This window comes from Salvia hispanica, chromosome 3 (genome assembly GCF_029641045.1).
Source record: "Salvia hispanica isolate PSC_SH4W2 chromosome 3, Shi_PSC_v1, whole genome shotgun sequence".
Lineage (NCBI taxonomy): Eukaryota > Viridiplantae > Streptophyta > Magnoliopsida > Lamiales > Lamiaceae > Salvia > Salvia hispanica.
In genome coordinates this window covers 28,535,782-28,652,302 of record NC_142694.1, presented here as the reverse complement: position 1 = coordinate 28,652,302, position 116,521 = coordinate 28,535,782, and the positions used below count along the sequence as shown (strand labels likewise).

General features: G+C 36.2%; 13 protein-coding genes and 4 pseudogenes across 19 annotated transcripts; 9 read left to right on the top strand and 8 right to left on the bottom strand.

Annotated features, from left to right (window-relative positions):
* Nucleotides 1-2,207: 2,207 nt before the first annotated feature.
* Nucleotides 2,208-7,716, top strand: LOC125216398 (Riboflavin synthase-like superfamily protein). The gene is made up of 14 exons (XM_048118099.2): nt 2,208-2,938; nt 3,017-3,176; nt 3,716-3,764; nt 3,973-4,086; nt 4,602-5,000; nt 5,177-5,560; nt 5,664-5,759; nt 5,891-6,006; nt 6,138-6,308; nt 6,381-6,537; nt 6,681-6,869; nt 6,940-7,068; nt 7,187-7,265; nt 7,339-7,716. The coding sequence occupies exons 1-14, from the start codon at nt 2,368-2,370 to the stop codon at nt 7,446-7,448; spliced, it is 2,724 nt and encodes a 907-aa protein (XP_047974056.1). The 5' UTR covers nt 2,208-2,367; the 3' UTR covers nt 7,449-7,716.
* Nucleotides 7,717-9,371: 1,655 nt separating this feature from the next.
* On the top strand, nt 9,372-11,983 carry LOC125209616 (uncharacterized; annotated as a pseudogene).
* Nucleotides 11,984-12,626: 643 nt separating this feature from the next.
* LOC148930513 (uncharacterized) lies at nt 12,627-13,393 on the bottom strand. The gene is made up of 2 exons (XM_089066500.1): nt 13,217-13,393; nt 12,627-13,139 (listed from the first exon to the last, which is right to left on the bottom strand). The coding sequence occupies exons 1-2, from the start codon at nt 13,391-13,393 to the stop codon at nt 12,627-12,629; spliced, it is 690 nt and encodes a 229-aa protein (XP_088922626.1).
* Nucleotides 13,394-18,042: 4,649 nt separating this feature from the next.
* LOC125212368 (uncharacterized) lies at nt 18,043-22,848 on the bottom strand. Its single transcript, XM_089068514.1, has 13 exons — nt 22,679-22,848; nt 22,522-22,583; nt 21,762-21,836; nt 20,931-21,009; nt 20,781-20,851; nt 20,520-20,621; nt 20,112-20,201; nt 19,937-20,011; nt 19,291-19,323; nt 19,112-19,189; nt 18,561-18,602; nt 18,324-18,412; nt 18,043-18,236 (listed from the first exon to the last, which is right to left on the bottom strand). The coding sequence occupies exons 1-13, from the start codon at nt 22,731-22,733 to the stop codon at nt 18,215-18,217; spliced, it is 873 nt and encodes a 290-aa protein (XP_088924640.1). The 5' UTR covers nt 22,734-22,848; the 3' UTR covers nt 18,043-18,214.
* A 76-nt stretch (nt 22,849-22,924) lies between these two features.
* LOC125212575 (uncharacterized) lies at nt 22,925-24,455 on the top strand. Its single transcript, XM_089068515.1, has 3 exons — nt 22,925-23,054; nt 23,843-24,040; nt 24,139-24,455. Exons 2-3 carry the CDS (start codon nt 23,855-23,857, stop codon nt 24,229-24,231), a joined length of 279 nt encoding a protein of 92 aa, XP_088924641.1. The 5' UTR covers nt 22,925-23,054; nt 23,843-23,854; the 3' UTR covers nt 24,232-24,455.
* A 4,328-nt stretch (nt 24,456-28,783) lies between these two features.
* Nucleotides 28,784-31,526, bottom strand: LOC148930512 (putative pectinesterase/pectinesterase inhibitor 54). Its single transcript, XM_089066830.1, has 3 exons — nt 31,129-31,526; nt 29,874-30,464; nt 28,784-29,740 (listed from the first exon to the last, which is right to left on the bottom strand). The coding sequence occupies exons 1-3, from the start codon at nt 31,433-31,435 to the stop codon at nt 29,040-29,042; spliced, it is 1,599 nt and encodes a 532-aa protein (XP_088922956.1). The 5' UTR covers nt 31,436-31,526; the 3' UTR covers nt 28,784-29,039.
* Nucleotides 31,527-34,179: 2,653 nt separating this feature from the next.
* Nucleotides 34,180-38,932, top strand: LOC148930511 (uncharacterized). Its single transcript, XM_089066497.1, has 4 exons — nt 34,180-35,855; nt 35,932-36,031; nt 36,114-36,683; nt 38,741-38,932. Exons 1-4 carry the CDS (start codon nt 34,180-34,182, stop codon nt 38,930-38,932), a joined length of 2,538 nt encoding a protein of 845 aa, XP_088922623.1.
* Nucleotides 37,228-42,217, top strand: LOC148930510 (uncharacterized). 3 transcript variants are annotated; one of them, XM_089067990.1, is made up of 8 exons: nt 37,228-37,571; nt 38,198-38,317; nt 39,468-39,530; nt 39,801-40,016; nt 40,087-40,213; nt 40,417-40,701; nt 40,775-40,891; nt 41,680-42,217. In XM_089067990.1, exons 4-8 carry the CDS (start codon nt 39,817-39,819, stop codon nt 42,115-42,117), a joined length of 1,167 nt encoding a protein of 388 aa, XP_088924116.1. In that variant the 5' UTR covers nt 37,228-37,571; nt 38,198-38,317; nt 39,468-39,530; nt 39,801-39,816; the 3' UTR covers nt 42,118-42,217. The 3 variants fall into 3 exon arrangements, with proteins under 3 accessions (XP_088924116.1, XP_088924114.1, XP_088924115.1); XM_089067988.1 differs by lacking the exons at nt 37,228-37,571; nt 38,198-38,317 and adding an exon at nt 38,681-38,810; XM_089067989.1 differs by lacking the exons at nt 37,228-37,571; nt 38,198-38,317 and having other exon boundaries at nt 39,313-39,530.
* Nucleotides 42,218-48,295: 6,078 nt separating this feature from the next.
* On the bottom strand, nt 48,296-48,725 carry LOC148930509 (oligopeptide transporter 3 pseudogene; annotated as a pseudogene).
* Nucleotides 48,726-49,318: 593 nt separating this feature from the next.
* Nucleotides 49,319-51,533, bottom strand: LOC148930508 (putative pectinesterase/pectinesterase inhibitor 45). The gene is made up of 3 exons (XM_089067757.1): nt 50,576-51,533; nt 50,284-50,444; nt 49,319-50,116 (listed from the first exon to the last, which is right to left on the bottom strand). The coding sequence occupies exons 1-3, from the start codon at nt 51,439-51,441 to the stop codon at nt 49,422-49,424; spliced, it is 1,722 nt and encodes a 573-aa protein (XP_088923883.1). The 5' UTR covers nt 51,442-51,533; the 3' UTR covers nt 49,319-49,421.
* Nucleotides 51,534-52,734: 1,201 nt separating this feature from the next.
* Nucleotides 52,735-55,460, bottom strand: LOC148930507 (pectinesterase/pectinesterase inhibitor PPE8B-like; annotated as a pseudogene).
* A 9,953-nt stretch (nt 55,461-65,413) lies between these two features.
* LOC148930506 (ubiquitin carboxyl-terminal hydrolase 17-like) lies at nt 65,414-73,342 on the top strand. Of its 2 annotated transcripts, none has more exons than XM_089068943.1 (11): nt 65,414-65,987; nt 68,597-69,425; nt 69,529-69,617; nt 70,687-70,772; nt 70,880-71,042; nt 71,122-71,236; nt 71,343-71,500; nt 71,939-72,023; nt 72,105-72,317; nt 72,468-72,529; nt 72,607-72,738. In XM_089068943.1, exons 1-11 carry the CDS (start codon nt 65,719-65,721, stop codon nt 72,620-72,622), a joined length of 2,085 nt encoding a protein of 694 aa, XP_088925069.1. In that variant the 5' UTR covers nt 65,414-65,718; the 3' UTR covers nt 72,623-72,738. The 2 variants fall into 2 exon arrangements, with proteins under 2 accessions (XP_088925069.1, XP_088925068.1); XM_089068942.1 differs by having other exon boundaries at nt 65,416-65,987; nt 72,623-73,342.
* Nucleotides 73,019-74,988, top strand: LOC148930505 (RING-H2 finger protein ATL46-like; annotated as a pseudogene).
* A 2,236-nt stretch (nt 74,989-77,224) lies between these two features.
* LOC148930504 (Tetratricopeptide repeat (TPR)-like superfamily protein) lies at nt 77,225-82,113 on the top strand. The gene is made up of 4 exons (XM_089068430.1): nt 77,225-79,865; nt 79,962-80,050; nt 81,456-81,698; nt 81,776-82,113. Exon 1 carries the CDS (start codon nt 77,547-77,549, stop codon nt 79,692-79,694), a length of 2,148 nt encoding a protein of 715 aa, XP_088924556.1. The 5' UTR covers nt 77,225-77,546; the 3' UTR covers nt 79,695-79,865; nt 79,962-80,050; nt 81,456-81,698; nt 81,776-82,113.
* A 621-nt stretch (nt 82,114-82,734) lies between these two features.
* Nucleotides 82,735-84,021, bottom strand: LOC148930503 (uncharacterized). Its single transcript, XM_089068431.1, has one exon. It carries the CDS (start codon nt 83,950-83,952, stop codon nt 83,011-83,013), a length of 942 nt encoding a protein of 313 aa, XP_088924557.1. The 5' UTR covers nt 83,953-84,021; the 3' UTR covers nt 82,735-83,010.
* Nucleotides 84,022-85,990: 1,969 nt separating this feature from the next.
* On the bottom strand, nt 85,991-99,316 carry LOC148930502 (kinesin-like protein KIN-14B). Its single transcript, XM_089067521.1, has 23 exons — nt 98,847-99,316; nt 97,199-97,322; nt 96,732-96,818; nt 96,467-96,637; nt 96,286-96,392; nt 95,774-95,905; nt 94,945-95,123; nt 93,802-93,963; nt 93,223-93,314; nt 92,513-92,664; nt 92,183-92,356; nt 91,792-91,938; nt 90,705-90,893; nt 90,232-90,303; nt 90,042-90,094; nt 89,669-89,888; nt 88,807-88,998; nt 88,465-88,680; nt 87,518-87,865; nt 87,260-87,358; nt 87,024-87,164; nt 86,779-86,937; nt 85,991-86,692 (listed from the first exon to the last, which is right to left on the bottom strand). The coding sequence occupies exons 1-23, from the start codon at nt 99,033-99,035 to the stop codon at nt 86,237-86,239; spliced, it is 3,861 nt and encodes a 1,286-aa protein (XP_088923647.1). The 5' UTR covers nt 99,036-99,316; the 3' UTR covers nt 85,991-86,236.
* An 11,316-nt stretch (nt 99,317-110,632) lies between these two features.
* On the top strand, nt 110,633-114,333 carry LOC148930501 (MADS-box protein SVP-like). Of its 4 annotated transcripts, none has more exons than XM_089068913.1 (5): nt 110,633-111,235; nt 113,077-113,155; nt 113,237-113,443; nt 113,730-113,929; nt 113,992-114,333. In XM_089068913.1, the coding sequence occupies exons 1-5, from the start codon at nt 111,054-111,056 to the stop codon at nt 113,999-114,001; spliced, it is 678 nt and encodes a 225-aa protein (XP_088925039.1). In that variant the 5' UTR covers nt 110,633-111,053; the 3' UTR covers nt 114,002-114,333. The 4 variants fall into 4 exon arrangements, with proteins under 4 accessions (XP_088925039.1, XP_088925042.1, XP_088925041.1 ...); XM_089068916.1 differs by having other exon boundaries at nt 110,634-111,235; nt 113,998-114,333; XM_089068915.1 differs by having other exon boundaries at nt 110,634-111,235; nt 113,995-114,333.
* Nucleotides 114,334-116,521: the final 2,188 nt, after the last annotated feature.

Sequence of the window (116,521 nt, the reverse complement as noted above, 5' to 3'; positions counted from 1 at the left end):
ATTTTATTTTTATAAAAAATGCCCTCGCTTTTTTTTTTTTTAAATAAAAAACCGACGTCTACACACAGATTTATCGACTTTACAATTTCCCCGTGTCATTTGGCAGGAAATTAGCAGAATCAGGTTGTACTGAAAAAATTGAACAACCGTAAATTTTTTTTGATATTAATTCGCTAGTATTTTTTAAATTTATAGAAAATATCATAAAGTAGCTAAAATTCATGATTTTAATTGCTATTAAAGACTAATTTATAGCCTAGTCAGTGCTCCCTCCTCTCTATTAGTATTGGATTAGAGCACTCCCAATGGTTTGGGGATAAACTCCCTTATTTCTCCCTAACTCCTGCCACATCAGCGCCACATCAGCACCAAAATTTATCCTCAGTTTTTAGCCAACTTTTAGCCAACCTCTGCAATGGTTTCTCCCTTATTTCTCCCTTATTTCTCCCTAACTCAACATTTCATTTTTACATCATCACTAATTTAATTGTTTTATTTTTATATATAATAAAGCTAGCTTATTTAATTTATAAGATAAAACAAATAATAGTAATAAAGTTCGTTGTATTAAACACGGGTACACATTACAACGAAGAAAATTAAAAAAAAAAAAAGTACACGAATGGAAAAAAAAATCAAAAAAAAAAATTCAAAGAAAAAAAAATTCAAGGGCGGTGGGCGCGGTTTTTATTTGCCCACAATTCTTCGATGATATCGTGTTGTAGTGCTTGATGAGCCTCCTTCTGGTGTATGTCCATGAACGCCTGGAACCGTTCATGTTCGTTGTGCGGTACACCCTGGCGGGCGGACTCGGTTGAGACACCGTGACTCGATGATGCAACACTTGGGTCGTTGGTGACGTCGAGGACGCCTTCGTGTTCATCATCGATGATCATGTTATGCATGATGATGCACGCATACATGATATCGGCAATATCCCCCTGGTAGAAAAAGCGCGTCGGGCCCTTTACCAGTGCAAATCGCGATTGGAGCACCCCAAATCGCGATTACGAGACGATGAATCAAAACTCATTTAATAAAGATGGAGAGAAAAAAGATTGAAAATTTGTGGGAATGAAGTTTGTGGGTGATGAATGGAGGAAGAGGATGAAATATTTATAGGGGTGGAAATTAGAATATGACCGTTGAGGAAAAAAAAAAAAAAAAATTGATCATCGCCGAAAAATCGCCGAACAGCTCCCCACAGTGGCCGGCGATGATCCAGCGATAGCCCGGCGTTAAAACGCCGCTTGGCGTAAAATCGGTAGGAATTTCGCCGAAAAATCGCCGAACTCCTCCCAATGGCCGGCGATAAGTCGGCGATATCCGGCAAAAAATCGCCGGATTTTCGCCGTCGCCATTGGGAGTGCTCTTATAGTTCTCTTTTTGGGCCGTTCTGTTAGAATTTGGTCATTTTATTTTAAGAAAAATACAACACATTTATGTTTGTTTTATTCTCTCTTTACTGTCTTGTCTCTTGTTTTATTATTTATTCTATTTTATTTTAACTCTACGTATTGCTTAATCTTTATGCCTAAAAGAAATATTAACACTAATAAAATAGAGAGTACAATATGTTAATTACCCTCATTTTATTCCCAACCAAACAATAGCTTGTTAGTACTCCCTAGTCTGTACTATCTAGTCTGTACTAGTTTAGAATTAGTCGCTTTCTCAAATTTACATAAATTAAGGGACAATTATATTATTTCAATTTAAAATGGTTAAAGTTGTTTTTTAATCATTATGACCATTTTTATCTTTGTTATATCAATTTGAATAATTTTATTTATTTAAAGAATTGGATAGTTTCAGTTTTATATATATATCAACTCAAAGTATATATACGAATAATGATCCTCATATACTTTGTAAAAAATGAAGTACTAGTACATTAAAAAAGTGAGGTTACGAAACTTAAAATCAAAGGTAGCTGGAAATATAGGACAAAAAATGGAGGTACAGGCTTATAAATAAAATAAAATGAGTTTGAATAAAGTTAAAATAAAAAAAAGATTAGAATAGTTAATTGATGGGGGTAGCTAAGGACAAAGACAGTAATAAAATGGAATTTGAAGAGAGTCATTTGGAGAAATTGGAAAGCTCCAACCACTCTGCTTAGGCACGACTGGGCACATACATGCGTTGAAATTTGTGTGCATTCCATTCGGTTGAGAGGTGCTCTCCTTATTTTAACATCTCATTCTCATCTCTCTCTCTTCCTCTTTCTTCTTCTTCTTCTTCGTAATCCCTAATTTTCACTCAGTAGCTGATGATGATGATGATCTCGATCATCGATGCGATGTAAATTCTGATCAATTCCTCATTCCGCATTATTCATCAATTTTTTTGATTGCTTAGTTATTTATGAGGACGCCGTCGTTCGGGAGCAGCAGCCGCTCCTTCGACGCGGCGGAATGCTCGCGCGAGCCGCCTCTCTTCGGCGGCGCAATGCTACCGGTCTACCTCAACGACCTCAGCCGCAACATCGCCGGCGAGGAGATGGTCGAGGTCACGCTCGAGCTCGACGACAACTCCGTCGTCCTCTGCAGCGTCGCCCCCGCCAATGCCTCCTCCTCCGCTGGCGACGACGACCAGGCCGGCGGATTCCTCGCGCGGAGCACGTCGGCGGCGTCGCGGCTGCGGCGGATGTTCTCGTGGCGGAGGACGCCGTCGGAGAGGACGTCCACGTCGGACGCCGCCGAGGACCAGCACCACCAGGCGGCGGTGGTGACGGCGCGTGAGATGATGAAGATGAAGGCGAAGATGATGCGGAACAAATCCACCGCGCAGAGAGCCCTCGGCGGCCTCCGATTCATCAGCCGCAGCACCGGCGGCGAATCTCACCCCGACATGCTCTGGAAGCTCGTCGAGGCCAGATTCGCCGTCCTCGCCGTCGACGGCCTGCTCTCCCGCCACGATTTCGGCGAATGCATAGGTAAATAAAATTCAAACAAAATTGAACACTCAATTGGCATCGATTTCGGAAATCCGATCCCTAATTGTTTGAAATTAGGGATGGGAGACTCGAAGGAGTTCGCGTTGGGGGTTTTCGACGCACTGGCGCGGCGGCGGAGGCTCAAAACCGGCAAAATCACCAAGGCGGAGCTCCATGATTTTTGGCTCCAAATTTCCGACGGCAGTTTCGACGCGCGCCTCCAAATTTTCTTTGATATGTTAGCATCAACAACCGCTCTTTTTTTACTTCTATTAATTTAAATATTCAATTCTCACCGTTGATTTGCCCCTGATTTATACTCCTAGAGATTGAACGGTCCGGATTAGTGCTTTAATTTTTGAGGTTTCTCTTTTCTATCACTTGCGTTTAGTTTAATTTTCTTGTTAGTCCAAAATGTCTAATCCTATTTTAGGTCACTCATCTTTCTTTGTTTTCTTGTCAAAACCACTTCTTTTCACTTTTCTTTTTAACATTTATTCCATTACTCTAAACACGTACCAAATCACTACCAAACATTAAAATTTCGGGAATATGAATTGATGAGTAATTTACTAAATCGACTTTTAGAATCGACAATCTTTGTCAGAATACTTCTACTAGATGATATGAACTGTTGCACACTTTTTCTCTCCTAAAATAAATTGGTTCGATTTTTTACTTTTTTTCAGATTTTGGAGATTAATTTCTATTTTAGGGCTTGTAGTTATAATCAGACTTTTGTCTATTGATGAAACATGATTTTGATTGTTGGCACAGGGCTGACATAAATGGAGATGGAAAAATCACTAGGGACGAAGTACAAGAGGTAAGAAATATAGGTAAAAAGTGTTATATATATACATCCTCAATTTTAAATTGTGTTATTTCTTTTAACTCATGTGTTTTTTCTGCTCACCTAATTCGAGATCGACAGCAATATTCTTGTGTTAATTTCTTTCTTTATTTAAAAAAAATGTTGGAGAAAGTCATGAAAATGCTAATATGAGTTTAATTTATGTTTTGACCTAAACCAGCTAATAATGCTGAGTGCTTCTGCAAATAAGCTGTCCAATTTCAAGGAACGTGCCAACGAATACGCCTCTTTAATAATGGAAGAGCTTGACCCTGAATGCCTCGGCTACATTGAGGTACCCATCATTGCCTTACTTCATAAAAATAATATTAATGTTTAGAATAATATGTTTACGAAATTAGCCACGTAAATCATAGTGGTTGCATAATCCATCGTTAGATAACGAAACCAGAGAAGAAAAGGCGATGACGCAATAAAAAGTCATTAACTTTTAATTAAGTCTATAATCAGTTGAAATGTACCCATCATTGCTATACTAACCTAATCAAAGTTAGTCTATACATTTGCCTTTTCAATTTGACACTTAATGATATTAACAATAATTTCACTTTGGGTCAACTGAATTTTATTAATATCACTTACCAGACAACATTCTACTCCTTAATTAAGATACAACTCACCCACCAACCCCCTAAAATAAGGAAAACAAAAAAAAAAAAAAACTTGCTTTCATCATAACTAGATATGTAGTCTACATTTATAATTAAAGAAGTAGATAAAATTTCTTATACTCTTTCGTCTAGGGCCCTATGTGGTGAGTCATCTCATGGGAAAAATGGTGTGTTTCAGTTATGGCAGTTGGAGACACTTCTCCTACAAAGGGACAACTACATGAACTACAGTAGGCCTTTGAGCACAACAAGTGTGGGATGGAGCCAGAATTTCAGCAGCGTGGTGATGAACAAGTTCTTGTCGGTGTTGCTGGATAACTGGCAAAGAGCCTTGCTTCTGCTGGTATGGGTTTGCGCCATGGCCGGGCTCTTCACGTGGAAGTTCCTCCAGTACCGGCAGAAGGCCGCGTTTCAGGTGATGGGCAATTGCCTCACCACAGCCAAAGGAGCCGCCGAGACGCTCAAGCTCAACATGGCCCTCATCCTCCTTCCAGTTTGCCGCAACATACTCACATGGCTGCGTTCCACCAGAGCAAGATTAGTTATTCCTTTCGACGACAACATTAATTTCCACAAGGTAGACACCCCGTCCTCAATATGTGTCTCACTTTGACCAGCACATGTTTTAGTAAATAAAGAGGAAAGTGGATAAAAAAAGTTAGTGAAATGAAGTATGACAATTATTAAGGGACGGAAGGAGTAGCATTTAAATAGATTAATCGGAAGATAAAACAAATGGGTGCTCATCTGCAGATAATTGCGTCGGCTATCGCGATTGCGGTGGTAGTCCATGCGGGAGTGCATATAACGTGCGATTTCCCCCGCATTGCTAGATCTTCTCCTGAGAGGTTCGCGCTTATTGCTCCCGATTTTAAGGATGGCCAGCCTACCTACAGCGGCCTCTTGAGAGGTGTCATCGGCACGACTGGGATCTCTATGGTGGTGCTGATGATGCTAGCCTTCACATTGGCCACACGGAGATTTAGGAGAAACGGAGTGAAGTTGCCTCCTCCGTTTAACAGAGTAACCGGGTTTAATGCATTCTGGTACTCGCACCACCTCCTCGGCCTCGTCTATGTCCTGCTTTTGATTCATGGCTCGTTCTTATTCCTCGTTCATCGCTGGTACCAAAAAACAGTAAGACTGGGATATGCATTTTTATAAATCACTTCACTCTAATATTGTTCTACAAAGACTATTTGTTAGCACTAATGTTATCATTTTGGTTTGCATGTAACAGACATGGATGTATATTTCAGTTCCGCTGATTCTTTACATAGCAGAGAGAAGTTTGAGAACCTGCAGATCAGAACATTATGCAGTTAGGATTCTCAAGGTAATCTCGATTGCAATATGACTCGTAAAATAAACAGTTGTGCAGAGTAACAAAATGACAACAGAGAAATGAAATAAATTATGAGCATGACAAAATAGAACATTTTACATGCTTGTTTTTGGACTTTATAGGTTTCTGTACTTCCAGGAGGTGTCTTCAGCTTGGTGATGACAAAACCGAACGGCTTCAAATATAAGAGCGGCCAATATATTTTCCTTCAGTGTCCGGCAATCTCCTCCTTCGAGTGGTGAGCACCACCATCACATATCATACACGTTTTCAGGGGCGGACACAAATTTTTTTTATTGTATGAATATAGTATATTCCTTTCAAAGTCGATCGTGATAAAATAATAATTATAGTATGATTTTTGTGCAGGCATCCGTTTTCGCTTACTTCAGCACCAGGTGACAATTATCTGAGCGTTCATATCCGGACAGTTGGTGATTGGACTAAAGAACTGAAGCGAGTGTTCACTGAGGATAATAGCTCGACGTGTGTGATTGGTCGTGCTAAATTTGGATCGATGGGAAACGTTGATCAAACAGGGTAAGCTTTTCTTGTTCATTTTATGTTTGAGTATTATTGAATGATCAAAACATTTAACCTAACCTGGTGCAGCCTGCCTAAATTGCTGGTTGATGGGCCTTATGGAGCACCCGCGCAGGAATACCAGAACTACGATGTGCTGCTGCTCGTTGGCCTGGGAATTGGCGCCACCCCTTTCATAAGCATCCTCAGGGATCTCTTGAACAATACCAGGCTTGAAGATCAAGTGGTACGCGAAGCGGATTTTAATTTTAATTTTATTCTAGCATTATTGATAGTCAGAAATATCTTATTTAAGCTCAACAAAATGTTTTTGGACTTGTAAGTTGCAACACTATTGATAAATATTAGTTTCCTGTTGATTTTTTTTAGGACTCTAACACGGAGGCCAGCCGGTCGGATGACAGCTCGAACAGCTTTGCCTCCTCGTACGACACATCTGGCGGGAGGAAGAAGTCGCAGAAGACGAGGAATGCGCATTTCTACTGGGTGACTAGGGAGCCTGGATCGTTTGAGTGGTTCAAGGGGGTGATGAGTGAGGTTGCGGAGATGGACCATAAGGTACTCCTCCTCCTCCTCCTCCTCCTCCTCCTCCTCCTTCTTAGTTATGTTAATGGTTGATATTTAACAGGGCCAAATCGAGATGCACAACTACCTAACAAGTGTGTATGAAGAGGGCGATGCACGGTCGACTCTCATCACGATGGTGCAGGCTCTCAACCACGCTAAACACGGAGTCGACATCCTATCCGGAACTCGAGTACTAATTTTTGTGTCCCCATGTTATTTTAAAATTAAAAATAATTTTACTATAACAAATCATAGTTTGTCTTATCTATTTTCTCTATTAAACGGCCCCTTATAATTTCACGTTGCAGGTTATAACACATTTTGCAAGGCCTAATTGGAGAGAGGTGTTCCACAAAGTAGCTGCGAAGCATCCATGTTCGACAGTTGGTAAATGCCTCGTCTCTCACTATTATCTTGTCTAACGAATCGAACGCCACCTAAACTGACTGGTGACGTGCAGGTGTATTCTACTGCGGTATGCCTATTTTAGCGAAGGAGCTGAAGAAGCTATCGCAAGAATTGAGTTACAAGACATCCACAAGGTTTGAGTTTCATAAGGAATACTTCTGAAGCAAAGAAGATATATCACGCGCGATTTGTAATTACTCATGTTCAACGGGGGCATATATATAAATATATACACATATACGCATACACGCATTATAAATTCATTTTTAAAAATGTAAATGAATCAAAGAAGTCATTATACGAATAGAATAGAGAAATTCCGATTATTGAAAAAGTAGAGATTTCTTTCGGAAGCAGGAACAATGGTGAAGCATTGGATGTATGCATAAAAAGAAATGTAAAAAATGTATTTTTCGTAGATTTATTTTGATCTCATGGAGCAGCAAACAATACATTAGACTAAATAAATTTAGTTTGCCTGGTTTTGTTGTGTAATAAATTAGCACGCATAAAACGATTATTGATTTATGGCATGTTTGTAAGGGTGATAACTCATCTAGGGATGCAAATTCATGAAAAAAAAAATGTTATAGATTTCCATCCCTAGATGAATTATCACTCCTACCAAACATGGCCTTAGAATATACGTATCTTGCAACCGTGACTACAAAAAAAAGTTCGCATTTTAGTAATGGAATGTGTGATAGACGAAATAGTCACTAATATTGCGACAACCTAACAAGGAGGTCATGGCGGATCCATAACTATGAATATCAATTGGGGCAATTTGCTCGGGTTTGAGCCAATTCTATTGGGATGTTGGGCTATTCGGTTACATACTATTCACGTTTTAATTTTTCCGTAGTTAAAGAAATTAAATAAACTGCAATGGCCCTGAAGAAAGATTACTTAATTTAAAGATATAAATTCTAAATTAAAAATGAAATTGAAAGTGATTTTGAATTAAATTGAAAGTGAATTATTGTATATGAATTCACGAAGGTAATTTCAAAAGTTTTTAAAAATATGCACCCTATCGACCATGCTCAACCTAGCCTAATCCACTTACAGTATGGTCCAACGGGTTGCAACATAGATGTTGGCCACACCAGACTGCCATCGAGACATGGTGTGGGACCTCCACGGTGGTCCTGCCCCCTCCGCCCTCCCTACAATGCACAGGACCAAATTGGACTGCCATTTCCATGGTCTGATCTGTTTGAGGTACCGAATGTGAATGCTCTGAGGGCTTTGGGCTTGAGTACAATTGTTCCCAAATTCCCATACAATCCATGAGGCTGGACCAGACAACTTTTTGATGGAATAGTTAAATATAGACCAAAATATATTGTTTAGGACTAGAAGCTATTACACTTAAGGTGTAGAACCAATTTTTTTTTTACAAATATAGAAAATTAGTTTTGAACTTTAGTCAATAATATATAAGCCTCACATTCTCATTCTCATTTACATTTCAAACTCAATTTCCTACAATTCCTTGTGACATCGAGACCTTTAAGTATCTCCTGCAAATGCAATGCATGGAAAAACGGGTTAATTCTATTTTTGTTCTAGGATACAATAGCCATTCCAAATTAATACTGGACTTTATTTAGCTTCCCAGTTTGGGAAAGACGCATGAGGATCATGCGTCTTCCGTTAATGAAACGCATCAGATTCATGCGTTTTAGGGTAAGACGCATGACCATCGTGCGTCTTTTAATTTTTTAATTTTTTTATTGAAAGACGCATGACCCTCATGCGTCTTTCCCTAAGACGCATAAGGGTCATGCGTCTCTATTTTGAACATAAATCGCGATAGACAGAGGCAGAATACCATTCTGCGAAAGATGAGAGAAAAAAAGGAGTCAGCGCGATTTTGAGCCAATTTCCGGCGATTTCGTTAATTTTGTCGGGCAATTTCTTCCATCTTGTAGTTATATTTAGGTAAGTTTATCTCTTACTCTTAATTATTGAATAATATTGTTAGATTAGGTTGGTTTTCCCTGATTTATTAAATTAGGGTTCATAGGAAAAAAATTGTCCCTAATTTTTGTATTTGTTATATTTTCTTATGCAGAAATCATGCAAATATTTGTGAGTTTGTATTGGGGTGGTAAAATAGTTCAACTTCCACACTTGGGTATTTGTTATGATCCACCTCGGGCGAGAGGCTTCATTATATTGAATTCGTGCGTTTCGTATTCTGAATTAGTTGCAATGATATGTGGTGCAATGAGAATAGATATGAATCAACACGTCATTCAAATATCATGGAGACATTGTCTAGTCTTTGCATCCACTATGAGTTATATATGTACTGAGATTTACACTGATCAAAGTGTGGAGTTTATGTTAAACGATGCTCAAAATTCTACTCGTTGTATTGAATTGTTTGTTGAGTATTCACCTGTGAGAAGTTCAGAAATCACACCAGGTGTTGATTATGGCGTTGTTGATTGTGGTATTGGATTATCGGCGAGGGTTGAACATGTGAGCTCTGATCGTGATATGAGTGTTGCAGATGCTGTTAATGTTGGTGTTGGAATAAATAACGACTTAGATGTTGCAGATACCCTTGATGATAATACTCGCATTGTACGAGATAATGATGAACCATTGTCGCCAGTAACATCTGAGGCAGATGCCAGTCTAAGTGAGGATTCTCTTGGTGATGCTTCTGATGATGAGATAGTAGTTTGTAAACCCGTTGTGCAAGGTGAACAACCACTTCCAAAATACGTTCCCAAGGGGATGAAATTCTTTCGCAGCTTACCAAGTGGTCCTTCTGAGGTACCTGATGAAGTTGGTAATGAACACAGCAACATGTACTGGGATGAGAGACATCCATATCGGATTGGTATGGGAACAAAATTTGACTCCAAGCTGCATGTGAAGACGGCTATGACTATGTGGAGTTTGTAGCATCAAAGACAGTTTAAGGTCGTTGAGAGCAAGTTAAGAAGGTGGCATGCCGTATGCAAATTTCCAGCAGGAACGACAGAAGATGGGATAGCTATTATCAGCGAGACCGACGCTGAAAAAGCGAATGAATGTTCGTGGGAAGTCTCTGTTACACAAAGGGCTCATGATGATCTTTGGGAAATTAGGAAGTGGGTGAGACGGCATACTTGTGAAGGTCATCGTGTGAATAGAGGACATGCTAACTTTTCATCAGCGATGATTGCTCTGTGTATACGACATCAAATACAATAAAATGTTTCTTTCAAGGCCTCGAACATAAAAACCTATATTCATGAAAGATTCAATGTGGTGATCAGTTACAAGAAGGCATGGTATGCACGGAGAAAGGCTTTAGAGATTGTCTGTGGTGGATGGGAGGAATCATTCAGACAGTTACCAAGCTACATGCTTGAACTGCAGTCACAGAATCCAAGCACAATTGTTGAGTGGAAGCACAACGAGTTGTTGAGTCACGGAGGTAAAAAGGTGTTCAGTTATGTCTTTTGGGCATTTGGAGCTGCTATACATGCTTTTCAGCTGGCCCAACCGGTTTTAACAATTGACGGGACTCACCTCCGAGGAAGATTTAAAGGTAAATTGCTTGTTGCTTGTGGTGTTGATGCTAACAAAAAATGCTTACCTATTGCATATGCCGTTGTTGATGAGGAAACTGGCGACAGTTGGACATGGTTCTTGAAACATGTAAGAATTCATGTGGTGAAATACCAGAGGGAGGTGTGCATCATATCGGATAGGCATAAAGGAATTTTCAAGGCTATGGATTCTGATGAATGGAAAAAGGAGCCAAAATGTCACCACAAATTTTGTTTGATCCATGTGAGGAAAAATATCTTGCAGAAGTGCAAGGGTCCTGCTGGGAAATGCATGGTGTGGGCATTGGGTGCTACAACTCAAGAGCGTAAATATAAGAGAAGACGGCGTGCACTGCATGAGGAAACCCTGATGCGATACGACAGCTGAATAGGGCCGAAAAAGAAAATTGGTCTCTTTGTTACGATGATGGACTTAGATGTGGGGTTACCTCAACAAACATGTCGGAGTGCTACAACAATGTTTTGAGGGGTGTAAGAGAGTTGCCAATTAGAGCTTTGATTGATCTCACATTTTGGAGAACAGTGGAATGGTGGGCACAAAAGAAGACAAAAATACAGCACACCGAAGGTCGGTTAACACCGTGGGCGAGGGACAAACTTGCTGAGAATGATGCCAAGGGGCAAAAACATCACATTTTTGTACTTGACCGAGGATTAGGACATTACCAAATTCGAAGTTAGGCACGGTTAGAAGATGGGAAGCCAAAGGGCAACAATGTACAGAAGGTGCAGTTTGAAGATTCTAAGTGCACTTGTGGGAAGTGGCAGACGTGGAGAGTTCCTTGCTCACATGCTTGTGCAGTTGCTAGAGATAGAGGTATCGCTATGTTTGAGCTCATATCTACAAAATTCCACAAATCTACATGGGAAGCACAGTATTCTAGTCCTCATCCATGGGATGCACCAAGACACGAAGATTATTGGGCTAAATCTGGATGGAAATTGGACATCACCCCTGAGCAGTTGCTTCCTCGAAGGCGTGGCCGTGGTAGAAAGAAGAGGATACCTAATCAAATGGATGTCCGCGAGGAAGGTGAACCGAAAGCTCCCCGCCGTTGCAGGAATTGTGGGCAAGAGGGACACGACCGAAGAAATTGCTCAGTCGGTCGTGTTATGTAGTTTCTAGCAGCCTATATGCACAAGTAAGTTCTTATAATATTTCTTGCTTTAAGTAGATAATAATGCTGACATAAAAACTATTTTCTTGCAGTGTCTTGAAGAAATGAAGGTTTATGCTGCTATGTGTGTCACAGTGTGTATTTATGTATTTATTTTCTATAATTGTGAACTTTTGTAGACAAATTCCAGAAAACAGGGTCAAAAAAACTGCAGTAGCGTTATTAGTGTTGGACTACTTTTTCTATAATTGTGAACTACTTTTTTTTTTGTTTTTTTCTCACTATACCAAATCATATTAGTATTTCCTTAATTAATATGATTAGCTTATTTCCATCATAAAAAAGTATTCAATTAAACTATAACTAATCTCTACCATAAGCAACTTGATGTTGTGCTGTTTATTTTTAAAACCACGTAATATGATGATTTTTATTTTTAAAAAATTTGGCAAGAATTCATCTTAATATATAACACCATAAACCTGTTAATCACGTAACAAAACAACAATATATAATGAAAAACAAGTTCAAGAAAAAACCAATATAAAGTTTAAAAAAAAAAGACAGAAGTACACAAAATATATATAACATTACATCCTTCCATAAAGAGCTACTTATACGACGATGGTGTGTATTTCGACGGTTCAATCTCCTTGTTCTTCCTGGATGAAAATCTCTTCATCACTTTGGAAGTATGAATCGACTGATGCTCGGGCTCCACTCCATTGCGGCTCATTTTGGCTTTGTGAGTATGGGCGACGACTCCAATCAGGCTCAGGTTGGCTTGGGGAATAGAGGGGACGCCCCCACTGTGATTGCGACTCCTGGCTTGGATAGAAAGACCATTGAGGTGGGTCATACTCTGGATTCATAGGCTCTGGTTGCACATAATCCCACTGCTGCTGCGACATCCTTATCTGTTTTGTGTTACCGTGCCCACCAGTTCGAGCACCCCCCACTCTATGACTTCGACGTGGTGGAATGTCTTGTGGTTCAAAAGGCATGACCACATCGCGGTGTTGGGAAGATGGGTACTCCATGACATCGGCGTGGTTCGTTGACTGAAGGACATGCCTAGCGATTTCACGAAATCGTCGTATTCTTGGGTCTATTTCTTGTTCAGTAGTCATATGCCAAATCTCCTGAAAACCCTCAACCTAGATAAAAAAAAATCATACAAATATCAATACGTATATAACAAATGAAAGCATATAGTTTAATATCACAAACTTACAAATAATCTCATCAACGAAGCCGACTCGTTCATCCCAGCAGTTGTCTGTACCCCCCCAGGTTGAGTAAGGTACGTCACTGTAATCCTGTTATACCACGCCATATATCCCGGATTCGATGGGATGTTTATGGACATCATCGCAGCATCTACGGTTGCCTGGAACCTTTCATACCTCATGTCCCACTCCCCAATGAAGAACTGATGCATCTTTTCTCAATCAGTACCCTTCTTACCACGCCGATCATTTGTAAATGATCGGCGTTTTTGAGCATCCTATCTATGGATTGAGGAATCCCCTGGTATCGATTAAATTGTCTGCGCACTCGTCCAGCCTCATGCGCCTCGACATACGACCAACATACCAAATAAGTGTCGCACATATAGCACTCATTCACATCATTGCAGTAGTCTGACAATATGCGATCCACATATGGTGTCCATACAAACTACAAAAAAACCAGCGCAAATTAACTTCATAATAAATTCATACATTAAGTAATCAAAAGAGAAAGTCACCTGGCCAGGTTTAATCAAGGATATTTGATCACGGTAATGCTCCACCGAATATCTAGGAGCATTTCCTATCTGAGTAGTTCCTTTCCACCTATAAATAAAATTGGTGTAAAAAAAAAACTCAAGATGCATAAACAAATAAATGTTTAAATATATCACCTGGCGCCACATGGCGTATACGGCTCGTGCACAGGCGCTACTACGAATGACGGCCTCAATGTAGGCATTCTTTCCCACGCCCAAAGCTGCAGAAGAATCATGGGCCCGCCCAACTCTTTCCTCTTGTCCATGGAAGCCTCACACATATAATGATACAAGTACGATAAAGCTGCACTTCCCCAACTAATATTTATCACATCGTCTTGATCCTCAAATGCATTTAGCCACATGAAAGGAACCTTACACCCAGTAGTGTCTGGTAGAATCAGTCCTCCTAACAAGATTAAGGCATGGATACGTGCCCTTTGGATGTAGACATAAGGAGGCAGGTCATCACCCAAAGGTATCCTTGTTTGGTTGATCAGAGCGGTCATCAGCATACCGTCTTGCTTTGTCTCTGATGCTGCATCGGGTATCCATCCCAACAAATCTCGGCACTTGCTGGGCCAATCAGTATATCTGGTATGATGGTCACGGCCTGTGAAAACACGACCGTCCGCTCTCAAGCCCCACATGACTTGCACATCTTCTAGGGTGATTGTCGCCTCTCCAACCGGTAGATGGAAAGTATGTGTCTCCGGCCTCCAACGCTCAATCAAAGCAGTTATAAGCTCGTTGTCGACCTTCATCGACTTTCCACATTCGATCACGCCTCCAAAACCAAACATGTTAAGCCAATGCCTCACATTGGCATGAATATCCACATCCCATGTCTTACTTTCCGTCCGGCGAACTTTGAAAATATGTGATGTGCCTTCCGTCAGTAGTTTATTTGATATGTGTTGTTTCTGAAGATATAGAACTGACGGATCTTCAGGTCCATATAAAAATTGCCCTCTAGAACTTGAAGTTGCCATCTAATCCTACAAGATTTTCACAAAACAATAATTACAAACAAATAATTCACAAAACAATAATTACAAACAAATAATTCACAAAACAATAACTACAAGATATCATTCTAGTGTGCCTGTTTAATACAGTTGCTCCAATAATAGACAAACTTTAATAGAACTTTATCTCATACTATGCAACTGAAGGCATAATGGTTAGGGGCCTAATGATGGTTAGGGGCCTATCCCACAAATAAATTAAGAATCCACCCAATTTAACAACCCAATGTAAGATGAATTTCTCACATTAATTTCTAAATTCAACAATCATTCTTCACTAATTCGATGAATTTCACAACTTCAATAATTGGATAAATTTCACAAACATATAGAATCAATTGCTTGCATATCATCAACAAAAACCCGTTACAATTAACAAAACAGCAAATTATCAGACTAATTGAACAATTTCATCAAAAACCCTAATTTACAAAATCACCTAAAACCAAAACAAAAAAGCCAATAACCAACCAATAAGTGAAGAATGTTGAAGGGTTGAAGAAAACTTACCGAAATAAAACGAAAAATTGGAAGAAGTCGCCGGAAATCGCCAAGAATCGCCGCTGCCGTTTTTTTCCACGCTGTGCGTTCTGCGTCTGAGTTCTGGATGTGCGTCTAAATTCAAATTAAAGACGCATGTGCGTTATGCGTCTTACCTATAGACGCATAAGCGTCATGCGTCTTTTAAAAAAAAATTAAAAAATTGATAAACGCATGATTGTTATGCGTCTTTGGTTAAAACGCGTAACCCTGATGCGTTTCATTATAGAAAGACGCATGACGGACATGCGTTTCTCCCAAACTGGGAAGCTAAAAAAAACGCAGTATTAAGATGGAATGAGCAATGTATCCTAGAACAAAAATAGAATTAACCCATGGAAAAACACACAAAGGAGCAAGCAGATTAGAGTTAAAATTGTTGTTCATCTCTTTGATTCTAAAATCAAAACTAGCCAAAATTATCAAGATTCATGCCTCCTGGTTGAACAATATTAAGATGATCATCAATAGGCTCTTTTTTTTAATATATAAACACATACTTTATGGCGGTGTTCGGTTTTCTAGATAAAATAATACGAAGATACAATCTAGGATTGGGTTGTGAGATTATTCTAGTCATAGGGGAGTTAGCTATGACTAATTAGTCGGTATCCCATGATTATTCATATAGGATTGAATTGTGGAATTCAATCTCATGAATCAAACACACTAAATATTTAATTTGGAAACAATCTTGCAAACTGACTGTACGTATGCTGAAGAAGCTTGTTTTTGTTTTGTGATGTTACTGAATTAACAATGCTATGTTCCAGGTGTGACATAATCATCAGTTTAGGAGTGATGTTTGCTTTTAGATTAGAGATGATTAACGCTTATAGCTATTAATGGTTGTTTTTGAGTCCTATTTAAATGCTTCAACACTCAGTGTGTCCCCAATATCTCCATCTTAATTGAAACTTTGATTAACTGTATATCTAAGTAATTTAGTTCCCTGTAAACCAAAATAGTTTAGATCCCTAACATTTGAGGTGTGACTTGTTAGAAGACATGGTTTATAAGTTCTGCAGTATCAATTAAAAGTATCATAATCCTCCAGCACACAATATCAAATATTTTACTGTATTAAATTTGGGAAACTTTTTGTGAACCGGGAGAATATTTTAAATTTAAAATAATTAAATTGTGGAGCATTAAATATTACCGCTCTTTTCTTAATATAGATAAGCTATCGTCTACCACTGAACTTTTCTAAATATAGACATGTGTTTGACATGGCCATCACCGATTGCCGCCAGTTTATTGTCTAGTTTTGTACAGAAGCCCCAACTCACTGCACACTCCGCTCACCTTCCCATTTAATATCGTTGAGGGATTAATTTATAAAAATATTAGGTGGGTTTGATTTGCTAGATAAAATAATACTCCATCCGTTCTTGATTAGGAGTCATATTTTAACTGGACACGAATTTCAAGAAATATGAAGAAAAGTTGGTTGAAAAAGTTAGTGAAACGTGAGACCCATTTTTTTATATTGATTTTATAATAAAATGTGAGTGAATTGAGTTAGTGGAATGTGAGACCTACTTACAATTTATGATAAAAATTAAGTGTGACTTTTAATTGGGTACGAACCAAAATGGAAAAGTGTGACTCTTAATCGGAGACAGAGGGAGTATCAAGATATAATTTAAGATTGAACTGTTAGATTATACTATTAGTTAGAGGAAGAGGCTGAAAGGGGATTAGCTATGACTAATTATTTTATGATTATCTATCTAATATTGAGTTATGAGATTGAATATCATGAACCAAACACACTACATATTTAATCTCGAGATACAATCTTGCAAACCAAACACATCCTAGAGTCCAAAATTAATCTTATACTCCCTCCGCCCCAAGGAAGATGACCCCCTTCCTTTGGCGGCACGAGATTTTATGCAATTTTATTTTGTGTGTTAAGTGGTGAGAATAAAGTAAGAGAGATAGAATAAATAGAGATAAAAGATGCTTCCATTTTTAGTAATGGGTCATCTTGATTTGAAAAACCAAAAAGGAAAGTAAGTCATATTCGATGGGACGAAAGGGGTACTTGAAAAATACTAAAATTAGTACTCCCTCCATCTGCCATTAAATGTCCCATTTTTTTCTTTCTTGTCTGTGCGCCAATAAATGTCTCATTTAATTTTTATTATATTTGGTAAGTGGACCATATATTCCACTAACTCATTCCATTCTCATTTTATTATATAATTATGTATAAAGGTAGACGTCACATTCCACTAAGTTTTTTCATCCACTTTACTTTATAAAGTCGAACAATATTTTAAAACCATGGTGACAGTCAAATATAGAACATTTAATCATAGACCGATGGAACATGAAATATATTTTTTTTGTTTTTTTTTAAGTATAACTTTTTTACATTATTATTAATGTGAACCTCATTAACACAATTTCTATTATCATTTCTTTTCAGTTTTTATTTGATACACATGCTCAATCATCAGTTTTATACTCCTACATTCTAGGAACTGGAAATATATTGATTAATACAAAAAAATTCTTCAAGATATTAAGAGTGCATTCTGATCTTAAATGGAGTAAGAATTGCTTATATTGAAATGTAACTATTGGCTATTTTGTATATCTAGCTAATATTGATAGAATACTCCACAAATATTTATATTATATAGGATATAAAGAAATCTGGAGTACTAAAATAAATCAAATCAAATCAAATTCTAACGACTATAACAATAATATAAAATAAAGCTAAATTAATACTTTCGAAATAAAATAAATGTATAGGTTCGTATCAATTTATGTTACATATGATAATCGAGAAGATTATATCGCACAGAAACCACAATTAACTCTATAGCCGCTACCACCTGTTTGAAGAAGTAGCATACTCTTACAAAGCTAGCAGTCAGCTCTTGTTTGAAAAATTCCTGATATTCAAATTCAACGCTTTTAAATACCCACATTTAAATATATGAAGCAGAATTCAGACATGCACATGAGATGAAATAGTGTACCTCGTTATGGGTTTACTGAGCTTATTATCATGCACACTCCCATCTGTCAATAAAGTACTGTTGGGAGAATCTACGATCGCTCTAAGACCCTGAAAACACCGTAAAATTAATTGTACATATCATCGTAGAGTTGTGATCAAACTAAGAACCATATCAGTTTGTTGATTCATTAATATCAGTTGGTATCACAAAACTGCAGCATGCCAACAGAGTTAGTAGAGAATAGATGAGAGGTACCATGAGATTTTGCATTGGATTTCCAGGAAGTTTCAATTGATCCTGCACCAAACCATTGAAAATAATTAGTTAATAAAAGCAGGTTGCTAACTACTAAACTTTACGGGAATATCACTCAAGATAAGGAGACGAAATGTGGATGCTTCCCAAACCACCGTTCCCGGTTAAGAAATAAAACTTCCGAATAACCACTGAGATGTAAGAAAATTATGATGATTAAGGGTTTCAAAGCCTACCAGGAAAAGTGATTCTTCCTAATGAAGAAATGGCCCAAACTAGTTTAAATATAAAGAAATCTAGAAACAATGTAAGCTAAAATGGCATATAAAAAGTTTCCTGGCACTGCAAAGCAAGATTGATTTTTTTTAAAAATACTGTGCCTCAAATATTTTTATCCCCTCAAGAGGTGTACCTTGAAATTAAAAAGATGAAAAAATGGCATTATATTGAAAACCTAAGCATGATTCACAGGAGAATATAAAAATAGATTAAATGATTTTTATCACAAAAAAAAAGAGAAAATAAAGTGCAGGAAAAGGAGAATAACCAACCTGAATCCTTTCTGGCATGGCCATCCTTTTCCCATTAACAATGCTACACAGGTACATTACCCCAGCATTTGCAAACTCCTGTAAACAGCAAGAATGAGCAAGTATTAAGTGCTGCAGAAGCAACTTGCAGAAAAAGAAAATAAAGATTAGAGTAATATCAGTTCAAAAAAGGGGTTCACCTGCTTGTCTTCTAGTGAATGTAGTTTTCCATCCTGCAACAGAACATACGAGATAAGAGTTGAAAGGGGAGGAACCAATTCAAAAGAAATACAAATTGCAGTGTTTGTGAACCAAGAACATAAATATGGTGAAGCAGCATCCTGGACAAAGTTTCAAGCCTTAAAACGTGTGATACAGCAACCTAACTTCAATAGTATTGCAATAATGAAACCATGGCGCTAGAATGTGTATGGCAGATGGACGAATCAGATTTTCAGCGTTATATTCAAAGAGGTGCAAAGTGATAGCTCGAATGCATGACTCATCTATTGCACAAGAGGACACTCAAATAGAAAACAAACAAAGTTTTAGCAGAAGTTTCAAGTTTCGACTCAAAAAAATATGAACTTAATAGATAAACACATCTACAAGTGTGGCAACGTCAACATTTCTTGTACTGGGAACAAAATTGAGAGCCAGAATTAACTGTGTATTAAAAGAATCACATATACTCCAACGACTATGCTCTCTTTCTACTTGTCCATGTTATCGTCTTAATTGTTTATACAAGACACATTAACAAACATTCATATGAGCATGCTGCAGCCTATTTAAACCAAACTGCAGGAACATATAAATAAATAATTTGACAAAATGAAAACTAACCAAACCGGAAACAATCTGATGCAAATCATTCAAATCAAAGCCAATTTGAGAGAGATCAGCTTGCGCATCAGAAACCTGTTTCAAGAGTTCAAAATATATTGGGAATTGATTATACATTCTTTAGATTGCTAGTTAAGGAAATACAAAATGAAATCAGCAATGCAATTGCATGTACCTCATTCCTAATTAATTTAGAAATCTCTATTTGCTCATCAATTTTTCCGTCCAAGTTCTCAATTCTTTGAGTCAAGTGCCTTTTTGCTGCCTGCTCGCAAACCATATAGAAAATCAATCACAAAGATATTACATAGGTTAAATAGTCGGATCACCAAGGTTGTAGATGATATAATGTTTTGAGTGCAGGTCAAATAATTACTATAAAAGTCTAAAGCATGCTAAAAAATTAAGTCATGTAACTACTCTTACAATCTTGCTTTACCAGTCATCTGGAATAGTAACAGATTTCGGTAAAGGCATAAGCAGACACCATAAACTTTTTGTCACACTCATCACAAAATCAGAGGTATCAAGGAAAAGAAAACATGATGGTCCAATAAAAACCAGCCTTATAGCTTATACTTACAGCAAGAGCATCAGAGACGTGATCCAAGTGTTTTGTCAAGTTTGAAACAGCATTTGCCATATTCTGCTTTGATACATACATCAGGTCTGAGAAGGAATAACCCTGGCATTTGAAAAAGGCGAGCCGAAGGGATCGTGTCAAAAAAAAAGAGAATCAGTTTCCAAAAAAGACATGCAGGCAGCAAAAAACACAAAAGAGAATAGCCTTTAAATGTGGAACCTCCTAGCCTAGGCACGTAAATGAATGAAATATATCCCTAACCTTCCACCACATGTACCCATAACCCAAAGCTCCAACAGCAGCAGCTGGAACAATAAGAGATGTTAAGTTACCTACAACAATGAGATCAAGAGTCAGAACTTGCACAGTTATGAGCCGACATATGCTCTTGGACAAACACAATGTACTGACTCTGGGTAGAGCTCCCATTTAGAACAGTAATCTGCCTAGATGAAGCCAGCTGGCGAACCTCCATTGCTAATCGACGGACCTGAAAATGAGCTAAACATATATCAAAGCTGAAGGGCACATCTTTTTGAAATACCCACAGGCATTACACTTAACATATTGTGCCCAGATCATTTTAACAGTAATCTAACAAGTGCACCGATATCCTTAAAAGAAAAGGGACAATGAGAAACTCAATATTTTGGTGGATGTAACACAAGGCAAAACCCAAAATCCAAAGGCCATTTGAACATCCAAAAATGAGGACAAGTACTTCTACACAAACATGTGAAAGACGATGGTATCATAGTTCTACAGATAACTTGGATAAATGACAGTCATCAATTAGTTTTTCGATCATAGATTATTTGCTAAACTATCATTGACAATTATTGAACAGAATAAGTAGGCAGTTGACTAAGTTACCACGACATATTATTCAATACTAAGGTCTATAACAGCAACATGAAGATGATAATTACTCCCTCCGTCCCATTCAAGATGTCCACCTTTCCTTTTAGTTTGTCTCACTCAAGATGTCCACCTTTCCTTTTAGTTTGTCTCACTCAAGATGTCCACTTTCTATATTTAGAATTTAGAAATAAATCTCTCTTTTCTCTCCTCATTAAAATATTCAACTATTTTTTTCTCTCTACTTACTCCACCTAACAACTCTTCCTAAAATCATGTGTCACTCGAGAATGTGGACATCTTGAGTGGGATGGAGGGAGAATTAAATAACACTAAGGTCTATAACACCAACATGAAGATGATAATTGAAATATAAGAACAAACCTGGCTAGCAATGGCATCAGAATAATCTGATTCCCCCTCTGACTCCCCTGATTTCTCCATGCCTTTAACCAAATTCTGGCAAATATCCGGGAAATATTTTGAAATTAATCAAGAAACGCATAGTTTGAACTAAATAAACATTGCAGCTGAAAAAATTTCGCTTAATTTAAAAAGTATCAAGCAGTCATGAGACCACTACATCAACTGAGAATTACTCGAACTTAATGTCATATTCAGGTACTATACTAGTCTATTTGTTTCGAGATCACTTTCTCTGAGATTATATTAACATAGCGCCTATTCTCTGAGAGATATTTCACAAGCATTCCCCAATTGAATATCGCAGTAGCAGAAAAAACATACTCCATACGTCCCTTAAAAATGAACTTTTGAAGGGGCACGGATTTTAATGAACAATTGGTAAAATTCATAATTTTAAGGGACGGACTAAAATGATTGAAATATTGTTAGCGAAAAACAAGTTCCATCTCTTTCCTAAATCACAAAATTCATAATTTTAAGGGAAGAACTCAAAAAGAAATACTAGTAGTGTTAATATTTTTAAGGGATGGAGGAGTACTAAATTTGACATTCGTTTGGACCAAACTAACTAAGATATCTATCTACAATGCAAAGCAACTCTCTTCACAGCTGGTAACAGAAGCCACACTGTATTAAGATTTCGAATACAGCTAAAAAATTGAAATTAAAGAAGATAATGAGTAAAATTCGAAAAGAATGGAGATGGAAAATTCAATACCTGCAACTCAGCCAATACATCTGACAGTTTCCCATTCTTTAACAATATGGTTCCAGTGTAACCTAATCACGGGAAAAAACCATAGAAAAATTGCCTCTTTTTTAATATCGATCTACAAGAAATAACTAAAATTAAAGAAAAAAAAGCAATAACTTACCAGCTCCGGCAATCAGAACGATCCTTGATAGACCAAATCCTGCTTGCGTGGCCATGGCGGAGCCCTAAGAAATTGATCTATTATGGTGTAAAGATGTATACATAAATATTCAAGCAATTTTCCTGCCAAAACCAGTTTTACAAATATTGTTATAGCAGGATTCAATTTTGATGCTTATTGGCATCAGTCCACTAGGTTTGGCCCATTTCCTTTTATTTCTATTTATTGGGTAAGGAGAAAAGGAGAGAAAAAGCCCAAGAAAACTCTCCATCTCTATTTCTCACATTTACCGCGATTTACAGCCGAGCACGCTCTGTCTCCATTCTTACTTCTCCATAAAGAATTATTCAAACTCCACATCGATTGCGAAAAATTGGTAAGAATTTTTATGTATATCTTATTCCTCGAATTGAAGGATTAAATCAGGAGAAAGTCGTTGTTGAATTGAGCTGGCGAGAATTTATGATTTGAATTGGGGGTACTTCATTGTAATTGGCTTTATGTAATGCTAGGTAGAATATGTTGTGAATTTATAACTTGAATTGGGGGTATTTCGTAGTAATTTGGGACTTCTCCAAATATTATGAGCCTCAATTGGATTGAATTATGTGATGCTCAAACTTGTCTGCAAGAGTTCATGACTATAAAATTCTTCAAGAGTTCATGACTATAAATTCCTGCAATGCCTGAAATGTAACACATCAACTTTTTTTCTCTCTACTCACCTGGCCTAAATGACAGCTAACATAATTTTTCCCAAAACCTGATTTTTATATATTGATAGATTGTTGGGTTTGCTATATTTTCTTAATTTGATTTGGAATTGCTTTTTAACATGAATGTGAATAAATTCTAATCTTGAACTAAAATTGATAGAGTTGTGCTATTAACTATTGACGAAACACTAAGATTGCTAGTTTCTTTTGTAATTTAATTAGGAATGATCATACGAAATTGAAGATGTTATATCTGTAGGAAATTAAACATATTTAGCTGCCTAGATGTTGATGTAAAAGGTTATGGTTTGATTCTCACATACATTTAGATATAGGTATTGTTATGTTTGTCATTGATTTCGCTTTTCTGCCGTATCTCTTATGTGCTCTGCTTCGATGTATAAACAATATAAGTGATGCTTTCATTGTGGTACTGAATGTTATGTAGGTTATAACTGCAATGGCAACTGAACAGACTCCAACCGAGAACCCCTCATCCATAGCTTCTACCCCAGCTGCAGCTTCATGCCGGAAGAAGAAGAGCGAAAGTGGAACTTTCCTAGAAGACGTGAAAGATCACATTGATGAATTCATCCATGCTTCTATGGACGAACACAAAACTTGCTTCCAAAAGACTATCAAGAAGGTTGCTTAAAGTCCTGTTTTAACATTTACATTTCCAGGAATTTGATTTTCTCTTCTCATTATGTAATACTCTATTTGGCACACTTCATGGTCTTTTAGATGTTCGGGATGTCAAAAGCTGTTGCAGAGAAGAACTCTGAGGCCAAGGAAATTGAAAGTTCTTTGCCTCTTCGAACGACTGTTTCTGAGTAAGGTGTATTCTGCCCTGCTTTGATATGGACTTTAATAATGGATATATTTAGTTGTTGTCAAAATGTTTTAGATGTGGAATAAGTCATCTTTGAGACTGATACTTGGAAGTTGTTATGAAATGTGTATGCTAATAAGGTTGAACTTAACGTGAATCTTGTACTTGGCAACCTTGAGCCCAGACAATTCAACAATATTTACAACATGTTCTTAGTATTTTTCATTTATTCCATGTGTTTACAATACATGAAATCATGAATCTGGCTGCCCTTGAAATACTACAGACAAAACTCCAGTAGAGGGGAAGGGGATTAGAAGTTCCGGCCGAAGTTTAGTTATTTCTACTGAATCCGTGTCTAGCATTCTAACTCATCCTACTATTCTTTCACTCATGGCCGGTATGGTGTAGCACCATTGATGATTCATGGAACAATTTTGCACTTTAGTAGAAACACTCAACCATCGCTGCCTTCCCAATAGTTTTGACATCCTAGTATATACTCCCTCCGTCCCATTAAATATGCAACATTTGCTTTTCGGCACGAGATTTTATTTAGTGTTGTTTTGTGAGTTAATGAAGAGAGAGTAAAGTAAAAGAGAAGAAAAAGTAGAAAGAGTATTGTTTCCATATTTAGAAACGTTTCATTTTTAATGGGACAAACCAAAAAGGGAAACGTTTTATTCTAATGGGACAGAGGGAGTAAATAATTATCCCAGCCTGATCATATTATTGCAAGCTCAATACTTGGGTCATCTTGCAAAAACATGTTGCACTTGTTGAGCAAAAAATTATACTCCCTCCGTCTCATTCAAGATGTCCACATTCTTGAGTGGCATGTGATTTTAAGAAGAGTTGTTAGGCGGAGTAAGTAGAGAGAAAAAAGGTAGTTGAATATTTTAATGAGAGAAGAGAGTGATTTATTTCCAAATATAGAAAGTGGACATCTTGAGTAGGACAAACTAAAAGGGAAAGGTGGACATTTTAAGTGGGATGGAGGGAGTATTCAGTTAATACTGTTGTAATATGCTTTACTCTCTATTACATTCGGCATCTCTGTTCTCTTTCTCTTACATGGAATGATGGAAAGAATTACCACAAAAACATGAAAGTTAAAGGTATCTAGAGCAGCCAATCACCAATGTAGAATTTCCCATCTCATAAGATTCATAATGAAAAGCAATGATAGAAGAAAAATTGAATCCTAGAACATAGTAGTAGTAATTAACTTATGCAGCTTTTGCAGTACTGGGTAGGGAAATGCATGGATTAAACTCATTTTTTGATACAGTTCCCTTGCCGTTGCCTTCATGGTTCTGGCTGCTGCAGCCTGAAGCCTCTCTAGTAATCATCTCATTTAACTGCAAAAATTCTTGAAAATTCTTCCTTTTCATGCTCTCCCTCCAGCCTAAAACATGTCAGCCAACAATATTAAACAGACCACTCCTTGCTTTCTTGAGAGAGATAGATAGATAGAGTGTTGGTTTCCCACTCCGGCTGGGTATTCTGTACCCAGCTCCTGTTGGAGTTGAAATCGTTCATCTCCTGACGGGGATCAAGGTTGTTGAAAAGGTCATGGGGATCCATTGAGTTTTTTAGAGAGGGAAAAGGATATGGATTGGAACAGATGAAGTGAATGAATGAGGAAGAAGTGAAGATGAGGTTGTAATTATAGAATTTTCGGATTAATAAAAAAAATTGAAAAATCCTACCCATTTTTTTGGCAGGTCTCACCACCTACAACAGGTGCCCCGAGCGGACGCACCTGTTCTGGTGCCCCTCCCATAGCCCCAGACCCATCGCCGCCCCTCCCCATTCCCGACCCAGGAACCTACAATGGAGAGGGACGCGCTGCATGGCTCCCCCATTCTTTCAATGTAAATTCTTATTTATGGTCCAATAGTAATATTTTTGTGATGGTATGGTAGTTACCTAAACAGTTAAACTCATTATGCGGCTTCCTCATTCTTCCACCGTAAATGTTATAGTAATAGTTATTTATGATCCACTGATTATATTTTTGAGGTGCTGGGATATAGTTACCTAAACATTTAAACTCGTTCTCCATTCACTTTGTTCACTTATTACTAATAGTGTTAAGTGGGTGGTGAATAAAGTAAGAGAGATACAGATAGAATAAAGTAAAACGGTTATCTTTTGCCAAAAATAGAATTGACTCAATTATCTTAGAATTTTCAAAATAAAAATAAAAATAAATTACTCAATTAACATGGAACCTGCAACGTAGGGAGACTAATATATTTACCAACATTTGGTGAAACTCATTCTCTATTTATAATATTACAATATTGTTTTATTAAAAGTTGCATCACATTTATTGAGACTTATTTTTAATAAGAGCAAGGAGTAGATGTGATATAAGATAAAATCCACATCCATCAATCCATTACATATTAGTATTATTCTGGAAATAGAAAATTGCCGGGGTGGTAGATTTGTGAAAAGCTAATAAGATAGAACATTTCAGTATGCGTCCACAAAATATATACTACTTAATATATTTCATTTTTTTTTTTTAATTAATAGATATCGTACTTATACTAGTTCATTTCACTAATACATAGTAGTATTTGATTAAAAATCTAATTATATAAAAATAAAACTCAGATTCTATAAAAAAATTTCATCTATTTTAAATCTCACGTTGAATCAAAGTAAAAACATTAATTTATGAATTGGGTGAGTAGTTTTTTAAAGATCTTAGCATTCTTCTTCTTTTAAAATAGTCATGTCATTCTCCGGAAACACGTTGATGGTGGAATAAAAAAAAAATATTCCATATTATTATTTAGAACTTGGAATATAGGTTATCAATCAATTTGAACTAGAAAAAGGTCTTAAGAAACTTAAACACCTAATGATTTCAAAGTTTAGATAAACATTAGATCTACAGTAGTATCTAGTAGATTATGGCCCCTCGAATTAATTATCAGCGAAATTTTGATCAGATAAGCTTTTGATAAACATGATTATGTTTATTGTTAGTGAATCACATCAATACTGCTTCAAGATAGACAACCAATATCAGTATTAGAAAAAAGAAAATGAAATAAATGAGGCCCCCATTTTTCAATCTAGTTAATAAGTCTATTACTACAAGATTATGAAAGCTTTCAACTTGCAGTAATGCGCACTAATATTATTATTATATTATTATAAAAGCCACTTTCAACATAATTTTCTCTGTATATCCTTATCACACTTGATATAATTAATCGTAATCAATTATTATTTGACTTATAATTGAGAATACACGACATCTTTTATTACCTAACTCGCCACTCGCCTTTCGCCTTTCGCTGCAGTTGGATACTTGGATATATAGAACTCCTATACTATTTGGTTTTGTTACGTTAAATGGCCTTCTTAATATCTTGTATTGAAATTCAGTTAGGTAAATTACAATAATATTTATGTAATTATAAGTATAATGAGTTAGCACGTGGGGTATCAATTAGTAATAAAAAAATCTGTCTCTAGAACTAGCACTTTAGTCAAATTTTGGTATTTTGAACTTTAAAATTGATCTAAAATATCACAAACTTTAAATTTTGTTAGTTATTTACCATGGCAGATCAATCACCATATCCAACTAACCTCCGTTCATTTTTTATCCTACTTGGGACTACTACACCAACGTGATTTTCTGTATAATTTTTATCTTATTTGTCACGAACTTAAAAAGTGAAAATACCTAAACATAAACATAAAAATGATAAAGGATCTTTGGTTCAAAAAAAAAGAGATAGGATCGCATGTGAAATCGACGTTACCATTTAATTTTCTTCAACCACAAAAGGAAATTACCGCTTTTCGATCAAAGGGAGGTAGAAAATATAAAGCAAAAGTAAAGAGGAAAAATAGGACAAAACAACCTAAAACAAAGATAGTATAGAAAACTGATCAAAAAGATGATTCTTTATCTAAATCAGAATAAGAACCAAACATGACAGCGCAGCACAAAAGCGCTAGTGTCACAACGTTCTTCTAAGACTTTAACACTAGCACTAATTTTCAAAACTATATTTAATTTATATAATTGGAAAACTATAATCGGTTAATTAGCTAATATTATCATGTAGTACTCGAGTTGGTTATCATAATCATTTTGTCATTTTGATACGTTGTATAAGTAGTAGAGTAATTTTCCTTTCTAATAGAAGTCAACACATTTCTTCTCTCTTCATCTCCCTATCTTTTTTCATTTTGCTACTTTATGTAAATACTCCCTCCGTCCCCCATTAGGAGTCACACTTTGACCGGGCACGGATTTTAAGAAATGTAAAGAAAAGTTGGTTTGAAAAAGTTAGTGGAATGTGAGATCCATTTTTTATATTGATTTTATAATAAATGAGTGAATTGAGTTAGCGGAATGTGGGACCTACTTACCATTTATGGTAAAAATGAAGTGTGACTCTTAATTAGGGACGAACCGAAATGAAAAAGTGTGACTCTTAATAGGGGACGGAGGGAGTATTTACCAAACTCACTTAACAAAATATTTCTTAAATCACGTGCAAAAAAAAACGTCTTCACTACCGCGGAACGGATGGAGTAGTATTTAAATTACAAATTTAAGTTAACACTAGTAACCAATTACCAAGATTAATCATAATCTTGAGTAAAAATTACAGAAAACATCCATTTACAATTGTACATATACATGAACATGTACAAATCAATCCCATCAATACGTAGTACATATTTGTCTTTATTTTAATTTTATTTCGCAGTAGAACATTTTCGACTTCACTTTTTCAAAAAATGTTTTCCTGCTCACACACACACACATTCAAAGGCCGGCGTCGAATGGCACGCCGGCCGATGGCAGCCAAGAAGTCCCGCCGATGAAGCTAGCAACCGTAAACTTGCTAGCTTCCGGCGTGGCCATAACATGAAACCCCGGCCATCCCACCCTGCCGGATGTGGGCGCGCCGGCCCCCATATTCCCATACTCCGCAAAATACAACGTCTTGTAGGTGGACCCACTCGACCCCTCCCACTCCACCCACCCCCGCGGCGACACCTGCCCGGCGATGTTGCTCTGCATCACCACCGCCCTCGAATACGCCTTCCACGGCCGCCCGAGGTACAGCGCGAAGGACTTCTTCCCCGCGGAGGAGAAGTCCGACCCCACTGCGATCCTCGAGTTCTGCACCGAGAACCCCGTGTTCTGGCCCGGGTCGGTGCGGCCGTTGGCGAGTATGGTGCTGAAGGAGGCCCCGCTCCTGGGGCTGCGGAACACCAGGTTGCAGCTCTGCAGCACGGCCGCCGCGTTGCCGAAGATGTAGTCAATGGTGCCGTGGACGTCGCACTCCCTGTAGAACTGGCGCAGGGAGTGCGCGTACAGGGTGTCCTGGTAGCCCGCGACGCTGCACCGGTACAGGACGGACCGGTCCGAGGCGATGTTCAGGGCCACCGCCTGGTGGCCCTCCGCCCCGGCCGTGTTCTCAAACCCGATGTCGCGGGCTATGAATCCGTCCCCACGGACAGCTGTCCAATTCAGAAAAAAAAAAAGCGTTACTACGTACTTAAAAAAAAAACTGATACGTAGTATTAATTAGGGATTAATAAATACTTTAAAATTCATAAAAAAAATTAGATGATGTGGAATAAATATCCGTACTGAAAGTAGCGGAGCCCTTGAGCGAAGAGCCCTTGGCGACGCTACTCCCGGCACTAATGACCGTCGCGTATTTGCCATCCCCGATCAACGTGATCCCGTCTTTACTAACAGTGATTTTTTCATTGTAAGTTCCCGCCTTCACATATATGACGAAACGGCCTCCTGAGGCCGCGTTGATCGCCTCGCCCACGCTCTTAAAATTCCCACTCCCGTCCTTGGCCACCACAGCATTCGCCTTCACCGCCCCCGCGCTACTCTGAAGCAGCTTCCTGTTGGCGGGCGACACCCAATCCGGAAAATCTCCCGCTTGGAGGAGCCTCCGCCTTGTGGGCTGCGTTGCGATGCGGTTGGCTAGGGCGAGGGAGTTGCTGGCCAGTTTGGAGAGATGGTCGATTTTGTTGTAAATCGCGGCCGTGTATGAGTCTGCCGTCGCGTGATCTTTGATCTCGTCTCGGCATGTTTCTTGGAATGTTAGGGCGGCGCTCACCCATGTTTGGATGTCGAATTTGTGGGTTTTGGGAGATTTTTGGATTGCTTCCATCGCTTGGTTTAGTCGTTTTAGAGACATCTCCATTAGTTCGTGGCAGTAATCTGTATTTTTTGTTTTTACAAGACATAAGTCAAAAAATGATGAAACACTGAAATAGAGAACAAGATGTTGATATTACTTCCTCTGCCAATACTTGGCACAAATTTAACTAATGTGAGTTTTAAGAAATATAATATAAAATTAGTTGAAAAAGTTGGTAGACTGTGGGTTTTATTTGTATTATAATTTTTTAATAAAATGTGAGTGAAAATGAGTTAGTGGAATATGAGGTCCATTGTCAAAAGTAGTAAAAATATAAGTGTAATAAGTATTGGCGGACAGACTAAAAAGAAAATTAGTGAAAAATAATGGCGGATGGAGAGAATATAATAATACTATATCTCTTGAAAAATCTTATCAAATATAAAGACAAATATGTAATACTATAGGGTTGATTGCATATAATTGAATGCATAATTTAGGACCAAATTGCGGATTGATTATTATATATGACAATTAAGTTTTGATACTTGTCCTTAGGCCTTAGCTCTCTAATAATTGGATCCTTCCTATTCCAAGGTGAAATTCAAAGGTACCTAGAAATTCCAAATTGCTACAATAAAAAGAAAAACACTCTCGTGACAACAATTTTCTTCTTTTCTGATCGTTTTCTAACGACAAAAAACACAACACTATGAGTATTATTAGAAAAGGTGTCGGATTTACCCGTGGCAGTTTGGATGAGTTGAGAGTCGGGCGAGATAGAATTAGAGGCCAAGGAAACGAGCTCTGGCATCTTGACTTGTGAGATGGTCTCGTTAACGAGTAGGGTCAAAAAATCGACATTTCGATCCTTTGACCCTAATTGTGACAAAGTCTGGCCACACAATATTGGATATCTTGTGTAACCACATTGACCTCTCACAGCCTCTTCATAATCAAGATTTCCTGCCCGTGAAACTTGACACAAACATGTTATTGCTAAAAATAATACAACTAGAACATATTTTGATGGTTCCATTAGTCTCAACATGCAAAAGCTTGAAACAAGAGGACTTTTTTTTGCCTTCGAAAAATAAATATTATAAACTTAGAAATTTTCTAAGTGTGGTATTGGTGATTGTGTGAATTAAAGTGGATACGTGCTGGGATTTTATAGGGCAAAAAGATGAGTGCATGCATGTCTATCTAGCAAGTTAGTTTAGGCGTCAATTTTAATTGAGCTTGACATGCATGTCTAATCACTATTGCCTAGGCAATTTGGATTGACTTATCACTACAAAAAAAGCGGCTGTTTGTGACCACTTTATTGCGAGCACTGACTTTTGCTCGCAAACTTGTGACCACTTTATTACGAGCACCGACTTTTGCTCGCAAACTTGCGAGCATAATAGCGAGCATACACGAAAACAACATCCATTTACACCCATTTTTTGCCGGCTGGAATAAAATGAGGGATTTTGCGAGCACACCTATAGTGCTCGAAAGTTTGCGAGCAAAGGGTGCTCGCATCTGTCACAAAATATACATGTGCTCGCAAATTAGTGAGCAATAATAGCTGCTAGCAAATTAGTGAGCAAAAATAGGTGCTCGCAAACTTTAGTTCTTATCCAAATCTACTTTCTTCTTTTCTCATTTGTTACCTTTCTCCACACCGTAGATTCCATCCCTTCCATCCCTTCTGCCATCAGCTTCCACTCATTGCAAAAATTTTGCCAGATCTACTTACATAAAAGTTGGGAGTAGAGATATGGGGAAGCAAGCTTATTAAATTTTGATATTTTCACATTATTGAAAATTGGGGGTAGAAAAATGTGGGGAAGCAAGCTCATCAAATTTTGATATTTTTCAATTATTGAAAGGTAAAACTTTGATTTGCTAGTTATTCTTCTAAAGTTGTGGGCTAAATTATTATACTTGATTTGTTAGATATTCTTAAAAGTTGTGGGCTAAATTATTATACATGATTTGTAAGATATTTCTTCTAAAGTTGTGGGCTAAATTATTATACATGATTTGTTAGCTATTCTTTTAAATTTGTGGGCTAAATTATTATATACTTGATTTGTTAGATATTCTTTTAAATTTGTGGGCTAAATAATTCACAATATTATTATACTTGATTTGTTAGATGTTTTTCTAAATTTGTGGGCTTAATAATTCAAAATATTGGTGTACTCGATTTGATCTATATTATGATATTTGATTTGTTAGTTATTCTTATTTGTGGGCTAAATAACTCAAAGTATTATTACACTTGATTTGATTTATATTGTTTCTTGACTAAGATTTATGCGATTTGGAGGTGTTTCCGCTACCCGTCGGCCCAACTTGGCATTTTCCAATTATTAAAAGGTAAAACTTTGATTTGCTAGTTATTCTTCTAAAGTTGTGGGCTAAATTATTATACTTGATTTGTTAGATATTCTTTAAAGTTGTGGGCTAAATTATTATACATAATTTGTAAGACATTCTTCTAAAGTTGTGGGCTAAATTATTATACATGATTTGTTAGCTATTCTTCTAAATTTGTGGGCTAAATTATTATATACTTGATTTGTTAGATATTCTTTTAAATTTGTGGACTAAATAATTCACAATATTATTATACTCGATTTGATCTATATTATGATATTTGATTTGTTAGTTATTCTTATTTGTGGGCTAAATAACTCAAAGTATTATTACACTTGATTTGATTTATATTGTTTCTTGCCTAAGATTTTTGCGATTTGGAGGTGTTTCCGCTACCCGTCGGCCCAGCTTGGCATTTTCCAATTATTAAAAGGTAAAACTTTTATTTGATGAATATTTTAATTTGTGGGCTAAATAATTCAAAAATATTATTGTACTTTATTTGATTTATATTGTTTGTGTATGATAGATAGTAAAATGAATCAAATTCCGGGAAGAGAGTGGATGTATGAGAGAAAATTTTCCACCGGAGAATTGAATCTTGATTTTATTGATGGTTTGGATAAGTTTATAAATTTTGCTGTGCAACATCCCTCTAGAATGGATGGTTCGAAAATTAGGTGTCCATGTGCACGATGTGATAATAAAAATTTTCTTTATACGGACACGGTGAAGGAACATCTTGTGAGAAGGGGGTTTACTAAAAATTATTATGATTGGAGATTTCACTATGATGTTGAAGCGTCGTCCAGCTCAAGACAAATAGAATCCATGCATTGTGATCCACCATTGAATCCGTACCAGCACATGGTGCATGATGCGTGGGGACAATCAGGTGCTCACGAGCATTGGCAGTATGTTCTGCCTACATACATGCCAGAGCCCCCATTCAATGAGTCGCAGCAGTTCTATAATTTGTTAGAAGCGTCTAAGTCTGATTTGTGGGATGGGTGTGATTATTCTGAGCTGTCAACAAATGCTCGAATAATGACTATGAAATCTGAACATCGAATGTCTCAGCGAGCTGTTGACGAATTGTGTCAGTTTATGGAGGAGCGTTTGCCAAAGCCAAATCGTATGCCTAACAGTTTCTACAAGTGCAAGAAACAAATGCAGACTTTAGATATGCCCCATCTGAAGATACATTGTTGCAAGAAAGGATGCATGATCTATTGGAGAGAAGACGAGAATAGGACCGAATGCAAAGTTTGTGGTCAGGCTAGATTCAAGGATAATGGTAGGAGTCCATTCAAGTAGATGTATTATTTTCCTCTGGGCCCAAGATTAAGACGATTATATGCGTCTGAAGTTACAGCTCAATCCATGCGATGGCACGCAGAGCACGCCCAGACTCCAGGAGAGATGCGCCATCCAGCTGATTCTATAGCCTGGAAAACTTTCGACAAGTCACATCCCTTATTTGCTTCTGAATCAAGAAATGTCAGGTTGGCACTTAGCACAGATGGATTTCAGCCATTCGGCCAAAGTGGTTCACAATACTCATTATGGCCGGTAATTTTAACTCCATACAATTTGCCGCCGTGGATGTGCATGAAAGATCCATACATGTTTCTCACTGTGATCGTGCCAGGTCCGAAGAGTCCAAAACAGAAAATTGATGTATTTCTACAACCCTTGATTGCAGAGCTCAACGATTTATGGGCTGAAGGAATTCCAGCATACGATATATCTAGAAAACAAAACTTCCAGTTGCGTGCAGCACTGATGTGGACTATCAGCGACTTCCCCGCATATTCAATGTTATCAGGATGGAGTACATCTGGGCACCGTGCATGTCCGTATTGTATGGAGGACTCACAAGCTTTTTCCTTGAAGCATGGACGGAAAACTACTTGGTTTGATTGTCACAGGAGGTTTCTCAATAGAAATCACCGGTTCCGCAGAGATAAAAAGAATTTCATAAAGAACAGAACCGAACATTCCGGTCCTCCTTCGATCTTAAACGGAGAACAGATACTTGATAACTTGGAACAATTTGAGTACAAGAGAGTGTTTGATGAAGGTGCAGAAACAGCAAACTCCGAGTTGAGCAAGATTTTTGGATGGAATAAACGAAGCATATTTTGGGATCTTCCGTATTGGAAGACAAATGTGATTCGTCACAATCTGGATGTCATGCACATAGAAAAAAATGTTTTTGACAATATCTTTAATACCATCATGAATGTGGAAGGCAAGACAAAAGATAATGCTAATGCAAGAAGAGATTTGGAAGAACTTGGTATACGGCCTGAACTTTGGCCATGTGATGGGAAATATCACAAGGCTAATTTCACACTTGATAAAGAAAGTATGAAATTATTGCTCAAGTGGCTCAACATTTTGAAATTCCCAGATGGTTATGTTTCTAACTTGTCAAGATGCATTGATATGAAGAAACATAAGTTGTACGGTATGAAAAGCCACGACTGTCATGTGTTTATGCAACGATTGCTACCAATTGGACTTCGTGAGTTACTTCCACACGATGTATGGGAGCCTCTGACAGAGTTGAGCAATTTCTTTAGAGATCTTACTGCTACAGTGATACGAGAGGCTGATATGACAAAGTACAGTGAGTCGATTGTGGTTACCTTGTGCAAGCTTGAGATGATATTTCCTCCGTCTTTCTTTGACTCCATGGAGCATCTTCCAGTCCACTTAGCATATGAGGCATTGATCGCAGGACCGGTACAATTTCGATGGATGTATCCATTTGAACGGTACATGCGCAAGTTGAAGTTAAATGTAAAGAACAAGGCTGCTGTGGAAGCATCAATATGTAATGCGTATTTGACTGAGGAATCATCTCACTTTTGCACTCATTACTTTGAGTCACATGTCCGTTGTCGAGGTAGAGATGTTCCTCGTAATGACGACGGAGGGGGATCTACTCACTCCACAGATATGCTTCAAATTTTCACATTTGATACCAGATGTGTTGGGAAGGGACGTGCACGATTCTTGTCAGAAGTCGAGTACAGAGCGGCACACACTTACATATTGTTGAATACTCAAGAAGCAAAGGAATATGAGCAGTAAGTTTGATTTCCTTAAATTCGTTTATTGAACTAAATAGATGCTACTTATTTAATTATTTTTTTCATAAAACAGCATGTTCGTCGAGCAATTGCGCGAATGCTTTCCAAGAATAACACCGTCAGAGATAGAGCAACAATTAGAAAGTCAATATGCGTCATGGTTTAATGCATATGTAAGTTTTCTATATATTTTTATTTTGTACATTTTTAACTGTCGGAAATATGTAACTTATTCACTAAGTGGTTGATATACAGGGTCAAAATAACCTACCTCACGATAGTCATTTATACTATTTGTCACAAGGACCATTGACCGGGGTCACGAGTTATAATGCTTGTATTGTCAATGGATATAAATTCCACACAGACTCTTATGGAAAGAGTAAATCCACATTCAACAGTGGGGTTTGCGTCAGAGGGTCGAATTACAACTATGACGAGGATGACTTTTATGGCATTTTGAAAGAAGTTGTGGAGGTCAAATATCGTGCAAGACCAATTAAGAAAGTTGTCTTGTTCAACTGTTTATGGTATAATCCGGGTCCACCTCCACGTGGTGGTACAATTGTTCATCCGAGGTACAAAATTACAGAAGTAAATATTCAGAAGGAGTACCCAAAATATGATCCCTTCGTCTTAGCTAAACAAGCATCTCAAGTTTATTTTGTACCTTTTCCGAGCAAGAAAAAAGACAGGGCGAACTGGCGAGCAGTGTTCAAGGTTCGAGCAAAGAAATTCGATTCTAGTTACATCGCCATGAAAGAGGTAGAAGAAGATATAGCTTTCCAAGAAGATGAACTGGAAGTTCACGAAATATCTGATGATGTACAATTCATAAACCCACCACATCGTGACCCTAGCGGCGCAATGATTCCAATTTTTAGAGAGATTATAGATGAGGATGAAGATGAGGATGAGGATGAGGATGAGGATGAAGAAGAAGAAGAAGAAGAAGAAGAAGAAGAAGAAGAAGAAGAAGAAGAAGAAGAAGAAGAAGAAGAAGAAGAAGAGGAAGATGGCGATGAAGATGAAGATGACTACGACTAGTTCTTGGACATTGATGCTATCTCAAAATGTAAGTACTATCTTATTTTTATTGTTTCGTCTAATTATTGAAATTTCGTAAAATCTAAAAATATTAATTGTTGTTATCATTTTTGAAATATTTTATTTTAAAAATGATAACTATAATTAATTAATATTAATAAAATTATAAAATGTAAAATATAGACTTAATTGTGTATTGGGAGAAAGCAATCGTGAAGTCCAACATATTGAAAATGCAATTCTGAAGTCTTGGAAATGAAAAAGACTTAAATTCCTTGAAGTGGTATTCTCATAAATCTCTCGATATAATTCTCACCTCTCCTCCCCCAATTCTCACAGATTCTCCTTCCCCAATTCTCATCTCCTCCCCCTAATTCTCACCGATTCTACCGTGATATGAAAAACGATACCGATAGTTTTCTGGTCTTCGATAGATTCTCACCGTGATATGAATTTGCAACAGTTTCTGGTCTTCGATAGATTCTCACCGTGATATGAATTTGCAACAGTTTCTGGTCTTCGAGAGATTCTCACCGTCACGGAGCAGATTTCACTGACCTCGTTTCCCTGCTTGATCGTCTGCAATAGGCGATTCCTCTATGCTCGACGACGATGCAGTTTTTCTCTCTCTCTGACTTCGTTTGCATGCTCGATCATCTGCAATAGGTGATTCCTCTCTTCCTTTTCACGGCTTGCTTACGGAATTCTCCACAATTTTCTGTTTTGATTGTTACAATTTCCGGAAAAGTGTTGGTCGGCATTTGCTTGCTTATTTTCTATTTGCAACTGTTTAATTTGAAAGAGGTTATTGATCCTCTCATCGATTCACTGATCCTCACCAATACATAATAGTTGCTGAATTTGATTTTGCAGATCTTAATCAAACATTCATAGTTCTGTGTGATATTTTTAGTTAGGCTACCTATTTTAGCTTGAAACCCATCAGCCGTAGTTGCGCCGCCTTCAACCTCTCCTGGAGACATCCTGTAGTTTTGGAGGTGAATTTTGTTTCTGAAAACCAACAATTGAATAGAGTGATGAAAACTGCACTGTGATCAATATGTTGTAAAATTTCCTAATTTCTGGAATATGAATCAAATCATGGATGAAAGTTTTACAGAGCTGTTGTATTGATGGCGCACTGAAATTCCTTTTCAATTTGCAAAAAATTAGTTTTGGGAACTTATTAGTGGTTTTGCTGAAACTAGATGATTGATTCCAGGCTTGTGAATTTTTAGTTGCTAAGGAAATGCTTCAAGAGAAATGAGTTTGATATTTGCAGTTCTGTGCAGATCAGTTATTGTTGTACTTACTACTGTTTTGCACAAGAGGGGGGCTGTTCAGGCAGGGAGAATTCATTGCTGCCTTTCGTTTAACATCTCAATCTCAGATCAGCGTTTAACATAACTCAGGTAACAACTCATATATACTAATTTTAATTTTACATCTCTGCTTTCGTTTGTTTGTTAAGAATTTTACAAGATCTTGCTATTATTACCACAAGGCTTTGGGAAATGAAAATTTTGATTTCTTGTACATGCAAAATAAACGAGATTTTGAATAATTATCTGTATTAGACTCAACTCAGTAATTATGCTTTTCATCTTCTAAATGTGGTTGTATGTTAATTTTGACTTTTGTTTTCAAGTTTTAATTTTTTCTTACTTGCTACATGTTTAAATATAGTGATGATGCTGTTTAGAATTAGAGGAGAATGGAAGTGGATCTGATCTCTATGATATGCTTTTATTGTGCTTCATCTTTTTGACTTGATTATATGATCTTACATCCATTTTAAATTCATGTGTTACTGTTTTGAGTTGTGTGCTATTCAGGGCCTGGGTGTTCATCAATTGCCTATGGGCTGGCTGATGAAATTGGACCATTGCATATTGAGAAGGATGGGTAGTTTCTATATGCCTCTTGTAGTTTTTTGTTTGGTTGAAACTGAAGTAATTGAAATGGACCCTCAAGTTGTTGAAACAGCAGCTATAGAAGATTTCGTTTTAGGTTGCGTTCGAGTTTGAGATATGCAAAGGATATTATATCAACTAATGGTCATTTGGACTGTATAGATGTCTACCTGAAACGTACAGTGTTTGATGCTCTAGCTTGATGTTTTGCACCCATCTTCTTAGTTTTCTAGCTATGATCTTGATGAGTCATTTAATCAAGCTGATTATGGTTATTATGTCTTATATATTGCTGTTTCCTTTTTAATTTACTCCTCACAAAGTGGATATGATCTTGTAATAATAAAAAAAGATAATCCTACATTGGCTGCTCTACTTGCCTGTTTTGTTACCCTACTTTATGTGCTTTATTTTCAAAAGTAGACAATTACATCCATTCAGAATAAGATATGAAATTTTCTCTGTTTATAGGGTACATCTGGTACTTTATATGAAATGTTTCTCTGTTTATCTATGTGTATGTGTTAGTAAATTCAAATGGGGCGTTTTTATGTCAGTACCTAATTAATTAACCTCATTTAGTGGCTGTGTGAAATGAATGTTGAACTAAACTGTCTGGCATTCTATTAATCTGGCTATTCTTTTGTAGTTTATGTTGATCTGCTGCTACTGGCCCTAGACTGAAAGGCCTAACTGAAGCTTCATCTTATTGGTGAGTATAGCTTGGTTTATATTAATCTAGCATGATGTTACTGATAAGTTCATAGAATATTGTTTAAAATTGTATGCATTAACATATAGCTTATGCACTTAAATCTTTCTATGTTTGGTCACATGTGGGTCTTATAGTATTGCCTCCTTACAATATTCTATAGAATGATACTCTGAATAGAAATCTGAGGAAATTGTATTTTTAGGCTTGACATGGCAGCAATAGGCTCGCAGATTGGATAATACTTACTATTACTCTTATCGTCAGTAGTAGGTTGGATAGAAAAATGCGAGGAGGATTTACAAGACGAGGACGCAGGTTGGCTCTTCTCGATGATGATGAAGAAAATGCTCATGAGGAAGAAATTCATGTCGAAGAGGAAGAATTGGAGGAAAATGATACAGTGAGCGGAAATGGTACAGTGAAGGACCATCCTACACATGATCAAGAAGGCCGTATATTCATTCATCTCAGGAATGATGGATTGTAAGTGGATAGATAATTTTATACATTTTTTTATAAATTTTAAAGTTTATAACTATATATTGATATGCAGATTGTACCCTTCCAGAGCTGTGGCGAACATATTGAAAGATGCTTTCCAAAATATAGTGCACCCAACTGCATTCTCACAAGCAAAACTTGATGATTCATGCATTGAATCCTATTGGCAAGAATTTAAGGTAATTGTATAAACTATAATCCATTAGAGTAAAGAATGGTCAATGTTTTACTTGATATTCTAATTGTAGCTTAGAATTTCTTGATCTAACTGAATTCTTTTCTTTATTAACATTTGCTGGGAAGTCTATAGAATTTTTATATATTTTATTTAATATTTTGTTATATAACTTTTTTTTTTCTTTTCTTTTATATGATTTGGCAGGCCCATGCCAATATTGAGAACTATAATCAAGACCTTGCCAAAAGTGCTTTTCACACAAGATGCAAGCGTAAGTATGGCAATCATATCTACAGACTGAAAAATAGGAAAAGAAAGCCTGCTTACTTCACGGATGCATTGTGGGAAGACTACACTAAAGCATGGAATACGGCTGCGTCTATCAAGGTTTCCGAGAGATGCTCGAAGAATCGTAAACAAGGATATGAGAAAGCCCCCGGCACACATTGTAACGGATCTGTTTCATTTGACGTTACAGTGGAAAAGATGGTAGACATTACATTTTGTAGTTTAACTTGTTCATTTTTTAATTATCATTAATCATTTTGAATATTCTTTGCAGATTAAAGAGAATAATGGGAAGATGCCTAAGTTTGTAGAATTTTATATAAGGGTTCACACGCGAAGAGGCAAAGATTCACCGGGGGAGTTGTGTTCGCAGCGCGCCATAGAAAAAATGGTAATCTCAAATTAATTTGCTTACAAATTTATTTATATATAATTAATATTTTAGTGACAACTGCTGGAAGTAAATATGAATATGATGGTAGTAGTGACTATGATAATCACTTGATCCTTTGATGATCACCCCCAAAATATGAAATTAAATAAGATATCAAGCATTTTTTGGTCTTGCATCTTTGGGATTTTAAATGAAGAAAAATGGGTACTGCCTTGCATCTATGCTATGCTTCCATGATTGATTCTATGTGAGCATTTCATGAAAAACCAAGGCAGTGTTGAAGGGGGTTTACCATTTGCTGATATCATTACTGTTGAAATAAAAGGTTTGTTATGAAGGAGTGAACAGGTGATGAGCATACATGTGAGTGTGCTATATAAATCTGATTCTTGATTACTCTTGAAATAAGAGGTGTTGTAGTTTGGAAACCTCACCATCTTCTCATTTCATGTATTAAATTGTTTTCTTGGCTCTTTTGATTTATGAGAGTAGCAGATAAAATCCTTTAGCACCATTTCAGATTGAATTTGGCAGCAATGCATTGCTTTCTACGAGTTTTAGGGTCATATGCAGGTTGTAATAGACCGTATATAGCATGTGCATGCATTGGTTGGAGTAGACCATATCTTGATTGATTAATATCTGTATCTTTTAGTTATGCAAACAAGGGGCATTGATGCTTACTGTTTTCTTCTTTTAGTTCTGATGCTTAACTGATGCTTACTTGCTTATTGTTATCTTTTAGTTACTGCATTGGTTTGAAGTCTTATTATACATGTTCATAGGAGCAAGTTAAGGCAAGAGCCGATGAGTTGCGGGCTGCTGGGGAAGTAGATCCAGATTTTGATCGCATTTACCTTGACCTTTTTGTGAAGAATATGAAGAGAAAACAAATTCCCGGAGCTGGACAGGCCACAAGCATTTATTTCGCTGATGCTAGCAGTTCGTCCACTGGGGGCTCAGGCGTTAGCACGGAAGAGTTACAAGCAATGCGAGAACAAATCACAATTGAGATGCGCGCGGAGCAGGAGCAGCGATATGCGGAGCTGGAGATGCAAAATGCAGCGTTGAAAGCGGAGCTGGATAGTCAAAGTGCAGAGCGTGATGCTGCTTTAGCGCGTCAAAAAATGGAGTTACGCGCTGAATTTGAGAAAGAAAATGAGAGGATGTTAGAACTATTGTTGGATCTTACTAAAAAGGTTAACCGAATTAGTAAAAACTGAAAGTGTAAGTTTTGAACTATTGTTTTGTTTTAGAACTATTGTTGGATTTAATGTAAGTTTTGAATTTTGTTCTTTATAAATTGTCAATTTCAATTTTGTTCTTTATGGTTATCCAGATAATAAATTAGAAAAATAATGAGCACAAGAGGTGCTAGCAGAAAGAGCTGTCGATAATGCGAGAACAAATCACAATTTTGTGCTAGCAGAAAGAGCTGTCGATAATGAGCACAAGAGGTGCTAGAAAATTTGCGAGCAAAATGGAGGTGCTAGAAGAATTGCGAGCAAAATGGAGGTGCTAGGAATATTGCGAGCAAAATGGAGGTGCTAGAAGAATTGCGAGCAAAATGGAGGTGCTAGGAATATTGCGAGCACATACATAGTTTAATCGACATCCACCATTAGCGAGCAAAAAGGTGGTCGCAAATGAACTTCTGCTCGCAAAAACTACTCACAAATTTGCTACAAGCGCTATAGCGAGCAGAGTTTTTGCTCACAATCTGCTAGCAAAACTTATATTTGCGAGCACTTTTATATAGTTTTGCTAGCACTCTGGTGCTCACAAACGAGCGCTTTTTTTGTAGTGTATTTATCTCATTGATGTAAACTAACAAAGTAAAAAGAGAGTTAATTTGCTTTTTACAACATGATTCGTGTGTGAGTACGTAGCTATTGCCCACTATAATTATTTGATTAGAAAGACATGCATTATTTGGTCAAGATAGACATAGCAACTAAACTCATGCAATTAATGAATCTATTAACATGCCACACATACCTACAAAAATATAAAATTTGCGCCAACCAAACTCTAAACAAAAAGAGGAGGAGAACACTAAGCAAAAAGAGGAAGAAACAAGTGTGCGTGTGTTGATCTAGTGGTCGAATGAGGATAAAGGTCTCCTAGCTATTTGAACCTATAATGATACAATCTTTAAATTTATGTCCATTTAATAATAAAAAAGGAAGAAAAACAAATGAAGTGGCAAAGAACTCGATGCAATTTGTGAATACTTTAATTTGTATTAATAATGTCAACAAAAATTTATGATGTGTTAAATAAAAATAAGTGTACAAAAGGTTGACGTTAACACGGACAAAACGTAAGCGATGCTCATGAAAAATACTCATTGACCAACGTATCACTTTCTCTTTTTTTATACATTATATATTACCCCATCAATTCTTTTGGATGACTTATTAGACTAAAGTGACAAAAATAAAGAGAATTGCTATAATACGCCTAACAAATATTTTAGATCTATAATAAATGTATCGCAATCGTGTTAGTGATAAATCTATTTCTAGAGGGTGAAGCCTTGACTTTATACGCAATCAGGTGTAGTTAGTATACTTATTGCTATCAAATAGCAATCGCTTTGAAAGCACCAGGCCAGGCTATTCAGCAAATGGATTACTTTATCTAGTATACATTGAAATTCAAATAAGTGATAAGGTAATTGATTCTGCACTTATGTATAACACGTACACATACATAAATATTTATGTATGGTTTATATAATATCTGTACGTTAAAATCTCTAAAAGTCTGTCACGTTGATTTGATGATAATCATATTTCATTTACTCTTTAATAAAGTGGATAACCTTCATCTTTACGAGGCCTTTTAAGGAGATGAGTGACTCATTTTTAATATGGTATCAGAGCGGGTTCAAGTCAATGATGAATTTCTATTTATATCTTATCTACCTCACGAGTGAAAGATACATCAATGATGGTTCTCTTATATCTCTTGTCTTGTCTACCCACGTGATGGAAGTCCGATATATCATTCTGGCCCTCACGTGCGGGAGCATGTTAGAATCGCTAAAAATTTGTCCCACATCGACTTGGTGATGATCCGTGGATAATCCTCCCTCCTTATGAGGCCTTTCAAGGAGGTGAGTGGCTCATTTATAATACCGTCTATCCAAAATCAAACTACTAATTTTGATTTAGTATAAGTTTTAAGAAATATGAATAAAAATGTGTCAGAAAAATATTTTTATATGCAAAGTTTATAATCAAATATGAGTGTGCTGATTTAAAGAATATTGTGTAGTCCACTTATAGAAAAAAGTAATGAGATTTTAAATTAATTGTGGATCTATCATAATGCAAAAATATGACTTTTCTTTTCGAATGGAGTATCGGATGTTTTTTTATGACAGCTTAATAAAATTGGTCTAGATTAATTTTTAGTTTACACTTTCTCTATAAATGTATATATATATGGAAATGACTGTCGTGTAAACCTTTCTTATTAGTACATGTTAACAAGAAACCATATTTTTGTAATCATGCTTTTAACAAAAAGTAAGGAACCAGTTTCAAAAATTAGGACACCACTGTTGTCAATTTCACCTTTCTTTCAAGTTCGAACACCTTTTCTCCCATTGGTGTCTCAATTAACAACCTAAATTAGGTTACTTATTCTTCCTATGATAATACTTTTTTTTTTGTAATCATGCTTTTACAAAAAAAAGTTAGGAACCACATAACAAAAATAGGGACAACACTGTTGTCAATTTCACCCGTCTTTCATGTTCAAACACCTTTTCATCCCTCTTCTCTCAATGAACTAAATAAGGATACTTCATTACTATTTCTCTATACTAAAGTACAAGTCCTTAAAGTAAGAAAACAAAAATATGCAACCAAAAAAAGACATAGGCAATATCATCTCATATCTAAAAGAAAAAGATGAATTTGATTGGACCAATCAACCTTGGGAGAACTCTAAGAGTATCCACTATAGGAGAGCCGCGGCTCGTGGCTCTCCTGTGGCCCAGCCGCGGCTCCCTATAGTGAGTTGGATGGGCGGGCGTGGCGGGGGGGGGGGGGGGGGTCGCCCACGAGAGCGCCACTCGCGTGGCCAGGCCGCAGCGGTTGGGCGTGAGCCGCGACGCTCCTATTGCAGCGACCACGGGCCGCGGCTCCCCTAATTTTTGATTATTTTTTTTATTAATTCTATAAATAAACCCATTTTTTTCCAATTTTTTACACCATTCCAATCTCCACTCTTTTCATTTTATCAACAATTCTACTTTGGAAAAATGAGTTCCGACGATGAGTTTCAACAATTGGTAGATATGGAGTTCGATGAACTCGTTCAAGAGGTGCAGCGGGAAGCAGACGAGGAGGAGGAGGCGGCGGCGTTCGTTCGCCCGTTCTATCATCGGCAGACCATCCACCGTGACCATGTCGGGGTCGACCAGCGGTTGATGGAAGACTATTTGGCGATAACCCCCGTCCCCAGCAGAGATTTTCTGTCGCCGATTCAGAATGTCGCAACGGTTATTCATCCGTATAGCGACTACATTGGCGCAGCGGTACTCGTGCTTCACACTGCGCAATGATGCTAGCGGCCGACCCGGGTTGTCGACATATCAGAAGTGTACCGCTGCAATTAGGCAGCTTGCCTATGCCGGTCCCGCTGATGTTCGACGAATACCTACAGTTGGGTGAAACAACTGCCCTAACGACGCTGAGACAGTTTTGTAATTGTATCCAGGACATCTTTGGTCCGGAGTATCTACGGAAGCCAAATGCCGATGAGTGCCAGAGATTGATAGGTATGCACGGGAGAATGCATAATTTTCCGGGGATGTTGGGCAACATCGATTGCATGCACTGGGAGCGGAGGAACTGCCCGGTTGCTTGGAAGGGGCAGTTCACATCTGGAATAAAAGGGAGACACCCAACAATGATACTGGAAGCTGTTCCTGACTACTGATTGCGAATCTGGCATGCATATTTGGTGTCGCAGGGTCGAACAACGACATCAACGTACTACATTCGTCTCATCTCTTCAATGACGAGTGTCAGGGTGAGGGTCCGACGGTCAGATTCATGGCCAACGGGACGCAGTACAACATGGCATACTATTTAGCCGATGGGATATACCCCCGTTGGCCCGTGTTTGTCAAGACGATCCGGCAGCCGGTTGGGCCGAAACAATCCTATTTCGCGGCCAAACAAGAGGGTGTTAGGAAGGATGTTGAGCGTGCTTTTGGTGTCCTCCAAACGCGATGGGTCATTCTACGGTGCTCGGTTCGACAATGGCACGAAAATGATGTCGCCTTCATCATGTATGCATGTATCATATTGCATGACGAATGATATTCTGCAAAGAACTGAGCACCGGAAGAGGGTGCTAGTACGAGTCACGGTATTGCAACCGCCTCGCTGCAGATGGGTGTACCGCGTAGTAATGCATACTTGATCCAACGGTTGATTTGGTCGAAGAGGTTTGGAATCGTAGGGGAGGAGGGGGTAGAGCGTGATATGCGTTGGGAATGTAGTTTATGAGACATCGAAAATTTTCGTTGTATAATTTTACCCCTTTCTATAATACAATGAAGATTTTGTTTTAATTTTAGTTCTTATGCATTTTTTTAAAATATAAACAAAATGAAAAAAATTAAATTATTTGGTGGCTTGGGCTTGTCCACTATAGTGGAAAACATGGGCGCTGGTGGCCCGGCCACAATTTTGTAGCCTGGCCACACTTTGTGGCTTGACCCGACCAACTATAGTGGATACCCTAAGTCCTCCTCTCATTCTTTTTGACACTTGCCCCCTTCTAATTAGTCCATCAAAATTTTAGATATTATAAATTCAAATATTAAATTTTTTTTAATATTACATTCAAAATTATATGAAAATTTCGTTCATATGCACTTGCTTGTAGGCTATGTTACATTACATGAACTATAAAAGGACATGCGTGTAATAAGTGCTACATTTATCAATGAAAAATTGTCCATTGCTATGTACAAGTGGATTACCACCGTCCATACCAGAGAATAATATGAGACGGATTTCGGATACTACTTTATGTGAATATTAAGGCCTCGTTTAGTAGACTATCCAATGTTACAGCTAGTTTGGATAATGACTATATATCATGTTTTATGCAAAGATAAAATAATAGTATGTTCAATTTTGTGTAGACTAAATAACTTCAATATGTATGCACAAATTGAGAGTAGAAAAATATATAGAGGACAACTTAGTCATTTATTTACTGTGTCTTAGTACAATTTCTAAAGCTGAGAGTGTAACCTACCAAAATTGTGTTAATTATTTAGATTGAAACATAGACTTCAAGGTGGGCTGGGTCCATAAAAATAACATGAGCTAATAATCACGGCAAACATGAAAAATCAAACACACGAATTAACGCTAGATAAGAGTTTATAACTTGCTCTAACATAGCCACCAAACAACCATCTAGTTAGGATTTTCAATAATGTGTTGGTCCAGTTAAACTACTAAAATTATACCTATATATAATGGGTCAGGTTAAATAAGTGACAATGCAAAAGATGTGGAATACTACTTTCCTCTCTATTCGATTACACATACTGTATGTATCAAAAGCCACATTAAGAGTCCGATGTATGTCCCAATAAGAGCACGAAAAGATGGCAAGTGTTTATACATACCTATAGTAATTAATATTCTTATGGAAATTCGTTATTTTAAAGCATTAATTATTTTTATTGTTATATTTTGTAAAATATGTGGTGGAAAAGTGAGTTCCCTCAATAAGTCAGTGTATGACCCGTACCTGGTACTATACACATATACAAGGACGAGGAGTGACGTATATGGGTCCTACTAAAATACTACCACTGTCTTATTGGATAATACTCTCTCTGTCCCATTAGAAATGGGACGTTTTCCTTTTTGGGTTGTCCCACTAAAAATGAAACGTTTCCTAAAATGGAAACATCACTCTCTCTACTTTTTCCTCTCTCCTACTTTACTCTCTCTTCATCAACTCACAAAACAACACTGCATAAAATCCCGTGCCGAAAACCAAATGTTTCATATTTATTGGGACGAAGGGAGTACTTACTTATGGACACTTGAATCTAGAAAACAAAACATTAAGATTAAACTACTATATGAATATCAACTTTTTTTAATAAAATGTTATTCAAAATTAAATTGTGCAAATATCAATTACTCGCTTCCTAAAAATATCAATTAGGATTAAATGCGAATTGACATTAAATCTGAAAATATAACGCCCTCAAAATAGTACTTCATGTGTTCCATCGTGGTAGCTAGAGTCATTTTTTCCATTTTGAGTGTTTCATAGTATAGTAGACTGTAGAGTAAATTCATTTTTTAGTAAAAACTAGTAACACATTAATTTTTGTACTCTTAACTAGGAAACTTGGGCAACATTGGAAGGCCACCACATCTCAACTGGATCAACCAAGTATTTCCTCAGCATCCCAGCCCATCCATATCCCACCATCTGCAATTAGGCATAGGATCAAATCAAACACACATTTATTAGTTTTTTTTAAGGAAAATAATAATAGTACCTGAGTGGTCAAGACTATCAAATGAGCACAGAGGAAATTCAGTGTCTGCTTGTAATAGCCCTTCATGACAGTAACGGCGCCAATAGAGTAGGCGTCGCCACCGCCCTGGGAGACCCCACAATTGGCGATGACCGTGATAATGACATGCTCCTTTATGTTGAAGGGGCCCGGGTTGGGACTGAAACGCCACCTCCCGAACAGAGTGTACTCCTTGTTCGGGAGAGTGGCGGCCATGAACTTCCCGAGGGGGAGCACCGCAATCTGCATAAGGATGGCGGAGATGGAGTGTGGTAGGAGTACTTAATTAATGGCGAAGGAAGTATTATATTATTATATAATTTCCACTGTTATACTTACTAGCATGATAATTGGGTTTAAGGTTTTAGCTAGGGTTTAGATTCGAGATAGATTGTTGCCAGCCGGAATACTCTAGCCCAAGAAAAGCAAGACAGAATCCATGGCCAACACAAGATTCCAAGAACATGCTAAACTGAGATGAACTAACTACTACTACTCCACTACCTTATATTAATACTACCAAGTCTTTACTGTTAGTACTCGCTCTATCCATAAAATATTGCCTAGTTTTGCCATTTTCCGTTCATGAAAAGTTCTCCATTTTGTTTTTTTCTATTTTTGATAAATGGACTACACTTTCCACTAACTTTTTATACTCACATTCTATTATAAAACTAATATATAAATGTGTGACCCCATTCCACTCACTTTTTCAACTCACTTTTTTTTCACATTTCTTAAAATCCGCGCTGAGTAAAACTTGGAAAGTATTTCATAGTCGAAGGGAGTATTATTTAATCTCGTGATCAATATAGATGAAGACATAAATGAATTAATTGTATATAAGCGAAGAGCATTATACTTTAATATTTATATAAATATAAATATATTGAGTACATAAAGAAGAATAGAATAAAATAAAATAAAAAAGTGTAGAATGTATGATCAAGTAAACATGCCAAAACGAACGGGAACATCAGCTGCCTTGAGCCAATCCTCGCCATGCAGGAAAGGACCAACCGTGAACTTCAACACATCGTCCCTCTTCAACGTCTTATACCCTCCCCACTTCACCCTCTCCTTCGTCGCCGCTCCCGCCCCCTTGTTGTTGAACTCCGCATAAAACAGCGTCTTCAACCCCAACTCCCCGCTCCACTCCTTCCACCCCTCCGGCGCGATCACATTCCCGATCTCCGACTCCATTATGATCGTCCTCGAATACTCCTTCCACGGCCTCCCGAGGAAGCTCTTCACCTTGGCCTTCTCGGGCTCCAGCTTCTCGTCCGCGAGAATCTTGCAGTTCTGCAGCACGATGCCGGTTGTCTCCCGCCTCTCCGCCCGCCCCTGCGCCGTTATCACGTTCTGCTGGCTTTCCAACGGCTTTCTTAAGTATATGTTGCAGTTTTGGAACACGGCCGCTGCGTCGCCGAAGATGAAGTCGACCGTGCCTGTGATGTAGCAGCTGCGGTAGAACTGCCTGTGCGCTTGGACGTACAGCGTGCTCTTGTATCCTTCCATGCGGCAGTTCACGAATACCGAATGGTCCGATTGGACTCGGAGCGCCACCGCTTGATGCTTCTCTGGCCCGGCTGTGTTTCGGAACCCCAGCGACTGGGCCATGAATCCGTGTCCGATAGCAACTGCAAGCAGTTAATGCACAATTAGTAAAGTAAGACAGATATAGAAAAAAAAAATTAAACTGCACCTTGCTCGTTGCTACCTCAGAGTGGAAAATGAGTCTAACCTAATTAGATAGAAAAAGTTTTATATTAAGAAGCAATTTGAGTTGAAGTTTGTGATGGATTACCAAAGGATGCGGTCTCAAACGTTGTAACTCCGTCCACGGAATTCTTGCTTCCGGTGATAATGCTCTTCTGCGATCCGTCTCCGTACATTGTCACGTTAGCCATGTCCTTGGTTACCACAACTGTCTCATCGTACACCCCTTCTTTCACGTATATCACATATCTGACGCACAAAACTAATAATCATACAACTTAACCCTTTAAAAATGTATTCACGCAGATAACTAATCAATCTTGAAGTTATCTGATCTTAAAATGTGTGTTCTTATCATGTTTTGCCTTATCTAAACATACCGTCCTTTGAAATTCTTAGGCATCGCGTTGAGCGCCGCGTTTATGGTTGTGAAATTCCCGGAATTGTCCTTGGTCACGGTGACATTCGGGATCAACTTCCCACCGTCAGCTTTCAAGGATCTACGGTGGTGCTGGTGGTTGAAGCTCATGAGCCTCCGCTGGGACCCACCGGAGGCCTCCGCCTTTGTCAGCAGGGCGGAGACCTGCGACACGATGGAGAGCGTGTTGCTCCCGAGCATCTTCACGCTCTCCATAATCTTCTTCACCTTCTGCTTGTCCGCCCCCTCAGGGAAGCCGTCGATGCACGTCTGCTGGTACGAGATGACCGCGCTCAGCCAGTTGTTGAGCTCGTCCTTCGCCGTCGCCATCTTCCCAATATCCGCCCCCTTAACCATCGCCATCGAGCTGTTGAGCTCATCCTTAGCGTCCTTCATCAAAACAAGGCAGTCGTTCAACGCGGCCTTTTTTATGGGCGCCTCGAAGCCGACACCTTTGGCCTGGTTGACCACGGCGTCGATCTCCTTCGAGGTAGCAACGAGCAAGGCGCGGAGCATGTCCATCGGTGTGGCGGATGCGTTGTTCTTCACCTCCTTGAGAATGCTCTCCTCGCATGTTTTTTTGTAGTCGGTGTTGGCGCACACGGTCTTGACCATGTTCTGCGAGGTCTTGGGCTTGGGCGGGGCGTGGGCGGAGGCGGCTTTGTGGTTGTTGTGGTTGGTCTTGTAAATGGCGAAGCAGACGGCAGCGGCGAGGAGGAGGATGACGATGACAGAGAGGATGAAGGCGAGGATGAGGCGTTGCTTGAACTTCTTCTTCTTCTCCTCCTGGCGGCGCTGGGAAATGAGGTCGAAGTCTTGGAAGGCCATTGAGATTGAGATTTGATGGGTTGTTGCGGTGGTTGGTGTTATGGTTTTAATCTGCCTTGGCCGCGCGGTGGATTAAGCCAAGGCAGTTTTTTTCCCGATGAACGTTTGTGTGTGATTCATGGTTTGGTGTTTGGTTTATATTTGAGTTCTTTGGATCATTGTGGATTGCGGGGGCGTGGATTGCAGTCGCGCATAGTTTAGCAAGTGATGCTCTGGATTGGAGGATTTTTAGGACTCAATTTGTTTTATTTATGGATGCTGCCTTTTTTTTACTTCCGAAATTTATTCTCCTTTTCTACAAAATTATAAACTAATGTTAATATATTTAATTTGTGGTACGCTCTAATGCAGTCGTTAGCAGAATAGTCTTCACTGGTCAAGACATGAAAGATTATGGAGTTGTTACCTACGCACATAAATATAGTAGTACTCCTTCTTATGAATGGAGATATAGATTCTGAGTTTTTCTTATAAAAAATTTTATTCATTTTCAAAATAAGGATATTCGTACGTGCAAGTCATGTATAAAACTGAAGGCAATGTTATTTAAATTGTAGTACTTTTAATAAAATACTTTACTGTATGATATTTATTGTCTCAACTCTCAATCATATGATGATTCATGACTACATTTAGTATTCAGCATTTTTTAGTTTTTCCTAAGCTTTTATTCTATAAATAATATACTACTTCCGTCTCATAATAAGTGTCACATTTTGTTATTTCGGTATGTCCCACAATAAGAGTCATATTTCACTTTTATTATTTCGGTATGTCCCACAATAAGAGTCATATTTCACTTTTACCATAAATGGTAATTATACCCCACATTCCACCAACTAATTCTACTAACATTTTATTATAAAACTAATATATATATATATATATATATATATATATATATATATAGATGGGACTCATAATCTACTAACTTATTCAACTCACTTTTCTTTACATTTCTTAAAACTCGTGCTCACATTAATGTGATACTTAATATGGGACGGAGGTAATATTTAATATATAATAAAATAAATTTTTATTAAATTATATTTTTATAGTATAAATTAGTGATAAAGTGTTACGTGGTTGATCTTTTTAGTTCAAAGTTTTGTGTAAATTGTTTTAGTAAAATTACTATATGACGTGCTATTTACGTAAAAGTAAGTATAACTTTTAATGTAAAGTTGGAATAAAATCAGAATTTGAAAGTATGCTAAAATGAATTTGAATTTTAGAAATAGTTGAAATGCTATTGTTGTTACAAAAACAAGCAACAAAAGAAGAGAACATATTCTAGATTCCCAATCCCGCAGTGTAGCTCACACCAGTCAAAGGCAGCCACGTGTTCCCGATAATAAACTGAGCCACTGTAAAGTAAGCCGCTTCAGCCGAACTATTAAAGACACGGTAGCCGGGCCACTTCACCCGGTCTTCCACTCTCGCACCCGGTCCGTAATTCATAAACTCACCGTAGTAGAGCGTGTCAGCGAAATCCTCGTTCCACTGGAGCCACCCCTTGGGCATGATCGCGCCGCTGATGTACGACTGCATAATCACGGTCCGCGAATACATCTTCCACGCCCGCCCTAAATACGTCTCCGTAGTCGAGTTTACCAACTCCGGCACGGTCGTGATGTTGCAGAATTGGATCGAGAAGCCCGTGGGCCGTGATCGCCTTCTTTTGCTTCTCGAGAGGCTTCCGAGCCACGATGTGGCAGCTCTGGAACACGACCGCGCCATCACCGAAGATGAAGTCGATAGTGCCCGTGATGTAGCATTCGCTGTAGAATTGGCGCTGGGAGTGGGCGTATAGGGTGTCTTGGTAGCCGTAGAAGGCGCAACGGTGTAGGACCGATAGGTCGGAGTCCGAAACGAAGGCGACCGCTTGTTCCTTCTCCGGCCCGGCCGTGTTCTCCAAGGTTATGTCCCGTGCGATGAACCCTTTCCCCTTCACACCTGCCAAATGTACATGCCTTGCTTTAGTATATATATTTATACTACAAATTCACATTATTTGAAATTCGAGGGATCATACACAAATGGAAAAGACCACCAATCATAAACTGAGTGAACTTATTGAGACAACAAAAAAGACCAATTTCAAATGACTTCCACGCAAGGGTGGCAAATCGTGCGTGTTGGGTCGTTATTGTGTCCACGCGATAAGGACACGACCCAATAAGGATAAACACAAACACGACCCGTTAAGAAAATCTCAAGCACGAACACGAACACAACTTGCTACTCTCAAACCCGAACACGACACGAACCCATTGACGACACAAACCATCTTGGGTCAACACGGCACGATAACGACACTATAACTACATGACCTGATAACATGGTAAGAATATAATAATAACAAGATAACAACTACTCATGATTTAAAAATTATAAAACCTTGAATCTGATTAAGAACTTAAAATCTGATTACACAATCTAGTTTGATGAATAATAAGATCAATAGATTCATACTTCATAAAAACAAAATCCAACACGAACACACAAGAAATTTAGGTATTTAAAATAAACAATATCAATTTCAAATGACTTCTACGGAGTATTAAAAACAAAGTCATAATTTGTCTAATTTCGAATATTTGTTTATTTAAATGCATATAACCCTATTTTTATCTATCTACCTAATCTTATGGAGTAGTAAATAGATCGAGGAAGTAAACTATTATCTCAAAAAAAGTTAAAAGATCTTACTGAATGTAGCGGAGCTGTAGGTGCGCCAGCCGTCGACGTAGTTCCGATTGCCGGTAATAACCGTTAAATTCACTCCATCTCCAAACATCATTATATTCCATTTGTCCTTATTAATCACCACATATTCTTGGTAGACACCTTTTTTTACGTGTATAATAAATCTTTCGCTACTACGCTCCGGGGCTGCATCAACAGCATCCATAATCCTAGTGAAATCCCCCGTCCCATCGGCAGCCACCACCACATGCGCGACCGTCTTATTGGTCGAGCCATCGAGGAGACGCTGGTCGTGAGATTTTAACCAATTGGGGAGATTCTTACTAGAGATTAGCTTGTTGCCGCCGCGGAATGGTGTAGTGGTTATGGGCTTAATGTTTAAAAGAAGGCTATAGACTGATGAGCTGATTCGGTCTAGAATGCCACCAACCACACCTTTGATTATACCATTTATGTCATCAAATCCTTCTTTGCAAGTTTCTTGATTGGCCAGTGCTCCACTCAACCATGTTAGCATATCGGCCTTCACATTTCCGGTGGCGCTGTCATTGCCTGCGAATTGTTTAAATCCATAATATAATTAGGATTTCTTTTTTACTATAGCACTAGAGTCAATAGAGTCATTTCATTTTCTGCACCGATAAATAGTTTAAGTGGATAAAAAGGAGAGTAAGAAAGAGAATAATGTGCATAAAAACTCTTATATACATTATCTTTTTTTTTTACTTTATTCTTTTTTTACTTTAAATAATTATTTTTTTTTTCAAAATTAGCGCAAAAAAATGAAATAACTCTACTACTATGGAACGAATGGAGTATAAAATAAAATCTTTAAATATATTAGAAGCTAGTGGTTCAATTTGAGAACTATGTTAAATGAAAACTTATGAGTTGACAACAAAAAATATGGAGTAGTATAAGTTGACAACTAATATGTTTTGTGTTTCTATAGTTCTCAATTTAGAATAAGGGTCATATATATACTTATATAAGAGTGAATGAAGGTAGGCAAAAATGGGATGCAAAAAAGTAGACCTACCAGTGGGATTGAGTGAAGCAGAAAGAGTCTGGGTCAACTGATCGACGGAGAGATCCATGAGAAGAAGGCAATCGGAGATGGCATTACGCAGACGGAAATCGCCAAATATTGAGATGGGGAAGCGGGACACCTTGGAGATCAGTTGCCGGATTATTTGAATGGTGAACCTCACCGATGCCGCAAATTCCGACGCCGGAACCTTCAAATGCTGGCAGCTCACACAGCTAAAAATCGTCGCTAAAACAAGAATTTTCAACAAAGTTGAGGCCATATTTATTGATGAATTTGCTGTAATTGAATGGAAAGAGCGGGGTGTTGTTAAGCGTTGAGAATGGTTATATACTTATATGAGAGCTTGCACTAACATTAATCACTAGGCTGGCTGGATTAGATTGTATTAATCACTATACCCTGTCAACCATTAACTGTTTCAATTAGTCTCATTTACTTAATAAATAAGTACTACTATTTTTAATAATGAATTCGTTATCCTATAATTTACTCACATTTTTTCATATTCTATTAATTGTTCCACCGACTATTAGCTAAATTGAACTTGGATACAATTATGACTCTGGTCATTCAAATTATGACTCTAAACATTAAGATTGTGGGCTAATATGGTAGGTCAACTGGACTTATAACAAACAAATACACATAATTGAACGTATTTCCACTCAAAATAAAATACATACCCTCAGTCCCATCAAAATATGTGTACTTTTTATTTTCATCTTTCCACAAAAATATGAGCATTTCTATTTATGGAAAATCATTCCAATTTATTATCCCTACATATCAAGTTATTTAAAACTTATACCGCCATTAAAACACTAATAATAATAACAGTGTTTCGCTATCCACTAACACTACTTTAACTACCATTCTTACCCCTCTCTCTCTTACTTCATCAATTTTATCTTAATTCTCGTGTTATATTATATGCTCATATTTCTATATGAAGGAAGGTATAAGACAAAAATTAACCTTTTTAAAAATGATTTTGGTCGTGTTTTACAAAATGAGTATAACTTAAAAATATGTATTCAAACACATTTAGATATATATATTTTTTTAAATATTATATTAAGTACTCTCTCCGTCCGCGAATAGGAGTCTCATTTTTCCATTTTAGTACGTCCGCGAATAGGAGTCCCGGTTCACTTTTACCATAAATGGTAATAGGGTCATACCTTCCACTAACTCATTCCACTCACATTTCATTTAAAACTAATATAAACAAGTGAGACCTTTACTCCATTAACTTTTTTTCATTCATTTTTTTTAACATTTCTTAAATCTCGTGCCGCCAAAAAACGTGACTTCTAATAACATTTCAGAAATGTAAAATAATTCAGTTGTGAAGTTCGAAACAAAATAATAAGGGATCACTCTTTTCGCATCAAATATTCAAACCTATTGGGTTTCATGTGCTAATTTAGGATCAACCATATTTAATTGTAAGTTGGAACTTTTTAAAGGAAAATTTCCAGTTCGATCCTATTGTTAATCTATTAGGACTAATTTATGGGCTTTTAATTTGTTGACTAATGTGACATTCTTAAAAGAGAAAATACATAATGAATTTCGGTCAAAATGACGATGAGGAAATACTATGGATAGATAAGCATGTATTAATAATGTTGTTTCAACAACAAGGTTAATTTTCTGAAATAATATAAGAACATTGAATTAATTTGCTAGAAGAGAAAATGACGATGAGGAAATACTATGGATAGATAAGCCATGGCTTCTCGTGTTTGAAAATTGTCAATAGCACTTGGCATATTTTACTTCATAGAAACACGTTATATATGGAGTCTCATTATCCACAAATCCACTCTTAAAGATCGAACCACCGAACCCTACCAAATTAGGGCTTCTAGATCTAGTTTTTTATGAATCTGAAGGCAAATAAGTCATACTAACATGTTACGAAGATTTAACTTCGTTCCAGAATATATTACTTCATTCTAGTAGGTTTTTACTTCATTCCAGTAGGTTTTTACTTCATTCTAGTACGTAAATGTGGTTTCACCGTCGCGTGCCGTTCTTTCTCTCTACAATATCTATCACCAACGCCATGGCGCTAATATGGTTTAATAAACACATGGAATAATGTAATAAATTATTGGAATGAAGTATGTGTAGAAGCATTTGAAGTCCTACGGGAATGAAGTAAAAATCTTATCTAATGAAGTAATAACGTTTCTGAATGAAGTAATAAACTCACTTGAATAAATTGCATTTTTAAATGTTAATCAAGCAAAAACCCACGTCAATGAATTTGAATGAAGCATATGTTGAATCATTTCAAAACCTATTGGAAACAAGTAAAAACATGTTGTAGTTTCAAGTATTACGTACAGAATGAAGTAATAAACCTATATAATGAAGTAAAATGGGCTTGTAATGAAGCCGAAAAATTTTTCACAGCAGCACATCTCATCAAAAAAACTAGATCTAATGGGCCAAATTTGGTCTCTAGTTCGGTCTTTAAAATTGGTTTGACATTGATCACAACTCTATATGTATATATTTATGATATTGTTAAATCCTTCACAAAACACAAAATTTTGGATTATAAAACATACTCCATCCATCTGTCCCACTAAAATTAGAATATTTTTCCTTTTGGATTGTCTCATTAATAATGAAATATTTCCAAAATTAGAAATAACATTATCTCTCCTTTTTTTTTTCCTGTATTACTTTATGTTCTTTCTTTATTAACTTACAAAACAACCCTACTTAAAATTTGATAATAAAAAATAAATGTTTCATATTTAATGGAATGGATTGGAATATATACTGTTAGAAAAATTCAATAATTTTTTTTTGTCTAATTCGTTTTGTTTGTACAATACTCTCTTATTAATTGATTGTTGTCTCTTACTATCATTTGTCAAAATACTTTAATTTATTCTTTCGTAACTGTCCCACTTTAACTAAGTATGAATTTAATATAAAAACTATACTAAGAAAATAAATATAATAATTTAGTAGAATATAAAGTCTAATTTTATATAGTATTAATTTTATATAAAATTATGAGGAAATGAGTTATTAGAATATAAATTTTGTTTGTAAAATATAATAGAAATCAAATAAAACATTTAATCGAAACACATTACTAGTTCAGTATCATTTTATTCAATGTTACTTTTTTCACAGATTCCCTCTCGTCATTAGGTTGTGTGTGTTTGGCCTGGAGTCCTAATGTATACTCCCTTCATTCCTAGATAAAAAGAAAATTTGACTGAAGAATTGTTAGTGAAGAACGAGTCTTACCTCATAAAGAGAAAAAAGAGTCCTTAAATAGAATTGATCCATTTTTAAGGTACATTTCAAAATGACAAAATGTGATCTATTTTTAAGAGATATATGAAGTATGTACTTTGGTTTACTTGAGCATTTTTCATATACATGTACACTTTAATCTCAACTATCATTATATGAAATTGTAAGCAAAAAAATATATACTCTATCCGTTCATAAAATGTTGTCCAATTTTGTCATTTTGGTCTGTCCATGAAATGTTTTCCATTTTGTTTTCTTCTATTTTTGATAAATGGACTTTACTTTCAACTTACTTTTTACAATCATATTATATTATAAAACTAATATATAAATGTGGGATCTCCATTCTACTAACCTTTTCAACTCAATTTTCTTCACATTTCTTAAAACCCGCAACGAGTTAAACTTTGACAATATTTCATAGACGCAGGGAATAATAAATACTTCACACAACAATGTTGAAATATAATAAATATAAAACAATTATCACAAAATATAATATTCAAATGTTAATTTATAGGAGATCAAAACCTATCAAAATAATACTCCACATTCAACAAAAGAGTAATTACTCGTATGTTTTGAAAAACTTATTTATACATTACATTAATGGTAGAATTAAACGAACATCATCAAAGTTCTTTGTCTAAAATAGATCCGATCCACTCACATTATAAAATTCAATTTATTAATTAATTAATCACAATCCTAAGAGTGTCCACTATAGGGGAGCCGCGACCGGGCCACGGGAGAGCCGCGAGCCGCGGCTCCCTATAGTGACTGGGGTGGGCAGCCGCGGCGGGAGGGGGTGGACGTGGGCGCGCCACGATCGTGGCCCGGCCGCGGCTCTTGGGCGGGAGCCGTGGCCCTCCTATTGTATTGGCCACGAGCCGCGGCTCAGCCGCGGCTCTCCATATTTTTTGATTTTTTTTTTTTTTTTAAATTTTATAAGTATACACATTTTTTTACCTCTTTCCTACACAAATTCTATAAATATACCCATTTTTAATTAAAATATAAATAAAATGGAAAAAATAAAAATTTTGGTGGCTTGGCCATGTCCACTATAGTGGGAAACATGGGCATTGGTGGCCCGGCCACGATTTTGTGGCATGGCCACACTTTGTGGCTTGGCCCGGCCATGTATAGTGGACACCCTAACTTATTAACAAACATACTACTTACAAAATATCAATATTATGGAGGTTATAAATTTGGAGAAGTGAAACGTGGGGAAAATGAAAAGTTTATGGAAGTTGGTTATTGAAATGGTTTTGGATTAGGAACCTCATACTTTTATTTGGACTATAAATATATTTGGTTGCAAGATATACATTCATTCATCGTATTATAATTTAATTTAATATTAGAATAATTAAAAAAATATTAGAATCAGTCAAACCCAAAAACATCACCTATCATGCAAATAAATAAGTTTAAAATATATTAGACTAATTATAATTTTTATGCAATAAATAATCAAAACAATAAATAAATGTTTTGAATAATATTGAAGTAATAAAATTAAATAAGAATTAAAGTAATTAAATTATACTATATTCAGTTTAGCAAGAGAGGCGATAATTCCATATGACTCAAACCTACATATAGACATATATAAAAAATATAAGAAACTGGCAATAATAATTTCAATATAAATATTATAAAATGAGTCAACTATAAATTACACAATTTTCTTTGCACAATTAGGGGTGGGTCGATACGATATAACATATCGAAAACGTTGTATCGTGTATGTATCGTATCGAAAATGTCGATATGAAAGAATTTCATATCGTTATCGTATCGAAAGTTTCGATATATCGAACTTTCGATATAAAAAAATTTCATATCGTTATCGTATCGATATTTCGATATATCGTACCGAAATTCGATATATCGTTAAATATCGATATATATCGAAAATTTTGATATATATCGAAAATAAAATATCGATATATATTGAAAATATCGATATATCGAAAATTTTCGATATATATCGTATTTTCGATATAAAACGATATATCGCGATATAAGGAAATTCATATCGTTATCGTATCGAAAACTTACGATACGATATCGTATCGTATCGAATATTACGATATATCGAAAATTCGATAATTTTTTGATATTTTTCTATACGATACAAGCGATATATCATTTTTTTGGCATTTTTCCCCAGCCCTAACACAATACAAGTTGATTATAAAATGAAATTTAATTTCCTATTCGTATTTTATTTTAGTTATTATTTACTGTGAAAAGTTTACACCAACCATATCCGCTTTTCCTGTGTAAAATTTTTGGAATTCGTCGTGGATTCTGCTTTATATATAATCACATCATAAATAAAGATACTCTCTCCATCTGCCATTAAATATATCTCATTTTTTCTTTTTCGCTAATAAATATCTCATTTGACTTTTACTGTATTTGGTAAGTGGAACATATACTCCATTAACGCATTTACTCACATTTTATTACAAAACCAATATATAAAAGAGTGAACTACAAAAATGGTTCCTAGACTATGGGTTTATCTTGCCCATAATCCCTGGACTTTGAAAATATGGTCAGTAGTCCATGGACTAAGGTTTTATTTCAAAATTGGTCATTTTGACTATTTTTTATCCGATTTCGAGCATTTGGGCAATTTCATCTTTTCACATTTTAACTGTTTAAATATGATATTATTTCGATGATGTACTAAATCTGATAGTACTATTATTTTGAAATTATCTTCCTATTCCCTTGTCATCCTTCCCTTTATTTTTTTATTTCCTTCCCTTTATTTTTTTATTTTAATATTAGATTTAATTTTATAAAATTAAATTTAAAATTTAAATTTTTAAATATCAATAAATTATTTTAATTAAAATTACTAATTTATTGTGGATTCTGCTTTATATAAGCACGTCATAAGTAAAGATACTCTTTCCATCTGCCATTAAATATGTCTCTTTTTTTACTTTTTTCCTAATAAATGACTCATTTCACTTTTACTATATTTGGTAAGTGGAACTTATATTCCACTAACTCACTTCACTCACATTATATTACAAAACTAATATTTAAAAACATGCATCACATTCCAATAACTTTTTCTACCACTTCACTTTATAAAGTAAAACAACTTCTTAGGGCACCCACAGCGCGGCGCGTGGGTGGCTCCATCTCATCTCGCAGAGACGAGACCACAGCGAGACGGCGTTGTGGCCGCGGTCTCGCCGCGAGCCCGTCGCCGTCGCATCGCGCGTCTCACGCGGAAGAGGCTGGCTGCGAGACAGCTCGCCACGCGCCAGCGCCACGTGGCGAGCGCAGGCGCTAAGCGTGACGCCCACTCGCCGACCCGCGAGTGAGCGTCGTAATTAAGACGTCATTTTTAATTATTATTTTTTTAAAATGCGATTTTCAGAAGAAAATTAATTAATTTTTTTTAAAAGAAAAACGGTAATATTACCGTTTTTTTCAACGGTAACCATTTTATTTTATTTTTCTTATTCTATAAATACACACTACTCTATTTCATTCTCCATTCCACACACAAACACTACAAACACCACATCTATTCTTCTCTCAATTCACCTCTCTTTCCCTCTCCAATTTCTGTAAAAATGTCCAGTGACGAAAACTCCAGCGGCTCCGGCGGCTTCAATTTAAACGCGTTTGGCGCCTGGGGGGCATGTTCAACTCTTTGGCTGGTTCGTCGACGCCGGCGCCGTACCAAGCACCACATTTTGATCTAGATGCTCCGTCATCTAGGCCGTCATCTATACAGCCGCAAGGAGACGTTGGCTCTATACAACGGTTGGCTCACCGTCTCGTACAATCCCATCGTCGGAAATGAACAAAACCGCAAATGTTTTTGGGAGAAGGTCACCGCCGTTTACGAAGAGTTAAAGCCGACGGGGGCTCATCGCCGCAACATGAAGATGCTCCGCAGTCATTGGGACCGGTGCGACAGAGATGTCAAAAATTTTGCTCGATCTACAAGGCTGAAGCGGAGCAATACCAAAGCGGAGCCAGTGATGTCGACATTCTGAGGGCGGCGATGCGAGTCTTTAAAGACGACGTCCAAAAAGATTTCAAACATATCGATGGTTGGGAGTTGGTCAGAAACAAAGAAAGGTGGGCTGGGGTGTCCGGTCCTCGAGCTGGAAACGCACGAAGTACACGGGGGTGGCTACTCATCTAGTGAGGGTGGAGGGTCAGGCAACGCCTCGCAAGAGTTTGAGGACACGCCTACCGATGTAGGTGGCTCCTCCTCCGGTTCATGACGTCGGCCGCAAGGGACCAAGGCAGAGAAGGCTGCTAGAGAGAGGATGAGGGGGAAGGGTCGAGGCGAATCAAGCCAGGCTGGCTCGGGCCCGAGCACTTTCCTGTGGTCCGTATACATGCTCTCCACGATGGCTGACACTTCCCGCATGACGCCTGCCCAATATGAACATCATATTGCCGGAATGCAGGAGATGGCAAGACAACTTGGTATTTGGCCATCCACTAACTCGGGTGCACCGCCACCGACTTCGGGGGATGATTCGCCGGCAGAGTAGTTTTTAAAATTTAAGTATTTTGAATTTCTAGTATTTTAAATAATATCTTTTTAATATTTTTAGGATTTTAATTATGTCTTTTTTATATTTTTAGAATTTTATATTATGTGTTTTTTATATTTTTAGGATTTTAAATTGTAATTTTATTTTATTTAATGAAGTGTGTTTTTTATTAATTGGATTTGTTGAAAATAAAAATAAAAAATGAAATTGAATGAATTGTTAAGAGATGAGATGGTTAAGTGATGGAGGGATGTAGGTGCTATCTCTTAGTTAAGAGATGGAGTGAAAAAGTACAGTGAGACCCATGAACAGTGAAGAGATGAGAGGATTAAGAGATGGATAAGAGATAGCGTTGTAGATGGCCTTAAAACCCTTGCCTCGGCCAGATATGAGACATTTAATTATAGATAGAGGGAGCAGCATAATGCTAATTTGGGCACACAGCCATAGGGATGACATTCTTTACAATTCAAGTATGTCTGATGATCTTATCGAGGGACAGCCTTTTCGTTGAATCCTTCATGAGAAGCTGCACAAAAAGGCCGCACAATCAAGAAGTGAAGAAAAGTAAAGAAACCAACACCCTATGTGAGAGTGAGAAGGAAAATTACCCTACTAATGAGATCTTAGCAATCGAAGGCTACCAGTACTGATGCAATGGCTCTAAGCATGGTTTCACCATTGAGAAAGAACATAATCACTTCTCCCCTGCAAGATTGAAGCTCCGATAACACATCTCATTAGGTGTTTGGCCCCTCTTTCACCACTTTGTGTAGCGTTGCAAGGCTCAAACCACACTTAAGTTTTCTCGCCGAGACCACGAGATGAGATTTGGTGTTAATAATTAGGTCGGAAAATAAAGAAGATAGTATTTATTACAAAAGTACAAAAATAGTGAGATATAGTATGATCAGATAGACCATAATACTATGTGTATTTTATAATTAAATTATAGGAGTGTAGGTGAGATGATTAATTATAAAATATCATCTAATCTTAGTATCATGAGGCATATATATATTGCTATGTGTCGAACTTCTGGAAAAATTGCAGCTGAGCATGAGGTAATATTAACCATAACCTTTGATCATGAGTGATCATGGCAACGGTCCCAAAGGAATAGTATAATTAGATACAGTCTACTATAAGATAAATTAGTATTCTAGTATATTTATAAAGGTCATGTTTGATTGGCGGAAAAGTAAAATTGGCGAGGAAAATGATTCCTGGAAAAATGAATCTCCGGAATATGATTCCTAGTAACTTTACTTTCCTACGATGGATTGTTTAAATATGGATTATCCATCATAATATATACTAATATAATTATAATTATAGTTGAGTATTATACTCATTTATTATAATAATTATTATACTATAATTATAATATTTACGGATATTATAATTGAATAATTAATTTTATAAATTAAAATTGCACTAAGACTTTATTGATTAATTATTAATTTATAAAATATAATAAATATTATTTATTACATAATTTATATTATATAATTATATTTTAATTATTATTAATAAAATATTAATTACTATTATGAATTATTATATTATATAGTTATAATTATGATAATTTTAACTATAGTTATTTATTATAGTGAAATTAAGTATGATTTATAATTTTGAATTATTTTTAAAACATTGTAATTAATAATAATAATAATAATAATAATAATAATAATAATAATAATAATAATAATAATAAACTACATTATATTATTTAAATATGTAAGAATCCTAAAATTGGAAAAAAGAATACCGGAGAAAAATTAGGATTCAGAATCCTGGAAAGTTGTACTAACTTTCCTTGTTCTCGGATTCTGATTCATTTCCTAGTTTGATTAAAAACTGAAACAAATACTACATAAATTTAAAATTTAAAGAATTAGATCACTTTCGCAGACATAATACTGACAACCAAACATGATCAATTAATCATTTTAATCTAGAGATTAGAGTAACTGGAGTGAGTTATTTTGCCATGTGAATGTGGATTTAGCCCATATACAATCAAATTGTAAAGCCCATTATAAAACAGGGAATCTCAAAATTTACTCATTATTTTTATAGTAATAACATCTTTTCCTTTATTCTTACACGCATCCACCGAAAATAGATATCCTTCTCATAAAGAAAAGAATAATATTTTCACCTTCACGTTTTTGGTGATTTGGGAAAGAATAAATACGCTAATATAAGTAAAAAAATCATTATCTAGAAAAGTAGTCGAATATTTATTTCAGTTTTCACACGATTTAATATTTTTTTTTATTATTCCGTATCTAAGCCGTGTTTAAAATAAAAGTAATTATTGTTACAGTTGAGAAGAAGAAAAATAGGAAAGAAAAAAAGGAAAGGAAAGGAAAGAGAGATTGGGTAAAATCCCCACCAAACCAAACACGACATTCCATTCCATTCCATTCGATCATCAACTCTCGTCCAAAAATTCTGCATCAGTCGTCACTCGTCAAACCCCCTTCTTCTCTAATTCGCTTTTCCCCCTTTCCAATTTTGCCCCTCCGCCGTCGCCGGAGCCTGCCGCCTCTTGCATCCGCGCGCTGCTGCTGACCTTATGTACCGGAAGAAGATCCGGCTATTAGGCTTTCTCTTCAGCTCCGTCCTCATCCTCGGCGCCGGTTAATTCGATCTCCTCAATCCATGTTAGTTATCGTCGCGATTTTGCTCATTTTCGGTGCTGTAGTCCGCCACAAGTGGAAGAATGCGGCGGCGAAGAAGGAGGAGATTTTGAGGCTTCTCGCTGCAACCGCTTATCAAGAGGCGGAAATTGCTAAGCTAGAGGTAGTTGATGTGTATAAACCTCCTTCGCCGCCCCCGCCGCCGACGCAGATTCAGAAGGGGAATTATTGTGCTGTTTGTTTTTCCTCCACGACTACTCGGTGTTCTCAGTGCAAAGCAGTCAGATACTGGTGAGTGTTTGCGTCTGTCGGTTTTGAATTGGTTTGTCTCTTCATTATTTCTTCTAAGTTTTTGTTTCAGACGTCTTTAATTCTTTTGGTGGATGGAGTTTCTATGTGTCAGTGAATAATTATTCTTTTGAGAGGTATCTTAAGATTGGAAATTTAAGGGCATACGATATTAGATGGTTATATTTCGTTTCCCTACCTCCCTGAAAGTTTAATTGCGCCTATGATTTGGGTCTGGAAGAATTATACATGAATTTTTGGGTACATAATGATATACATACTGAAATTGAGCTTATTCCTGGAAAAGAAATCAAACCCGAATCAGATATCTCTGGTGCGTGTAAAAGAAAGACAATCATCTATGCTACCGGCTGTGGTTTTGTATGAAGAAGAAAATAATAGGTTTTTAGAGTTTTGGTCGAAGGATGTAGTAGTTTATAAGGATTTAGTTTCAAATTGCATCCAGAATTACCTTGTCATGCATGATATGGTACATACGAAGATGATGCTCATGTGAAATGTTAACGAATTACAGAAAGATTTTTTTTGATAATTGAAGCCTGAAGGCTCTATCATCTCATAGCTTAAGTGAAACATTTTTTATTTACAAAATTATGGTGGAAAGTATAGTTTCATATCAGACGAGAGTTGAATTTTACGTGAATTGCAAATTGAATTCCTACTTGTACCTGGTAAAATTATACAGAACATCTGGAGAAAGTCCATTAGTCCTAACAGATAATACTCATGCTCTAGGTTTTACCTCTGAAACTAGCAATTGTAATCTGGCTTTAAGCTGATTCTCCCTGCTTTTCTGTTTATGTTTGAAGTAGATTAATGCTTGGGAATCTCAGTGGACTTCCTTTATGTCATGGTATTGATTCTAATTACCAAGTCTATCTATGCACAACTCATATGGTGCTCAAGGAGTTTAAAAAGGCATCCTTAAATTAGTTTTTTTTTGGGCTGTTTATTCCTTAAAAGTTTACTTTGCTTATGAATGACTTGGTATGTTCTACATAGTGATAAAACCGTCTAGAGTTTAGTTCATAATCCTTTTCATGCAGAGTAAAATATTATTTGAAGTATAGCTATATAGGACTGGGTGCAAGATATAGTATACCATGACATTAAATGCTCCATGAAGTAATATATTTCTTTCAGTGTAAATTAACCAAATTAGTAACTTAATTGCATTTGAATTTAAAATTAAAGGAGAAGAGTGTCCTTTCATATCTTTTTCTCTACTATTTGTGTGTTCTTTTTCATTTAAGTAGAGAGTATTTCTTAACTTTTATAATCAGAATTATATTTTACTAACTAATCTGGTCAGAATGTTGTTGACCATCAACAGTTTAATGGAATTATGGACCAGTCTTTAAATATTTTATTTCTTTAGTTTTTCATGATTATATGTTGCCTGAGTTCCCATATCTTCTTTTTTTTGGGTTTTAAGAGTGAGAAGCTTCTATATGTGTGTACAACTTATATTTAGTATATTTACTCAGAGGGATATGTGTTTAAATGTACTAATGGAGAAGTATCATTCTTTAAACTCCAAAAAGGTTAGGTAGTCAACACATTTTGATGTCTTTGTAATGCAACATTTTTTTACATGACTTGCGAGGGGCATTGATCCATTACAATCTCATAAGTATTATTAGGATATAGATCTTTTCTCTGCAGCTATTAAACTACTTATAAGCATATTACTATCTGATTGCTCATATCCTACTTTTATTGGCCTTTTATTGCCTTCAATTTCATGATGTAAAATATAACTGACTAGTGTATCCTTTGATTAGAAGCATCCTATTTGTTTCCCTATGAGCTATGCTGGTAAGATAAAATTAATGGAGACAGTAGAACACAGAAAATGCATTAAAGGGTACTCAACTAGGTAAGACCTCATCCAATGTATGTTAGCATTGTAAATTATACTTTAAAAGAATAAATAATCACATAGTGATTTATTAGGAAAAGATAATCCCAATGATACAAAAAAAGTAAAACTATCAATTAATCTAGTTATATATTGTGATTGAGATTTGACTTTTGAGTACTATTCCCCATCAAATATTCTCTCAATTTTTATTTGGAACCAAATAATTTAACAAAGTTAAGTCTTGATTAAGTTTATCTGGGAGTACCTCCTTTTGTTTTGCCTCTGTCACAATATGGATCCAACTATAAATATTCCATTTTGGGTGATTAAGGACACTTGGCCTATTAATTGGTTATGTATTAGTGTATTACCATTAACTCTATGTATATTATTTAAAGTAATTTCTTAATATTTTAGTTTATTTTATTTAAGACCATTACATAATGCTCCAGGAGATGACATTAGGTAAAGAATGTGCCAAGATGTGAAATTTGGCAGGGTGATTTTAAGCAGGACTGTATTTTTATGTATTTCAAAAACATACTGCCAAATTTTATGCATGACCAAATTTCTATGCTACCTGAGTGCAAATGAAACACTTCAAAGTAGACTTGATGGGAGGATGAATGAGTTAAAGAACGTTAAAAATGCTCCATAATTTTGTGTGAAGCTGGAATCTTCAAAATTACTTTATTAGCTTGGTAACATTTTTATTTATGCTTTGTAGTTCTGGGAAATGTCAAATTATTCACTGGAGACAAGGTCATAAGGATGAATGTCGACCTGCCTCTTCATTACATGCCAGCAAGGAAAGTGCAAGTGCTGTGGAAACAGCTTCCGAAGATCAATTGGAAATCAATTGCAATAATGAGAGTGAAATTGGTTCTGATCCCAATGACCACCTTGATGATTCCGGATCTTCAAGCAGCTCTCTGCCTTGCTTTTCTTCCTCAACTGAACATAGTGAAACAACATTTGATGCTTCAAGCATTGAGACTTTTGAGTCAGGAACTCCTGTTGGGCCTGATAAAGTAGCTTCTGGTGGTACTGATTATCATATGCCACTGAGTACATCTGATTCTGATGAGGCAGATGTAACTAGCACGTCCCCCTTGAATCCTACTGTTCAGGCAGTAAACAATAACATTGGGGTTATCAAGATAAAAAAGTCACAAGCTACCAATCCTGATGATGGCTTTCACACAACCAGCGCTGAAGATAATAGAACTTGCAGTGAAACTGCCGTGCCAAAAAAGTCTGCTGGTACAGCTCAGTTGAGGAGATCAAGCAATTGCCAACAAGTCCCTAATGTTGATATTAGGAATTCACCTTGCCTGAAATCTTCGAGCACAGCTTCTTTGGAGGACATCAGGGGAAGTGGAGCACAATTGTCTAGAAGTACAGAAACAAGATCGTTGTCATTTAGGAGTTCAGAGAATGGTAAAACTGTGAAGGCACCTGTGCAGAAATTTGTGGAACATTTTAGTGTATCAAAGCAGTCAAAGTCCTGTGCATTCGACATCAGAAAGGACTCTGCTGCAAATCACGACCACAAGGTTTTTTTTACTTAAAATCATTCTGATTTCAAAATTTTAAGTCACATTTTACCAAGGTTTTAACACTGACTTGTTTTTCATGGATTTTTTTTTCTATTAACAGATCATATTTCCTCCCAAGCTTTTCTTCCAACTGTATTCTTGTGATGGCATAGAACTTCATCCTGTTGGCCTCCTGAACTGTGGAAATAGGTTAGTTTTTATATCAACCAATTTTTTTGTCATGTTCACATAGTAATTGATTCATGATCTCGCATTCACCTGTTTTGCTATAACAGATCCTGTGCTGTTTTTCTCTCTTCTTCTCTTATATCTGATTCTCTTCAGTCTCCTCACCCTTTGTTTTTAAAATAGCTATATCTGTTTATGAATTTTCCATTGTCATTGGGAAAGAGGTGCAAAAGTTTAATATCATAATATGGAGCTTAAGTTACATGTTTAGTGTTTTATTTGGCTTTGCTGTAAATAGTTTGGACCTTTTAAGATTTTAAATGTGAATGTCTAAGTGCATCAATGGCCTGTGCTGTCTAAACTACTCTGCAGTAAATACTCCAAAGCTTTAACTAGAATGCTTGTTCATGTTCTTCCATATTTTGGAATACATACATATGCAAAAATGCTTCTCTGGTTTTAAACTTAATATTTGTTCCAAATTGATAACACCTGTTAAAGTTTATCATCAAGAATTGAGCCTTGAATGTTTTTCATTGTCATTTGTTTTTACATGTGTTGGGTGCATTGCTGCATTTAATTTTTTTCTTAAATTTCACTCTTACTCTGTTCAAAATCTATTTCAAGTTTCTTACATGGATTTTATGCTCTGAACATGTGTTGCGAAGATATTCACCTGGAAATCTACTGTCACAGTACCTTTATCTGGGCAGTTACTGGTGAAATTATCTGTTGTTTAATAAATGTATACTTGAGGTTTTCTAGATATTAGTTTACAATCTTAGATAAAAGCTTTGGACCATGCTTCTTGAAGTCTTTAGATCTTGATATCATAACTTGGTGGTATGACATAATATCAATGTTTTATTTCTACTATTTACTAAGTTCATGCAAAGGTTCAAGATTCTTTTATGGACCTGTAATATTTTATAAAAATATACGTGAAAGTACTTTAAGATAAATTCAGATAATTGCTTGGTGGGAAAAGAAAGGTTCATACTATCTTTGATGCCGAAATAGAACTAATGATCAAAATATCTGCATTTATTGCCTTCTTGTATAATAATTTAATTTTATCCTTTTTTTACAGTTGTTATGCAAATGCAGTGCTGCAGTGCCTGACATTTACTCGGCCTATTACCGCTTATCTTCTTCAAGGGTTACACTCAAAAACATGCAAGTACCTTATTATGAATTATGACTTAGTCATTACTGAATCGCAAACCTATAGAACTTCAGTAACTTTAGTTTTGATGTTTTTTTTATAATTAACAATGATTTAGGCCGCAATAGAGAATGGTGCCTTGTCTGCGAATTCGAACATCTAATACGGAAGGGACAAGAAGTGAAATCCCCTCTGAATCCAGTTGGAATACTATCTCAGATACAAAGGATTGGAAGTCATCTTAGTCATGGACGAGAAGAAGACGCGCATGACTTTCTGAGGTAAGCATTTATTAGAAATTTGACTTGGTTGGTGAAATAACTGAACATGCTAAGTTGCTAACAATTTACGAAATATCAGAAATGTGATAGATACAATGCAATCTATATGGCTTGAAGAAGCACATGTATCTGGTCCGGTGGCTGAGAATTCAACCCTTTTGGGCCTTACATTTGGTGGCTATCTTCGATCCAAGGTTTGCCTTTATAAAACAGACATTTTTTAGTCGTTTATTGATCTTAAAGTTATTCTGTTTTTAAGTTAAATGTAACATTGTGATTTTACCCAATGATGCATGGCAGATTAAGTGCATGAAGTGTTTAGGGAGATCAGAGCAATATGATCGGATGTTGGATCTTATTGTGGAGATTGCTGGTGATATCAATACGCTTGAACAGGCTCTTGCACAATTCACCAAATCTGAAACACTTGCTGGACATGATAAGTATAAGTGCAATAGGTTAGTCTGGCAGTCCATTCAACTAAAATTTATAGGTTTCTTGTCTTCTTAGTTCTTTCTAATTCCGAGATTGATTTTAGAAACTGTATCCTGTTGCTTATGAGAATTTCCAGGTATTTCACTTACTGTGTGTTAGATATGATTTATCTAACAAGTAAGAGTTTGACATGGTTAGTCTGGTCACTGGGGCTTATAGTTCAATGTCAGCCATGGTTTGGCGTGTTCATGGGAGCATTCACAGAGAGAACACTACTCTGCCATATAGCTTTGTCAAATTTAAAGCTTTTAAAAAAGAACTAAAAAAGCAAATGTGAAAATATACTGCAATGGTGCATAATGAGTCCATGTCAAAGAAACTCCATTTTTTATATGTTCTTTGTCTTAAAATATTGCGACTTTGAATGAAGACTAAATGATATGGATTCGGTTTCACTGCAGATGCATGTCTTATGTGAAAGCTAAGAAGAAATTGACAGTAAATCAGGCTCCTAATGTCCTCACCATTGTTCTCAAACGATTTCGGGTAATTCATTTTCAGTTGCCATAAGATAAAGTACACTGCCGTAAATGTTGTCTAATTGCTGAGTTGTATTTCTTTTTTCAGTCAGGCACCTTAGGCAAACTGAATAAGTTAGTTCGGTTTCCAGAGGTTCTAAATCTTTCTCCCTACATGAGTGGAAAGAGCGATAAGCACCCTATTTATCAGCTCTATGCAGTGGTTGTTCACTTGAATATGGCGAACGCTGCTTACGGTGGTCATTACATTAGTTATGTAAAGAATTTCCGGGGAGAATGGTTTAAGATTGACGACAGCAAGGTATGTTATTTACCTCCTCATACTACAAGTCTGCACCTTTATAGCTGAATGCTACATGTCAAGTTTAGTTTCCTTGTTTTGAGATAGGGGCTCTATTCGCTTCAAGGTTGTGTAATAATGCGGTCTAACTAAGTCTTTTTCTTCATGTAGGTAAGCCATGTAAACCTGGAGACGGTGTTATCTGCAGAAGCATATATACTCTTCTATGCAAGGTACTAGTTGGGTAATCTTTTGAAGATATACCTCTTTCTTTTCGTCCTTGAAATCTAAGAATTTGGTTGTAATATAGCATTTGTTGCTCTTAGACGATCACCACGAGGTCCATCTTTGTTGACGAACAACAGTATGCAATCTGATGGGAAATCCAGAAGGAATATGGAAGCCATTTCTTCAAGTAAGAAGAAGAACTCGAAAACCAAACTGAGGTGTGAACGTGCAGAGTCTGTAATGCCGCATCAAGGATCTGAAAGACACTTGTATAAGATGCATTCAAGCAAGGATTGGGGATTAGTGTGCGAGAATCCTATATTGGATTCACCAAGTGATTGTTCATCCATTTTCAGTGTGTCGGATGTTGGCTCTCATAGTACAGACAGCACGAAGGACTCAAATGCAGATGATATATCTGGCTACATATTTGGTTCGAGCTTGCATCACCACTACTAAGTGCTTCTCTGAATGGAGGTTGCAGTCGACTCTCAATGGAATGCAACTGGGATGCAGAGCAGTCGAGGAAGGTGTTGATGAATGATGCAGGTATCCGTTGAAGAAAGAGAGGTTGCTCTCTCCCCACACGGCTGCTTAAACCTCGATAGCAGGTGTACACGTAAATTATACTACTATGTTTCTAACCCCATATAATTAATTTTGTTGGTGAACAACGAGAGAAGAGCAACTCAAACATTTTTTCCGGCGTTTGAGTTGGTGATAATATAGAGTTTGTAAATCGTTTAGAGCTGTTTTGTAGCTCACAAACTTACTCCTACTTGACACCTATGTATATAAGCCGTTACTACCTTTTTTCATTCCACTCTACCAAATTTCAGTGACAATATCAAATGGTGCTTTCATGTGGCTTAAAATTGGACAATATTTATATTCTCACCAAATGTCAATATATACAATAACAGAATTAATGTTGGGCCATATTTTATTTTCTCAAAAGATGTGCGTATAATCTGAAGAAATGTTCTATGCTTCACATATAAAATAGAAAAGGAACAATCTTTTACATAAGGGGTTGCTTCTCAGTAACTCAATTAGCAGTTGGAGAGAAAAAACGACAAATTATGATTAATCCTAATCACCCTCTTTAATAGGAAACCAGTTGGCATTCGTGCAAGGCAAAATTAGCAGTGTTTTTTTTCCTATTGGAATGGACCCTTTAGCTGATAGTATCAGTTTATCTAAAAGACAGAAACCGTAGTTTAAAATTTGCCTTTGCATCCAACTTTGTTTCCCTCCGATTTTCTTGCAAATTTCAGTTCACAATCTCAACTCCATATTTTCTTATTTTTAGTTGCCAGTCTTGTTTTGACACCTTTTCTCTGGCACAATCTTGATATTTCCATTATTTTTAAAACACTGTTTAGAATTAGATTGTTAATCTTTTCTGTTAGCTCAATTCAGTTCCTCAGAAGAGGTATGTTGCCTGCAAGATCAAATTTTCTTTTTTAACTTCTTCATGTTTGATACATTCCCTTTGTAAGGCCTCTGTGGTCACATTAAAAGCATGAATGGTGGCAAGTTCTTGAGTTTTTACAAAGCCCTTGTTGTGAACTATATTCTTGAATTCTGATTATATAAGTATTAGGCCAAAGACAAAATCTTGATTTCTAGCCCTCAATTTCAGCAGTTCTCAATAGTTGTCCTAGTGGTAGTGATTCTTGCAATTGGCTTCTTCCTACTTGGAATACTACAGCTTGTGATCAGATGTGTGATGATGAAGCCATCATTTTTCCTCAATCTCACAATCCAGCAGGCTCCCATGCTTCCGGCTGAATGACTCCAGCCTCGTCCTGTCTTTGATCGATGCTCTGTCACTTTTTCACTACAAGGACATCATAGGATTGAAGGAGCCATTTGATTGTGTCGTTTGTGTATCTGAATTCTCATTTCTTGACAAGCTCAAGGTTCTGCCTAATTGCAGCCATGCCTTTCACATCCACTGCATTGAAACATGGCTGCTGTAGAATTCGGCTTACCCCCTATGTCGAAGCCTAATCGGATTTGAGTATTCCGCTGACAACCCCTTGTTCAGTACTTGTGATTTGGATCACCAATGCAGCAGCTTGTCTTGCCCTAATGGGCCTAGTCGCTCGCCTCCAGCCGGCCTGGCCTGGACACTCTCTGTTTGTCTTGGGAAGTTTAGGAGCGATAATGGAGTGGATAGTGAAATCCAGACGCAAAACGAAGTTTCTAGGAGATGTTACTCTATGGGTGTTTTACACTATGTTGTTGTGACACCAACCTTCATGTGGCGCTGCCTCATTGCAGTGGTGTTGCAACGAGGGCTAAAGCGCGGTTTGGCAGTGATAATATGGAAGCGGATGATAAAAAGATTGGTATTAGGAGTAGAGGTGATAGCTTCTCTGTATCCAAGATTTGGCTATGGTCCAAGAAAGGCAAGCTCACTACTACAAATGAAAATATAGAAAGTGATTTAGTATGAAAAAGGGGTTGTTTTGAAATAGCGGTTAGATGAGGTGAAACTTTATAGTCCTTGTTTTCAATAGAGAAAAGCAAAGATGACTAATGTTTTGTACAATGCATATTGCAAGTTTGCACACAAATGGAGGTGAAAAAGTATGTGACAAAAAACCTTCATTGTTCACATCCAATATCCTGTTTGCTTAGTCTTAGTCTTTTTAGGGGCAATTTATTGGTTTTATGTTCAGTTTGAAAACCATTGTTATTTTTGTAAAACCCTTTTTGACTAAAATTTTGTCCAATGCTCAAGAGTTGATCATATTTGTGAATTAGTGATTTCTAATTATGAGGATTCTTACTAATCAAAAGTATTTTAGATATTGCAAGTGGACTGTGTCGAATAGTATATAATTTTCCTTCATTCTGAAATTAAAAAATGGCATTTAATTTCTTGAGAAAAAAAAAAGTACGCATGAAAACTTGACAATCACTTAAAAAAAGCTGGCTCTCGTAGTATTTTGTTTACCGTTATTTTTATTATGGAAAATTTAGTTGAACATTAATTACTCACTTTGACTGAAACCCAAACCCTATATATACGCACCCTTCTTACTATCTTCAATCATCTCTCTCTGCCTCAAATTCTTGGATCAATTCTCCAAGAATGGGGCGTGGGAAATTAAAAATGGAGTTGGTTAAGAAGGAGAAAGCAAGGTTGGCAGCTTTGAAGATGAGAAAGGGAGGGTTAGTGAAGAAGATTGAGCAACTCACCACTCTCTGCGACGTCCCCGCCTGCATGATCATCCACGACCCCTCCACCAACTCCTCCTTCATCTGGCCGGATGATTTCTCCCAAGTCCGCCGCCTCATCGACTCCTACAAGGACAATCCCACCGCCGTTAAGCCGTACGGCCTCTCCGATTTCTTCAATGGGCGGCAGAAGAAACTCGCCAAGACCAAATACGACGATCGCCTCAACCTCATGGATGAGTCTCAGTTGCGGGAGTTGGGCCTGGCCGTGCGATCAAGAATCGACTTGTTGAAACGGGAGGCGATGCTGAAGAAGGAGAATGATGTGGTGTTGGATTTGGACGGCTTTGAGCACATTGATCAAGATGATATTTTTTCTGCTGCTGATGATGATGTTCTGGTGAAGAAGGAGAACGATGTGGTGTTGGATTTGGAGGAGTTGGAACACATTGATCAAGATGACATTTTTTCTGCTGCTGCTGATGTTATGGCTGCGAACGATGTGTTTATTGATTTGGATGAGATTGAAGAAATTGATCAAGATCATATCCTTTCTGCTGCTGATGATGATGTTATGGTGAAGAAGGGGAACGATGTGATGTTGGATTTGGACGAGTTTGAGCACATTGATCAAGATGATATATTTTCTGCTGCTGATGATGTTATGGTGAAGGAGGAGAAGGATGTGCTTATTGATTTGGATGAGATTGAAGAAATTGATCAAGATCATATCTTTTCTGCTGCTTCTGATGTTATGGCTGCAATGGTGAAGGAGGAGAATGATGTGTTTATTGATTTGGATGAGATTGAAGCAATTGATCAAGATGCTATCTTTTCTGCGACGAGCGCCAACACTCAACTTCCGGTGCCGGACTACTACTGCCCGCTGCCTCTGAATCAGCTGACGCCGGTCATGGATCACAATTATCTCGACTATGCGAATGAGAATGTGAATTGGTGTGCAGATCAAAATCTCAACTGTTCTTCAATGGATGTGAATGAGAATGTGAATTGGTGTGCTGATCAAAATCTCAACTGTTCTTCAATGGATGTGAATTGGTTTGCTGGGGATGGTGGTGGTGACTTAGCTAGCTATCTTTGGCACTAGATGCTGCTGCTGCTAATAGTGTATCCCCATTTATTATTCTTTTTCCTTTTGTGGATCTTTGCCACTTTGGAATTTGTGTGTATATGGTTGAGTTAGATTATAAATTGTTAATATTCAAGAACAGAATAGCACTGTGTTTTACTTCATCATTCAGCTAATCCCAAGTTCTAATTTTTGGTTATACTCAAGTTCTAAAGCTTTAATTTTTTTGAACAGGGGATCTTGAAAATTACATGCTACAAAAAGTTATATCCAAATCCTCATAGTAGTATTTAGTTGTGGATAAAAACTCAAGACAATCAGTTAAGTGGAGGCTTACAGTTACCGCCGTTTGATTTCTCTAATATTCAATTTTTCAATCTGTAACAATAATCTTAATGGCTCAATTCCTGATGTTGGAGGAGAGTTTGATGAGAACAGCTTCTCTGACAATAATCTTCCCTTTGTTTTTAAAATAGTTCCATTGCCATTTTGGAAGAGGTTTGCTGTAAATAGTGCTTATGTTGTGGGTTTTATAGTGAATTAGAGTAGTAAAATACTCGTAATTATTTTTTGGTAAATTTATTTCATTCTCACGCCTATTTATTTGTTTTATCCCTCCCGCCGTCTTCTCCGTCGATGCACCACTCTGTTTCAGAGGAAGATTGCAATCATAATTCAGCGGTCTTTTATCTACACGTGCCAATTGCTTCGACAAAGGTCACGCTTCTCTCCTCTTGTCGATGGCGGCGACGCTGCTGTTTCTCCGCCGCAAGAAATTCTCCCTCGCAACACTCAATTTCTGCACTCACAGTCACACCGCAGCTAACCGCACTCCTCTAAAAACCCTATCTTCAGATGCATTTTTACTCGAAAATATTTTGTGGGCTCTAAAGAGAGGCCACTCGATCAGAAATCATTTACTTTATCAGCTAAAACCATCGACATATGCGCAAATCATTTATGAATTCCGTCATGATTTGCATATTCGCCAGAAATTTATTGATTGTGTGGCAACGAATTGCCCCAACTTTAAGCACTCGTCGCTGTCGTTGAGCGCTGCTATACATGTGTTGGTGATAAGTAAAAGGGTTTCTGATGCACAGGCTTTGATATTGAGGATGATCAGGAGGAGTGGGGCTTGTAGAGCTGAGATTATTGGTTCAGTTTTAGAGACATATGAGAAATGTGGCTCAAATTCTAGTGTTTTTGATTTGTTAATTAGGACTTTTGTGCAAGCTAGGAAGTTTAGGGAGGCTGTTGAGGTGCTCTATATGTTGAGATTGGAGAATGTTTTTGTTTCTATTAACGCGTGCAATAGTGTTCTTGGTGGGCTTGGTAGGATCGGGTGGGTTGATTTGGCGAGGGAGGTTTATGATAAAGTTGTTAAGGGTCGAACGGATTTGAATGCGTACACACTCAACATCATGGTGAATGTATTCTGTAAAGAGGCTAAGACTGAGGAAGCCAACGATTTTTTAGTTGAAATGGAGAAAAGAGGGATCTTTCCGGATATTGTGACTTATAACATTTTGGTCAATGCTTATTGCCGCGAAGGGAATGTTGAGAGAGGTCGGGACTTGATGATGCTGATGCGGGCTAAGGGTTTGGAACCAAGTCTTTTGACCTATAACTCGCTAATAGCTGGTTTGTGTAAAAACGGGTGTTATGAGAGAGCAAAGAGTGTTGTAAGCGAGATGATGCAGAATGGGGTATGTCCTGATACTGCTACGTATAACAAGTTGTTATTGGAGTGTTCGAGGAAAAATAATCGTGCAGAGGCTGAGAGCGTTTTTCGTGAAATGTTCTGTCGTGGTGTCGTCCCTGATTTGGTTAGTTACAGCTCAATGATTGGGATTTTTTCAAGAATTGGGGATCTTGATAGGATGATAGTTTATTATAAGCAAATGCAGTCCAATGGCCTGTTACCTGACAAAGTTGTTTACACAATCTTGATTCGTGGATTCTGTAGACATGGTGCCATATCAGATGCAATGAAGGTGCGTGATGAGATGGTGAAACTTGGTTGCCAGTTGGATGTAGTGACTTACAATACCATCTTGAGTGGTTTATGCAAAGGAAAGATGCTTTCTGAGGCAGACACACTTTTCAACGAGATGGTGGAAAGGGGTGTGTTTCCTGATTTTTGTACTTACACAACTCTGATAGATGGATATTGCAAGGCTGGAAATGTGGATAAAGCAGTGAACTTATTCAGTTCTATGCTTCAGAGAAATCTGAAGCCTGATGTGATTACATACAATACTTTGATTGATGGATTTTGCAAGGCCGGTGAAATGGAGAGAGCAATGGAGTTAAGAGAAGACATGATTTTGAAAACAATACAACCCAATTATATCACATACGGTAGTCTAATTAACGGATTTTGTGAGCGTGGTTATGTGTCGGAAGCATTTAGATTGTGGGATGAAATGATTGGTAAAGGTACTGAACCCAACATGGTTATTTGTAACTCTCTTATCAAGGGATACTGCAGGCATGGTGATCCGGGCAAGGCGTTCGATTTTTTGAAGAAGGTGAAATCAAGAGGGCTTGTTCCGGACTCTTTCACTTATAACACTCTCATTCATGGATTTATGAAAGAGGAGAATGTCGATATGACCTTTGTATTAGTGAATCAAATGGAGAAAGAGAGTATCTCACCCGATTTAGTTACCTACAATGCTATCCTTGATCAGTTCTGTCGACTCGGTAGAATGCAAGAAGCCAATTCAGTATACAGAAAGATGATTGAGAAAGGCATCAACCCTGATCGTGCTACTTATACATCATTAATAAACGGTTATGTCTCACAGGAAAATTTGAATGAAGCTTTTAGATTTCATGATGAGATGCTGAAAAGGGGTTTCATGCCTGATGATAAGTTTTGATGTGTTTGTGAGAGTGCTACATTTGATGGCTCAAACTTCATCTCAACCTACTGGTAAAACTGTGAAGACACCAGTGCGGAAATTTGTGGAACATTTTAGAGTGTCAAAGCAGTCAGAGAGTCCTACACATTTGACATTGGAAAGGACTCTGCTGCAAATTACAACCACAAGGTTTTTTTTTTTTACTTAATCTATCTGAGTTCAAGTCGCATTTTACCAAGGTTGTAACATTGATGTGTTTTTCATGGATTTTTTTTCTATTAACAGATCATATTTCCTCCCAAGATTTTCATCCAACTGTATTCTTGCGATGGCATAGAACTTCATCCTGTTGGCCTCCTGAACTGTGGAAATAGGTTAGTTTTTTTATGAACCAGTTTTTTGTTATGTTCACATAGAAATTGATTATTGATCTGACATTCACCAGTTCTGCTATAACAGAATCTTGTGCTGTTTTTCTCTCTTCTCTTATTTTTAATTCTCTTCAGTTTCCTCCCCCTTTTTGTTTTTAAAATAGCTAGATCTGTTTCTTAATTTTCCATTGTCTTTGGGCAAGAGGTGCATAGGTTTAATATCATAATATGGAGCTTAAATTACACGTTTAATGTTTTTTTTTTGGACTTGCTGTAAATAATTTGGGCTTTTAATATTTTAAATATGAATGTTCAACTTGTCGTGCTGTCTAAACTATACTCCAAAGCCTTAACTACAATGCTTGTTCATGTTCTTCCATATTTTTGAATACATGCATATATAAATATGCTTCTGTGGTTTTAAATTTAAATTTAGCATTATTATTTCCAAATTGATGGCACTTGTTGAAATCTATCATCAAGAATTGAGCCTTGAATGTTCTGCCTTGTCATTTGTTTTTTTACACATGTTTTGGGTGCATTGCTGCATTTTATATTTGGTAAAATTTCATACTTTCACTCTGGTCGTAATCTATTTCAAGTTTCTTGCATGGCTGTGATGCTTTGAACATGTGTTGCGAAGATATTCACCTGGAAAATATACTGCCACAGTACCTTTACTGGGCTAATTACTGGTGAAATTGTCTGTTGTCTAATGTATACTTGAGGTTTTCAAGATACTAGTATTATTTTACAATCTTAAAGAAAAGCTTTGGACTATGCTTCTTGACTTCTTTAGATCTTGATAGCATAACTTGGCAGTATGACATAATATCTTGTACTCCCTCCGTCCCATTAATAAAGATGCATTTCTTATGGCACTAGATTTAAGAAAATAATGGTTAGTAAGTTAAATGGGAAGAGAATAAATTGGAGAGGTGAAAAGAAAATATAGTAGGAGAGAATAATGATGTTTTTTTGCTAAAAAGGAAATGAATCAATTTAGGTGGGAGTTGAGACACCCCAAAAGGAATATGAGTCAGTTTTAATGGGACTGGACGGAGGGAGTATTATACCTCTTGTGGTTGATGTTTACTGGATGCACTGTTTTATTTCTATTTACTAAGTTCGTGCAACACTTGCAAAGGTTTCAAGATTCATTTACTGACCTGTAATATTCTATAAAAATTATGTGAGTATACTTTAGATTAATCAAGATAATTGCTTTGTGGGGAAAAGAAAAGAACTTTGATGCTGAAATAGAACGCATGATCAAAATCTGTGCATTTACTGCCTTCTTCACTTGGTAATGGTATTTGCTTCCTTTTTTCACCCCCACATATCTGGAACTCATCATAGCTTTTCGTTTAATCTTGTACAAACAATTTACCTTAATCCCTTTTTACAGTTATGCAAATGCAGTGCTGGATTATGACTAAGTTATTACTGAATAGTAAAGTTCTATAGAACTTCACTAACAATGATTAAGGCCGCAAAAGAGATTGGTGCCTTTATCTGCGAATTTGAACATCTGATACGGAAGGGATGATAAATGAAATCTCCTATGAATCCAGTTGGATTTATCTCAGATACAAAGGATTGGAAGTCATCTAAGTCACGGACGCGAAGAAGATGTGCTTGACTTTCTGAGGTAAGCATTAATAGAGAAATTTGTTGGCGTAATGTAATGTATGTAACTGAACATGCTAACAATTTATGAAATATCAGAAATGGGATAGATACAATGCAATCTCTATGGCACAATGAGTCACTTGTATCTGGTTCGTTGGCTGAGGATTCAACTCTTTTTGGCCTTACATTTGGTGGCTACCTTTGATCCACGGTCTGTCTTCATAGAGCAGACATTTTTTAGTCAGTGCTTATCTTGGATAAGTTAATCTGGTTTTTAACATTAAATGTAACATAGTGATTTACCCAATGGTGTATGGCATATCAATACGCTTGGAAAAGGGTCTTGCACAATTCACCAAATCTGAAACACTTGCTAAAGATTAGTAAAAGTGCAGATCTGACTAAAATTTATAGGTTTCTCATGTTCTGCCTAACTCTGATTATTATTTAAGAAACTGTACCTTGCTGCTTATGTCTATACTTACTGTTTTAGGTATGGCATTATCTAACAAGCGGCTTGCAGCGCTATGAATTTAAGAGACATCGTTTTGGATAACGAGAGATTCGAGTCGTATGACGTCATAAACTTTCCCAAAGATTTCAATCAAGCTCATTTAATAAGGATCCTACATCTGATCTAATAACTACAAGGATAGTTTTAAATCAGGTTCAGAATTTTGAATTGATGAGTTCAACAGCTTCGGGTATTAAAATCAGCAATTCTAAACCCTAAACCCTAAAATATGATACTGAAAAAGTTCCAAGTGACCAAGCTTACACCTAAAAAACAGAGGGCTCCTCCACCTCTTTCAATACCAAGCCATCCACACATCAAAGTCAACAACAATCCTGCCAAATGTTTCGAGGATGGATGATAAATCCATTAAGCTTCATAATATACATCAGTTAATTCAACAAATGAATTCTGGAATCATCAAAGATAAGGCTTGGAATGAAAGACATCACCTACAAAGATATTACTCAAACCACATGTTACAAAGGATTGTTAAAAAGAAATGATAGCAAGTAGTACTATAAACCATACTCTGCAAAACTCAAGTAAATGACATGTTAAATAGAAGCCCAGCTAAAGGGATGTCAAGAATGGCAATAGTTGATTTGGTGCAAATCACATTTTTCTAATGAAGAAATAAACCAGAAAGCATAACTAACTCAAGGGAGGCTACAAGAACACAATGTGTCGTCACTATCCCAAAAGGCTAGAACTTTACAGGTAAAAACCATAAGCACCAAATCAATAAATAAATACTAGCAATTACATCCAGCTCCAGTCAGTTGTATGAACATGTCATAGATCTCCATTTCCCAAATCAGAAACTTATGTATACATCATCATCTCCCTCCACAAACTCCACTCGTTCAGGACAAGGCTGGCCTCCCTCTTTATCTACATTCAAACAAGTCTCTTCTCTAACTCCATAAACAAAATGTGCCTGATCGCCATTGATACTAATTCCATTACCCATCACCTTCCTTGAATTCCAGGGCACAGATTTCTTCCTCTTCATTCTCACATTTCCACCTGCATCTTCAAAGGTGGACGAATTAAGATCCAGCCCTTTACCTACGTTGATTGAAGGCGCAAACGGAAGCCACGGATTCTCCTCTCCATTGCTACTACTACTACGAACATCAAACGGCATGAACCCCGGGCAGCAGTACTGTCCCTTTGCCACAACGTCCGGCGGCGGTGGAACCCTAATCGCCACCGCGTGGAGCACTCTTCTACACCTCTCATTCGGGCACTTCAAGCAGCAATCCTCATAAACCCTATCATACTCGTACACGGAATAGCAATAAGGGCACATTGTCCAAAAGGTACAACCGCCGGCATCCATGTACCTCCGCAGCTCAGCGTCGAATTCGGCCTTCTCCGCGGAATTGGACAGGACGGACCAGGCTTTGAGCGCCAAATTAAAGGCCTCCGTCGTGAGCGGGCTAGGGTTGGCATTGGGATCGAGAATTGAAGCTAGGGTTTGGAAGCTGGAGGCGATTTGAGAAGCGTCGGATTGGAAATAGGGGAGATTGAGGAGGGCGTAGTAGTCGTGGTGTGTGGCGGAGATTTTGGAGGCGGAGAGAAGGGCGGCGGTGGAGAGGATTCTGGCGGCGGCGGAATTAGTCGGGTCGGAGTCGAGGGCGCGGGCGGCGTACTTGCAGCAGTCGTCGAAAATGCGGTTTTGGAGAAAGTAGTCGGCGGCGGTGAGCAGCCTTCGGGTCTCGGGCGTTTGACCCGATTCGGATTCGGAATCCATTTTGGTTGGATGGAATGGCCGTTATTGTACTTCGTTATATAATTTCCTCATCAAAGTTGAATGTAGGGATTCTCATAATCATATTTTTGAAAACTTTTACATACTAGTATTACCTATTACGTAAATAAACATTCTATTCTATATTGTTGGTCGTATTTTCAAGTTTTAACTTACACTATCCTTATGAATTTAGTACTTATTTCCATTTTATTTCTCCTATTTATGATCTTTCCATTTAAATATATATTTTTTAAATTTCGTGCCTAAAAGCAAATGCTTTGATACGAAAATACACGTTCATTTAGAATATTAAAAAAAAAATTTAATTATATTAAATGATCCTTTCTAGATTCTATATAACAAAATAAGATTCGAAAAGCTATTCTACTATTATCTGATGTTTTTATTTTTAAGAAAATTAAATTCAAAATAATAAAATAAATTATTTAGTACGGTAAAATATAAATAGACAAAAAATAAATGAGGGAAGATATTAATAAAAATACAACTTAAATAATTTAGGACAACTTCAAAATTAAGAATGATTTCTGTCCCATAAAACTAGGTCATTTTGAAATGACTTGATTTTTAATGTACAATTGGTGAATTAAATAGAAATAGAAAAAAGTGATTATAGTGGAGAATGGAGCTTACTTAATTAAAGAATAAAAGTTTGTTAAAAACTTAAAATTGAAGTATTTTATTTTTAAGGAATAACTTATAATGATAAAAGCGATCTATTTTATAGAGCAGAAAGAGTATTATTCTACTTGGGACATAGAAGTACTCTCTCCGTCCTATAAAAATGTCACACTTGTGGGACGGCACGGGTTTAGGAGGTTTTGTTTTGTATATTAAATAGAGAGAAAAAATATAATTTTTATATTCATGTGAGAGAGAACTTTTTCCAAAAAGGAAAACGTGACATCTTTTGTGAGGCAAACTAAAAAGTAAAGTGTGACATCTTTTGTGGAACGGAGAGAATAATAAATAGATATATAATCCAATTACTGGGTAATTTTAGACATAGCTGCACTTCTATTTTGGAAAAATTATCATCTTAAGCATTAGCAATGGGTGGTCGTTCTCTCGGGCCGAGGACTAGCCCGGAGATTGGCCATCATTGCAGAGAAAGGGCCAATAATCGGCCTTCGATCGGCCCCATTGTGGCTGATACTGACAACCATGGGCCATTTTCTTTTTCTTTTTTATTTATTTATTTTGCTGAGAAGAAGGAGAGAAAGAGAGATAGAGATACGCTGGTGAGGAGGAAGAGAAAATGTAGTGGTTAATTAACCCTAATTATAAACTAATGCTAGTATTAATTTTATTGGGCTGCTGGTAGGGAAGAAGAGGCTGGTGAGGTAGAAGAGAAAATGTGGCCGAATAATTAACTCTAATTTGTATTTAAATTAATGCTATTAATTTTATTGGGCTTATTAGTGGGCCAATAATTTTATTAAATGAATAATAGTAATATTATTTTTTTAGCATGCCTAAATAAATGGACTATAGATTGGAGATGGCCTAATTTAGGTTTCATCTAATTAATATTATTAATTAATAAGTTGTCACATATTTTGGATCAATTAAAATTTATTTCATGTATTATATTATTTTGCATTTTAATTTAATTAATTTGATAACATATTAAATATAGTGCAAAAAAATTAAAACAAAATAGTGATGATATGAAAATGAAATAGAAAGTGGGATAGATCTTTTCATTGCAGAGAGATAGACCCTTGGGGTCCTTCATTGCTTATGCTCTTAGGTCTTAAGTCATACGAGTAATTTTATTCACTTCTAGTTAATTACTTAATTTTAAAAATAGCCAATTAAATTATAGTAACTTTTTTATATTTTTCAATTGTCCCAAGCAAATAAAATTTAGATGAAATGTGACTTATATTTTTCAACATTATATTTTCATCTATTGTTACGTAATAATCATCAAAAATCAAATATAAAATAATGCTAAATTTGTTTCGAAGTTAACCAAAAATATAATTTAAATTATAAATTTCATCAAAATTGATGAGGCATTGAAACGAAATATTAATATAACTTAGCAAATAGGGAAGCATTGCCCAGATGAAAAAACATATTGCTACAAGCAAATAAAACCACAAAAATTACAGGACCTGCTACACCCCACACATTCCATGTTTACTTCACAAAATTCCCCGACCGGAGCAAGAATCGGGGCCCAGCCCTCGCTCCGTCTAGTCGAGGCGTAGAGTATCCATAGGTAATACAACAAAAAGGGGCAGGAGACTTATCATCACGCTTTGATGTCCTTGAGCACACCCCCCTTCTCAAGCTCACCAACTAGGTCCCTTAGTGCAGGAACCTTCATGGCCAGAGTTCTGTACAGTCTGGAATATCGAGCTCTGGTTCCATCTCCCGTTCTAGCAAGAGCAAGCAGGCTCAGAGCCTCCGGGAGCTGCGCAAACACGTCCTTCATCTCCTCCAGGCTCATATGCTCCAGGACAGTCGGTCTTGGAACAACTCGCACAATCTCCCCACCCTTGGGTTCCTGCACCCGCGCATCTGCCTTCACGACCAGCTCCGACTTGGAGTTGGCTCCACATTTGATTATGAAGGGAGTCGTGGAGCCCGTGTTGAACTGCAGCACGTTCCACTGTGCCACGTCGGTTTCAGAACTGAGCGTCGCGTCTGCGGAAAATTTGGTGCCGGGAGGTGGTGCCTCCAGAAGCTTATCTTCTTCTGCAGTCGACTGCATCGGATCATAGCAGAATAAAAAATTTCAGAAAAGTGCGGAAGGCGTACCTAAGACCTTCATAAAATCATCTGCATACATACCTCTACAGCATCCCGAGCTTCTGAAATATGGCTTTGAGCGCACGGATGGTCAATGTCAAGTAAAGAAGGCATCTGTTCGGAAAGTTCGTCTAGAGAGACGAGCATTGATCGCTTCTTGCTCTTACTCAGTGCATTGACAGAAGCTTGCCTCATTATATCCTGTTGAGGCAGAATTTTTTTCAAATTTCCCAGGTTTTTAAGATCCAGAAAGTTAAAAGAGTGGAAATTGGAGAAAGATGAAAAACCTTGACTTGCTTCAGTATGCTGTCGAGGGAGATTAACGACGCTAGCCTTGCATCTTCAGCAGCAGTGGAAGGATTCCGAATAGGTGCAGCGCCACTTTCTAAACTTAACATCTCCGCGTCGTTTTTCATTTGTTGTAAAATCTGATTCGAGTAAACAGTTAGCCTCTAGCAGTAGTAAACAGTGTGCGGAATTTCAGTATTTGAGAAGTGAGGCCACCACGCGCTATGATACAGACCTTTCTTCTCTTGTGATCAACAGATTCAAGAGCTGAACGTAGCTTAGCTACTTGAGCAGAGTCTTCCGCTGCTTCAGTCGCCAAAGTACCAGCAATATCCTTATGTACCAATATAACCGTAGATATCAGTATGCGAAACATAACAAACTACATTACTATAAACAATATAAAAAGAGCATACAGCAAAAAAACTAGATAACGGCACTCTGTCCGTAGCTGCACAAAGATGGGAATCTAAAGAAAATGGTAAGAACATACCTTCAAATGTTGCAGCTGTGAAGTATAAAGACATCTGGCATATTCAGATAACAGCTGTCCAAGAGCATCGGTAGTCGGAGGCTGGGCAGCACCAAGTCCAGCCATCCAACCATCCATTATTGCTGTAGAGAGAAGTTCCAGCTGACCAGTTGCTCCTGCTGCCGTGTCATCAGCAATTGAAAGGAAATCGAAGTTCTCTGCAAGCCAATTTCGAATTTGACGCTGGAGCTCGCCAGCAGGGGTATGAACAAAAAGAGCTGCAAGAGCCTTGTTTCCAATTGAATAAATTTTTGCTTCTTCGGTTATTTCCCTGAGCTTTCCACCTGTTATATGCTGTCGCCATGTCTCCTGTATTAGTAAATGAGATGAGTCAAACACACTGCTCAGCATCATTGATCTCACTTATTTCATTGTAAAAAACCAGCAGAAGCCCTGAGATAATTCTTTTATACATGAAATAGAAAGAAAACATAATAGAGACATCACCAACTGAAGAAACACAAGAATAGCCAAATCCTCTGCAAGGAGCAAAGAGATAAGAAGGGGGAGGTAACTTAAGGGCATATTCTTCCCATTTTTTCCCTTTTTGCATTTAGGCAGTTCATCACAAGGTCAGGTTTGAACTTTGAAATGCTATATATTTTTATAAAGTGTACGAAAGAATAATACATAACTAACAATCTCGAGGTACCAAAACCACTCCCTGAATATATTATCATTGATTGTTGCTTTGCTTCTGAAATGACAAGGTTAGAATGGTACATCCACTGTGTGTGGATTTGTTGCTTTGCTTTTGAAATTACAAGGAAATCGTTTCAATTTAGTAGCTCATTCAGGCTTAAGCTGTTAGAGTGGTGTAACTCATCTATACAGAAATAAAGAAATAACATAAAACCTAATCTAGTGATGAGGACAGATGATCAAGAAGGAAAACACGACTAAGTTACCTGATCAATTCCACGTATCTTCAGAACTACTGATGACAACTTTGACTTCTTTTCTGGCTTTATATTTACTTTGAACCCTTGAATTTGGTCCCCAACCAACATATTCCTTGAACTAGAATCATAACGAACTGGAGATCTTCCAGGGCTGCTACCACGGCTAGAGCTTCTACTACGCCCATTATTTGGCTTCTCAAGAAAGCGCTCAACCGGAGAAACCTTACATCACAGAAGACATTTTCACATTTACACTTAATGCGCATCATATTAAAAGAATTAATGTTTCAGTCAAGTAGAAAAATTTAACTATTCAACTAGTAGATCGACACATGACAGGGAGGGCACCTTAATTGATTGTAGCTCTGGTGATCGAGCAAGCAGGGACCTTATGTAGAGAATCCTAACACGAGAGACAAGCATTGTATCCATCACTCTTCTGGGCTCCATTTTACGAATGAAAGAAAAAACAGCATCTCTTATTTCAGCCAGGATTTCATGCTCTCTAGAAGCACCTGCCTTAATGACTGCAGCCAGTACCTGCACATAGGAAACCAAGCGGTTATCAGGAAGCTATATTCCATGAAAGATGATAGAATTTAAATTTTTAACAATCGAGCTTTTCTCAGCTGAGACACAATGACACATACATAACCATGTATGATAACACCAGAAGGGTGCAAATGCACACAAAGTGACAAAACAAATCTTATTGATTAACCTAGGTGATAGATCCAAATGTATCGAACCATAGTAGGGAAAGGTAAATCTTAACAAATACTTCAGAGCTTTGTCATTAACACATGCTCTGGAACCAAGCTATTTTTCTTAATCTACTCAGATGCCAGAATGTTTCTGAAGGCAACTTATTTTGCAGACTGAACTTGCTGAGCAGATGCAATCATGTCATTCTTCAGCACAGTAAATTTCAGCTTTCTGATCATCATGATACCAAAAACTATATGTTGCCGACTGTATTCATAAGAGGAGGTAGAAGGCCCACAAGTGCTGAACACGGAATACTAAGGAGAGCACAGAAAAATGCAAGCAAGGAACCAAAGGGTTTCCTCAAGGAGATCCAATCCCCACAAAAAATTATAGAATGATCAAATTTATAAAATGATGACATATAGACACAAGAATACAGCTTCCCCATTTTAACTTCGACATACACAGTTAAATGCATAAAAATATGAATATTGGTTCCTACCAGCATCAAGAGCTTGTTAGCCCCATCTGAGATTGCAGCAAGGCTGTCATATTGTTCGGGATCAAAATCATTCAGAGCAGAAGTAAGATATTCGCCAGCTGGTGTAGTTTTGACAATGTCAGTACCAGTCTTAACCAATGCAATAGCTCTCTCGGTCTTTTCAGAGGCTAAAGGTGGAACACCATCACCAGGGCGTCCTTTGGCATTGGTATTCTCGTTCCTATTAAAAATTATTCAAGTAAAAGGAGTCAGACATATCAGTTGTGAAGTTTAATAGAAGAAAATAGACAGTAGAGCAAATCAAGTTAATAGGAACGACATAGACAAAAGATAACCGAGTTCAAATAGATCTCAAAGCAAACCGGAAAAAAACCTTTGCAGGTCACGAGACTGACTGAGTGGTCCCTTGGGAGATGGGCTTGATAACTGAGAGAATATGTCGAGCAAGTAATGAGTATCTTCACAAATATCAAACAAGGACAAGAATAAGATAGTACACCTGTGACACATAGCCCATGTAAAAATAACATCTCTAAGAAATGAATTATATAGAAGATTAAAACCTGTGGAGTTCCAGCTAAGGAAGCTTTCTCAGTTAGCCTCTCAAACAACTTCTCATTCTCTTCATGCAACCTCTGCCAAATAATGAAACCAAAAAAACAAACTTACTCACCTTGCATTTAAGGATATAAACTTACTCACCAAGCATTTAAGGATAATACCAGCAAAGACACAATGCCTATGTAGTTTTAACTTTTAACAGAAATTGCAGAAAACTAACTCACCATCACCAAGCATTTAAGGATAATACCAGCAAAGACACAATGCCTCTATGTAGTTTTAACTTTTAACAGAAATTGCAGAAAACTAACTCGCCAAACATATAAGGATATTTCCAGCAAAGACACAGTGCCTCTCAGTAATAGAATTTGCAGACAAGAAAATAAAAAACAAAAATAGAATTTCCAGACAAGAAAATAAAGAACAAAATGTATTAGACTAAATCATCTTGTGGACAGTTAGCACGGTCAAGTACCTCTATGAGTGCATCCCGTTTCTTCAGTTCGTCCTCAAGTCTCTTAGTAACAGCAGCAGAATCCATGTCATCTCCTGTGGCTTTGTTGCTTGAATTCTCTTCAGCCTGCGATACAGAGCCATTTGTCGTCCTAGTCTCGTTGATAAGAAGAGATTCATTCAATTGCGACTCAACGGTCTTCAGTTTGGCCTACACAGAGGCAACAAACATGATGAGATAATAAAGATTTAGTAGTATAAGTATTCACAATAATACATTGCAAAATTCAGCTATACAGCAACATTTGATTTATTGCTTCATAAATTCAGGAGGTGACATCAAAATAAACCATGGAACATAAGCTGGGAAACTTATGCACCTCTTAACATGAATAAAATTTCAGAATATCTGACACATAATGCAAACATCTGGCAACCATACCTGAAAAAACATATAACCGCTCACAGTAACATCCCAGAAATCATGTTTCCTTCACCTTATTAGGAAGGGTTGAGATCTAATTCAAGGGGCTGCGAGCACTATAAGGGTTAAATATCTACAATATTTGTATGTAAATCCTTTTTTTTCAGTTGTGCTTGAATGTTTTTACCTTTTTGTCATATAGCCACAAACATAATGCAGAGTTCAAAAAGTGACAACCAAGAACAAAGACACCCTATCCAGTTATGTCGGTCTCATTAACCACTTTATCTGGTCAGCACATCCCCCAACCATGAAACAGAAACAAAATCCTTACCAACATCTAAGACAAGATAAAGTAACAACAAAGATAATACTTATTGGCAATTGTAAAAAAACATTCACAGAGAAACTTTTGAACAAAAGAAATTTTAAACCATAATTTTGTATGACCCTGAAGCTTATTCACAGTACCATCATTACGACTATCCTTAGAAGACAAGGAACAAATTCATGGATCCATTGTTCCGTTTCAACATATATAAAGAATGCTGCATTTCATCATCTTTTGGAATTTGAAGAGACGTGATATCACTCAACACAGAAGTAATGCAGGATCCAGATCAATTGATGACATCATATCTACCAGTATGATTGAAGGAACTTAATACATAAAGTCTGAGCCAACCTGCAACATTTGAATCGCAGATTCCTTTTCTTCTATCTGCAATTTCTGGTCTTGTTCCACTTGTAAAAAATGAGTTATTTGATCCCGTAGTTGCAGGTTCTGATCCTTCTCTATCTTAAACTTATCTGCAAGCATAATATTCTCTGTCTGCAATGATAAGGAAAACAAATTCGAGATTGTCAGATAAACAAACCCAAAAAAATGCTCATTAATCAGGTCCTATCAGTTCAAGAAGTATAATCAGAATATCCTATGGGCCAAAAAATATCGCAAATACACTTAATGAATGATGGCATGACTCTGAAGTAATAACTTCAGAGAGCAAAGGATCTTGCAAAATAGTCCAGTGCTTAACTAGCACACAGTAGCTGAAAAGCATGGTGCTACAAACCTTTAAATCTGACTGCAATGTGAAAGAAACCTTCCAGGCCTTCTGAACTTCATTGAAGAGTAGAACGCACTGGTCATTTGCAAGCTTCAAATCTTGTTTTAGGCCCATGCTTTCCAGCTTCAATTCACTGGCTTCCTTTTCCTTTTCGAGCAATTCTTTACGTGCATCATTGGCCTGCAAGAAAATTTGCAACAGAATTTTGTAGACAGTTTTTAACACATATTTCTAACTTATGATTCATTTGCCAAAACACATGCATCATGAAATTTTCAGTGACACAAATACAATACACAGATGAGCCCAACAGAAAATGAAATTGCGCAGACTTACAATATCTTTCCATTTCTTGATCGTATCTCGACTCCCAAGGCTCAATGTAGCATTTCGGGCTCTGGAAGAAAAATTAAGGGAAGATAGTGTCTCAGACATGCTGGGCACATTGGGGCAGATGTTAACAATCATCAAAGTTATTGAGCTTCCACCTGCATACCAAACAATGATACAGAGTCAAGAACAAAAATTGAGTCGACACTTGACAGCAAAGCTCAAGCAAATGTGTAACATAGACATCATATATCAACCAGTAAGGCATTGGCGGTTGGTACAACTTGAGAGTTGAGAGCATCTTATAGTAGCACAGAAATGAGTCCAAGAGTAGGAAAAGCTGAAATTAACTTCTACTTGATTGGTAAGACAGAATGTTCCACGGTACTCTGATAGGAACACTGAAAATAGCATCCATGTTCACAAAAGGCTTTCCCTAGTACACGAGTTCTTTGCCCCAAAAAGAAAATGGTCAGAAACTTCCAACTCAGCATATTTTTTATGCATATCCTACCAATGGAAATCAGCACCTTCTCTATATTAAGATACAAACGGATATATCAACCATTCTCAACACACTTAATAGGCGTGGATTCAAGTTCACAAGCTCTAGATACTGAGTCCTAAAAACAACTTACAATGATTAGCTATGAAATGATAACAGGGACGGGAAATATATAAAAATATTATAAAACCAGAGCACAGGGACCTATTACCTAGCGAATCTGCAAGAACTTTTGTTAGCACTGAGTTCTCATATGGAATATCATCCTTCTTTGAAGTTAAGGATGCCAAAACATCACCCAATCTGCAGACAGAATATTCAGATTTACATATGGTAACTAAAGAAATTAGATAGCATGACTAGAGTAAACCAAAAGATTAGTAATCCTACTGTAACTGATACTTTATAACAATATATATACCTTCATGTCAGCATAGAGCCTTAAATTGAAAGGTAAATTATGTACCCATTAATGGGATAGATAGCCTTTTCCGAGACAGTACAATAGTTCATAGTTCATACACACATAGATATACAAATTACAGAGGACCTATCAACATCAGGTTAGTAATTGAATATCACACAAAACAAATCAATATGACATTTAAATAAGAAAGCAATTAAATAATATGTCAAAATGGTTCAAAATGCAATTAATATAAAGGGAAAGCAGCCAGATCTGCACCAGTTGTCTTGTTTCATCAACTTCAGACACACAGAAGATCTAAAATTTAAGGATAAAGAAATGCATGAGTCAATGGAAAAAACCATATTCAGTACTTAAACTTACGCTGAGAGGGATTTTAAGACATGCAGCAACTCCGTTGCACGTTCACCAGTTTCATCCTCTACTCTCGAACTCTCACTTCCTGCCAAATCAACTAGAGAAAGCTTGCTGTATATATTGTCCCCAGTGATCAAGTTTGTATAGTATATGTGTATAATGACAATCCTACAAAATACAAACAAAAGAGAAACAAATAATGGAATAAGAAGAATATAGAAAGCAGAGATTTTATTTTTTCTCAAATAGAAAGTGGAACACAACATGCGTAGATAAATCTGCTTAGCAATTAAAAATCTTGATTTTACATGAAAATAAAATGCATTATTATGCAAACATGTCACATCCCATTCCATGATATGGTAATGCAACACATCGAATGCATAGAAAGTAGAAATAGTGTTCTTTGTAGTTTGAAATTGATATGGAGCAAATGACATTTGGATTATGGAGGTTAGTAGTGGTTACATTCCATGTCATCTTTCAACCATGTAAAATCCTGGATATATTATCTTTCTACTAAGCTAATTATGAAAACAGGAACACCACTAATTGAACGTAAGACCCTTCAGAGTCTCAATCTTATTTTTAGCATCACACCAGCCAAAATTTGCAGCACATAGACCACTGAGCAAAATAATTCTAGCAGCACCAAAATTCTACTGAACACCCTATACTAGTCAATTTTGAATGCCCAAATAGATATCTGAAATAACCTCCATCATTATTATACAAACTTCATCCAACTAAGCATCATTTCACTCGGGAGTCAGGACCCACCATTTACATATATTATATCAAGCACTTTTTGTGGAAAAACATCAATAGGAACATAAAAAATCCTACATGTTTACTACGCCAACTACTTTTTCATTGGAATACACAATTTCATTTTCCACACAATCTTAGGGTGCTATAGATGAACTTTTGATGTAAAGAGCTGAGAGCTGCACCTTTCGCAAATATTTAGCAAGGGCAGGTGATTTCTAATGCTCTCACATTTATAATTGAAATCAGACATGCATTTGCTCTAAAAAAGAAAAAGGACAGAGAGCCAATAAATATAGTGCAAAACAAAACACAAGACAAGGAACAAAACACAAATAAGCAAAGAAGCACTAAGAAAGGCACTAAATTGATGAACCATACAGATGCGAAACTTTAAACTTCAATGTGTCAGTTCCTCGGTTGAGAAAAGCTGTTTTAAGAATCCTGTTGAACTCTAAAGGGTTCTCAATTTTTTCCTGGACAAGTTCTACAACATAATCCAATGACCCAATGTAGACTTTTGGTTGATTACTTCCAGACTCCAGAAGCAAATCTGTTATCTACAAAAGCAAAGGCAAGGTGCAACATCAGCCTCAGATGTTAATGATGTTCAGCATGATATATGCTAGGGGTCTATGTTTCTACCCCCTTGAGTCTTTTACTTCTTCGAAATTAAATTTTGAAATTCACACACTTTAGTATTTATGGTTTTCCAATCCGTATACATTTTCCTCGTACTAAACTGGAGAATCTCTTCAGCAACCAGAAAGGATAACAGTTTATCTGATTTTCCTTACTTCACAATATTATCTTAAGGAACTTAAACAGATGGAATTCAATGGTCGTACAAAGTAATTAAAGATCAGTCAAATCATAAAAAATATTGAACTCTCATTTTGGTCTTCACTTTTCGTTTATAAGTCTACTAAACTTTTTTATGTAGTATTACACATCTGTTTGCAATAAAAATTAACTTCTATGGTACGGTATCGCCATCCATTCCCATGTATCATTCTAAGTTAAACTTTCTTTTCGTTTCTTTTTAGTACTTGTACTTAATTTCTTAGAAGTTGTTTTGCCAAAAATTTCAACAACAGATTGTGCATGCCAAAGATCCATGCCAATAGGAGGTGGATGCAAGTAACTTAATATCCCATCTTAAAAAAAGTTGGACGGTAACAACTATGCCAGGATGTGGTTGGAGAGGAACCTGTTCATTGTAAAGCTCAAAGACTGAAACTGAAAAACTATATCGAGAAGTAGAAGTTGCATCTGAGTTGGATAAATCAAAGAGCTCCTCAAAAGACCGAGCATACAGACCACGATCATGACTAGATCCTTCCTGGAGAAAGATTAGAACGATATCAGAAACAAAGTAAATCACATGTCATGATCAATCTTTTATAATGACCCTAACTGATTCTTACATAGAGGCCCAAGATAGACAATAGCTCCCCCGTGATTATTATTGAGATTTTGAGACAAAAGAACCCTCACTACACATCTTTTAACGCAGTACAGTTTAATTGAACAAATAGAAAGAAAAAACATAGATCAATGATTCCAGGCACCATTTATACCATGTAAATATCAATATGTCAAAGAAGCATATGTATCAGAGAAATAAAGAAATGTATAGGATACATTGCAGCCAATTAACAATAGTGAATAAGTATAGTGTGCAGAGTACTGCAGGATGGGGAAGAGATGGAGAAGCCGTACCATAGTATGTGTCTTTCCTGATGAGGTCTGCCCATACGAAAATAGAGAAACATTAAATCCATCAAATGCTGACTGAACAAAGGGCTGAATATCAGCAAAGAGATCGGCTGCATAAACGAAGCTCATAAGTTAGTACAGTTCATTCAAACAGCTGAAGCCAAGGAAGTGAAAAGGATACCACCTTGTCCAACATGAGGCCCATAGACCCTGTCAAACTCAAAATCCTTCTTTGGATTGGAGAGACTTTCATCTTCAGTGTTTATCCGAAGGGTATTATCATCAGGAAATTCTACGATATCTGGGCCTTCCTCCTCGAAGAGAGGTCTTACTCGACAAAACACCTTTACATTTCCTGTAACATGTTTGCTTGGTGTGATTATTATGCATATAGAATTTGGAGAGCATGAGAATCCCAGAGGTCTAGAGTATAATAACTTAATAAGTACCTTTGGCTGTCAATAAGTCATTAAACAGCTTTTTCTTCTCAGATAGCAGTGGAAAGATTCTAGCTTCTGTTTCAAGGGCAGCCTGATCTGGAAATTAGGTGTTTATTTTCCAGTTAGTAAACTACATTGATTCATACAGAAAAAAGATATTAAAAGGTTGATATCTCTAAACATCATAAACTGGAGTCAAAAGCCCAATTTGCAGCAGAATGAGAGGACCCTAAGAAGTAGTAGTAGGGTGTAAAGTTACAATGGAAGGAGACACTAACTAGCATTAGAAAATGTCATCGTTATGGTGGGAATGAGTTCATTGTATACAAAGAAGACAACAATCACAATAAAACAACCCAAAAAACATTGAGAAATATTGCAGTTGTTCATAGAACAGTTTTGACTAAAGTTAATAACACAGACAAATTTGGGTATAGCTAGAAGTCGACACACAAAGGTCAAAGGGCACACTTTACCTAGCTTACGAGTCTTATCAGCCAATACACCTAAGTAACGTGTCACTCGATCAAGTTTAGCACTTGAATATTCTTGGAGATCCATGGCTTCTTGTCTTAATTGCAAGTAATCTTCTCTGGCCAGCTGCTCAAACAAAGTTAAGGCGGCGATTTTAATGAAAGAGTAGGAGCAAGCTTGTTCCAGTCAATAGGTGAGAATAATGGAAGTAAAACAAACAAATTGAACCCAGTTTATGAAAAGCCAAAAACCACGCTAACAGTACTCAAGAAAGCATGCAAAACATTAGAACAGTGAATAAAGCTCTAGAGTGATCTCCAAGACTGACCATGAAAGAATATTGCTCACTACAACTACAAGCAAAAATGTATATAAAATTTCTAAAAAGGTACTGTTAGCTGGCAGCAGTCAACACCTGTTAGTTCAGATAATCAACGATTTCCAAATTTCCACTAGCTTAAAGCAGTCTTCCCAAGCTTCTTTAGTTTTCATTATTTATTTCTAACCAAAGTTAATTTACAATATCATTTTGAGGTAATCATCCATATAAAGGGCATTGTGTGCTGGACTTCACTTAGCATATAACTGAAACAGACACGAGAGTCAGAATCTACAGTGTGACCATTCTAGAAATGTAAACAACCAAAAGTCAGAAAAAGAATCCTTCATACACTAGTTCATACACTAGCCTATCTTTTGCCAGAGTTCTGTATTTCTTATTAATTTCTCAACTCCCTTTCAGTTTAGATATCATACTTAGCAGAGAGAGAGTTCCATGGCACAACATGCGGAGAGGAACAATATCCCTTCCGTAATAGCAAAGAAAGTAAACTTCTGCAAATTATTTAACTGCTGGTACAGGTATTTATGCCAGCTCAATATATTTGATAGCATGCAACCTCAAATATTGAATAATCCAGAACAACTTCTCATCAAATCTCATTTCGTTCTCAGACCTCTGCACTTTAAAATTCTCCCACACCTTCTGCTCCTTGATCTTAATATCTACAAGACACTGCTCTTGCAAGTATTAGACAGATAGGATAGACCACTGCACAAGCATTATTTCCGACAGAATAGCCAAGTTTGCTGCGCATCCTAACCCTCATCTAGACTAAACCAATTCCGAGAATAACAATATACCTAGCTCACTGGAGTAAATGTCTGGATATATGATACCAATGAACCACATATGCTTGTTCATGAACTCTTTTCTTATACCTAGCTCGCTGAAGTAAATGTCTGGAAATACGCGACAACTAAAACTAGAAAGTGAGATTTTGGCAACTAAACGTCAAGCACTTCCTTCAACCAACGCTAAATCCAGAACAAAGGAAAATACTGAGGCTGCCATTTTCTCATAAACTAAACGAAAATTCAATAACTTCCCAAACATCTAAGCCGTCAAATCATAATCATCCATGACAATTAACTCTCAAAAACCTCCGCATTCTCAAGTTTTATTAGGCACAATCGTATCAATAAGGATCTGAAATCAGCTCCTGTTAAACTGCTTCAAACCGACCACATTCAACCCCAGTAAAAAACCGTGCGCCAGCTCAAATTGCCGAGTCCAATTAAAAGCATTTCGAATAAACAGGATAAAAATAGTAACTCTTTCTTCAGCAACACGCATTGATAGAAACTGACCTTGACTTTGTCGCTTAAGCGAACGAGCTTGGAGTTGACGGCTTGCTTGGACAAGTCCGACTGCGATGATATCGACATCGAGTAGCGGCGCGGCGCCGCCGGCACCCTCCGGTAATCATCTCTCTGCTCCACCGATTTCCTCGGCTCGAACCCCGCCACTTCCCAATTCCACCGGTTATTGCTCCCCATTCGACCTCAACTAGAAATTCCCCAAAAATCTACAGTGAAATGGAAATGGGGCGTCCGGCGACGAAAGAAATAAGAGATGAGTTCATGTACAAGTGCAGTTGTACAAAGCTCTCTTCTTTTTTCACTTCCACTTCCAATTCAAAGCTCTCTTCTTTATGGCCTCTCAAATTGTGACTTCGGTTTTACCGTAATCCAATTCAAAAAATTTAGTGGTGAAGGAGGCGGCGACAGCGTGGTTTTGAAATGGGACACATTTGGGCATTTGGGGTCACAAAAAAAGATTGAATTTTTTTTATTGGGATTGTGGTAGTTGTGGTGCCATCAATCATTTTGATTTGTGTTGGAGGGAGTTTAAATTTCTGAATTCTCTCTTTCCTATTCTTTTGCAACTATTGTGGAGTAATAAAGTTGGATAAAGTTGTGGTCTTTGATATTACTACTAACCTATACTAATTTACTCAAAAGGGGAAAAAGGGGAGTGATGAATTGTTAATTTATTATTTAATTGCTAATTATAATTAATTTAAGGTTATAAGATTTTAGAAAATGTGTGGTCTACAATTTGTCACGTGTATTTTTTATTTTTATTAATAAAATAAAAAAAGATAAAAAAAAACTCTAAATTAGGGTTTTTGATGAAAATGTAAATATAGTGTTTCGAAAATATCAACACAATGCTTTAAAACTCATTGTTTATATTGACATTCTACATGTATTATATTGACATATTTTATATAGTATGTTGACATTTCTGCTTTACGAAAAAATTAAAAAATTTCGAAATTTTTTTAAAATTTTGATGTCGGAACATATGCATGTAGGATATCATTGGAATCCTTATGAAATTATCTTTAATTTGATATATGTTATATGAATATAAAGTTTTGGGATTTCTTTTAAAAGTTAGTTATAACTAAACATATAGTTAATTAACATTAATACCCCTATTGATATTTTTTGGAATTAATCCTATGGCATTATTAACGTTTTTTTGATCGTATTGACATTTAAGGATTAATGATCTAAGCCCTTAATTTAAATATCTAATAACTATTATTTAGTTGTAGTTAGCAATTAAGTTATAAGTTAACAATATAACACCCCCTTATACTACTAAGATTTAGATTTTATTATTTTATCGAATCAAGTGATAGTTAGTGTGAAAAATAAGGCATCGAAATATAAATACAATAATATTAGAATATTTGGGTGTCAGTTAATTAGTGCATAACATGTGCGGTAGTTCTTTATCAAACCTCCTACCGCATTAATCAAATGTCCATACACTCTGTGCCTGTTCGGTTGGAGGGATGAGATCTCAGGATTAAATTAATCACATGTTTGGTTCACAAAATTAGATCTCCCAACTCAATCTTAGATAGACAATCATAGGATAATAAGTCATGATCATCCCCCTCCTACTAATTAATCTCACAACTTAATCCTAAATTGTATTTTATTATTATTTTATCTTGCCAACCGAACACCCCCTTGTTACGACTTACAAATGTTTTTTGAACACGTATATGTATATCACAAATCACAATAATCATGACATGTGTATTAAGTTTTAACTTAGAGCGTTCGAGTCATAAATATCCGTCGGTACATCTTTTATCTTATGAATTTGAAGTTTATCCCCTTTGCATCTTACTTATTGTGTATTTAAATTTAATTAGTCCTATCAATCTTTGAATCTACTGGATATTTTGACCCAAGCTAAGTGTCATTGCTCCATGTTATTCTTCATTGAAATATACTATATATTAGTACTATTATTTTCAAGCAAGCCATCAATAATTATAACCCACCCTGGCCTTGCCCAAAATAGTTCTAGTATTAGTAATTTTATTCATAACTATAGTATATTTCTATATGCAATAATTATATGACGTTATTCATGCAAATATATGTATGTCACTCCTACAAATATTCGGTTGCTTTAGTAGGATTGAATAGTCGTTGAATATGCACGTATGTTTTAAATTTAAATTTTAATTGTAAGTGGATTGTATTAGGTCTTGAATTAGAAATATATTTAAGTGTACTAATAACTTTTATAACCTGAACTTCACAAATCACCTAATTGGCTGTTGGCACCATATGTTACGAATTCCATATTTTTATTTATTTTTGGTGATATGGAAACATTTCCAAAAGGGCATGTAGACCACTTTAGTAGATGAAATGATTTGCTTTACTTTTGCTGAGTTGGCAAACAAATGTATGGATATGTTTATTGTGTTTAATCTTTCAAAACAAGTTATATAAAAAAAAAATAAAAAAAAATAAAAAACAAGTTATAGTCTTACAGAAATACCAATAGTACTTTTTCTTTCTTCTTATAGTAACATCGAGTGAGTTGGAGCATACTATGAGTTATGATGTGCAGTTATGCACTATCATGCATATGTTGTGCCATTTTGTACTTCATATTCATGACTACGCAGTTTTAATTTTAAATATAACTAATACATTTAAATCTTGTATTCTATTTTCATGATTGCAGTTCTAATTTGAAATATAACTAATACATTTAAATTGTCTCATTGGATCGGCTCGAATAATAGATACAAATTCTAAATCATTAGAGATATCTCTGCACTGTTAAGAAAGAAATCACAAGCCCAATAAATTTTTTTGGGATTCTATTGCTATTGTATAATTGGAATTATATCGGAATTGAATTCTATATTCTTTGCTCGATAAAATTAAATAATTGATACATCCAATTCTTAATGATTTAATTGGTATGTCGAAAAATCAAACAAAATTTGATACTATTATTTTTTGCTGAATAATTGAATTTCATTATCTTAGTGAGACCACAAGACTAGTCCCCCGAATTGAGAACTCGTTTTTCAAGCTTCAATCCTCATTTCATGATGGGTGGTAATTTGTTGCATCTTGCACCTCTTTGCTCCAATTAATATGCCACGTCTTCTTTTTTGTTGCTTTCCTCCTTTCAAAATCACTCCTCTTTTAAGTTCTTTTTTGTTCTTGTGATAATTCATCGATCAATGTGAGTGTTGTTCTACCATGCAGCTGGGTTATTTGGCATCTAAAACGTGCTAATCAACTCAATTTTTAGTATAAAATTGCTTTAAAATATCGTTTTGAATTGCACTAATTAGACGATTCATATGCTTCAACAGTTGAAAGTCCAATGTAAATTATGATTTGCATTAGGCTTAATATTTATTTGGTCGTATGCATGGAGACTTAATATCAGCCTAACATTGGAAAGGAATGGTAGCTTGCCACAAAAATATTCTTCATATGGGTAACACTCAGATTTTCAAACTAGTCGGGATTAAAAGAGTCAACCTCTCAGTATGACTTTGCCTTAGGAGGTGGAGCTATGACATGAATGAGTGTGAAGTAAAAATAAATCGCAAACTCTATCATGTAGACTAGATATATAGTTGTTTTATACTCTACTAAACATAGTTTTTAACATCTTAAAGAGCATTACGGTTTATTGTGATAACTCTACTGCAATCCCTATAATGATTACAAGCACAATGAAGTGAAATATGATCAGAGGTAGTGAGAAGATAAGACATCGTTGTGACTCAGATTGGATCAGAGCACACCCTAGCAGACCCTTTTTCAATGAATCTACGATGCATGTCATTCAACCATTATGTGGAAGGAGTGAAAGTGAAATGCATCAAGAAACTGCTTTGAGTATAATGAGACGAGGTTGTTAAGATTTATATGTACAAAGTATGAAATGTATCAAGAAACTTCTTTGAGTATATTGAGACGCGGTTGTTATGATTTATATACTACTCATGCAAAATATGTTTTGAGCTACCTGGTATCGCAAAACTTAGTTTCTATTTAATCGTGAAAATAAAATACTTTGTTATTAGTTTGCTTTTCATATTGCGTTAATTAATTATATGTTTGCAAACAAATCTATGCTCTATATGTAGACTTGTGGTGGATCAAAAATTACAAATGACTACTCATTCAATTTCTTAAAATAAAAGTAAGTTAATAGTCCAAATAAATATGGACAACTTATTGCAAAAAAACTTTGTATTAATAATATGTTGCATTTTTTAGTTAACAGATGATATTGGTGCACTTATATTGAAATGGAATTAATAGCGAGATAAGTTCTTTTTTCTGCTGTGATTATTGGTACAAAAAGGATACAAGTTGTGTCTCAATATATGGAAGAACAAGGTTTATTATTTTTGACTTACAACTAGTTGATTTAGTGGTGCCCCCATATAAATAAATGATTAGTGATCAACTGGGCCCTTTTTGGACACGATTAATTTGCTATCATGGATCGATTTTAAAGTTTATATTGGCTTCTCCTTAATTAATTTCAAAACTTGACATTTGAAATCGATTTGAATTCGAAACTCCCTTTTAAATGCAGTATAGGTTTAGAAAACGATTCATATATTTCAAATTTAATTAGTTATAGTACAAGAACTAGAATTCCATTTCCGATCACTGTGTAATCTATAATTATTTTGAAGAAAAACTCCTCTCTAATACAAATACGGAGTATAATTATTTATCGTAGTATTAAAGTCAATTAATTGAGAAATATAATAATATTTATTCAATTTCTAAGATGGGTTTTACGATTTCTGGACCATGTATATGTGCGTTGGCGGTATCAGAGGGCTCTATAAGTGGTAATGAATAAATGCATTTAAGAACCAATGCAATGGAGTACTAAATAGAATAGATATGAGAAAGAAATAATAATACTCGTATAGGGGTATCTAACATGTTCTAAATCTCAGTCTAACCCAATATTCGTAGGTCGGTCCGAATAATCAGATAAAATTAGCGAATTAGGACTCTAATTTCACAACGGGCTAAACGGGTTAATTCATTAGGATTGGCGAGTTAAGTGGGTTGTACTTAATTTTTAATTAAAAATACTAAAGTTTAGAATTTTTCTTGTATTTTTGGATTTCATGCGCCACATTCCACTAGTCTTCTCCAATATTTATACCACACCTTTCTACATGGTTCCATACTAACAACTTCTAAGTTCCACCTCGAATAATTCTTCCGCCATCCCGTCATCCATCATCGCTGGTTTACCACCGCTAAAGCCAATCAAGACAAAATTGAGAATTAACCCATCAAATTCCAACATATTTATCATTATAAAAATGATTATAAACAATGCCAAAATAATGACATGAATACAAAATTTAATTCAAATTGATTACTCTAATTTTATTTAATATTTGTTTATATTATAGTAGTAAATCCAGATGAAAGAGTTTATCTCCAACAATTATTGATGGAAGTTATGAAAATTTGAAGGTATCATGTAATTCTAAAACAAAGTATAGAAAAATATCTGCACAGAATCAAGTTACAGGGGAAAGATTTTATTATAGGAGTTTGTTTGCGAAAATATTTAGGCGCGAATAATTCGATGGGTTAGCCGAAATCTAGTGGATTAGCGTTAAAATTGAAATTTTATACCATGAATAGTCCTCATCCAAATAGCCCAACAACCTGAACGGATTAATCCGATTAACATCTCTACCTAAGTCTATGAGATTAGTTTTGAAGAAGTACTGATATCCTAATAGGTGGGGCACCAGCATAATCCTATTGTAAAAATAATTTCAGAAAATAAACGAGAAGAAACTAAATGAAGTTTGAATTATAGTCCGCTAAAATTAATGAGTAATTTAAGTTGGAAATTAAATTAGAGAGAGTTTACTGTATTTGTACGTTGCGAAGAGTCGAGTGTACCATGCATTGTGCATTGTGGTTAGTGCTAATAATATTTTCCAGCTCGGTCAATTTAATTCAGCGCCGCTTCACAACTTTGAGTTTCCAATAATTGACCGAAAATATGAAATAAGGACTGTTTTACTTCGATTTATTTCGAAATATTACTGAATTATTGATCATAACAATTAAAAACGAATACTATTGATATGACAACAAAGTTGTCCCAATTAATGATTGTCGTTTATTTATGTTTCAGCATTGTTTTACGCCGTAATTACTTGAAAAAAAATGCAACACAATTAGGAGGACTCTTACTCAAGTTGGTGCATCACATTCACATAGTTAATTAGAAGCATCAAATCACAATTAAAGATATGGGCAGAAGTGGTCCAGATTTCTAGTGACATCTTCACTTAATGATTTCATAAATAGAAATAATTACTTATATTTGTTATGATCTTACTAATTTAAGCTTGTGACTGATCATTCATAATATTTTGTGACTATACATATAGTTTAGAATTTAATTAATTACTAATATAATAAAATTTCCAAGAGATCTTGATTACTATTTTTTGCTATTTTTTTCATTATACGATTATTCACGACGTACTATGGGGACGATTTACTGTTTGTGGACTGATTGATGTATGGCAACCAATTGGTAGGTATGACATTAATAATTTCAATGTTGTATTATTATACGTACTAACTGTAGTTTTATGATCACATTTCCTAATTCCAAATTTATATAATCAGCCAAAGATGAACTATTTACGTTTATATACGTCAATTAAGCTGTTGTTGTTTAGTTACAAAAATAGTTTATTTTATTATTAACGCAGTTAATAATAATAATAATAATAATAATAATAATAATAATATTTAAAAATAAATTATTTATTTTACTAATAAATAATTATTCTGTCATGCAGATGAGGTCACGATGAATTTACTCAAGAAATAAAAAGTAAAGTAGTGCAAATTTCAAACCTAACTTGTGATCGAATTCTAGTTTTATGCCGTCCTTTTCAAACTTTATGTTAGTAAATGTTTTACTTGCAATAGTCTGACCAATCGTTTTATTCTTAAATTTTGTAATTACTTTTAATTTTTAGTTATTAACCACTGACAAGATTTAATAATTTCATTATTAGTGTATGCTGTTATACACTTATACTTACACATTTCATTTTATCAAAAATACTACGCATTCCGGTTAAAATATCACACATATATATATGGCAAATGATTTTAAGTTTATATACTGTCTAAATGGAGAGAGGAAATGTAATTGCATGCATTAATCGAAAGAAAGTTAATAAAAGTATTGTTGAACATAAAGAAAATGTAATTAATTTATTAATAATAAATTACTTTTTTTAAAAATAGATTAGTGACATTTTGGTAGGGATGTACGTATTAAAAAGATATGAGACTCTTATATACATAGTCATATATGTGAGCACATCGCTCATAAATTCATAATTATGTATCCCCGCAGCACTATATTGACAGCTAAACTTTTAAATACGTAAATAAATTTAGTTAAGTTTACACCAATAAAAATGAATAATGTCTGATCACCAATATCATTGATCTCAAATATCATTCATATTATTATCCACAATTGGACTTAGCACCCGACAAATATTAAAGGCATTATTATATTATTGCAGCGGACAATAATTTTCCGTTGGATTGCCCACGCGCCCTATATCGTACGGTGAATCTTACTTGATCCACATTTTTTTTTCAATAGTATTTATTTTAATATTAGTATAAGTAAAAAAAATGCTTACCGTCTTCACGTTTTAGCCAACTTTTTACTTTTTAAAATTCTGATAAAATTAATTTTGCACGACACTTGAATATTAAAATGAAGTATTGGGCAAATTTCTCACATTTCATAATGGGTTGCGCCATCGTGCTTGTTATTGTATCCAACCGCCGGGAAGATTAAATAGCCACAAGTCTGATGATCGATGTCGGCAAGGCCCTAAAATCGAACATTATGACGATGATCATCTGCTTTTAACGAAAACTATCATATGTCTCTAATTTCTATGACTCATTCTCTAATTATTTCTCACTCACAGTTTCTACTGCGCATGTTGCAATCGTTTCTAGCAGCGTCGACACCATAAAGGTAACCAACAATTGTTAACAGTGGATTGTGCCCCCAAATTCTGCCTAGTTTTTAATGTGTATTTCATATTTAACATTTGTTTTATTTGAAGATTATATGTATGTAGTCTAGTAATCTTTAATCATTTTCACTTTTCTTTTTGTGAAGATGGAACAAGAGACGTTGGAAATGTTGATGTGTAATTCCATATTTAGTACTATCAAGAATTCAAGATAGAGGGCCGCACGTGTTGATTGAATTTTCTTGAGCTCTTAATTATAGAAAATATCGGTAGTTTTTCTAATACTCTGACAGCGAATGAAGGGAATCGCATAAATGATATGTATAATAAAATTTAATTATTAATATGGTTACAGACACAGTGTTCGCTAAAAAAAATACTCTCCCGTGTTCTTTAATTCCAAGTTGTAGTTAAATTTCATCTATGTACTTTTCATTGTTGTCGTTTTTAATCTATACTAGTGTCACACCCCGTGCGATGCACGACTTAATTCACGTTCTATTTATACTAATTTGAAACATGAGTCCAGTATTTTTAAAATGAGAAACAATATGATTAGAAGTTCTAAACTTGTATATAATAACAATTCACAATACAAATGAAAACTCATACAATTAAATAAGTTTTCAAACTAAAATTTGAACACAAAACACCCGTCAATAAGAATGCTTTCGATCTCTATTGCAAAAAGATCAACCACAAACACATGTTGATTAAAATAAGCTTATAAATGTTGATTATAATGGAGTATTAGATATCTAATACTCTCTCGTCCATAGTAGTGGAGGCATTTTTTTTCGGCATTGTGAAGTGAGTTAAGTAATAATAAAGCAGGAAATGAAAAACGTGATAAATACTAAAAATTAAAATGACTCAACTATTATAGAACATACAAAATGACTTCACTTCTATCTAAGGGAATACTACAAAAGCTGTAAATACAAATTAATAACATACAATTAAGAATAGTTCAATAGTAAAACAATGTTACAAAAAGTTTAAAAAGAAAAAGAAAATAACACATCGTATCTTTTACAATAGATTCTTCGTGTTTTCGTCTCTCCTCCACTCATGCTCTTGTTCCCTGAGCTATAAGATCAATCCTAACTATTTTGCCGGACGAATGCTCCAAGTTTCTTGATCTCTTTGCTAGTGAGAATATTAGAGTTATATTTAATTTTTATAGTTATAGTAATCGGTTATGGATTCACCACTAAAAGCAAGTGGATTGACATTTTTTTATGAATTTAAAGGCCAAAACTAAAGAACAGAGAACACAGTTAAGCTAAAAATATACTACCAAATAAACAATTTGAAATAAAAAAACAATGTAACAGTGCAATTCGCCAACTTAAAAGTGAACGCATTTGAATTCCTAAGTTTCTTAGCATTTCAAAATTCTAAAGAGTAATAACAAAAGGCAGGTTTAATCCAGATTTGGTAGTAGAATAAACCAAAACACACAAAATGCATAAGCAAACTGAGCAAATAGAAGAATTCTACCAGTCGGCTACATATTTTAGCAACCCATACATTTCAAAAATGGCAAACTTTAGCTCAACATATTTTCTCTGGCTACGATCTACTGCACAAAGTCAATGTTCTCAAATTTTTGACACAGGTTGTCATATTCGCGGGCAGCGCAACGGCAAATATTCCAAAAATTGCGGAGAGCAGGACGTCAAATATCCATAACAATGACGTCCCACTTGGTGGCAGCAGGACGTCAAATATCCATAACAATGACGTGCTACTTGGTGGGATCCTTGCATAGTCGCCACCATGTACTACACACTTTATGCGCACTCTCCAATAGCTTTTCAGTATGCAAATCTTTGGAGGATATTCACCGTCAATTCCTATGCAGTCGTTCCATGGTGGCGGAGGATGAAGAGGCAACAGGCAATGTGCTGGAGTCGGATTTCGTTTCCATGCTCAATATATCTATGAATTTTAGGGTAATGTGTATATCATAGTCCTGTATATATATACAGTGATTGGATGTGAGGCGCCATTCATCACTGAAACAGAAACGAAAAGTTCTCATTTATTTAGCTAATTAACCATGATCATGGCATTTTCAAAAAAAACGTTCAATGATGAAGGCAATTTGAAAACGTCTTGGAGAATAAATGTCAATTTAAATCCATAGTGATTGTTGGACGTGAGAAGCTTAATGCTTAAAACTTATAAATATTCACAATGATAACATTTGTAACCGTTATACTATTAAACTAAATCTAATCTTATCTAAATATATGTATAATCGCATGAATTAGTAGGAGTTACAAAAGCCATAACAGCTCAGCTTTCCTTAATTGCATTTACATCCTTTGCACAAAATTATCATTCAAAATGGCCCAAAACTCGCATTTTATATATGTATAGATACTTTCAGTTTCACTGTTGTCGTTTTTAATCTATGTAATATTTTAATAGAATATTCAATTGTCATTTTCTTCGTTTTAGCTATTTTATTTGTTTTATACAGAGTATTTTGGAAAATTAAAGGGAAATAACATGGAAAATGTCTAAAACAAAAATTGGCGAAATAAGTGAGGAGGAAAATGAGGCTGGTCTTATTGCATGTGTTTTGGCTGATAATATTTCAATTACTTTTTCTTTTTATCTTTTGTTTATTTAACCAATTCTATACTAAAAATTATACTCTCATTTTAAATGTTGTCTATTTTTTTTAGGAACGGAGGTATTATGTATCTATTGTACATTTACAAATAAAACTAACAAGTCTCAATTATTAGCCCGACTTTTATTATGAGTTTGGAAAGTAAGAACGAGTTGCAGTCGCTTGAAGTGATGTGTTTCTTCCTAAACCATACTTAGACGTCACCAAACCGAACCGGCCCGTCCGAACCGGCCCAGAACCGTCACCGGCGGTTCGGAACCGTGAACCGGAACCGCGGTGGCGGTTCAGAACCGGATAGGAGTCGGCGGTTTAGGCGGGCCGGTTCAGGTTCGCGAAAAATCAAGAACCGTAAACCGCCGGTTCGGCGGTTCCGGTAGCTTTTCAGGGTTTAGGGTATAGGCATGCAGGCGTAGGCATGCCAACTAAGAGTATATATATATATACTATCTATTTACATTTATAATTTATTATTTTTTATTTCAACTTTTTTTATTTAAGTCTTTTGATTCTTTTGTAATTTCAATTTTCAACATTTGTATTTGTAATATCGACATTCACATATCGTTCAAATTTGTATGATTGTATGATTGTTTCAATAAAATTACAATTGTTCCAACTTCAATGTCGACTTCTACTCCATTTGTCAATTGTCATTCTTGTTTTATTTATTTATTCGATAGTACAAGACTACAACTACACCTACAACTCTACAATTAGTACTATACCGGAATAAAATTAAAAAAAAATATAAAAAAATTCGGCATTGAACCGGCGGTCTGAACCGGAACCGGCTCGGAACCGTCTGGAAACCGCCGGTTTTGAACCGGCTTGGAACCGTGACTGAACCGGAATCGGAACTGGAACCGTCTGACCCTAGGCGGGCCGGTTCAGGTTCCATATTTTTTGAACCGGAACCGCCGATTCCGAACCGGGAATCGGCGGTTCATGAACCGTGGTGACGTCTAACCATACTCCCTGGAGCAAATTATCAAAAATTTTAAAATATTGAAACATGCCTCACCACAAAAGGCCCTATATATTTCCAAAATTATTTTCTTAAATTGGCCTGACAAAAACACCCACAAACAGATCTTGTGTGTGTCACGCGCTACCTCTCACAAACATCACCTCCATCTTTCTCTGTGTGGTTAGGCAACACTACAGTAGCAGTAGCATTTTTTGTATCAGCAAATTCCAACCCAAATTCCACCAAATTCATTCACAGCTTCCAACTACTCCGGAAGGGGAAAAACAAGAGCAATTAATAAAGTGACAAAACCCTTATTGAGTTTTCCCTCCTTTTCCAAATTCCGCATTATATATATATATATGCACCCCTTTCTCTCAATGATGGAATGAGCTTCCACTCTGTTTCCATTTCCAATAAACATCGGGTTCCGTCTAAATTGGGGAAAATGCCATCTCACTTTCTCTCTCTTCCCAAATAGAAAGTCTGTTCGTTTGTTTCTATTCTGGGCAAAAAAAGTGATGGCGCGAGAGAAAATTCAGATTAGGAAAATAGACAACGCCACCGCGCGGCAAGTCACCTTCTCCAAGAGAAGAAGAGGTCTCTTTAAGAAAGCTGAAGAGCTGTCAGTCCTCTGCGATGCTGACGTCGCCCTCCTTATCTTCTCCTCCTCTGGCAAACTCTTCGAGTATGCTAGCTCCAGGTTCCCCTTTCTCTCTCTCTCTCACACACACTCTGTTAATGGAATTCTAGTGTTGATTAGATTGCAATTATTTTACAATGCAATGAGTATTTGTGAATTATGATACTTGTTTTTTTGGCACTATACACACATTGATGTGATGCTTCTGCTTTCTGCCATTATAATATAATTTATTTATTATATACTCAATAATGCGATTGGAGATAGGTGTGGAAATGATGATTGGTGTAGAGCATTCATTGGTGTTGCCGAAGCTATTAAATTCCAGTGCTTTTCGAAACAGATTCACGTTTACTAGTTTGACCCATTATTGGTGCATGATTTGGTTTCATCAATGCTACTGATCCTGATGCTCTATTAATGGAGAAATAAGTATGTAAACTCAATATCTATAGTTAAGTGTTTTTATCTTTATAAGCTATGAATCAAATCAAATGTGTTTAGTATGGATATCCTATGATGTTTTTATCTTGAGACAGTAATTCTCGAAATATGACCAATAAATAAATTTATCCATTTGAGAAGGGTCTCGAAAGAATACTAAGCGTATGGTTGATGTTACAGAAGAATAATTATGGCCTCAACGGCATGATAAAATATTCAGTGACATGGACACATTGCCACATGCATGTGGAGTTTTAATTCTAGAGGTAGCTGCTATTTGATACCACTATAATTTCTATTTTATATTTGTAGTGTCATAAATCAGATTATGGAAGTGGAAGAGATGAATTATTAATTCATTTGTAATTTTTATGACAAATTAAGGTCTTAAATCTTAATTTCACTTTCCACCATTCTCTTAGATCCAATTTGTCACATCTAATTTAGAAAGAAATGATTAATAAATTGGAGCATTTTTTTAAGAGTCTCATTATTAAATTAAGGGTGCCTCAAATGCTCTGAGACGTTTTGGGGCAATGAATAGTTTTGTGCCAACTATTAGTATTCAACACTATTAATGGCGCTACTATTTAATTAGTATAATTTGATTAGTTTGAAATATTTCTAGGACTGAAATTTATATTTATTGGGCTTGGATGGATGGATTGGACTAGAGATCTTTTTAGATATAATTTGTAAGATTAACATAATAAGAATGTTCCATTTTAGTCCAATTATAGTGTAGAATATTCTGCTGTATTTTAGTGAATTAAAAGGCGTGAACGGTGAACCTATAGATAACTAGATAAGCATTACATCAATCATGACAATGATAGATAGGAAAAGGTCATGGTAAATATAAAATGGTGCAAAAATTAGTCAAAATTTTTTATCATAAAGAGAGTGATCGCTATAAGTTTCCTCAGAGGAGTATTTTCGACCAATAGTGATTACGTGTTCAAATTGGCCTTTTTAAATATTTTTCACTTTTTTTTGTGCTTATTTACCACTTTTGGTACTTATTTTGTCCTCTTCCCTAATGACAAATAATATGGTCGGAATCACGATACAAAAATCCTAATTGGACTCATTCATAGGAGTACTTGTTACTTACTCTACCAAATCGATATATCCTAAGATTAATCATGTGCTAGAAAAAACCAATATAAGTTGAATGAGTGGCCTTGATTGTGTACCAATGATTTGGTTTTTGCTCTTATCTCAATCATCTTCAAGTTTCTATGAGTGCTTCAAATAATGCAAGTTTTCAGTTATGGAAAGACGTATATGAATGTATTGTTACTCATTTTGGGAACTTGCTTCAAATGCTAGCTAATTACGTCTCCTATGGTTTCGATAAAACGATGTGCATTACATATATATAGATTGCTCTGTGGTTATTTGTGATTGTGAGAGAAGCTTCTCTGCTTGATTAGTTCTTGTTTGATCTTACGTAGTATGAAGGAAATACTCGAACGACATAAATTGCACGGGAAGAACATCGACAAGTTGGAGCAACCATCACTTGAGCTGCAGGTATATATATAATATATGGCTCTCTTCTCTCTGTGTTTCAATTTTGCTTCGGTGATGATTGAAGCAAATAACATGGTGTAGCTGGTTGAGGATAGCATCCACTCCAAATTAAGCCAAGAGATAGCTGAGAGAAGCAATCTGCTGAAGCAAATGAGAGGGGAGGAGCTTCATGGATTAAGCATCGAGGAGCTCCAGTATCTCGAGAAGTCCCTTGAGGTCGGACTGAGCCGCGTTACGGAGAAAAAGGGAGAGAAAATCATGAATGAGATCACTCTACTTCAAGAGAAGGTATGTAACTACTACGTATGTATATTGTGTATACGTTACATGGGTCGCGATTAGTTGAGAACTATCTTAAAATGAGAACTTGAGAACTCATCGGTTGGCAGCACAAAATCATGTCAGCTGGATTGAAAGTCAGCAACTGATATGGTTTGTGCGTCCAACTGATAAGTTCTCAAATTCTTATTTTGAGATAGTTTTCAATTGATCACAACTCTAAGTTAGAACGAGAAAACTTTGTTGCCAAAAATATGTCTGGTCTTGGTTGTTACGTTGCGAATTATATATGCAGGGGAAGCAGCTGATGGAGGAGAACCAGCGGCTAAGACAACAGGTGGCTAACATATCATCAGACAGTGGAGGAAACACAGTGGCAGCTGAATCGGAAAACATAGTCTACGACGAAGGCCAGTCTTCCGAGTCTATTAATGCCAGTAACTCACTTGGTCCTCCTCAAGATTCCGACAGCTCCGATACATCTCTCAAGCTGGGGTGAGCCCTCTCCCTCGTCGTTCTAGTCTCATTTAATTTCGAACAACACTAACACCACATAGTAGTAGATGATTTTGTGCTTGATTGCTTGCAGGCTGCCCTACTCTGGCTAACAGCAGATACAAGTGCTGATTATTAAAATTTATTAGGTGGCTAACTCCAAAGGTTTGAGATAATGTATTAAGACAGGAAGAAATGCTACTATACTCTCTCACTAACTTATTACTACTAGGGAGTATTTCATTATGTTTTACTAGTATCTAGTTTTAATTAGTTTCATATGTTATTAGTTGGCATTCTATGCACAATGTTTGCACCCCAATGAATTAAATCCTAGGTGAAGGAAATTGAATTGTCAGTTTGTCACTATTTCTTTATAGAAGGTTGAATTTTTTTAACTGGGACATTAATTTGTTGCAAGATATTCGCTCAAGATACAATCTATAAAGAAATCAAGCTTAGTGATAAGCAAAAATATTATGGAATTCTCAACTTTCTCCAAATAGATGCTTACGCTTATGTGCACTTAACCAAGGCAAGAGACTTCTTCGTTCAGAAAGATGACAGTTAGGGGAGAGGCTGCTACTCATCTACAACAGAGGGTGTTGTGTGCCAACAAATATTTCCTTAACAATACTCCCCCTGTCCCACCGAAGATGATTCACTTTCCTTTTTCGTCCGTCCCAACCAAGATGATCTCTTTTTTATTCAAGAAATATTTAAAATACTCAATTATCTTTTTTTTTTCTTACTTTTAAACACCCAACAACATTTTCTCTTTCTTACTTTTGCATCTCTCCTACATTTAAACATCAACAACCTTTTATCTCTCTTACTTTATTTATCTGTCATAATTTTAAACACCCAACAACTTTCTCTCTCCCATTTTAAACACTTTAAAATTAGCATGCATAAAAATCTGTGCCGACCCAAGAAGGGGGTCATTTTCCTTTGGACAGAGGGAGTACTATATTACTCCCTTAGTCTCATGTTACTTGAAGTGTTTCTTTTCGGCACGAGATTTAAGAAAGTTGTATTTAATGAGTTAAATAAAGTAAAATAAAGTAAAAGAGAGAATAAAGTAAGAGAGATGAGAGAAAATAAAGTAAAAGAAATAATAAAGTAAGTGTGATTAGATGTTTTGTGTTCAAGTAACTTGGACAACCCAAAAAAGAATACGACTCAAGTTACTTGGGGCGGAGGGAGTATCTAATATTACAAAATAGCCATTCCCATTTTCTTCTTTTACGGTCATAATTTTTTTGAGCTATTTTTGCACTATATATAGACTTTTTTACAATTTCTCACTTTTTAGGCTTTAAAGGCTATTTTAGTCATTTTATGCCACATTTTTAATTTTCAATACACTTTTTGTTAGTGCTAAAATGCTACTCCATATAATAGACTATGGAGTATTATTCTAGTATAATTAAAAGTATGTACAAATATTATATCTATAAAGACAAATAATTATATCTTCTAAGTATAAACATAAATCTCATACACTTTGTAGATCAGAGGTATGATCCACGGCTGACTTTGTCAAGTTATTAACTTTGTTAGCTCATCAATGCGGTATATTAAAAATGTCAACACGATGTTATTAAAATATCAACATAAACTTAGTTGATATTTTAATACACTGTGTTGACATTGATGTCAACACAGTATAATGTCAACACAATATATTAAAATGTCAACACAAATTTGTGTTGGTATTTTAATGTGATCGTGTTGACATTTTTAATACACATCGTTGATGAGTTAACAAGTTAGCAGTTTAAGAAAAAAGTTAGCATTATAACGCACCTCTTGTAGACCATATATCTTAAAGACCTTTTCAACTAATTAACCAATAATCAGCAATAAATAAATATAATATATAGAAAGTTATTTGTGAATATATTAAAGAATAAATATTTAGGATATTGATTTTTATTGGCTCTTCATTTTTTTTCTTTCTTATATTTCTTCCGTGCTTAAAAAGTATGAACTCTTTTATTTTAGTCCAATTTCAGATAAATATGAACTTTTGAAACCTCATTTCTCTATAATGATGTGAGTCTCATTCTTCACTATGAATATTTAAAAAAAATTCTTTCTATTCATCTCTTACTTTACTAAGTATATATTGAAATCGTGCTAAATAAAATTTTCATATTTTTTTTAGAGACGACGGGGGTACTACTTTTTCCATGCATTTTGCACAAATATTTAAACCGAGCCATCCTTTTTTTTTTTCTAACCTTATCTTGCCAACTCTTCACATCGATCTTTCTTTTTATAGTTCACAATATTTAGCTTCCAATAAAAAGTTTTTACACTCAAAATGGCTAATTAGGAAAATGAATAAATGCTCAATATATATGTAACAGAAGTTTTAAACTCAACAGACTCGTTAAAACAATCAATTAATAAAAAAATTAGGTAAAAACAAGAAAAACTGGTCCTCAAATCAAATAAATTTTACTCCCTCTAGATAAAATACGAGTGTATCATCATTTCAAATGACTCTCTCTCTTCTGTCTCTCTAATAATTTTTTAAAAAGATGTCTTATATATTAATTGCTGATTTAGGCTGATTAATTTAAA

Bases quoted from the DNA above. Each gene is read 5' to 3' on its own strand.
- LOC125216398 (XM_048118099.2), top strand. From the start codon at position 2,368: ATGAGGACGCCGTCGTTCGGGAGCAGCAGCCGCTCCTTCGACGCGGCG. The intron at 3,177-3,715 runs GTTAGCATCAAC...TTGTTGGCACAG, and splicing joins CTCCAAATTTTCTTTGATAT to GGCTGACATAAATGGAGATG. The intron at 5,760-5,890 runs GTAATCTCGATT...TGGACTTTATAG, and splicing joins ATGCAGTTAGGATTCTCAAG to GTTTCTGTACTTCCAGGAGG.
- LOC148930513 (XM_089066500.1), bottom strand. From the start codon at position 13,393: ATGAGGTATGAAAGGTTCCAGGCAACCGTAGATGCTGCGATGATGTCC. The intron at 13,140-13,216 runs GTAAGTTTGTGA...TTTTTTATCTAG, and splicing joins CTTCGTTGATGAGATTATTT to GTTGAGGGTTTTCAGGAGAT.
- LOC125212368 (XM_089068514.1), bottom strand. From the start codon at position 22,733: ATGGCCACGCAAGCAGGATTTGGTCTATCAAGGATCGTTCTGATTGCC. The intron at 22,584-22,678 runs GTAAGTTATTGC...TCCCGTGATTAG, and splicing joins CGTTCTGATTGCCGGAGCTG to GTTACACTGGAACCATATTG. The intron at 19,324-19,936 runs GTTAGTTTTCAT...GTTCTGTTGCAG, and splicing joins ATCAGATTGTTTCCGGTTTG to GATGGAAAACTACATTCACT.
- LOC125212575 (XM_089068515.1), top strand. From the start codon at position 23,855: ATGGCAACTGAACAGACTCCAACCGAGAACCCCTCATCCATAGCTTCT. The intron at 24,041-24,138 runs GTTGCTTAAAGT...ATGGTCTTTTAG, and splicing joins TCCAAAAGACTATCAAGAAG to ATGTTCGGGATGTCAAAAGC.
- LOC148930512 (XM_089066830.1), bottom strand. From the start codon at position 31,435: ATGTTGAGACTAATGGAACCATCAAAATATGTTCTAGTTGTATTATTT. The intron at 30,465-31,128 runs GTAAATCCGACA...CAAAAAATACAG, and splicing joins ACTCATCCAAACTGCCACGG to ATTACTGCCACGAACTAATG. The intron at 29,741-29,873 runs GTACGGATATTT...TGAATTGGACAG, and splicing joins CAAGGGCTCCGCTACTTTCA to CTGTCCGTGGGGACGGATTC.
- LOC148930511 (XM_089066497.1), top strand. From the start codon at position 34,180: ATGCGCCATCCAGCTGATTCTATAGCCTGGAAAACTTTCGACAAGTCA. The intron at 35,856-35,931 runs GTAAGTTTGATT...TTCATAAAACAG, and splicing joins GAAGCAAAGGAATATGAGCA to CATGTTCGTCGAGCAATTGC. The intron at 36,032-36,113 runs GTAAGTTTTCTA...GTTGATATACAG, and splicing joins CGTCATGGTTTAATGCATAT to GGTCAAAATAACCTACCTCA.
- LOC148930510 (XM_089067990.1), top strand. From the start codon at position 39,817: ATGCGAGGAGGATTTACAAGACGAGGACGCAGGTTGGCTCTTCTCGAT. The intron at 40,702-40,774 runs GTAGACATTACA...TATTCTTTGCAG, and splicing joins ACGTTACAGTGGAAAAGATG to ATTAAAGAGAATAATGGGAA. The intron at 40,892-41,679 runs GTAATCTCAAAT...ACATGTTCATAG, and splicing joins AGCGCGCCATAGAAAAAATG to GAGCAAGTTAAGGCAAGAGC.
- LOC148930508 (XM_089067757.1), bottom strand. From the start codon at position 51,441: ATGGCCTTCCAAGACTTCGACCTCATTTCCCAGCGCCGCCAGGAGGAG. The intron at 50,445-50,575 runs GTATGTTTAGAT...TTTGTGCGTCAG, and splicing joins CCTAAGAATTTCAAAGGACG to ATATGTGATATACGTGAAAG. The intron at 50,117-50,283 runs GTAATCCATCAC...AACTGCTTGCAG, and splicing joins GTTTGAGACCGCATCCTTTG to TTGCTATCGGACACGGATTC.
- LOC148930506 (XM_089068942.1), top strand. From the start codon at position 65,719: ATGTTAGTTATCGTCGCGATTTTGCTCATTTTCGGTGCTGTAGTCCGC. The intron at 71,043-71,121 runs GTAAGCATTTAT...ACGAAATATCAG, and splicing joins GACGCGCATGACTTTCTGAG to AAATGTGATAGATACAATGC. The intron at 71,237-71,342 runs GTTTGCCTTTAT...GATGCATGGCAG, and splicing joins GTGGCTATCTTCGATCCAAG to ATTAAGTGCATGAAGTGTTT.
- LOC148930504 (XM_089068430.1), top strand. From the start codon at position 77,547: ATGGCGGCGACGCTGCTGTTTCTCCGCCGCAAGAAATTCTCCCTCGCA.
- LOC148930503 (XM_089068431.1), bottom strand. From the start codon at position 83,952: ATGGATTCCGAATCCGAATCGGGTCAAACGCCCGAGACCCGAAGGCTG.
- LOC148930502 (XM_089067521.1), bottom strand. From the start codon at position 99,035: ATGGGGAGCAATAACCGGTGGAATTGGGAAGTGGCGGGGTTCGAGCCG. The intron at 90,095-90,231 runs GTTTTAATCTTC...ATATTCTCTCAG, and splicing joins CCTTAGCTGGAACTCCACAG to TTATCAAGCCCATCTCCCAA. The intron at 86,938-87,023 runs GTTTTTCATCTT...CTGCCTCAACAG, and splicing joins GCATACTGAAGCAAGTCAAG to GATATAATGAGGCAAGCTTC.
- LOC148930501 (XM_089068912.1), top strand. From the start codon at position 111,054: ATGGCGCGAGAGAAAATTCAGATTAGGAAAATAGACAACGCCACCGCG. The intron at 111,236-113,076 runs GTTCCCCTTTCT...GATCTTACGTAG, and splicing joins TTCGAGTATGCTAGCTCCAG to TATGAAGGAAATACTCGAAC. The intron at 113,156-113,236 runs GTATATATATAA...AACATGGTGTAG, and splicing joins AACCATCACTTGAGCTGCAG to CTGGTTGAGGATAGCATCCA.